Source organism: Petromyzon marinus, chromosome 9 (genome assembly GCF_048934315.1).
Source record: "Petromyzon marinus isolate PM22_M1 ecotype Great Lakes invasive population chromosome 9, UKy_Petmar_22M1.pri1.0, whole genome shotgun sequence".
In the NCBI taxonomy this organism is placed as follows: Eukaryota; Metazoa; Chordata; class Hyperoartia; order Petromyzontiformes; family Petromyzontidae; genus Petromyzon; species Petromyzon marinus.
In genome coordinates this window covers 968,040-1,089,935 of record NC_133675.1, presented here as the reverse complement: position 1 = coordinate 1,089,935, position 121,896 = coordinate 968,040, and the positions used below count along the sequence as shown (strand labels likewise).

At 46.6% G+C, this 121,896-nt stretch overlaps 5 protein-coding genes across 5 annotated transcripts; 2 read left to right on the top strand and 3 right to left on the bottom strand.

Annotated features, from left to right (window-relative positions):
- Positions 1–375: 375 nt before the first annotated feature.
- Positions 376–5,558, bottom strand: GLRX3 (glutaredoxin 3). The gene is made up of 11 exons (XM_032950930.2): positions 5,309–5,558; positions 4,914–5,022; positions 4,735–4,809; positions 4,398–4,611; positions 3,886–4,058; positions 1,523–1,584; positions 1,373–1,430; positions 1,231–1,283; positions 1,096–1,135; positions 890–982; positions 376–628 (listed from the first exon to the last, which is right to left on the bottom strand). The coding sequence occupies exons 1-11, from the start codon at positions 5,362–5,364 to the stop codon at positions 578–580; spliced, it is 984 nt and encodes a 327-aa protein (XP_032806821.2). The 5' UTR covers positions 5,365–5,558; the 3' UTR covers positions 376–577.
- Positions 5,559–8,281: 2,723 nt separating this feature from the next.
- On the bottom strand, positions 8,282–12,174 carry THOC3 (THO complex subunit 3). The gene is made up of 6 exons (XM_032950931.2): positions 11,867–12,174; positions 10,558–10,714; positions 9,893–10,097; positions 9,637–9,798; positions 8,939–9,039; positions 8,282–8,708 (listed from the first exon to the last, which is right to left on the bottom strand). Exons 1-6 carry the CDS (start codon positions 12,038–12,040, stop codon positions 8,545–8,547), a joined length of 963 nt encoding a protein of 320 aa, XP_032806822.1. The 5' UTR covers positions 12,041–12,174; the 3' UTR covers positions 8,282–8,544.
- A 136-nt stretch (positions 12,175–12,310) lies between these two features.
- SMIM19 (small integral membrane protein 19) lies at positions 12,311–17,196 on the top strand. Its single transcript, XM_032950932.2, has 3 exons — positions 12,311–12,469; positions 14,520–14,644; positions 16,863–17,196. The coding sequence occupies exons 1-3, from the start codon at positions 12,360–12,362 to the stop codon at positions 16,931–16,933; spliced, it is 306 nt and encodes a 101-aa protein (XP_032806823.1). The 5' UTR covers positions 12,311–12,359; the 3' UTR covers positions 16,934–17,196.
- A 3,584-nt stretch (positions 17,197–20,780) lies between these two features.
- Positions 20,781–63,968, top strand: SRP72 (signal recognition particle 72). Its single transcript, XM_032950933.2, has 19 exons — positions 20,781–20,939; positions 22,114–22,234; positions 25,890–26,013; positions 27,884–28,030; positions 34,160–34,274; positions 36,458–36,489; positions 38,647–38,771; positions 39,255–39,312; positions 40,356–40,487; positions 45,413–45,541; positions 46,533–46,605; positions 47,826–47,890; positions 48,852–48,947; positions 50,635–50,738; positions 51,922–51,999; positions 52,427–52,585; positions 59,609–59,643; positions 60,690–60,858; positions 63,448–63,968. Exons 1-19 carry the CDS (start codon positions 20,855–20,857, stop codon positions 63,614–63,616), a joined length of 2,016 nt encoding a protein of 671 aa, XP_032806824.1. The 5' UTR covers positions 20,781–20,854; the 3' UTR covers positions 63,617–63,968.
- Positions 63,969–85,929: 21,961 nt separating this feature from the next.
- LOC116940763 (SEC14-like protein 2) lies at positions 85,930–108,033 on the bottom strand. The gene is made up of 9 exons (XM_076065781.1): positions 107,990–108,033; positions 107,347–107,409; positions 105,536–105,733; positions 105,272–105,382; positions 94,516–94,576; positions 94,288–94,371; positions 93,327–93,864; positions 88,790–89,040; positions 85,930–88,358 (listed from the first exon to the last, which is right to left on the bottom strand). The coding sequence occupies exons 1-9, from the start codon at positions 107,999–108,001 to the stop codon at positions 88,264–88,266; spliced, it is 1,413 nt and encodes a 470-aa protein (XP_075921896.1). The 5' UTR covers positions 108,002–108,033; the 3' UTR covers positions 85,930–88,263.
- Between the last annotated feature and the right edge of the window lie 13,863 nt (positions 108,034–121,896).

Below are 121,896 nucleotides of genomic sequence, written 5' to 3'. Positions count from 1 at the left end.
CTGTGAAAATATTTTTTGTTAGCACCAATGTGGTTATTCTGTATTGCATTGCAGTTTTTTGTGTTGTGTTTTAAGTAGGAGTGTCTTGTCATTTGCAATAATTTTTCCTTTTTCAAGTTTTTATTAAAACACAAACCTCCTGCTTGTATGTGCTTACTCAGTGGGAAGTGCCATTCAAAGAGAATGGCACAGCAAGCATTAGTAGCTATGCAGAACAAATTTTGCAAGGGAATTTCTCGAGAGAAGCTGGAAGTGTGCACACTGCAATCAAACCTGCACCTCTAATTAGCACGGTTGGCTACGTATGGTGTGAAAGAAGTTCAGCGTACATACCTCAGCTGGCAGCAATTGCATAATCCAGACCATGCAAGGACAATCAGTAAGCCTTTTATTAACATCTTGCAATGACAGACCAATGTGCATTTAATATCCATTCCCAAAGGGCACCATACAATACATCCCCCTAAAGACAGTATGAATATTACTGTCGTTTACATGCGTGTGTAGAGCTGAGGTTTGCGAGTCGAATCTGCCCCCATGCGGCCTCCCTCTGTGTGGAAGTATTCCGTTTTATCTTCTATTTTGGGGCTTGCAAGGTGGACAGGAGCTCCCCAGACTCCAGCAGTTCCTACAACAAAGCATCAAAAGAGGGGAAGAGTTAAAGGTCTGAGCACATGAAGAGCTTCATTAATATAGTAGCATGGCATAAGGGGGTAAAATGCAATATGTGAACGCACGACAGTTGGGAGGGCCAAAATTTAAGTATGAAAATAGTCTACTAAAGTTGAGAGCCAGTGTGTGTCCTATCCTTAATGCACTTAATTTAAACTGAATTTAGACTTCGGAAGCCTAGCAGCATGCAAGAGAGATTAGACAAAAAAAAACACACCTTAACAATGTCCAATCCTCCGACCAGTTCACCGAATGCATATAGCTGGGGGTAGGTTGGCCAGTTTGAAAAGGTCTTCAGGCCCTGCCGAACCTGAACAGAAAATGGGGGACTGTTGGCATGGCCACTTGGGATACTTCTCCAAATGTGAAGAGTTGACAAAGTAACAGAGTACTTTGTTGCTTAAAGTGTGTTCTTGCACATACCTCCTCATCTTGAAGTATATCGAAAGTTTCATACTTCACCCTGGACAAAAGGACATGTTTTAACAATGCTGATTCATAGAGACCAGTGTGGTAGTGTTGGCATTCGTATGTGCACCCCTCATTCCTTCGACTTACCCAGTGTCATTGAGAATGTTCACAATACTCCGACTGAACCCACAGCGGGGTGTCTGTAACAGGCAGTGGAAATTTAGATTAAACTGTGGCCAGCCTGCTTTGAGTTTTAAAAGTATACACTGTATGCACTACACTCGCTTACCTCTTTATTTCCTTTCATGAACAACATAACTGGGGCCTTGTTTATAAAAGATTTAAGCCTAGAAAAGAAAAAAGAAACAAGTGTTAATGACCTGTCAGGAGTTCAGTCAAGCTTCGCTGCCGTTATTTTGTTCTGAATTAAAAACATTACCTGTCCTCTAAGCTTTCTTCCTTGGGGAACATCTTGTCCAACTCTCCAGTCTCTGCCAGCTCCTATGAAAACAGTACATTTATCCATAAGAGGTTTTTGGGTTAGATCGCTGTAGATGTCGTTAAACCCGCTACCACCCGACAGCCAATTTACTACTGTAATGAGAGAGCGCCATCTCTGGGACGCCGAGGGATAACTGCATCGTCACTGCTGGGTAACGAATATCCAATGAGGCTAAGGGTCCATGAAGGGGCGTGGCTAGAGGTGGGGCTTAGCTCCACCAAGAGCAATATAAGGAGAGGCAGTGAGAGGACTCGGGGTCGGTGTGGGAAGCCTGGAGTCCGGACTGCATCATCGCCTACCTCGACTCACTACCGGCCACATGGTGGCCTCTGCCAGCCAAGCCTTCTCTCCCTTCAGCGCGCCGCCAGCCAGCGGCGGGTGTGGAAAGAGAGACGCGCCGCGATGGTGGAAGGGGGAAAGCGCACGTTACAGCAACAGAGAGAGACGTAAGCCATCTGGAGAGAGGGAGCGGAGCTGTGCAGCCGTTAATAAAAGATACCAGTCAACGTTCGTCGTGGAAGTGCTTTAGTACACTACTATAATGAGTTAATGTCTGTCCTGTGCATGATGTCACTCCACATCGACTAGTCCCCCTCAATAATGAGCGGGTGCAGTCACTCCGCATGGAGAACCCACCGCCTCATTAATAACCATGAGCAGATGACATCACTCCACATGGGGGGGCGAGGCGCCTACTCCCCCCTCAGCGTCAACTTATAACCCTCACTACAAAAGCAGAACCCTCACATCACGCGATCTCCGTAACGCCATTGAAACATAGAAGTAAAAAGGACGTCATGATGAACAAGGGATTATAACCTTTAAATGAAGTAAGTCTGTCATCGCGGCCTTACAAATTGCACATGAATGGATGCAATATTACGTCGCAATCTGCTTTTCGCTTGCAAGTTCCAGATTTACTGCAATACACCCGTCATTGGGCGGACAAAAGGCTCGTTAGTAAGGTTTGTCATGTAAACAAAACATGCCAATTTGTTACTAGTTCAGCACATTTGTGTGTTGGAGAGTAAACTCACAACATTTACCGTGTTTGGTGGTGGTGGCAGGTTTAACGACAGTTATATTTACGCAATCTAACCCAAAAACCTGTTATGGACAATATTAGTTACGAAAGCCTACGTGTTAATACATATTTAATTCCTGGGACCTCCTTTGCCAGTACCAAAATATAATAATAGGTTTTCCCCCTTTTTCTGGTAACAAAACAGGTGTTAAGATGTTAAAACAGCAAACTGAAACCTTTTACAAGGCAATATGTCTGCATTAACCACAATGCTTGTGGCCAGAATGCAAACAAAAAAACACTGATAATATATGCATTGTCCTTGAAACTGATTGGTCCACACCAGAGACAGCTTTCTTTTGAGCCTCGTCTCAAACGGTGTTAGGACCAGAGGACGCCAAAAGGCGTACCGCCCAAAGACAATGCACTATCAGAGTAATGAGAGCTCGGCGTAAGCATCGACATCATGGGACCTTTGCCAGTACCAAAATATAATAGGGTTTTCCTATTTTTTTCTGGCAACAAAACAGGTGCCAAAAAAAGGGGAAAACCTATTATATTTTGGTATTGGCAAAGGAGGTCTCATTACTCTGATAGTGCATTGTCTTTTGGCTGTACGCCTTTTGGCGTGGTCTAACACCGTTTGAGACAAGGCTCAAAAGAAAGCTGTCTCTGGTGTGGACGAATCAGTTTCAAGGACAATGCATATATTATCAGGGTATGTTTTTTTGTTTGCATTCTGACCACAAGCATTATGGTTAATGCAGACATGATTCCTTGTAAAAGGTTTCAGTTTGCTGTTTTAACATCTTAACACCTGTTTTGTTGCCAGCAAAAAGGGGGAAAACCTATTATCACATATTATACTTGCTATACAAATTCCTTGTGACAATACCAATACTGGGTGAAACGGTTCACATTTATCGGCTAGTTTACTTTGTCAGGCTGCACGTATTCCTACCACCAGTACTTTTATGTCTTGCCGGCGCCTCTAGCCACTCCTCGTGCCAAATTAAGATCAAAATGTCATCATGGTCAAACACGTTGATGCCACGACACTTCACAAACGCTATTATCTATCAGACCCAAAATCAGTCATAACAGTCTCCCACCATCTGGTCTGATGTCCTGCCCTTGGTTACTGGACCACGTGGAGACCACTTCAGTGTCTGTCTCAGGACTCATTTTCCCCCCGTCCTGTCACCCCGGTCCGGATAAGTGCCAGCTTCCACATGTGGTCACCGTTAATGTGATTACCACCCACCCCTGGGCTCACCTTGATGATATCGAGACCTCCTATGAGATCTCCGTTCACGTACAGCTGGGGGTAGGTAGGCCAGTTGGAAAACTCCTTTAGGCCCTGTCGTACCGCCTCATCAGAGAGAATGTCAAAGCTGCTGAACTTTACTCCGTGTCGGTTTAGGATTTCCACCGTCTGCCGACTGAAACCTGCGTGCCCAGTGAACAGGAGACGGCTGTTGGCGGAATTTTTCTGGGCATAACTTTGTTCAAGGTGTGTGTGTGGCAGTGTAGTCGTTAGGGCACTGCACTATAAACCCGGTGACCCCGAGTTTGTTTTCCTGCCATCTCTTGAGTTTAACTCAGCCCTTAAAAGAGTACGTAGCGTGTCGCGTTGTGGACACATCGGCACTGTGAAGCAAATTCGGCCGGGCGTGGCGTTGGTTACCCGTGCCGGCATTTTAGACTCCGGCCAACAACACTCGTCCCAACAGTGTGTGAAAGGCGATATAGGGGGATGTTGTCTGTGTGGGGGGCTGCCCCACTTACCACATCGCGGCTCCTTTGACGTGCCCTTCATAAACAGCATGCATGGCGCTGCACGGACCAGCGTGTGGAGGCGCTCCTTGAGATCGGCACTGGGCACCTTTGCCACGGCGGTGGTGGTGGGAGTAGCGTGGGGCAGGGACGCGGCCAGCTGCTGGACTTTCTTCACCAACTCTGGGGCGTGAGCTCCGTCCAGCCGCTCCACGGGCTGGCCGGCCTGCTCACCCCCCACACACACACGAACACGACGCTTGCTCCACGACCGCACCGCCGTGCGAGTGGAGCAACAAGGACTTCTGCGTGCCATGGGAGTGCATCGCGCGAGTGCCCGCACTGTTACCTTGAAGAAGATGAAGGTGGGCACGGCTTTCACGTTGTGCTTGAGCGCCAGCTCCGGTACGGCCTCGGCCTCCAGCTACACGGGGTGGGTGGGGTATGGAGACGTGAGAAACATCCGTGCCCACCACAGTTGCCGTGAAGTCAATGGAGGTAGCTTGGAGCGGAGAGGCTGAGCGTCACCTTCACGAAGGAGACGGCCGGGTGCTCCGTGGCGAGCTCCTCCATCACGTCGTTCATCTGCGCGCACTGCGGGGCCCATGTTGCCCAGAAATGCACCACGACGTGGGGCCTGCACCATGCGAAAGGAGGACATGGGGGCAGAGGCTGCAGAAGACCGCCTCGCAGGGGTAAAGCGCCTTCACCCCGGGGTGGTCACCGGCAGAGCTACGGGCCTGCCTGTGTTTCAGGGCGCCACAGGCCCCACAGCTCTGTTTGGTGGCCTTATACTCTATGGTAAGCGGGACCTGAGGCCCGGCTTTGAGAATACATAGGACCCTCTGTTCGAGGGTGTTTAAGGTTTAGGGTGTTGGAGAGAGTTGTGGCGACGGCGGAGGGGGTTAGAAGTTTGCACTCACAGCCCCGACAACAAAAGCTCCTGCAGATCCTGGGCCGAGACGGACCGCACGGACATGGCCTGCGGCTGCTGCGGCGGCGGCTGCTGCGGCTGAATAATCGCGCCGTGCGACGCCCAGACACGGCGTGGAGCGTACCCGCCCGACTGGGGTCACGGTGGTGACGGACGGCGACGGTCTGATAAACTCGATTGGAGCCTTCAGCTGTGTGCCGACGTTGGACTAACTAATAATCCCGACGGCTGTGGACGCGACGCGCTGAGTGGGCGCTTCCCGGAGGCCGCTGCCGCCGCCGCCGCACGGCAGGTGGAGCCATCGAGCGCCGATCGCCTTCTTGGGTTTCCTTCGCAGCCCTTATTACAGGCCAATTCAGACCTTATTGGTCACCACGTGCCCTTATAAATCTCAACGTTCATCCTACAACGTCCCATCACAAGGGAGAAAACGTAAATAGTTTGTTTTGCCCGTATTGAAACGGCTGTACGCCGTATGGACTCGAGCACTCAATTTCCATGGACAAAACTACGGGGCAAACCGTTTAGGTTGACAGGCATGAGACACCGGTGCAGTAGCGTGGTTTTATTTACCAAAGATCCCCCCATAGCCTTAACAGACTTTGGGCAAGTGCTGTTAGCGAGCAGCGCCTATGAAGAGCCGGCACGCACACCACACGAGAGGGCGGATGGCCTGCACCACGCCTGGTCGCCTTTGTCTCTCTTAAGTGGCGATCACAGGCGGAGTTTGACTTCAATATTGGGGGGTGCAGGGGCTCGCTCTGTCCCTCACATGAGGAATCACGGGTGCATAAAATAAATGTTTTATCTTAATGGTAAACTACTACAAAAAATACTATTTGGGTCTTTCGGTAAAGTCACGTACAGTGAGGGAAAAAAAGTATTTGATCCCCTGCTGATTTTGTACGTTTGCCCACTGACAAATTATCAGTCTATAATTTTAATGGTAGGTTTATTTGAACAGTGAGAGACAGAATAACAACAAAATCCAGAAAAACGCATGTCAAAAATGTTATAAATTGATTTGTATTTTAATGAGGGAAATAAGTATTTGACCCCCTCTCAATCAGAAAGATTTCTGGCTCCCAGGTGTCTTTGGTACAGGTAACGAGCTGAGATTAGGAGCACACTCTTAAAGTGAGTGCTCCTAATCTCAGCTTGTTACCTGTATAAAAGACACCTGTCCACAGAAGCAATCGATCAGATTCCAAACTCTCCACCATGGCCAAGACCAAAGAGCTCTCCAAGGATGTCAGGGACAAGATTGTAGACCTACACAAGCCTGGAATGGGCTACAAGACCATTGCCAAGCAGCTTGGTGAGGTGACAACAGTTGGTGCGAATATTCGCAAATGGAAGAAACACGAAAGAACTGTTAATCTCCCTCGGCCTGGGGCTCTATGCAAGACCTCACCTCGTGGAGTTGCAATGATCATGAGAACGGTGAGGAATCAGCCCAGAACTACACGGGAGGATCTTGTCAATGATCTCAAGGCAGCTGGGACCATAGTCACCAAGAAAACAATTGGTAACACACTACGCCGTGAAGGACTGAAATCCTGCAGCGCCCGCAAGGTCCCCCTGCTTAAGAAAGCACATACACATGCCCGTCTGAAGTTTGCCAATGAACATCTGAATGATTCAGAGGACAACTGGGTGAAAGTGTTGTCGTCAGATGAGACCAAAATGGAGCTCTTTGGCATCAACTCAACTCGCCGTGTTTGGAGGAGGAATGCTGCCTATGACCCCAAGAACACCATCCCCACCGTCAAACATGGAGGTGGAAACATTATGCTTTGGGGTTGTTTTTCTGCTAAGGGGACAGGACAACTTCACCGCATCAAAGGGACGATGGACGGGGCCATGTATCATCAAATCTTGGGTGAGAACCTCCTTCCCTCAGCCAGGGCATTGAAAATGGGTCGTGGATGGGTATTCCAGTATGACAATGACATAAAACACACGGCCAAGGCAACAAAGGAGTGGCTCAAGAAAAAAGCACATTAAGGTCCTGGAGTGGCCTAGCCAGTCTCCAGACCTTAATCCCATATAAAATCTGAGGGAGCTGAAGGTTCGAGTTGCCAAACGTCAGCCTCGAACCTTAATGACTTGGAGATCTGCAAAGAGGAGTGAAAATCAATTTATAACATTTTTGACATGCGTTTTTCTGGATTTTTTTTTATTCTCTCACTGTTCAAATACACCTACCATTAAAGTTATAGACTGATCATTTCTTTGTCAGTGGGCAAACGTACAAAATCAGCAGGGGATCAAATATTTTTTTCCCTCACTGTAGATAGAAAAAAAAATTCACCTGAGGACGATTACTTGTGTTGTGATCGAAATGTCTTGATTTTCATTATATATTTATTTTTATATTTACGTGACTTTACCGAAAGACCCAACGAGTATGAATTCCTGCAGTCACGAAAGCTTCAAGTCAAGATTTACTTAAAAATAATTAAGGTGTAAAGTTTGGGAGGCGCATTGTCCCCCCTCAAACTCCACCCATGGTGGCGATGTTAACTGCACACCGCACCCGGTATTCATTTGAGGCCTAGTCGACCTACGGGAGGTCCGGAACTGGTTCAGATAATCACTGGTGTTGACCGTGAGCGGGAATCGAACTCGGATCGCCAGGTTCGTAGCTCAGCGCGCTAACCGCTACCACTCCTGCTCCCCCCATGTTTGACCACAGACACGTTTTGAGAAACGATTGAACTATTGAATAGATCAGAAGTTAACATTTTTAACGTTTAGATTTTTCCAGCGTAGTTGGTATATTTGTGATTTTTCATTTAAATATTTCACCTGTATAATTTCTGATGGTGGATCATCTCGTGTGCACGTGTCCCATCATTTCCACGGAACAGAGCTCGGTCATTTTAACCATCTCTATTGGAGGCCAATCAGTTGCAGGACAGCACCCTCCTCTTGCTTATACACCAAATGATTACACCACTTTATTTGGAAAAAGATTTATTTTTATAACATCAATAAAACGCGTATGTAAAAATCAAATAACCAAACCAATTTCTTGACAATATCCCATTGTCTTCTACACACGAATTGTCAAAAATACTAGTTTGCTTTCCATACTGCAGACTTGCATAACCATGGAATTCGACTTGTTTTTTTCTTTTACTCCCCCCCCCCACCACTGAACATTGTTTTCAGTTTGTGTTGCAGCTGTCGTGTGAAAGGCCATATGCTGTAATCTGTTGTTCAGGACTCATTGGGCAATCCAAAGAGCTTGACGGTTCCAGCATCTCGACTGTTGTCATATTTCCCATCTTTGTCATCGCAAGCGAAGGCCAGCAGAGGTCGCTTCGGATGCCAAGCGACCGTGAACGTGGGAGAGTCACAGTGCACCTCCCATAATTTTTCACCTGTAGGCACACATTGCACAGTGTTATCAGTCTATGCCGAAAATCTCACCAATATCTGTGTAGATGTCGTGTCTGACAGACCAAGTGCCTGTTAGCAGTGAAGATAATGCAGAAGCACCTGCAATCGTGCATTTGTGGGCTTCATAATTTCCCAAGCCATTCTACTCTCTCCCAGGCTCAGAGATGGCTGTTGCATTACAGTGGTAACAAGTTATAAAAAATATTTATACCAGTGTCCACGTCTGCGATATCAATGAAGTGATCCTCGGAAGCAGAGGCCAGCATCTTTCCATCGTGGCTGAAGCTGAGTGTCCGTACTGGCCAGTCCAGCCTGGAAATCGGCAGCAACAAGTCAACATAAGGAGACGGAGAAGATGGTGCCAACAGCTGATGTAGGAACATCCATATATTAATAATAGTCACTTGCATCACATCTCATCCGAAACATTTGGAAGGGCACCCCTCCCCCAGTGGCAGCTGTCCGTGGGTACAAGGTGACTCAACACCAGGCCTGCAATTGGGCATTAATCTCAGTAGCAAGTGATCATTGCTGTGTGCGAGTAATTTGCGCGCAATTTATAGAATGGACGATGACGCCAGCACACAATGTCACGTTTGTTTTGAATGTCATCTGATCTTTAATGTCAACTGTGTGCGAACAGACAGCACAAATTTTACGGCTAATACATCCGCAGTAATAACCAGGGCGGCCAACTGGATGCGAACCAAGAACCTGTGCAATAATCGGCGAAGACATTAGCACTGGGTCATATTACATACCCCCCCCCCCCGCTTCATGCACTCACTCTGCACTGTCAAAAAAACTGGTTTATGGGGACAGATGAGTAATATTGTTTGCATGTTTATTTTGTGACTTCTGTTCTCCACAAAGACGCCGTTATTTTGTGTGACATTAGTTCATTCTCACCTGGAGAGGCAGCGAACACAGGTTAGCTCATTGGCATCCCACAGGCTCACCAGTGCATCCGCACTGCCTGTTGCGAAGTACTTTCCTGTCGGGTCAAACTTGATGCAGATGCAGTTGGAAGGGTGGGCATTAATTGATTGGATGGGTTTCAGTTCAGGGTAGCTGGAAATACAAAAATATATCAGGAGGCGTTTTTACACGAAACATAATGCTGTGTGCAAACCATGTTATTTGCAGAAATCAGAATAGACCTCACCTCATTATGCTAATACAGCCATTGCCGTTGGTGAGAAAAAAGAGATCATTGTCATTGTTCCAAGAAATTTCGTTGACTTCAAACTTAAATTGCTCTTCAGCTTTTGTCTTGTAATTCTTGGCATCGATGAAAGTTACAACATCTTCCTTATTACCGACAGCAATTGTCTGACCATCTGGACTCCAGCAAATGTTTATATTTTCTCCTGAAACAAAAAGGCCCACACATTAGTACAAAACATATACCCATTCAGAACTTGACCAAACATCCCAAAGTGATATATCTCAGAATAAAAAAAACGAACTTTTGGGACTCAGTGATCATACCCTGAATAAGGACGTAGTTATTTTACACAACAGTGTACCGACTGCTCGCAGCATACACTTGTTCCACCAGCTCTATTTTAACCTCTCATGTGTACCACATCAGTCTTTGTAAATGAAGATATACCGGTTATAAATTTTATTTTTCTTGTACATTAAAAAAATGCAATTCCCTCCTTGTGTATATTTTAAAAGGATAATGGCCGATGGTTGAATACTAATGATGGGAGTGGCAGCTGATAGAACGAAAACAGAGATGAGATCGGCAAAACAAACTGTGCATGTGGGATGATGATGTAAAAGCCAACTGAAGTGCAGGAGAGGAGTGGACGTGTGCCTCACCTTTGGTGTTGACAGTCGCCGCACACTTGTTACTGCGCACATCCCAGATTCGCACTGTCTTGTCTCCGGAGGCTGTGACGAACAACTCCGGGTTGAGGGGGTGCCAGCACAGCTGGTCCACGCTGTCTCCGTGTCCACGGTAGTTATTCTCCTTCACCTGCACAACAGCAGCGTGCATTTGCACAGAAGAGTCGCAGCCAAAACTCGCCTCCACTTGTGATGCCAGATCGCCCTCGACCTGGTTATTTCATTTAACCAGGTGAGAATTCAACAAGAGACCTGGCGAATTTCTTGGAAAAGTTATGTTGGTCAGAAAAATCACAAACGCAAGAACAAAATAAGTACAGCAACAAAGCAAACCGGAGCAAACCATCTCCTGTTTACAGCCCTAAGCCAGTTTTGGGAATGCCACATTCCTATGGTTGGGACATCTCTCCATAGGACAACCACCGTTGATTTCCCATTGCTGTGCTATATACGAAATATTTTATTTCACTTGTTTACCCAGGAAAGACTCATTAAGTCTCAAGACTTTTTCAGGGTGGTCCTGGCAAGTTTTCGCAGTAAGGAGGTAATGTCATATGTACGGGCGTCACGGTGGCGAGATTTTAACTACCTCGCCTGGTACCTAGGAGTTCGTGGGTTCGATTCCCACCCTGACGCCTGCTGTATATTTGGAGTCTGCATGTCTCTCCCCGTGGTCGTGTTGATTTTACTCCGTGTCCTCCGGTTTTTCCTCCACATTTAGAATCACGCGTTTTAGAGTATTTGACTGCAACACATTTCACATGATAAGCCACATCATTGAGCTATCATTCGTGGCCAGGTCGCTTCTGAAAAAGAGCTATCTAGCTCAGTGCGCCTTACCTGGTAAAAAAAATAAATTAGTTTAATATTCCGGGATAATTTGCAGGTAAATTTCAAGCAATGGCATGTTTAGGCCAACACCAGTGACTTTATTTTTATTTTAGCTTTGGGAAGAATTCGGAGAACACGGAGGAACCCCATGTAGAGCAGTGGGAGAACATACAGAATCAGAATATTTTCTACTGGAAGAATCCGATGAGCTATAAAGCTCCTTTTCAGACGTCCAGTAGGGGCGGGTCACAACGTTATAACAATACAAAACACGTCAGGAGTGCTAAGTATAGGAAAAGGTAAACAAATAACTGAAAGTAAATCCAGTATAAACACCACACTGTACGCCCCCCCCCCCCCCAGTCAGGAATCGAACCCAGGACTTTGCTGTGAAGAAGAAGTGTTTACCACTGCGTGACGGCTCTGCAGAGGCAGAGAGAGAGAGAGGTACCATGCGGTCCTTGTCAAGCAGGAAGACGCTCGCGGTTTTGTCGAAGGAGCCGGACGCGAGACGCCTCCCGTCGCAGCTCCACGCTACGGAGTGAACCTTGGCCCCGTGCGCGGTGAACTCCTTCACGCGGCTGTGGGCCCTGAAGTGCTGCTCCATGGCATGGGGCTCCGGCATAGCAAAGAGGGTTGTGGAGCAGGAGAGAGGGGGTGGAGAGGGAGAGAGGAGATGAAGCAGGAGAGAGGGTGGACAGGAGAGAGGGGGTCAGAGGGAGAGAGGAGATGGAGCAGGAGAGAGGGGGTGGAGAGGGTGGACAGGAGAGAGGGGAGCGCTGTGCCCCACCACCGAACTCGAGGCGGCCGATTTGGGAACGCGCACCGAGGACGTCACACGCGCGAGGTGTCCAATCGCAGGCGACGTTGTTGAACCCGCGTGACGTCACCCAGAATCGCGGCCAATCGCAAGGGCCGGCCTCAGTGGGCTCTCGGAGGCGACAATGGAGGCGGCGGGGCTCGACTACTCCGTGCACGAGGCGTGGACCGAGGCCACGAACGTCTACCTGGTGGCGGCGCTCGCCAGCGTGGGGCTTCTGGTGTACGCGCGCCGGTGAGTCGGTTCTCACCCTCGCAGGGGTGAGGGAGGCTTCCTGCTCGGACGCGTGGAGCTCTCGGTGTATTTTGTTTTGGTGGGTGGGGCCTCGGGTTGCCACCTTCACCATTGGAGACCAAACCCGGACATATGGCCGCCAGCGTGGGGCTATCAACACTGCGTTAAACTGTATTGGCGTTTAGTTCCGGAACATATTTCCACATGCAAGACTACAACAGGAAACGGTAATACACTTCATTTCTGCCATCCAAACACAAAATTCCACATTCGGGTGAAACCGGGACAGGTGGCAACTCGCGGTGGAGCTCCTTGTGTCCGCACCGCGCCGGTCAGTGCATCTTCACGGTGGAGCGATATAAATGGACCCCATAGCGGCGGGATTCCTGGTTGTATGCGTGTTGGTGAGTGGACTCCCATGCTGCTACAGCTCTTTGGTTATGGACGCATTGGCCTCTTGGTGGACGCATACCGGAGCCAAACTTTTGACCCTTAAGTCTCTTGTACGGCAAAGCAGCTTCAAGCCTTCCTGAATTCATTTGCACATGGAGAGTACGCAACCAAACATGAAATTGGCAGGTAGAAGGCTTATCAGGTAAATTCAGCAAGACATCACTTTAATTTAAAACACGCTTCCTAATGATTGATAGTAGGTCTAGGTTTAGCCACAACAAACCATTCAACTACTTACAGACCAATTTTTTTTAAAATTTGCATTGTCACAAATTCTGGAAAATGTTCATACGTGAACAGCCTGTCTCGCAGAACAATGCCTCGTGAAAACTCGGCAGAGTAAGAATTCAGGCAGGGTCACTGCACTGCAACAGCCACCCACCGCACCAGTTATAAAACTATAAACAAAAAACCCCGTTATTTTACAAGGTTAGGCGCCTTGAACTATATAGGTCTTTTTCAGAAGCGACATGGCCACAAATGATAGCTCAACAATGTGGTTTATCAAGTGGTGCTTTAAAGCAGCCGAATATTCTAAACGCATGTTGCTAAATGTTGAGGGAAAAACTGGAGGACCTGGAGAAAAATCTATGCAATCAAGGGGAAGACAGAACATGGAAACTCTAAATATACAGAAGGCGTCAGGGTCGGGATCGAACGCGCGAACTCCTGCATACCAGGCGAGGGCGTTAACATCTCGCCACCGCTACGCCCCATATGGCTCATATGGCTTCTGAAAAATAAGCTGCTCATTCATTTGTGTGTCAATAGATACGTTTCAATTACATTGTTTCACCAGGTTTGACTTCAAAACTAGGATTGTCAAATTTGCAAGTTCCATGGCTCTCGACTCTGGGCTGTGATCTGAAGACAGAGGGCTCCAGATTATATATGAGCAAGCAAATGTGAATGCCAAGGTTGTGGCTTGTGGTGACCTCATGAAAGTGAGCAGTTGTGAGAATTGTGCCGAGTGCTGTAGTCTGCTATAGGGTTGGACTTTGGGATTCAGATATTTTGAAAAGTTGAGTTTTGGAAAGCACAAATCGCTCACTTGGAAGATATGTTTTGTGTATGTGATGCAGACATTTTATTTGAAAAGGTGTAATGTGTTCAATCGTCCCTTCCCTGTGAGTGGGTGTTGGCAGTGGAATGGCAATGTACGTTAGCAGCACATCGCATAATGGATGTTTCCCACGTACGAGGAGGCAGGACACGAACACGCTTGATGTCAAAGTTATTTCCTGCTCAAAATGAGCATTGAGGCAGTGATCATCTGTTTACAGCCCTGGGCTCATGGTGGAAATTTCATGGTAGAGATGAGTCTCCCCATATGACAACTACTGTTGCCCCACAAAGTGGTATTTATTTTATCGATCCCGGAGGGATGATAGGCCGACTCAACTCTAAACCAGGATTTTAACTCGAAAACCTTCTAATTATGAGCCGTGGACTCCAATGAGCTATCAGGTGGGGTATGAGCACATAACTTTTTGCCTTGAAGGTATGAACTGCAAAAATTAACACATTGGATAAATGGTCTTTTTATACATTGCGTGTTGTGCAGCGCAGCAATGCAAACATGGTTAACTTTTTACAGCAATCGGCGCAAAATTCAAAGGATATTTGGAATGCCCCCAAGTGCTGACCGTGGACAAGAGGATGCCTTCCTCAGTGACCTCCAGACGGTGCGACTCAGACAGCAGCTCGAGATGTACTACATGTGTAAGTGGCCTGATCCCTTCACCTACATTGTGTCACCGTTGGACATTGATCAGTAAGGCTTTAAACACTTTTGAGAAAGCAGCTCGCACATTCATCGTAGAGTGGTAAGGGTTTAATTTCCATCACTGACAACTAGCTCTAACGAAAAAGGACCACATGGTTTGTTCTTATTAAATTCATGCACAAGCCGGTCTTTTTACATGTGTAGAGAGTCCACCAGACGAAGATCGAGAGTCGACACTTTTCTTTATTTCGAGCTCACGCCGTGCGCGTCCACCCAACTCCGATTCCCTCCAAGAAGTGCCCCGATCGCCCTGCCTCTCTCTCTGGGCGCTCCCTCTGTCTCTCGCCCCACCTCTCTCCTTTTCCTCGTGATGTCATCCTAACACGAACTTAGTATTTCTACCCCCGGATATCGTAAGTACACATGTAAGCAAATTAGTTGGATTCAACGTGTGTAACCATTTGCGATTGATTTAAAATACTAATGCTAAAGTCTTGGGCAGACCATTGTACACCAAATTGACCATTTGTGTCCTGGTGGCATGTTGTGGATGTTAATCAGTGTATTAATAAAATCATGCTTATCGTATGTAATGCTGATGCTCCAGAGACCCATGTCCTCACATCAGCAATTAGGGTACTATGTGTAAAATCTAACAGGATTTTTTTCCCACATTGATTCAAAACTTTGGAATGCACTTCCACAATTATTGCAATATTTCGACAATTGGCTTACATTCAACACCAAACTGAACATTAATTTGACGTTCATTTTTTTACGTGATCCAACACATCTGATGATAAAACCTTGGATTATTTGACAGCTTGAAGAGCCAGGTGGCTCAGCTGTAGTGCAGACAACTTGCAGTCTGAAGGTTGCAAGATAAAATCCTAGTTGGAGGTTGATTCAGCCCATCATCTTTGTGGGGAAGTCAACAGTGGTTGTCCTTTGGAGAGAATTACCCCCACTATAGGAAGACAGTAAAACCTTGGATTGCGAGCATAATTCGTTCCGGAAACTTGTTTGTAATCCAAAGCACTCGTATATCAGTTGTGATCACGTGACGCTCGGCAGACAAAGCGTATACATACTACTCGTATTGCAAGACCTCGCTCGTTTATCAAATAAATATTTATAAAAAAAAAATTGCTCGTCTTGCAAAACACTCGTAGACCAAGTTACTCGCAATACAAGGTTTTACTGTACACACTTACCTCTATGCTCATTTGAGATCACTTTTTACTGTTTTACATTTGGTGATGATGGATGTAGCAGCAGCAGTTATTAAATGTTATAAACAAGTTGCAGAGGCACATAGTCTTTTAATATTCTACTGGACAATACATATATAAGACAAATTATCGCACCATTATCAGTAATGTAATATTGTTTTTTTAATCTTGGTTCATGTTATGGCACATTGCATGCTCCTTATAATTTTGAGGCATTGTTGATCATTACCTACTATAATCACCCAGAAATGTCCGTCCCGCGTGTGACGTCACTCCACATGAGGTCCACCCCCCCCCCCTCATTAATATTCATGAGTGGGTGTATTTTTACACTAACGCAGGTCGAGGTGAATTAAATCATTTATTACGCAAAGTCGCTTCAAATATGACGTTTCTTTACAGAAAGTGTTGGTAAAAAATAAATCTACGCAGCACAGTGCGAAATCCGTGCGTGACGTCACTGCAAAAGAGCCCCCCCCCCCTCTTCATTAATATTCATGCCCGCGTGGAAATTTACACGAACGCACAAGGTTGCGCACTCCACATGCCGCACCCCTCCCCTCATTAATAACCATGAGGGGGTGACGTCACTCCACATGCCGCACCCCTCCCCAATAACCATTAGCAGGTGACGTCACTCCACATGGGGCAACCCCCTCATTAATAATGAGCTGAACAGATTTACTGCAATATACACCCGTCCTTGGACGGGCAAAAAAGCTAGTTTCGTTATAAAATGCACTTTTTAAATACATTTACAAGGAGAAATGGGCATTTATGTTACCGAACGTCATGGGCAATTGATATGTTATTTATAGATTTACAAGTCCACTGCATATGTTATTCACCTCTCATGAGTTGAGCGTGTGATTTTTATTTTGCAGGTAAACTGTAATGATAAGGCAATGTCGGTTTTATCCACTATTAATCCAAACTGTACAACTGGGAAACCATGTAATAATATTTAAATATTCCCTTTCAGCAAGGAAACATGAACAGCGACAACAGCAGCTTGGAATTAAACCGGACTCTGTACAACTACAGCTTGAATGAGGCCCTGAACACAAAATGCTGAAGACCGTGCACTTGCTTTTGCTCTGTTCAGAATGATGCAAGGGAGATTGTCAATGTTTATTTAGCATCATGGAACCGTGCATGGAAAGTGAATTATAACTGAAAACTCTCGTCATATATTTCCTAAATGTGGATGTGTAACTTAACAAAGTCCACTTTTCCCGTTTGGGCTGTACCTTGAGAATTCTCTCAAGCTTTTTCAATGCACTGTTCATTGCGGGCATTGTTTGTTACATGTTAAACACGAGCCCCAACACCAGTTCGAATGAACTGAACACCATTCACCTTCATGTTTGATAAATTAATGGTTATGTTTAAAAGTGCAGTAGTAATATATTTTCCTTGCCTATAAACCATTTTTTAAGTATGTACAATTACATCAATGTACAAAATGTTGCACTATGTAGTTATCAGCGACATTGCATGAAAATGCTGGCAGTTTTAATGAAAATAAAAACAATGCATTGCTTTAGAATCTCATAAAAACTTCTGGTCTGGTCATTCCAGTATCCAATACTGTATTTTGGAATTAATACTTGTTGTGTCTGGTCTATATTGGCAATATATATTCGTGTGCACTTTGCGTGCATTTTGCGTGTGTTTCACGATTTTTTTGTATACATGTTCTATTTTGCTTGTATTGTGCTGATTACAGGTCAATAAATGACATCAAACGTTAAATCCTGCACCGCATTTAATTTCATGTATATTAGCCAAAATGTGAAACTTGTACCTCTTTGCCACATCAGTAATGGGTCTCAAAAGACCAGGTTTGACACATTACTTAAGCAATATTTATCACGCAGATATCTCAAATCTTATTCTTAGATTTGTTGATGTCATGACTTTGAAATAGCTATATTTAAAAAACGTAATCACCAATTTTCATGAAAATTGGCATGGTTCTTAATGAGGTATTTTGCATTTTCATATGTTCGAATACGTATAAAATGACATTTACTTCCTCCTTTAAACTCAGCTAAAAATGCAATCGCCAATTTTCATGAACATTTTTATTGTAATTTGCTGGTGTACCTGTTCCTCGTTTGGGTTTTCGAAAAGGTTATATAAAAATACACATTACACTTCTCCATTAACTGGCATCGCACTATTATGCATAAGTGTAAACAAACCGTTACCGAGGCAATCACCCCTTACCAACTGACACAACTACCGTATATTCCCGCATATAGCCCGCATATAGCCCGCATACGCATATAACCCGCAAAAATAGCGTTTTGTGTAAAACAAATTTCAGATAGCCCGCACCTCCATATACCCCGCAGAGTCTTGTTTTGTTTGTAAAAAGTGGTATACCACGTGGGTTATATGCGGGAAAATACGGGAAATTCATTACCACATTACATCTGGTTTCGGGGGTAGCAAGGCAACATTGTGTTGCATGAAAAACCAAAACTCATGGCATTACCACGGGGGGATGTGACAACCTGATACTGTCACTCAGACATAAGCAGAGAGCGATAACACAGATACACAGACACACATTGGCACACAGAAACAACGCCTCTGTGTCGAGGCCCCAAATTGAGAGGGGGGGGGGGTAGATAAAATAGCATGTCAATAAGAGATTTGGAGCTTTCGTGACTGCAGGAAATACTAGAGCGACAACACGAGGACACACACACAGAGAAAACACACTTAATCAAACAAACTTAGTAAAATTTGGAAATGTAATGCAATGCAGCACAGAGTCGATCAACACGCAATTAACGCATAGCCTGGTTGATTACGTTCTTCAAAAGATTGTAAATTAGAAGTGTGACATTTTTGAGAGAGACAAGACACGGAGACACAAAGACACAAGCAGAGAGAGACAACAGAGATAGAGAAAACAAACTGCAGGAAATACTAGAGAGACGACACGGAGACATAGAGAAAAATACACTTAATAAAAACAAAGTTCGTAAAATTTGTAAATATAATGCAATGCAACACAGAGTTGGTCAATACTATTAACGCATAGCCTGGTTGATTGCATTCTTCCAAAGATTGCTAAATTAGAACTTAAGTGTAAAATATGAGAGAGAGAGGCAAGACACAGACATGGAGACAAAGACAGACAAGCAGAGAGACAACAGAGAAAACAAACCTAATACTTTCGATTTAAAGCTTTCGTGACTGCAAGGATTAATCTTCTTTGGTTCTTTCGGTAAAGTCACGTAGAATGAGAATAAAATAATAAATTGATCAAATAAAATAACACAATAACGTCGTGAGAATTTTATTGTGTTATTTTATCAATTTATTATTTTATTCTCATTCTACGTGACTTTACCGAAAGAACCAAAGAAGATGAAACCTAATACTGTAGTGGCACAACGAGCACCAATCTCAATGCGGTCACTCATTCTGAATGGGATACCACAACTCGACTTCACAAGGAGACCATACACACGATTTCAGGAGCAACAAGGCAACACTGACCTCGGTCACTAAAGTTCTGCAAGGAAACGGCATCATCTTTAACGAGTAACAAACCGTGTTTTGCTGTCCGTATTTTTGTTTAACTTTTTGTCGTGCCGTACGTAGCCAACCGTGCTAATCGGAGGCTATACAGTATACGCATGTAGGTATATCACACTGATCAAAGGGGTTGTACTTTCTCCACAGAATTAAGTACTCACATTTAAACGTAGTCCTGCAAATGAGGAAACCACATGATATCCTTAACAATTCAACTAAAGATTTCAGGATCAACAAGGCAATGCCAGTCTTCTAGTTTCCTGGCTGTAAAGGCTGTGCAGTCTTAACCTACAACCGTCCTGGCTACATACCCTGCATTCTCCCTGGAAGGAAATATTTGAAAAAAAAACTGTTGAGAACTTTCCATGAATTGCTCTACCAAGTGCATATACAGTTGCTTGGGATTGGCAATTGAACAAAAACATGTACGCACATGCTGCTGCACGTACACAAACATGGCAATTCCATGCAAAAACATTTTGTGCGAGTGAGGTTGGAGAAAGTAACACCATGAAGGACATCTCAAATGTTTTTTTGAGGTTGGTTATGAATCTCAATATTTTAACAGTATTGCAATTTGCATATTGTACCATTACAGGTTAGAAATGTTTATATGATACGACTCAAAGGCAACCTTGCAGTCGGTGGTAGAACTCTGTTTTAAAGGGCAGGGGTAATGGGAAAGGGGTGGTCAGAATCCAAACGAAGAGCAAACCAATTTCACAATCGATTTTAATCAATACGCATATTTGTTTCCCAAACTTGCTTTAACATGCATCATTTATTCATGCCGACATTACTGAGTGATATTTTGTCTGTCATTAATGTTTGCACCAAGACCCAATATTGTAGTGCCTACATCACTCACCCCCTGTAAACATCGAGTGGTTAGCGCCTGTAACTCACTAACATATCTGGGTTTCATATTGGGCTGGGGCATTTTTCTGGAGTTTGCATGCTCTCTACCTGTTCCAAGTCTGTGTTTTGTTATTGCGGTCTGCAGTTTTCCACCCACATACATGTTTATGCTAATCGCCTATGAGAAATTGCGCAAAAATTATTTGTTTCTTTTTCTATCCATCCCCTCATCTCTCTTTCAGTGCCCATATATTTTGAGAAACCAGCATGTAAAATGCACACAAATAGCCTAAATATCCACCTCACTCACCACCTCCGTCAGCACCTCATCCACCACCTCCGTCATCACCACGCTCCTCCTCCTCCGTCATCACCACGCTCCTCCTCCTCCGTCATCACCACGCTCCTCCTCCTCACTCTTTACGAGTGACCCATGACCCTGTCGTTTCGGGCCACGTGGTGTCAAGGTGTCGCGCAACGTCACATCTGCCTGACCCCGGAAGGCGAAAGGCGCCACGTGACCCGGACGTGATCGGCGTCGCGTGTCGTGGGGGTGTCATGGCCGCGAGCGCTGCCCCCGCTCTCTGGGGGGAGGTGAAGCGAAGCGGAGATCCGGGCCGCACGCTCCGGATCCTCAACAGGAGTGAGGAGCGGGCAATGCGCGAGCACTCACAAACTCACTTGTGTCGAATGGGGGGCGGGGGGGGGCGACAGAAGGCGCGTGAGGGTGGAGCTGTACGTGAGGTTTTGATACACGTGTCAGTCGGGCCTGAGAGCCAGATGTGAGTGCTGAGCCGTGTACGAGTGGAGCCGTGTGGAGCTGTGTGGAAAGTGTGAGTGAGAGAAGCTCTGTGAGGTTCATCTTTGTACTGTACGAGCATTTGAGGATAGTGCTGATTGAGTGTGAAGATAGAGCTGAGAATGAGGGTATGTACGTTTGTTTAACTTCTTTCACACCGTACATAGCCAACCGTAGTAATCGGAAGTGCGGGGCAAGGACAATAAACTAACCACAAAAATTTGGTTTAAGAATTTAGTTTTCAATCTAGATGTTCATTGGCGTTCTAATATCGGAAGAAAGAGCGAGCCAGACGGTCGCAGAAGCACATCTCAATGCTCGCCATACAGTAACTGTATTTGTTTGATGGCTCTTCAAAAGCCGCTGCTAGGATGACCGGAGATCGCGTGATGGCTTATGCTCCTTGATGAGATCAGCAAGGTATTGTGGTTCATTTGTGGCAAGCACTTTGTGTGTAATGAGTCCGACCTTATAGTGTATTCGTTCGGCAACCGAAAGCCGATGCAGCTCAGCGAGCACAGGACGGACATGATCGGATCCTGGAGTACCCGTCACGACACGTGCCAAAGAATGTGGCACACGCTGCAGCTTGGTAATGTTTTTGCCAGACGTCCCGTAGAGTAGTGAGTTGCAATAATCGAGCCTTGTCGGTACTATGCTACACACTGACGTGTTAGCTACAGTATGTCACGACGGAAATAGTGGTCGAAAGTTTCGTAGAGCCCTAATATGAAAATTGCAGGACCTGACTTTTCACGTGGCAATCAAACGACATTCTGCTCGAATATGTTGCCGAGGCTCTTTAGATGAGTATAACACTGAATCGTGGAGTCTGCGACCACCACACCCGTTCCTCACACATTCTGGAGCATCCTTACTTGGGAAGCGATTGGATGGAACCACAGATGTGGAGCAATGTTTCAGGGTGGATCCATGCATGAGAGTTGTTTGCGTGTGTTTTGTTATGACATCTCCCTGCATGGATCTCTCCTTGTGGATGTCTCTGTGCCGTACGCAGTCTTGCAAGACAGCAAGGAGGACGTGACTGCGCTGCATTGCAAGGTCGTGTGCCTCATTCAGCAGGGCAACTTCAAGGAAGCCCTGCACCTTATCAACAACAACTCCAAGCTTCTGACCGCGTAGGTTCCACTGGAATTGAGCAGGCGAATGAGTGACCAGTGCAGAGGTGGTTCACATCGACTTTGGCATAGCATGTAATTTGTTTATGTCGGCTTATCTCAACGTAAAGGTCTTCACAGCCATTATAATGTTTAATAATTTATTTATTGTTAGGCTTTGTGTAATATGACCAGATATGTCATTAAACCCTCCACGACTGGACAATTGTTACTTGTTCAAGTATTTAACGAGCCAATAGATTGATGAACAATCTGCACAACTATATTTAGCAGTTAGACACATTGGATAAAATGTCAATATGTGGCCTATTTCATACACAAATTCTGAATAATTTTGTTTACGAAACATTCAGTGCAATTATCATAGATAATAATACAAAGTACAAATCGAATACTTACCAGATAAATAGCATTTAGTCCTAAAAATGTAAATTAATCATTATAAAAATGTAACTTAAAAAAAAAACAATTTGAACAATGAATCGTATGACGAGTCACTTAAAACTAGGTCAAATGACATCAGGGCGAGATCCAGGAAGTCAAAATAAAATCCAGCAAGCCAGAATAACCCCGTCACATCTAGCCAAGTTTCTTAAATAGGTGTCATGATTTTAAAGGGACAACCAATTAGATTAAAACTAGACCAGTTGACCTGTGGCCACATCTGCAGCACAATGTATGATTCTGCCCACTGCACATATTCTATTCTATGCTTCTGTTACCTTAAATTACCAGGGAATTCATATTCTTGGTTCTTTCGGTAAAGTCATGTAGAAGGGAAATAATAAAATAATACAAATAAAACAATTAAATTTGAAAACCGCCACTTTTTTCAAATTTTCTTGCTGTGGTTTTCACACCTGATGATGATTGCTTGTGTTGCAATCAAAAAGTCGTGATAATTTAATTGTTTTATTTGTATTTTATTATTTCCCTTCTACGTGACTTTGCCAAAAGAACCAAGAATATGAATCCCTGCAGTCACGAAAGCTTTAAATTAAAAATTAACAGGGAAGTTTAACTTCTGTAGGCCCCGCCCATTGCTCTTTCGGATCTGGCCCTCCCATTGTTTTTTCCCCTCTTCCCCTCTTGGCTCTGCGCCTTTCCTTTTTGCTTTGGCCCCTCTCCATGACACACAGGGTTGGGATAGTTTGGGCGGTGGTGGAGGCTGTGGAAGTGGTAGGGGGCATTGTGTGGGTAGCAGTCGCAGGTAGTGGTGGGTGGGGCAGCTTCATGATGATGACCAAAATCCCGCTGAGAGCAATACATGTCAAACATTGCAAATTAATATATCATATTTTAATAATAATGTATCGGATCCAATTATTAACATACACATTTTTTATTCATACTGTAATGGAGCAAGTGTGAGTTTGTTCTAGATTTGAAGCTTTTGTGACTGCAAGGATTCATACTCTTTGGTTCTATTCGGTAAAGTCACGTACGTAAAACAAATACAAAATAAATTGAAATAAAATGAAAGAAACAATTAAAACACGACGTTTCGGAGGCAAAGCAAGCTTCCGTCTTCAGGTGGAACCAGTCACAGCGAAATCGCTGCACCTTGGTGCAGCGAATTTGTTTTACCTACGTGACTTTACCGAATAGAACCAAAGAGTGTGAGTTTGTTACTCAGAATCTATATACTGGAGGAATCCGATGAGCTATAAAGCTCTTTTTCACACGTCCAGTCGGGGTGGGTCCAAACGTGACAACAACAAAAAATTCAAAAACACTATAGGAGTGCTAAGTATAGGAAATGTAAATAAATGACTTAAAATATGCAAATAAAACTAAATAATTTGTATCTTACCAGGTAAAGCCCACTGAACTATTAACTTATTTTTCAGAAGCGACCTGGCCACAAATTACATGATAAGCCAAACAAATGGCTTATCATGTGGAAATTGATAGCAGCAAAATAATTTAAATAATCTCTGTCTGGATTTTGTTTATTTTAAAGCCCATTTTTTAGTGCATTTCATTTTTGAAACATTAATATTGAATTAAATATTGCTTTTATATACTTGGCTTAAAGCTTTTGTGACTGCAGGAATACATATTCTATGGGTCTTTCGGTAAAGCCACGTAGATAGAAAATTAATAAAAATATCACATTTCGATCGCAACACAAGCAATCTCTCTCACCTGAAGACGATTGCTTGTGTTGCGATCGAAACGTCGTGATATTTTTATTATTATTTTTCTATCTACATGGCTTTGCCGAAAGACCCATAGAATATGCTTTTATATATTTTTAAATGTCAATAAAAAAGAATACAAAAATTAGGAAACATCTGATTTACGGCGGCCCGATTTGCAACACATTTGCGCCGTGTATATACGGCCACCATGGAACAATTTAAGACACACAAACTTAATTTACAACCCATCTTCCAACATGACTACAGCATTGGTGTCAGAGGTGAATGGAATCGATCTACGCTGGACGGTGCGTTGCTGATTTACCCTGCCGATTACTTTATTGATTTAGGGGGAGCAGAATCGTTGCATTGACAATTCCCCTGTCGTTTCCTTTGTCCGTTTGGGTGCGGCTGGAATCAGAATCGATTAGCGGACAACGGTGCGCTGCTGCTGATTCCACCAATAGATTCAATTGTTCTTTCGGGCGGAAGGTGGCGTGGTCTAACATTGAGGGGCGTGGTCTAACTGAGAGTGGGCGTGGCTCAAGCCATGAGTGAGGAAGAAGGTTTGATGGCGGAGGGCAGGGCTTGCCTGGAGGTGACCGGGGCTGGGGGGCTAACGGAGAGTGGTTGTGGCCTAACCTAGGGGTGCAGAGAAATGCACGTGGTGGGGGGAGGGGGCTGGAGCTGTGGTGCACGCAGCAGGACGAACAGTGGTGGGTGTGGCACTGCAAGAGCTAATAACAAAACTGCGGAAAATTGGAATTTTCCTACCTCGCACGTTTAGTCATGGCCAATATTACGCGGCAAGCTCACGCGCTGGATCCAGTAAAGCCATCAAGATTCTGGCCCAAAAGGCTTCCTATCTGGACAAAGATGCAAAATACATGGATAATGTGCTCTATCAAAATATTTTGTTAAATTATGACATCGTTTCTTAAAAGAATGTTCCCGAATGTTATTCAGTTTTTCTTCCAGTAGTTTAGATTTTACGATTGCATATAGTACCTTGGCTTAGCCTTCATACGTTACAAGTGAAGCCTGAAGGCCTCTATGCCCCTCTGCAGGATTTCGGAGATGAGGGCCATTGGGCCCTGAAAACTTTTAGTTATTATAAAATTTTGGATATTTTACTGTGAAGTGCAGAAAATGGAATATCTGATCAAGAAAAGATTGGATTTAATGGAGTACTGTTAAGAAACTATCAAGAAATAAGTGATCCCAGTCAGGGCCAGATGTTATGCTATAACGTGGTCAAGAATAATAACAGTGGCAGCAATGGAATGGAACTCGTCCGAGTAGATGTCTGCCGAAGAGATATGGAGCTATGAAATCAATTAATGTGCACGTTCTGGATGCATCGTTGCATCACAGGAATACGAGAGGTGGTGTTGGCTTGGGGAAGTTTCCATCCAGCAGTGGGTTATAACCATGACTGATGATGGCACTCCACGACTGCACTCTCACTTGTCCCACTAATGACCAGATATGTGTACATGTTTTTTTTGCAGAGATGTAATTGCCTTTGAGAAAGCGTATTGCGAGTACAGACTGAACAGGATTGATGGTGCTCTAAAGACGATCGAAAGTGCTTCACAACAAACCAACAAGTTAAAAGAACTCCTGGGACAAGTGGTTGGTGTTTATCCACACACGTGAAACTTTTGTATTGTACAATAACATTAAGTGCTTTCAATTGACACTACCTCATCGGAAACGTTTCGGTTTTACCTTAACTTGTTTTTACCTTCTTTTGACATATATTTTGGAGTTTCTGCTTTTTTAATAGTTAAATGTTTACAAAGTTGTGAAATGGTGAAACCAAAAAAACATCACGCCAGGATTCAGGCGGTGCATTGGTAACACTTGTGCCTCTGCAAGAAGCTCTTGGGTTCTGATTCCTGACTTGGGCATCTTTCTGTATGGAGTTTGTATGTTCTTTCCCTCTTTTTGCTTTGGGTTTGTCATCGGGATCTCTGGTTTTCGCCCATAGCTAAAAAACGTACAATACAACTGGTGATGGCCGCAAATTACTTCGTTGGGGTTGCAAAAACTCAGCAGGTCCCTCCTGATTAAGATTCTTAAGACTCAGTAGGGCTTCCCTGGTTAAACACGCACAATAACAACTATATTTGTTGATTTTTCGATTCATTAACCATGTGGAATTATGACTGGTAAGGTTGCAGTCACTGGGTATTTGCAGTAATAGTCAGGTCTGTCATTGTGTTGTGCGTTCTGCAGTGACTTTGTTAATTCTCAGCATGAACCATGCGGGAAGTATGTTATTCATTAGTGAGCAGGGTGAATTCTGCATGTAGCATATTAGTTTGATAACTTCGAACCCAATTATATTAACAGCCAGCATTATCAATTAGAAGGTTGTTGCCAGGGTTAAAACTGAACATTTGCAGTACAGGACAAATAAAAATTGTGCAGTGAAGTCTTAATTGATTTTACATTACGATGTTATTATGATGACACTTGTTTACCCAGAAAAGCCTCAGTGAGCTTCAAGATGTTTGCAGGAGTGCCCTGTAAAGTTCGTGTTGTCAGGGACACAATTGTTACATGTTCCCAACTAAATTATTTGAGTATTTGGCAAATTTGAACTCTGGCTTTAGCACATAATGGCGGGATCTTTAATGTCCCCCATGAAGCAACCCCCAATAGACCAAAATGCAGAGATTACTTTCACCTATGCCTAACTTTATTCTGGCATTCTTTGCTCTCATTTTATGTATGCACTGTTTGCACTGCCTTTTTTTCGATTTGCGTGTTTGTCGCTATTAGACCAAAATATAGATCTTAAATGCACCCGTACCTACATGTTTTCTGCCACTTCATGCTCTCACACTGTGTGTGCACTGTTTTTAGATTCACGTGTGTTTTGTTCATGACCATTAAATACCCTGTTTTTTTAGCTGTGCAATATTCCTTATGACCCTGTACTCATTCTCGGCAATATTTATTTTTTGTCTTTTTGTTTGTGTTGCTGCTGCACTCGTACTCCACGGGTCTCGCTTGTAAAATAGCCTTGGAAACTGGCTAAACGGGATTATCCGTGAAACAAATTAAATGAACTCAAACCATTTTTTGGTACGGCTAATACACTTGCAAAATGAACGAGGATGGCCTGCCAGATTCAAACCGCGAACCTCTGCAAAAAGCAGTGAGCGCACTATCACTCAACCAAGGGTTCTCTCGTAGCTTGGGATGTGATCGCAGTCATTGGATTTTGCTGTTGCATCTTCACGGATTCTTCTGTAGTGCGCATGGGGAGCTGTTTGAAGAAATGGCTCGATGTGATACTTGAATTGATATATGTACTACGAACAAGCTAATGAGCTCGATGGACTGAATGTGACCCCCCTCTCATTCGGAAGATTTCTCATGTTCTTATGTATGTACGGTTAATGTTTTTAAGTTGTTTGAAGCGAATCTCATTTGTGCAGTATCTGTATGCTTCATGCTCGTGAGGTGATTGACACGCCAATCTCTCTTGCAGCTGTATCGACTGGAGAGGTATGAGGATTGTCTAGCGGTGTACCGGGACCTCATCCGCAATTCCCAAGATGACTATGATGAAGAGCGAATGACTAATTTGTCTGCAGCGTACGCGGCCGTGGCAATGTGGACAGATTCTGCTGCGTGTGTAAGTAGCTCCGTTTTCTTAGATGAGAAAACTAAACCTGTGATAGGGTCCGATTAGTGGTGCACCAAATAGTGCGTCTGATATTTGCCAAATGCCAAATCCTTAAGTAATGATAATACAACTATTTGTAATGCTTCACATTAAAAAACATTTGACAGTTGAATGATGGATTGCGACTCGGAGGTGCATAAAGTGTCCTGCAGATTTGACATCAAAGCCAAAATTACGTTTCTTTTCATGCAATGAAGTCCAATAAAAGAGAGACGGTGACGTGAGCAAAATAATGTCGAAAACATGCAGGGGACAAAATATAGATGACAGAATGCAGCCAGATGAGACATTTAGGACAGAATATAGAGTTGTATTTACAAAATATATTTCTGAATTCCATCGAATGTGAAAAAGCATGCATAGCTTTAGATTTGCAAGTTGACATCGCACGCCACCGAGTGTGCTCATTAAATCGCACGTGAACAGTGTTCCAGTCGTCTTTTTTTCTACCTTAATTTCAGGTAGCCTGGGATACCGTGAATTCTGGGTTACTGGAATCTCGCTTGGAGAGGTTTTTATAAAATGTAAAGCTCGTCTTTTTATCCACAACCATGCTCGTGATTATTTTGTTATGTATCTGTGTAAGTTTGCATTGAACCTGGATTAATATCTTCTATGCTGGCAGTTTACCAGCATTGACTCAAGCAAGCCTGGCTCTGCTGATGAGACACTGAATGTCGAATCCGGTCCAGAGTTTGCTTGTACTCAATGTTGCTGAAATAATGCACTCCCAGAAGGCTGTCAGGCCGATGGTTTGTGTAATAAATACTGTTATTTTTTTACATGAAGCAACGAATATGTGAAGGAGACATTGCTTGCCCATTGAGTGTTTTGTCAATGTCAACCATTATGTAACACAAGATGTATATTTTTTAACGTAATTTTTTTTCTACTGATGACTTAATTCAACACTTTAGGACTAAATACTGTGTCCAGTCTGTTCTCCTATACGCCGCGTGTTTGCATAATGTAAATTGGATATAACGCAATTAATGAATCGGGGAACACATTTTTTATAATGTGGATGTGAATTGTTTATAATGCGATAGAGGGAACGGAACGATGTCGCTCAAGTAGGAATAAGCGGTTGTACGGCTGCCTCGACGTAGCATCACGTGAGGCACTGGGATGCTGCTGGATGCTTCTAGATGCTACCCACGGGCCTCAGTCTTTGTTCGTCCCGCGTACGCATATCACGCATTATCGCGGACTATGCTTTACCCTATATTATATATTATTAATGATAACACGTTAAAGGAGAACATCCTGTGTTGAATGTCTGTCTTTGATTTGTACTTTGTTTAACACGTAGGCTTTCGCGACCAATATTCATAATAAAGGTTTTTGGGTTAGATCGCGTTATTTACAAATGTGTCGTAACTAGAAGCCGACCGAAATTTGGTTTCGGTTTTGGCCGAAAATCAATTTTTAACTTTCGGTTTACTTTCGGTTTCAGCCGAATGTCAATTTTTTACTTTCGGTCTGGTTTTGGTTTCGGCCGAAACTGATATTGACTTTCGGTCGTCAACCGAAGATCTATTTTTAGAATATAACGCGAGTGCTACGTCTATCTCTCTGCCTATCGGCCGGTCAGTCGGCGCTAGGCAATCCTATGCGATAGGCTGTAAACGCACACACACGTCAGCAGCAGCAGCTTGGGAGCGAGGTTACAGCCGCAACGATGGTCTGCTAATGTCAGCAGACGGCAGCCTGTATCTGCATCCGTGGGTGGAGTCTCTTTGGCGGGAAGACAACAAAGTGTCTCTGTTTGTTCCTAGCCGCCTGCCCGCCTTGGCTTATGTGTTGCGTTCGCTTAAGTCTACACGAGTGTTGATACCGAGATTCAAAGTCTGGCAATATGGATATTCAGTTAGTTAATAGTTCCATAGTGAATTAGTGATCGCGAAAGTATGAATCTGAGTGAAGTAGAAAATTAAAGTTAATAAATGGAGCAGTTAATCACCATGAAGAATGTCGAAACATGCGGTGTGGGATTACTTCACAAAAGTCGATTTTGATCAAAGCAAGGCGCAGCAACCTGCTGGGCGAGAATGCCGAAAAACTCGTATTTCTTAGCTGCAACATTCGTTTGTTTGGATATAATTACTAAGTAACACCTAAAGATTTTATATTTAGCGACTTCCTGCAGGTTCTGAATGATTAGTTCTAGATTTATTTTTAATTAAAGTAGCATTGCATCATGACATAAATCTTGTGTTCGGTAACTTCGGTTATGTACCTTTCTGTTTCGGTCTCGGCCGAAAGTGGAGTTAAACTTTAAGTTTTGGCTTCGGTTTTGGCCGAAACCAGGAATTCAGTTTCGGTCGGCCTTTAGTCGTAACCCTCCACCACCCGACACGGCCAAACAGTAAAAAATGTGTCACATTTACAAAAGGCAAATAGTTCACTATTTTAGCCCATCGGTGTGTTGAAGATTGAATCAACATCATTTACAATTTTTTAGTACGACGTTTCGCTGGTAATTACATCCAGCATCGGGAAATTTTGCCAGAATACTGAAGCTCTCCGCTTGCTCCCGGTCTTAAATAACCCAATCTGGTGCAGTGATTTGAGGCAAAGAGGGGGGAAGGTATTGCAATTATATAATAGATTGGTAATCATTCAATTGTTATTAATTAGTATTTGTTTTCCCTATAAGGAATTGTAATTGTAATATATATTTTATTTAATAATACGCTTCCTGGCAGCACTAAGCCTGTAGCTGTCAGAGCGATTAAAGTTATTTGTATTTCTCTCAATTTCAATGGATTCTCTAATTAGTCTTGGCCAGTAATAATTAGTTTTACACAACACTTCAACCTTATCAAAATCAATTGAGTGTCCTTGTTGACAAACATGTTCTGCCACTGCCGACAGTTTGAGATAATTTAATATTTCTTTGGTTTTATTTTAGTCTTATGCTGATGTGACATCCTGTCTGACCAATATAGCATCTGCCACATAAACAATTAATTCGATATACACTTTTTGTTTGTAATTTGGGCAATTTGTCTTTAGTGCAAGATGCTAGTTTTTGAATTCTGTGTCCTGTACCAAATCTTACTCTAATGTTTTGCTTTTGCAAAACACGGGCTAATTTGTCAGTTACTCCTGATAAAAGATGGTATTTTAATTGTTTTAACAATCTGAACGCTTTCAGCAGTGTTGCTTTGCGTTCGTGATTTGGCATTCAGTGCTCTGTTAATTTGAGAATTATTGTAGCCATTCTGTCGTAGTGCTTCTTTAACATGTTTAATCTCTCTCACTAGACTTTCACCATCTGACACTGTTTTAGCCCGATGTATGAGTGTCGTGATAAGAGAAGATTTCTGAGCTGGGTGATGATGGGAATCTTTATTCAGATTCTCATCAGTGTGCGTTCGCTTTCAGTAAACGCTGTGTGTCATTTTGCCATTTAGACCATGTCCAAGCAAAATATCTAGGAACGGGAGTGTGGATTCACCTCCATTTGCATGGTGAACTGGATGGACGGGTTTTGTGCATTGAGATGATTTAGAAAATCATTAAGTGCATCTTTACCATGTGGCCAGACAACCAAAGTGTCGTTAACATATCTAAACAAAAAAGATGGTCTTAATGTACTCGAGGCAAGTGCTCTTGTTTCAAAGTTTTCCACATACAGATTTGCTATAACAGTATATAAAGGAGAGCCCATTACGGCTCCTTCCTTTTGTTTAAAGAAATCACCTCTCCATAAGAAGTAAGTGTTATTTAAACAATGGTCAGCTAGTTTTGGGATATCTTTTGGTAAACCTGTATTCTTTATTAGTGTATCGAGTAATTTAAGTGACTCGTTCACTGGAATCTTTGTGAATAGAGAAATCACATCAAAACTCACCAGAATATCATTAGGGTTAAGTTTGATATCTTTAATCACATTCACAAGATGTTTTGAATTTCTTATGCATTGAGATGTCCTACCGATGTAGGGTTGTATTTAGTAATAGGTTTTACCCTTTTAACTGGCACAAAAAACTGACACCTTTATTCAAGCATCATGTCTGCAATAACCGCAACACAAGCAGTCAAAATGCAAACAAAAAGACAACTCTGATAATAATATGCACTGTCCTTGAATTTGATTGGTCCACACCCGAGACTGCTTTCTTTAGAGCCTAGTCTCCATTGGTGTTGGACCAGAAGACGCCAAAAGGCGTACAACTCAAAAACAGCACACTATCAGAGTATTGAGGACTCGGGGTGAGCATTTACATTATGAGACCTCCTTTGCCAGTAACAAGATATAGTAATAGGTTTTACCCTTTTAACTGGCACAAAAAAGGTGTCAGTTTTTTGTGCCAGTTAAAAGGGTAAAACCTATTACTATATCTTGTTACTGGCAAAGGAGGTCTCATAATGTAAAGGGTTGTATTTGTTTAGTTATATTTTGTTCATATGTGGCAAAGCCAATTGTACTGACTATGGGTCATAATGGATGCCTATTTTATGAATCTTTGGTAGCCCATACAGTCTAGGTGGTTTTGAGGCCCTTGGCTTAATTTGGTTTTACTCAGTCTTAGGGATTAATTGATTTGCAATGATTGCAGTAGTCTTACGTTCTAAAGCAGGGGTCCCTAACCCCCTGGCCACGGACCGATACCGGTCCGTGGCCTGTTGGGAACCGGGCCGCACAGCAGGAGGTGAGTCCACGCGTGGCGCGCCCATTTTTTTTACCACTTCCATCCGCGCCTCTTCTGCACTGCGCACTTGTCACAGTGTTAGTAAGCCCACAAGCTCTAACCCCTAGTAGCCAAAATGAGTAAAAAACAAACGTCGCTGGAGAGCTTCTTTCAGAAAGAGGGAAAGACCCAATGATGACCCCCCCCCCCCCGGTCAGTGAAAACATTTTTTTTTCACGAAACCGGTCCCTGGTGCCAAAAAGGTTGGGGACCGCTGTTTTAAATTATTAGTTGGGTCTCTAATTTTAATGCAGGTACTTTCCTCTAGTAAATCTTTAATTTTATTATCATAATCGGCTCGTGACATCACTACAGCTGCCAGGATTTGAATATCTTTATTTAATCAGAGCTCTTTTAAGGCTTTTGCTTCATTCGAGCTAATATTTACTTTTGGTACTTTGCTATTCTCAATTATTTTGGCAACCTCGTGTCTAGTCATCTCTGCCTCATTATGTGGAAGGAGTCTTACTGCTGATTTTACCTCAGCAATGATCTCATCCACTGGAATTGTGCGTGGGGTAACGGCAAAGTTAAGGCCTTTAGAAAGGACGGAAATCATGTCACTGGTTAAAACAGTGTTAAGTTCATTACGGTTTTGTTTTTAAATTGTTCGTTTTTAGTAGTTATAGTTACGATTATTATTGCATGCCATTTATTTCATAACAAAATTATTAATAATTTGTGGATACATGCATAATGTGCATGCATAATGTACATTGCTTACCATATACATAACCCAACCATTAACAGATACCCATTGTAATGTTTATGCATGAATTAGTCCCCCCCCCTCGCACGTGAAGGGATCACAAGTGACGCCATCACATAATCCCTCTAAGGAACGAAACAGGATTTCTCCACAAATCTGGCTGTCTGCATAATGAACCTATTTGTAATTACTGGCAAAACATACTCAAGATTTTAAATGTTGTGGATTTGCTCTCCAACACATCGGTTAGTGCCGTACTTGTACCGAATTGACACGTTCTGTTTACGTGACAAACCTTACCAATTGGCTGTCGGGTGGTGGCGAGTTTAACGACACATTTCTATTTACACGATCTAACCAAAAAAAACCTCTATTATGGATGATTCATAATTTATTTTTAGGATAGGCCATGTATTGATATAGGATATCTACTTTGTCTAATTTGCTAAATACTGTACATTTTTGGGGATTGTTCTTCAACCCACCGATGAGCTGAAACAATTATTGGCACGTAAACGATTGTACATGTGATAATTTGATTGCACAAGTGGCAATTAAGTATTGGATGACGGGCGGTCTCAATCACGCATTTTGTGAGACCATTACATGGACTAACCCAAATGAACTATGAATCAAAATAAAATTGGGATATGTTTCTGTCTCCTAAAGGATAATGACTTTGGATTTGCTGAGGAGAGCTATGAGCAGTGCTACAATATGGCATGTGCACTGCTTGGTCAAGGGAAGCTGCTGGAAGCGATGCAAAAACTAGAGAAAGCTCAAGGTAATTCAAGATACAAATGCACTTTTGTGTCATTACAGTTGCCTCTCGTTTTTACACAGGGGGTTGTTGAAAAGTGGTACATAACTCAAACTCGCGTAAGGGGCCGTCCATAAATGGCGTCACGCACCGAGGGGGGGGGAGGGGGGTCAGACATTTGTGACGATGCGTGATGAGGGGGGGAGGGGGGGTTTGTGAAATGTGACGTCACATCAAAATGCGCAACTTGAAATGTTAATGAAATGGAATTGCTATAACAACACTAATTTTGATTACTTTTCATTATTAACTATTTGATTATTAAAATGTACTAAGTTTAACACGTAGGCTTTCGCGACCAATATTATTCATTATAAAGGTTTTTGGGTTAGATCGCGTTATTTATAAATGTGTCGTAACCCTCCACCACCTGACACGGCCAATCAGCAAAAAAGTCTCACGTTGACAAGAGACAAATAGTTCACTATTTTAGCCCACCGGTGTGTTTAAGAGTGAATCCACAACATGTAAATGTAAATTTACTGTAAATGTTGTGGATTCACTCACTGTAAATGTAAATTTACTGTAAATGTTGTGGATTCACTTTTCAACACAGTAAATTTACATTTACAGTAAATGTGGATTAATTCTTCAACACACCGGTGGGCTAAAGTAGTGAACTATTTGTCTTTTGTCAACGTGACACTTTTTTGCTGATTGGCCGTGTTGGGTGGTGGAGGGTTACAACACATTTATAAATAACGCGATCGAACCCAAAAACCTTTATTATGAAAATTTACTAAGGTCACCTTTTATTTATTCCATGAAGGAGCATTTTGCTTCTCCATGGGAGAATGGAGAAGCATAAATTTAGTAAAATTTTTTAATGATTGTTATTAAACATTTTGATTCTAATGATTCTACCAGGGCTTTTCATTCTGTGAAATAAGTATGTGATTCATATTCTTAGTTTTTTCGGTAAAGTCACGTTGAAGAGAAACAACAAAATAACAAAATATATATAAAACAATAAAAAATTCTCACGACGTTTCGACCATAACTCAAACGGTCATCATCGACACACCTGATGATGACCGTTTGAGTTATGGTCGAAACGTCGTGAGAATTTTTTATTGTTTTATATATATTTTGTTATTTTGTTGTTTCTCTTCAACGTGACTTTACCGAAAAAACTAAGAATATGAATTACTGCAGTCACGAAAGCTTTAAATCAAAATTTAAGTATGTGATTGTTATAATTGTACTCTCCATTTTGCGTCATTCTACTAAGTTTCAAGTATATTTTTAATAGTTATAATTACTTTTAATATTTTAGAATTATAAGAGAATTTCACTATAATATTCTGAACATTTGCAGTTTTAGTTAGACGTTGAATATTTTCAAGTGAATTTTATGCTAAATTTAAGCTTTCCAATGCCTTTTAAATACATGTTTTCTCCTACAACATCAGAGTGTAGCGCCACATTAAATACGTACTACAATGACAATAGTTTGTTTAAAGTGATTTGAAGCATGTTTTATTTTCAAAATGGAAATATGGTTGGGGGGGGGGGGGCGCAGAGCTTTGTGACGTCATATTTGAGGGGGGGTCTAACTTTTTGTGACGGCCAAAATCGTGTGACGTCATTTATGGACGGCCCCTAAATTTAACGTAATTTTCTCATAAAAAATTAAGGAAATGGTTGGGGTTAGGGAGAGCACTATCGAAACTCATTCTTACATTGACATATTTCACTGGTTGTACAATGCCACCATACAGGTGTTAAAGATAACGGCCTATTTAAAGAAAGAAAACCAAGTTAAACAACAAAGATGTTTAACACGCAGTGGAGATGCTTACAAGACGTTTGTAGGCAAATGCGTGCACAAGACAGTTCACGTGGACAAGATCTCCAAAATGGCACACGAGGAGATGCTGATGCCGGCCCTGCTTGTGGTTGTCATACTCCGCCTCAGGCAGCATCACTACTTTGCTGCCTGACTAACGATCAGCTCGCAGCGTGTTCTGTAGTACCATGACCAACGAGCTGGAGTGCGTTATTTCAATAGTAGTGCACGCATAAAAAAATAATTTTAAATTAATTGTAACGCCCTATTGAAAAATCGCGATGTGTGAAAGGCCAGGCTGACTGTGTTTACAGATCTTTCAGAATGGCTCTCTATCTGTCCACTTCATGCTTTTCAGAACTGTGTCGTCAAAGTTTGTCTGAAGATCCCGTGAGTACTGCTGCATGTCACGCTCGTGTTGATAAACGGGGTGGTGTCGTATCCTAGGGGTGTAGCGTGTTTCGCTACTGCTTGTTGTAATGCTCATAAAAAATGAATAAATTAAACCCGCCTATTACTCTGGGTGTATTAACGATAACAAATTTAATGTGCCGTCTGCTTCACAGTGAATGTTGACCTTCATGTCGAGTAATTTGCAAGAGTAGGCATGTTCTGTTGGTTTGATGGTCCAAATTTTCCTATTTCGAAAAATTACCTCCAAATTACGCCATTTAGATTACACATACAGTATGGGAAAAAAGTATTTGATCCCCTGCTGATTTTGTACGTTTGCCCACTGACAAATGATCAGTCTAATTTTAATGGTAGGTTTATTTCAACAGTGAGAGACAGAATAACAACAACAAAATCCAGAAAAACGCATGTCAAAAATGTTATAAATTGATTTGCATTTTAATGAGGGAAATAAGTATTTGACCCCTCTGCAAAACATGACTTAGTACTTGGTGGCAAAACCCTTGTTGGCAATCACAGAGGTCAGACGTTTCTTGTAGTTGGCCACCAGGTTTGCACACATCTCAGGAGGGACTTTGTCCCACTCCTCTTTGCAGATCTTCTCCAAGTCATTAAGGTTTCGAGGCTGACATTTGGCAACTCGAACCTTCAGCTCCCTCCACAGATTTTCTATGGGATTAAGGTCTGGAGACTGGCTAGGCCACTCCAGGACCTTAATGTACTTCTTCTTGAGCCGCTGCTTTGTTGCCTTGGCCTTGTGTTTTGGGTCATTGTTATTCAGGAATACCCATCCACGACCCATTTTCAATGCCCTGGCTGAGGGAAGGAGGTTCTCACCCAAGATTTGACGGTACATGGCTCCGTCCATTGTCCCTTTGATGCGGTGAAGTTGTCCTGTCCCCTTAGCAGAAAAACACCCCCAAAGCATAATGTTTCCACCTCCATGTTTGACGGTGGGGATAGTGTTCTTGGGGTCATAGGCAGCATTCCTCCTCTTCCAAACATGGCGAGTTGAGTTGATGCCAAAGAGCTCCATTTTGGTATCATCTGACCACAACACTTTCACCCAGTTGTCCTCTGAATCATTCAGATGTTCATTGGCAAACTTCAGATGGGCATGTATATGTGCTTTCTTGAGCAGGGGGACCTTGCGGGCGCTGCAGGATTTCAGTCCTTCACGGTGTAGTGTGTTACCAATTGTTTTCTTGGTGACTATGGTCCCAGCTGCCTTGAGATCATTGACAAGATCCTCCCGTGTAGTTCTGGGCTGATTCCTCACCGTTCTCATGATCATTGCAACTCCACGAGGTGAGATCTTGCATGGAGCCCCAGGCCGAGGGAGATTGACAGTTCTTTTGTGTTTCTTCCATTTGCGAATTATCGCACCAACAGTTGTCACCTTCTCACCAAGCTGCTTGCCAATGGTCTTGTAGCCCATTCCAGCCTTTTGTAGGTCTACAATCTTGTCCTTGACATCCTTGGAGAGATCTTTGTTCTTGACCTTGGTGGAGAGTTTGGAATCTGATTGATTGATTGCTTCTGTGGACAGGTGCCTTTTATACAGGTAACAAGTTGAGATTAGGAGCACTCCCTTTAAGAGTGTGCTCCTAATCTCAGCTCGTTACCTGTATAAAAGACACCTGGGAGCCAGAAATCTTGCTGTTTGAGAGGGGGTCAAATACTTATTTCTCTCATTAAACTACAAATAAATTTATAACATTTTTGACATGCGTTTTTCTGGATTTTGTTGTTATTCTGTCTCTCACTGTTCAAATAAACCTACCATTAAAATTATAGACTGATCATTTCTTTGTCAGTGGGCAAACGTACAAAATCAGCAGGGGATCAAATACTTTTTTCCCCTCACTGTACTCGTCATCACTACTGGCAGACCAATACCTGGTTGTAGGCCAGATGCGGAGTCACCCTGCACCCATAGGGGGTGCCCTTTCAAATGTTTGAGATTAAATGTGATGCAAGTGGCTTATCATGTTCAAACTCTTTGAGACGCCCCGGTGTGAAGGGTGCTCTATTCAAAATAAATCATTATCTTATATTTTTTTATGTGGTGGGTATTCTGATTGGAGTGCACTGTCAATTGGTGGATGATTTTAGTGAGTTTCTGTGGTGCAGGACGTCACAGAGGATGACATCCAGATGGAGCTGGCCACCATCCATTGCCAAGAGGCATTCATTCACCAAAAGCTCGGCCGACACGATGAAGCTCTACACCTCTACAGCCAGGTGGTCAAATCGAGGTTTGTGCCTTTGTGATTCGGTATTGCTCGCAAGGCCCCTGAGTGTGTGCGAGTTTGGTCATGTAGCCTAAATGCCCAGCCACTGCATGCCCCAAGCAAGCAGCTTATGTTCAGCCGGATAGAAGGAGCTAAATGGGCACGGCACGTGTAAGAGAAGAGATGGACTAATGTGGTACAGGAGGATGTGGAGCTGAGTGGCCTTGCCAATGACTTGTACCAGCGGTTTGAAGATTGGCCTCTTGTGAAGGCCCATGAAAGATGCTCCTGGGTATTTAGAGGCAGTCACCCTCCAAAATCAATAGCGAGCAGAGGAGTGACGCAAAAATGAGTGCAGCGCCCGGCAGCTAAAACGCGAGAACATTGCCCCCCCCCCCCCCCCTACTCTGAAATGTTGGCAGAGCCCTCTTGAAAAAGGGTCTTGAGACTCAGTGAGGCTTAATCAAATAATCGACTAACCCAGCATTTTTTTCTCCTTTATTTCAGGCCCTCGGACATTGGACTTCTTGCTGTCGCAGCAAACAACATTGTTACTATTAACAAGGTACATAAATGTTATCGTGTGTAGAAACTGTTTTAACCAGAGAAACTAGATCTTGATTGATTTGAAGCTTTCGTGACTGCAGGATTCCATACTCTTTGGTTTTTTCAGAAAGGGTCACGTAGGTATAAAATAAAAGAAATCACGACGTTTTGGGCGCAGCACAAGCATCCGTCATCAGGTGGGAAAGCATGGTCTGCTGAGGCAGACTCTTTTAAAAGGTTTGAAATGGGTGTAGCCCAAGGGTCATAAAGGAGTGGCCGGGGCTAGTGATGTTAATGTGAGAAATTAGCATGTTGTTGTCAGATAGGAAAGCGGCCTCCTCGACGAGGGAGTGCAACCCAACGGGTGCAATCCAAAGGACATGTGAGCATGATAGTTCAATCCAAAGGCATGAGAGTGCAATCCAAAGGCATGAGAGTGCAATGCCAAGGACATGTGAGCATGAGAGATCTGAGAAAGAGGTATAGAGAGAGACACAGAGTCGGAAATAACAGCTGACAGGCAGGTAGGATGGAAACACCACAGTCAGTTAAGACTTTACCTGGTTGCACTCTCATACTCACATGCCCTTTGGATTGCACCCGTTGGGTTGCACTCCCTCGTCGAGGAGGCCGCTTTCCTATCTTACAGTTACATGCTAATTTCTCACATTAACATCACTAGCCCTGGCCACTTCTTTATGACCCTTGGGCTACACCCATTTCAAACCTTTTAAAAGAGTCTGCCTCGGCAGCAGACCATGCTTTCCCACCTGATGACGGACGCTTGTGTTGCGCCCGAAACGTCGTGATTTTTTTTATTTTATACCTACGTGACTTTACCGAAAAAACCAAAGATTATGGATCTTGATTGATGTGGATGTTTCCGGGACCTTCATAAAATAATCATTACTCATGCTACATTTATGTAAACGTGAGGAACGCTACAAGTTCCCCAATAAAAGCTGGCACACATTTCTCATTTCCGCTAGGAGCCGGCACACAATGACCATGAGTCTTTTGACAAGGGTGTTGCATGATTATTTTGACATGGATGTCTTCTAGGATCAAAATGTTTTTGACTCGAAAAAGAAGATCAAGCTAACTCTGGCTGAAGGTGTGGAGAACAAACTGACCAAGCTTCAGCTCCAGGCTCTCAGCTTTAACCGTGCCCTCCTGTGCATGCACACCAGCCAGGTGCGTACATACATTGGGGTTCATATTCTTAGTTTTTTCGGTAAAGTCACGTTGAAGGGAAACAACAAAATAATAAAATATATATAAAACAATAAAAAATTCTCACGACGTTTCGACCATAACTCAAACAGTCGTCTTCAGGTGTGTTGGTTTGCATACATTTATTTTTAAATGGCGCATTTATTTATTTATAAAAACGTTAGCGCAACGATTTGGCAGTTTATTTAGGACTAGTCCATCTATATTCTGAAAAGAAGAGGGGGGAGACGAAATTTTTTATAATGTATGCTGTCTGAAAGCCACTGTAAGCGTGAACAATCAATTAAGACCTGAAATGGTTTATCAAATCTTTCCAATGATTGCTAAGATAGAATCCATCTTCTCGGTTGAAATTGTCTCTGTGCTTGTATATGTGGATAGCCTCATGACCTAATCTCTCATGGAAGCCAGATGGCTTACAAAGAACCTCTGTCTTGGAAAAGTCAATGGCATGTGAGCCTACTGAATTAGAACAATGATCTGCCACGGCCGAGGTGTTGGTCCTACCGTGTTTAAGGTCTGCTTTGTGTTCACGAATGCAGTCCGAGACATGGCGTTTGGTTTCTCCAATGTAACTACTACCACAGAGGCAACTTAGTTTGTAGACACCAGGGTATTGTATGTCCGGAATCACATCTTTTACAGACGGAACCAGATCACGGATTTTATGTAATGTGTTGAAACGGACCTGGATCTTGTGTTTATTCAAGATTTTGGAGATCTTTTTTGTGATCCCCGCAATGTAGGGTAAAGTGAACTCACATAAGCAGTGAACTCAAGCACGTACACCAAGCTCTTAGGGCTAATGGTTACTCCGACTATACAATCCGCAAAGCTATCACTCAAACCATGAAGAAGAACCCTCTTGAGGAGCCTTTCAAAACCATCACTTTACCCTTCATTGCGGGGATCACAAAAAAGATCTCCAAAATCTTGAATAAACACAAGATCCAGGTCCGTTTCAACACATTACATAAAATCCGTGATCTGGTTCTGTCTGTAAAAGATGTGATTCCGGACATACAATACCCTGGTGTCTACAAACTAAGTTGCCTCTGTGGTAGTAGTTACATTGGAGAAACCAAACGCCATGTCTCGGACCGCATTCGTGAACACAAAGCAGACCTTAAACACGGTAGGACCAACACCTCGGCCGTGGCAGATCATTGTTCTAATTCAGTATGCTCACATGCCATTGACTTTTCCAAGACAGAGGTTCTTTGTAAGCCATCTGGCTTCCATGAGAGATTCGTTCATGAGGCTATCCACATATACAAGCACAGAGATAATTTCAACCGAGAAGATGGATTCTATCTTAGCAATCATTGGAAAGATTTGATAAACCATTTCAGGTCTTAATTGATTGTTCACGCTTACAGTGGCTTTCAGACAGCATACATTATAAAAAATTTCGTCTCCCCCCTCCTCTTTTCAGAATATAGATGGACTAGTCCTAAATAAACTGCCAAATCGTTGCGCGCGGCGCTAACGTTTTTTTTTATAAATAAATAAATGCGCCGTTTAAAAATAAATTTATGCAAACCAACACACCTGAAGACGACCGTTTGAGTTATGGTCGAAACGTCGTGAGAATTTTTTTATTGTTTTATATATATTTTATTATTTTGTTGTTTCCCTTCAACGTGACTTTACCGAAAAAACTAAGAATATGAATTACTGCAGTCACGAAAGCTTTAAATCAAAAAATACATTGGGGTTGTTTGTCTCCTTTAACCAGGTGAGAATGCAGGAGAGGAGAATAGACTCGATTGCAAAGGTGGCCTTGGTCACCAAGGACAGTAGCATGAAAAGCAAAGTCCTAAATGTTGCAATAGAAATCGGAGCAACAAAACTACTCCGTTACATAACAAATTGCAAATTAGTGCGCACAATGAAAACTTACTGTGACTAAAGTTAATAATTGTAATAATACTACTGTAGTGTCATCGACGGATGTCACTGCATGTTGTGTGGGCGAGAGTGCCAGGGACGGTGCAGGGGTACACAGGGGGCCATAGCACTCCATGTGAACCCGGAGGCCTGGTGACCAGAGGTACGGGTCCGGGGGCCCCAAAGAGGAGGCTGGGGGACCACGGGACCAGAACCAGGTCCCTCTCGAAGGCTTGAAGGAAGGGCGTGGCTAGGGTCGGAGTAAGCCCCGCCACGGGCAATATCAGCCGGAGCCCTGAACGGACACGAGCCGGGGTCCGGTCTGAGATGGCCACCCCGTGTGAGCTAGGGTTAGCTAGCCCGGAGGAGATTCCTCCCTCGGGTAGCTGGTGAAGGGGCAGATATACCCCTTGGTGTTTAGGGCTTTATTGTTAAATAAACGTGTTGCCTCTAAGAGATTTCTGCCTCCCTGGTGTGGACCACTACTACTTTACACCATCTGCTTCACAAGTGGACATCAAAGATTCCCTGATGTCATTCGCAAGAGCGGCCCGTTTTGCCGTTGTCAGGGTCCAAATTTGCCAAATCATAAAATGAACCGCAAACTACTCAATTGGGATTATACATCGCAATCATCAACGCCTATTGGCAGACTAATGGCACAGGTCACTTTTGCATAGACTTAATTCGGCACATGGGGCTCTCTAGCCTTGCTGCATTATACAATATTTCGAATTATGTACAATGGTACTCCCCAGTGCTACCACGAACGTTAACACCAGCTACACGCTCCTGTTTGTATCACTTATACATTGCACTATCCAAGTCAACAAACTTTGCAGCCTTGATCCTCTTCTGTACCTTTTTGGAGCTGCTAAGATCCTCCAAGGTTAAGGCATGCTTCTTAATTTTCTCCCAGGCCTTTCTTGATGTAAAAGGTGCATGATTTTATGTCAAACTCTTCACACACCATACGCATTTGTAGTGAGTCCAACTGAGTCGCAGACGTTGTCTTGGGAGCAACACGTTTTATTAATCTCTTAGCACAACATACTCCAGGCTATTAACACAACACACTCTTGGGTGGTGACCACCCAACTAACCACGCTATGGCGGAACTAGACATGGTTCCACTATCCCGGTCCGGACCCAAGCTGGGTCCCAGACTGCGTGGCTGGAGGCTTCTTGAATCTTCATGTGGATCTCCTGCCTCTCCAACACTAAGAACCCCGAGCCCCTCACAGGTCCCCCCTTATATTGGGCCGGGCTGGGGTTAGCTCCGCCTCTCGCCCCGCCTACCTTCTCGATCTCTCTCGTCCTTGCCCGAAGGCTCTCGAGAGTTCTTCCCGGACCACGTGACCGCCCATTAGCCCCCTCCACCGGTGGCCCCCCTCCAGTATCATCCGGTCACATGTCCCCAGGTCAGCCAGAGTATCATGCCCCCAACATAACCCCAGCTGGCTGACACTCTCGCTCTCTCAACGGGAGCCCGCACTGCATGCTGTGCATGGCCATCGCGCTCACCCAAGCCTCCACTAGGGCTGGTACTACACCCCATGTCCGGGGTGTACACACAACAGTATACTGTACATCCCGCCGTGGTCTCACAAGCCTGGCACCACACAGTGACATTCCTGCATTAATTCTATCCAAAACTTAGAATTTGTCTAAGACTAATGGCTTCATACTTCAGTCCCTTTCTATTAGTTCTTGATGTAGGTGTAGATGACATTTCTGAGAGGGTTGGCTTGCACAGACTGCATAACCAAGGTGAAGTCCAAAGTAACTGGTTTGCAGTAAGGCTCACCATGTGCACCGCCACTAGACTGTGGCATTGTTTTGGTCGTTGTGCGCGGCGTCGCTCCGCTTGTATGTCGAAATTGGACCATTCGGTATATCATTGTATATATGCTGAAAGCACAGCCGTGCCGAATTATCCCCAATTACGAATGATCAAATACAGAAATAACAAGGTTTTACTGTAAAACTGATTCTTGTCTCCTGAGTTATCACCCTGTTAAACAAAATACACCTCAAACTTTAACCTATATGTTAAATACAATTGCAAAAGCATTGTGCCCTTCTGTGCATGTGTAGCGTCAGAAATACATAGCACACACTGCCCTGTGTATACTTACCTGTAGTTGCGGGCATGGGTCTATAGGGGCTGCCACCCTGAGCTAGAGAGAGAGCCGGACCGTTGAGATGCCGAGTCCCCCCCCCCGACAGCAGGTGAGGGGTTGGGGGGGTTATTCCAGAGCCCCCTGGAAGGTTCCAGAAAGGGGATGGATAGTCTCCGAGCGGTGTATAAAAGACGGACCTCAGGATGGATCGAGGCAGTGCTCTGAAGACAAAGATAGGAGACCAGCTAGGCTAAGTACCTGGGACCCTGGGACCCGACGTCATTTTAAGGGCTGGAGCCGAGCGTGGGCCAGTGGTCGGGATCTGTACCTTGGCTGGGTTGGGTCAGCGTAGCCTCTCCTAGGTCACCCTTAGCCGGAGGACTCAGAGCCAGCCCGTAGCCCCAGTGATAGGGCACGTCAGCCCGGAGGCCATACCTCCCAAGGTAGTGGGAGTAAAAGGGACTTCTTGTTAAGATTTAAATAGACCATGTTGCCTCTAAAGACTATGTCTCAAGTCTCAATGGAACCCACTACACATGCACATCAGGCAGGTGAAAGTACTGGGGAATTGTTTGGTGATTTTGGATGATTCATGTTTTTTACCCCGATATAAGTTACACTTTTTTATAATTACCTCGGATGGGCCGAGTTAACCAACATCCACAGATTGAACTCGCAACCTTGCGATTGCAAACCCCCCTGGCTGTACCGCTGAGCAGCCTGGTTTGAAAATGTGTGCTCAAGGTGCTCCTGAATTTATTTTGCAAACCCTGGTGCTGTTTATGAGTTGGGTCACGTAATGACCGACACATACTTTTGAGCTGCCTAAGAGTCGTTGATGTTTCTTCGTATAATTTCTGAGTGCCCCTTCAGGTGGAACAGTGCCAGAAGATGGTGTTGTCTCTAAAGAATCAATGGCCAGACCATCCGCTGCCCCCACTGATCTTGGCTGCTCAGTATGTCAGAGAAAAAAAGCAAGAAAAGGCCATACAGGCTCTGGAGGTAATATACCACTATCACAGGTAATGCACCACTATCACAGGTAATATACCACTATCACAGGTATTATACCACTATCACAGGTATTATAACACTATCACAGGCAATATACCACTATCACAGGTATTATACCACTATCACAGGCAATATACCACTATCACAGGTAATATACCACTATCACAGGTATTATACCACTATCACAGGCAATGTACTACTATCACAGGTATTATACCACTATCACAGGTATTATACCACTATCACAGGTATTATACCACTATCACAGGAAATGTACCACGATCACAGGCAATATACCACTATCACAGGTAATATACCACTATCACAGGTATTATACCACTATCACAGGCAATGTACTACTATCACAGGTATTATACCACTATCACAGGTATTATACCACTATCACAGGCAATGTACCACGATCACAGGCAATATACCACTATCACAGGTAATGTACCACTATCACAGGTATTATACCACTATCACAGGTATTATACCACTATCACAGGTAATGTACCACTATCACAGGTAATGTACCACTCTCAGGTATTATACCACTATCACAGGTAATGTACCACTATCACAGGTATTATGCCACTATCAAAGTGGTGTCCATACTCCAGGGTGTGGATGTCAAAGCATGTTCAGTGTATGGTCTGGTAAAACCGTCACCATTTTTCAAGTCAAGAGCAGCAACTACATTTAAAAAACACCTTTACACTTAATTGTCCACCTTATATAAGATCAGAAATATCTTTTTGTTCAATAGTACACCAATGCGAAAGTATTGTTTTAATTACTGTGCTTGATAAAATCCATACAATTATAAAATACACTTTGGGATTAACAATAGTTTGACTTGTGTTTTATATGTTTCCTCACTAATCATGCAGTAATTATATTTTATATGATGCTTGTGAACCATTCAAGTGACTTTATTAACATTATTTTTGCACATTTTACCGTGCGTTTCTTCCAGGACTTTTGTAATCAACATGGCGATTCTATTCCTGAAATTGAGTTTACTATCGCTCAACTCTACCTTTGTCAAGGTTAGTTCCTGCTGCACACTGACAAAGGAGGGCATGTTTTCTGCTCGTAGGGAGAGTGACACTAAAATGTGTGGGTAACAGGGTGGCAGCAGTGGTCACACTTGCACCCCACATCAAGAAGGACCTGTGTTTGATTCCTAACTCAAACGCCTTTCTTTGGAGAGTTTGTTCTCCCTCTGTTCTGCATGGGAGTTTCCCTCCGGTTTATTCTCGTAGCTAAATAAACCTATGGTGTAACTGGTATTAACCAAACATTGCAATGCTTAAAACAATTATACAAATTACTGCTGGTCTGGGACTGTTTTTGTTGTTGTTTCGCTACCTTGCCCAAACTTACAAGTGGTTATGACAAGTCGGGAGGAATGTATTGCACTTGTGCAATTTGTACTTGTACACTTTACATTGTTTATTTATCTTAGCAACTTGCTTACCTTTTCTCTATCTTGCACGCATGTCATTTATTGATTTTTGTTGAAATAACTCGCTCACCCCGACTGGACATCTGTAAAATAGAACTTCACAATCACAATAATCTTAATAATTCCATTTATATTGTGGATTTTCATCCAGGATCTCAAAGCACTGTACAGGAGCAGCAGACACTGAGCATGAAATAATTATATTATAAATTCATTTTAAGAATCCATTTACGAAATGAACTAAAAGCTTCATATGCGTTAGTGTATAAATAGGTTTTAAGACATTTTTAAAATGTCCACAGACTCAGAGATATCTCAAAATCAAGCCATTCGACTTTTCTTATTTTGGGAAATTCAACATGGTATCGGATAGCCAAACATCTGATTTTTTAAATCCATCTGTGAAATTCCAATATCTGTTCAATGTAATTAAATGTAAAATAACTTATTATTAGTTATCTAACTGATGCTTGCTTTGGTGCACTGCCTTTTAAAGGTTGTGGACCCAATTCATCATCACATGAGTCATAACACATTCCCAGTTATAATTTTCTTTAGTGATAATTTTAGCCTTCTAATTTCTAAACCTGTTTGTCATCGGATAGTCTGAGTGCTTAGTGTCCCTATTATCTAATAAAGACAACAGACGATACACACTTTTGGTGATGTGGCATGCAAGATTTCCAAAAAAAATACACTGCACAGGAATTGCCTGGGGTAGATGTTCTCTGAATCCATACAATTTTAAGTCACATGGTGTGCTGCAGAATGCATCATTTCCCATGTCTTTTTTTTTCTCAGGACACTTTGCCAAGGCTTGTGAAAAGTTGAAATCCATCGAAAAGTTCCGGTTTTGCCCTGGAATTGTAAGTTTTTGTGCAGATTTACAGTAAACCTTTGCATATTCGCGAGCCACTAAATGTGTACTTGTTCCCTATTCACGACCCACCAGACTCCAGTATATGCAAGTGTACGTAGTACCAGACCACCCACACCGGGGAGCTGCGCGCAGAAATTTCTAACCTGTGTTCCCCATTGGAATAAGATTTCTGCATTTGTAAATTCTGCATTTTCAAGAACATAACCCTCACGGATAGAGGGTTTACTATATTATGCATACGCAAATTGTGTATTATGATACTTTATTCTTAAAACTACAAAACATGTTTGAAAAATGTTTTAAATATATGTACTTATTTCATGGGTGGCACGGTGGCCAGAAATGGTAAAACCTATTCTTATTTTTTCATCATTTTTGATACTGGCAAAAAGTCCCATAGATATAACTAACTGCTTGACCCAAGCTCTGTGTTCTGATACTCGTACTCTTTGCCTTTTGGCGTTCTCTTGTCTAACACTGGAGTGCAAGGCCACGAAGAAGGCTGCTTTCTTTGGTGTAGGCCAATCAGTTTCAAAGACAATGCATATATCAGAGCATGTTTGTTTGCATGTTTTGCCCCAAGTATGTGTGCTTAATCCAGATTTGATGCCTTGCAAAAGGTATCTATTTGGTGTTTGAACAGTTTATCAACTTTTTTATTTCCAGGAAGGGTAAAACCCATTCTTACATTTCCCATCTTTTTTGATACTGAAAAAAGGTCCCATAGGGTAACTGGTGTTGGCCAAAATATACCAACGCGGAAATATTATTTGCAAATTACTCAATTTGGGATTACACATGGCATAATCTCCCCCCTACTGTGAAAAACTTGGCAAGAGCCTCCTGAAAGAGTCATGAGAGTCCAGAGTGAGGCTTTTTATGGTAATCGAGTGTGATCCTAAGAAATTATACTCGCGTGTTGTTCGTTTGTTTTGGTCGTTTGCCAGGTCTCGGCTCTCGTGACGTTGCATACACATGAGGAGAATATCGATGAGGCCATCGACATTTTAAACGGGGCCATCGATTGGTACAAGAAGCATGAGGTAAATTATTCAGCTTTGGTGACACATGTAGGCGCTCTTGATATTTTATATATTGTGAAAATAAAGCTACATTTTAGTTTGCTATTATACATATGTATGTTGAACTTTATTTCGGCCTACTATCTGGGAAAAAAATATTTATCATCACCATCAGCCATGGACAATCCAGATAGACTTCAAGTTGCTGAAATGTTTAGTGTTTGGCTATTAGTTGAGTGTAGGGGGTAAGTTACTGAATCTGTTTTTTGATCAGTAGTTTCAGATCTTTCTCTGACAGCAATATAACATTGATGAACTGTTAGGTTTAAAATCTATGTCTATTGGTAATATAATTAAAATACAACAGGAATTTGGGAGAATTTTACATCTGAGCAGAACCCAAAAGCACATTCTGTGCCTTGATTAACATCCCTGCATTCGGATAGAAAGGACAGACACGTGCTGCTTGGCCAGCTGATCTCGTGCTTTGTAGACATCTAGATTGAGTGACATTGAGAGAGGCTGAATTTCTAAGATGGTTGGAATTTTTTTTAGATTTCTCACCATCTAGGGTTCATCTTGTTTGTTTAATATAATCTATATATAAAAGGGAAATTTGTAAATATGTGTGTCTGTTTGAAATGTTTATCATACTTCCCAACATGCAACAAACTTGAAATTTGGCATGTGGGTAGCTTCCAGACTGTACCCAATGCGAAAAGTATAAAAATAGACTATTGTATTTTTTTTGGGGGGGGGGGGGAAATCATGGATATACTTTGCACGGCAAGTGAGCGGTGACGTCACATCTGTGATGTCACCCGCATGTGGCAGCGGTCACGCAGTGTGTCTGCTGACGTCACACATTTGACATGTGATCATCTGACGAAATCTCAAGAGCTTCCACCACCTGAAGCAGCCAAACAAATTGATTCTCCCATACAGTGGCTTAATGCACCAATTGTTATCGTTACAGCTCAGTTTAACATGTAGTAGGCTTTCGCAAGCAATATTATTCATAATAAAGGTTTTTTTGGTTAGATCACGTAAATTTAAATGTGTCATTAACCCACCACCACACGACACAGCCAATTATTAAGGTTTGGCATGTGAACAAAACGTGCCAATTAGCTGTACTTCAGCACATCTGTGCGATGGCGAGTAAATGCACAGCATTTACAATTGAGTACTGTGACGTTTCGCTGGTGATTTCAACAACCAGCTTCATCAGGCGTTTTGCCAAAATTGTTAAGAACTCTTCTTGCTTCTGGTCTTAAATATCGCAAGATGATGTCATCACTGTGATCTTTGCACCTGATAGGCTCAGAGGGGGTTTATTGTTATATCAATTATTGGATCCTTTTAAATCTAAAAATATGCAGTAAATATTAGCAGATGGGTTAATTACATTTCATCACTGTGAGCTTATCAAATTGCAATGGATGATTGGTTAATCATAGTTAATCAATATGTGCTGCCTTGAATAAGCTTGCGATAAAAAACGTATACACAATACCTAAACACATAATGCTTTACAAGAAAATGCAAAAGAAAGCTATTTTAGATAATAATGATCATTGATAATTATCCGAATTTTTTGAAAATCGGGTGCCCCCTTTGCCCCGAAGACGCCGGATAATCTATGATCTACTGTACTTGTTTTGCACAGTTAAAAGTGGTTGTGTTCAATGTGTGCAATGTTTTGCAGCCTCACTCCACTGTGCATCTGCGACTCATGAGAGAAGCCGCCCAGTTCAAGCTAAGACACGGGCGCCAGAAGGATGCTGTGAATGACTTGGAACAGCTGTGGAGGTGGGGGTAGATCCTGCGGTGTAAAGGGCATTGTTAATTCTTGACGTAAAGCTTTCATGGCTGCAGGAATTCATATTCTTTGGCTCTTTCGGTAAATTCACGTAGATAGGTTCAAAGAAAGTAACAAAAACTACGACGTTTCGATCGCAACACAAGCGGTCGTCATCAGGCAAAGGGGGTTAGCCTCTAAAGGCAAACTGTTAATATTGGTTTGGCAGTGAGCAGATAGCATGCAATATTGAGCAGATAGGTCAGCAAGGTGGCGCAGTGGTGACACTAAAATAAAGGCAAAATAAACCACATGGAATCATTGGTATTGGTAAAATATTCCAATGCTGAAAATTACCTGCAGGTAAAAAAAACGTCTGAACCCTCATAAAAAAGTGTTGAGACTCAGCGAGGCTTTCTTGGGTAAACAAGCATATACATAAAATATATCACAGAATATATAGAATCAGAATATTTATTTATACTGGAGGAATCTGATAAGTTATAAAGCTTCTTTATATAAAGCTTATAGCTCATCGGATAGTGTAGCTGGATAGTGAAGGGAACCTAAGAGCATGCGATAGTTCCGTATATTCATATCTTGAAATTTTGTTTACCTAGGAAAGCTTTCCCCGAGTCTCAAGACTTTTGTAGGAGGATCCAAGAGGGGGTGATGATTGTTATTTGTTTCAGAATTAAGTAATTTGCAGATTGGACATATTTGGACTATGACGACAGCATGCAATAGCCCAGTCGTTATCGGATGACATCACGCGATCTTTAACATCTACTGTGAAGCAGACGGCTTGTATTTTAGGGTTCATACACCCGCAGTATTACCCAGGGTGCCCTGCTGGATTGGATCCATGAGCCTCTGTAACAAGCATTGAACGTGCTACCACTGAGCCATATCATGGCACAGTTCAGGTTTACTGTGGTAGCTTTGTGTTCACTGGTCACACTTCTCATCGCAATGTACCTTGACAGAGTATTGCTTAACATTTCACTCCTCATCATGCAATATGGCATCGCTCATGTCATCTTTCATCGTTATCATTAAATTTGCCATCAATAAACATTATGACCAACCACGTCATTCACCCAAGACTCTCAAATCAATAAACGCACCGTCAAAAGTGGCCTGTGGTCATTGCATGCACGCCTTTTTAACTCTGCTCATGTCATGACATTTCAGGCAGGACCCCCTGGATGTGAAGAACCTTGCTCAGCTCATCTCTGCCTATTCTCAAGTTGATGCTCGCAAAGCCAAGGAGTATCCTATCAAGATCTAATTACATTTTCCAGATTCAGCTGTAAGTGATTTAGCCAATCAATTAATTGTCTTAAGAGTTGTTGAATTGCAGATTTGTCCACCCTTACCACTGCCTTCACATGTATATATGGGGTGGCAGCACAAAGTTAAATCGTTCTAGGCGGTGGGATGCTGACGGGGCATATCTTGGAGGTAGCTGCGTGTCGACTGCAGCAGCTGCGGGTTCTGGCGGAGGGTAGACGGTATTGGCGAGGTGTGGTGGCATCAACGGCTTGAGCCACGATGACATCTTGGTCTAGAACAAGTTAACCAACTTTCTCAAAGACTGCAGGGTGAGGACGATACAGATGCATCGTGGTCATTTTACATGATGAGGAATGCTGAGAGGATGAACGTGGAGCCCATTGCCCTTAACCGCGCTCCTCAGGCTGAGCCAACACCTGCCAGCGGTGGATGCCACCGCGCTGCACGTAGATGTGGATGCCTTGGAGAGTCCGCACGGCTTGGCATTTGTGCGCCGCAAGGCAGTCCGGCAAGCAATAACAGCAGCAGCAGAAACTCAGAAGCAGCATGTCAAGGAGCAGAGGTGAGTGGTGGGCCCTTGGGTCCAGTGGTACACAACACCTTCCATGCCATTGCGATATCAGTATGACGCTTTTTTACCTGGAGATGCCTCAGTCCCAAGAGAGTCCTGCCAGGTTTTTGCAGCAGGGGGCGACAATTATGTAACATTTAACCTTTTTCTGATGTTTTTCCAAAAGCTGTTACATTGTACGTTTTTAGCTATGGTAGGGAAACCAGAGAACCCAGAGAAAATCGACGTAGAATAGAGGGAGAAAACATACAAACTCTACACGGATAGGTGCCTGAGTTGCAAATCGAACCCAGGCCCTTGTTGCTATGAAGTACAATTGTTACCACTGTGCCATCCTGCTGTTCAGCATATCATGTGAATGACTTGGAGTATGTGGATGGTGTATTGCAGCTTTTGCCAGTTTTAAGGTAGGCTTTCCTGATATGTTAAAACTATATTTTACCAGGTCAGGGTCACTGAGCTATGATAGTCTTTTTCAGAAGCGACCTGGCCCCATATGATAGCTCAATGAAGCAGCTTATTATGTTAAAATGTATAGTAGCCAAATACTCTAAACGCATGATTCTAAATGTGAAGGGAAAAACCCGAGGACCCGGAGAAAAATGCACGCGACCACGGGGAGAACATGCAGACTCCAAATATACAGGCGTCAGAGTCTGGATCGAACCCACGCCCTCCTGCATACTAGGCGAGGGAGATAACATCTTGCCACCGCGGTGCCCAAAATTTGATGGCAGCGAATAGGGGTGGGCTTTCTACTTAGAGTAAACCCTTGCCAACCCGTGGGGTTAGCTTCCTGAAAAATGTTGCGGTAGGCAAATTCGTGGTTGCTGAAGTATAGGGGGCCTATAGGAAAATAATAGGGGATTTTAGGTTAACTCCGGCCCTGGTCAGATACGTCATAGCTTAACTAAGTTGCCTGTTTATTAACTAACCACTTAATAAAATGCAGTGCATTTGTAGTGTTTATAAAGACGAATAAACTTCTTTAGGAGGCACACTCTGTTTATTGTAATTCCTTTCTTATACAGTCCTTAACACAGAGGGGTATCCGGTCCCCTCACCCGATACGCTAAGGAGGTACAGCTTCCGGACTCAGCGTAACCTACACACATTTCTTCTTGATACCTATGGAGGTACAGCCTCCTAGCTTGGCGGGACTTGCACGTCTACCGTTACCCTATCCCACAGTCCTACGGCTGGGACCTAGGGGAGGCTATCTGACCCACCGCTGGCCCGGTGGGTCTTGACCACTGGATACGCCGAGCCTTAGCCCTCATAAGGGCTGGAAGGCTGGTCCAGGGTCCTAGCTAGTCTTCAGCCCGGGCTTCGGTCTTCGTGTAGGGAGAGAACTCCCCGAGCTCTGCGCGGTCACCCTTATACTCATTTGTGGCCAGGTATAACCAATCCCACATTCCCACGTGGAACTGTCTGATTGTTTTTCCCCAACTGTGGCTACGATCCACTTCACCTCGTCTGACCCCAACCGTTATGTACACCGAGGTAACGCTGCACTGCCCCCTTGATACCTGGTGGCAATGCAGGTTACCGAACAGTGCGTAGTTAACACCTCTACACATTGACAATAACAATGAAACACAAATAAACATTACATTAACGTTACATAACCTTTAATATTAACGATGACGATGACAATGAGATGATCGTGGAAGGACTGGTTAGAAGGAAGGGGGCTCAGCCCACCCTCCCCCTCTTCCTCTGGGCCACAGATGCAACTCACTCTCACCTTCACCACTTGCTGCCATGCTTCGAGTCCATGATTAAGGGCAAAATTAACTCTTTCCCGGAATCAGAAGAAAATTAAATAAAACTATAGGTACAGTACGTCTTTACCGACGTCACGCAATACAGTGATGTCATGCTGTGATGCAATGACGAAATATATGCGTCATGTGACTTCCTTAACACCGTGCTTACCCCGTGGATACTCAAATTTCCAGGCCGCGGTTGGTAAACAGGCATACGGAAGTAAATCATATATTCAGATCTCGCGGTTGGTAAATTCGCAGTTGGCGAAGGAATACTGTCATTTGGTGCTGCCATGGGGTAAAGGCGAGTGCACAATAGGTCAATTGGCAGGTTTGCGTATGGTGAGGTAAAGTGTGGGTATCTCCCACCTCTTCACAAAAAACACCTGGCCAGTGGGGACGAGTATGCCAATTAGCATCTGCAGATGTGCGCTTTGGGAGTCAATAAAAAATTGGATAATAGCTTATGTAGGTAGTAGTAAGAGAGTTCGAGTACTTTTTTTATCAGAAGTACAGTATTTATGAGAAGTACAGTTCCCGTGTTATTCACAAACTTGCCCCGCGATTTCGGCTTTCCACGAATCGCATCTGGAACTCTGCACAATTGCATCGAGAGAGAAGAAAGCGATGATATAAGGTGATGAGAGAATGTTTTGTGAGAAAGGGATGAGATAAAGTGATGAGAGAAATCTAAGTTCATTTATAAATTACTAGCGGCAAGTACCCGGTGTTGCCAGGGCGAAAAATATATTTCAAATATTCTCTTAAAAGCCTTACATATATACACAGATACTTAGGTATTGTGAAAACCCGGTGGGCCGTTTGTCCATTTCTCCAGCAACAAAATTATAAGAGGCTTGCACAAGTCGAAAAAGTTATAGAAAGTGGGGGGTAAATAGTTGACCTTAAAAGTTCACGAAAATTGTCGACCCCCCCCTTCAAAAAATATATTTACCCCCACATAGGTATATATACCTACACACCCTACATACAACAGAGTAAGTAGTATCTATTGACTCTGTAGTATCTACTCACTGTACAGTAGTATCTACTGAGCCATTAGTTGCTACTATTTAGTAGTATTTACTGATTGTAGCAGTAACGACTGACCGTAGTAGTATTGACTGGCCCTACAGTAGTATCTATCGACTTGATTGTAGTAACGACTAACTGTATAGTAGTATCTGCTGACTTGATAGTAGTATCCACTGACTATAGTAGTAACTACTAACTCTATAGCAGTGTCTACTCTATAGTAGTATCTACTGAGTCTAGTACCTACTGACCGTAGTAGTATCTACTGATTGTATAGTAGTATCTATTGACTGTAGCAGTATTGACTGACTGCAGTCGTATATACTGACTGTTTTAGTATCTACTAACTTTATATAGCAGTATCTACCAATTCGGTAGCAGTATCTACTATCACTACAGCAGTGCATACCGATTCTGGTGGTACCTGCTTTAACTACAGCAGTGCATACTGACTGGTGGTAACTGCTTTCACTACAGCAGTGCATATTGACTCTGGTGGTATCGTGCTATGACTACAACAGTGCATACTGATTGTAGTGGTAACTGCTATGACGACAGCAGCGCATACCGACTTTGGTACCGGCTTTAACTACAGCAGTGCATAGTCACTGTGGTGGTATCCTGCAATGACTACAGCAGTGCACACTGCCTTTGGTGTAACCTGCTTTCACTACAGCAGTGCATACCGACTGTGATGGTTCTTGCTATCACTACAGCAGTGCACACTGACTGTGGTGGCACCTGCTATTACTACAGCAGTGCATACCGACTTTGGTTGGACCTGCTTTCACGACAGCAGTGCATACCCACTGTGGTGGTACCTGCTTTCACAACAGCATTGCATACCGACTGTGGTGGATCCTGCTATCACTACAGCAGTGCATACCGACTGTGTTGGTACCTGCTATGACTACAGCAGTGCATACCAACTTTGGTGGTACCTGATTTAACTACAGCATTGCATACCAACTATGGTGGTTCCTGCTATCACTACAGCAGTGTGTACTGCTTATGGTGGTACCTGCTATGATTACAGCAGTGCATACTGACTGTGGTGGATCCTGCTATCACTACAGCAGTGCATACTGACTGTGGTGTGACCTGCTATCACTACAGCAGTGCATATCGACTGTGGTGGTACCTGCTATCACTACAGCAGCGCATACCGACTGTGGTGGTACCTGCTATCACCACAGCAGTGCATAGCGACTTTGGTGGTACCTGCAATGATTACAGCAGTGGATACTGACAGTGGTGGTACCTGTTATGATAACAGCAGTGCATACTGATTGTGGTGGTACCTGCTATGATTACAGTAGTGCATATTGTGGTGATGCCTGCTTTCACTACAGCAGTGCATACCGACTCTGGTGAAACCTGCTTTCACTACAGCAGTACATACCGACTGTGGTGGTACCTGCTTTCACTATATTGCATACCGACTGTGGTGGTACTTGGTCTCACTCCAGCAGTGCATACCGACTGGTGGTACCTGCTTTCACTTCTGCAGTGCATACCGACTGTGGTGGTACCTGCTTTCTCTACAGCAGTGCATAGCGACTTTGGTGGTACCTGCTTTCACTACAGTAGTGCATATAGACTGTGGTGGTTCCTGCTTTCACTGCAGCAGTGCATACCAACTGTGGGGGAACCTGCTTTCACCACAGCAGGGCATACCGACTGTGGTGGAACCTGCTATGACTACAGCAGTGCATACCAACTTTAGTGTAACCTGCTTTCACTACAGCAGTGCATACTGACTCTGGTGGCACCTGCTATCACTACAGTAGTACATGCTGACTCTATAGCAGTATATATCCACTCTATAGCACAAAGTACTCACCTGACAGAGTGCCATGGTGAAGCCTAGTCCCGTGCAGAGCCCCCGGCCTCGCCTAGATTGCCCAGCCGGCTGAGGCTGGGGGCTGGGCCACTACCCCCGCCCACCATCCCCCCGCCCGCACTACAATAATACTATTTAAGCGCTATAATATTAGTATCTACCGATCCTATAGCAGTAAGTGCACACATTGGGGTGGGAGGGGAGAGAAGAGGACATCACACTTTGATGAATTTACCTCAGCGTTGCGTGTATTTTTTTTGCATTTTTAACGCGAATGAGAAATCTCACCCACCCTCAGCTTTAGCTCGTGTGGAAAATAAAGAAGAGTGTCATCGCATTATTTGTGTGGTGGACTCATTATATATTTAATAACTTATGTATTTAAGGTGATTCATAAAAAATATATAGCTTTTTTAAGGCCAATATCGCAATATTAGATATTCACGAGCATCTCCAGAACGTATCGCTCGCAGATAACGGGGGAATATTTCAGTCCCTCAGTTAATAATATTAATTGGTTACACGAAAATTATCGTTAATTGAAATTCTTGTTAAATCAATATAGGAAATACGTTAAAGGCTTAATTTGTTTGAAGACGATTGGAAGTTGACCTTTTTCACCCTAAAAACGTAGTGTATAATATTTAATAACGCAATTTTCATAATTAAACGTTATAAGAACATATTAACGCCTTAACATTAATAGAAACATGGATAAATAATGACTAAAGAGCATAAAAAGGTGCATAAATAGAGCATAAAATAAAAAAATCTTACCTTAGGCTAAGAAGATGGATGGCTTAAGGGGTTGATGGAGAAGTTGGGGTGGAAGAAAAAGTTTTCCTCACTTTGTCTTCACATTCATTTTAGGCTCCATTGTTATTGATCCTATTTAAAGTGAAAAAACACTAAGTATTCAAGAGAGCTGTTTCCATAAGCAACACACCTCAAACATTGGAAAGCTATCCAGTTGCTCTCAAAACGCTCATAAAAGGGCATCACTGATTGACTGAGGTCTGCTGAGTTCACTTTGGAATGCGTTAATTGGCCGAAATTGTCCATCGTGTAATATCGTGAACATATCGTTAATGGAAATGTATCATTAATAGAAACAATGGGATTTTATAGAAGGCAGATTGTTAATCAAATATCGTTAATCGATGGCATCGTATACCGAGGGACCCACTACCGTATTTTATTGATAAAAATTGGGGAAGTTACAGCGTACGGTCAGACGGGGTTTGGTGGGGGACTGCGAGAGGTAAAGTATTATGGAATAACGCCAGCAAGTGCGTTCGGAACCCACACAGGGTGAACGTTATAAGGTGAAGAAAAATAGTGGAAGGGTGATACTTCGAGTGTTGTGGGGAAGAGAGGGTGTGCTGTGTGTTGTGGAGGTTGGGTGACTCATGGGGTGGTGATGGTGAGTGCGTATTGATTGAGGGTATGTCTGGTGGGGCAAGTTGGGGAGGGACGTGTCGGTAGGAGAATGTGGGGTGTGACACAAAGGTGAACACGAGTAAAGTAACGAACCAAACACGGGAAGATGGGGGGTAATTGGGGGGAGGGGGAGTTGTGGGGGGAGCATCCATTAAACTACGACCATGAGTCCTCTAACCCTACCGGAGGGGTAGAGGAATTTGATTGCCAAATTTCACAATTCCTCCTAACCCCTATCCCTGAGGACTGACCGTTCTAAGATGCTAGTGTGGGTTTTTATGGACGACGTGAACCACGTTGATATTGCAGAGGTTAACTGAAGTGGTACGAGATGGGTGAGTTTGAAGTTAGTGTCTAATTATGTGTGGCAGAAACCTGGTCTTTATCAAAGTAACTCGAAAGTAAACATATGGCGTCTGAATATCGGTGCTTGCAGAAGGATGATAGAATACTCTTTGTTTTTTTCGGTAAAGTCACGTGGGTAAAATAAAATAAAAAATAAAAGAAAACAACTAAATTTTATTTTGCCTACGTGACTTTACCGAAAAAACCAATGAGTATGAATCCTTGCAGTCAAGAAAGCTTCAAATCTAGAAATCGCACAGCAGGATAGAGGGTTATAAACTTGGATGTTTTGTAATAGAACTTGACAAAGTATTCATAAATCATCAGGATTTGACACAGAAAATTGTGTGGGCAGCAGGGTGAGGCTTTCCTAGGGAAGCAAGGTAAATAATAATACGTGCCTAATTGATAGAAGATGGGAATTGGTTGGAAGTGACCAAAGTCACCTTTAATGAATGCAGTATAAACCAATTCCTGAATGCAATCAGACCTTGGCAAAAAAAATGACAATGTTATGCAGGTGAACCTCTTCAAAAAGTTCACGTGATTTAACCTTGTTTTTTTAATTATCTGTTTTAATAGACAAGGAGATTTGAAGAAAAAGAAAAAGAAGAAAGGTAACAGATCAATGTGAAGTTGTTTCATCAGAAAAAGTGGCATGTGGGGTGTGTGGACATTGAAATGCACAATGGGCAATACTAGCCAAGCCCATCGAGGCAGATAAGATTCTTGACGAAATAGAAGCAGGTAAGATTCTAGTCAAGATACAGGCAGATAATATTCTAGACACGATAGAGGCAAACAAGATTCTAGACAAGTTTGAGACCTAAGATTCTAGACTATTTAGGCACATTAGATTCTAGACAATAAAAAAATGTTGCAAATGAAGCTATTGAGATTACACAGCAATATCAATTGCTCCTGCAAAAAACAAAGTCTTGAGGCTTTGTGAAAATTTCCTGAGTAAACAAGTATAATATAAAAACATGTAAGATTCTTGATTATCCATCACCGCATGATTATCCGGCTGCTTCCACCATTATCCGTTGGCCGGGTTGATCCGGCCAAAGTGGCAAAACCGCTCCGTTGAATCAAGAGCGTAGTAGTGCTACGTACATCATTACATGCAGAGTCTTCCAGATTGGAGTGGTACAGTAAATACAGTAACTTTTTACAGTCGGACGTTTATTTTTGTAAGTATGTTTATACCAATGTCACATAGTAAACAAATTTAAAACGAAAAAACAACATATGCAACACCTAAAAACATAATTTTATCCAAGAATGTTAAAAATAAGCTATTTTAAATAATGATTAGTAATTTTCCGGCGTTTTTCAAAATCCGGCACCACCTTCTCCCCCGAAGCCGCCTAATAACACTGTAACACAATTTTTGTTCCTGGGTAGTAAGTGTTATTTCACAATTGCTTATGCCTAAAAAGTATAGAAAATGGCTATTAGTCCCCACAAACTTTGCTTTTGTGACCAGGACAGTGATATTTAGAAGTTTTCCTATTTTCAATGAGAAAACGGGCGAATTTGTGTCTATTCGTAAACATAAAGTTAGAAAAAACCCAACATATCGATTACAATCGATGAGCTGCTGTAATAACAAAAATAATGTTTTGTTTCTTTAAAGAGCGACCACATTTATTTCATTTAGGAAAGCTTCCTAAAAACTGCGAGGAGTTGACAGAAGGTGGGCCGGACCCTGAGCGCTGGCTGCCCATGCGGGAGCGCTCCTACTACCGGGGCCGCAAAAAGAGCAAGAAGAAGGATGGAGCGGTGGGCCGCGGCACACAGGGCGCCACCGCCGGAGCCATGGCCGAGTTGTGAGCACCTCTCTCGTTTTATCTTTCACACAAAGGAGGCGCGCACAGTCGTTCACTAGAAATGCGTACCTGCACAAAAGCGCAGTAAATTTTATGCCATTGAATATTAATAAGTACACATGGTGTAACATTTAAATGTAATTTTTGTTTTGTTAGGAGCTCGACGTGACTAAAACATCCTGAAACTTTGTAGTAGTCCTCGTAACTTTTTTTGAGGTGTTTACTTCATGGTAGAAAAGCTGACCACGCAAAGAACCATTAACTGGAGTAATGCTAAATAAAAAAGTTGGGAGTTGCGGGTATCGCGATTAGACGTAAACTATCATCGGAGGTAGAAGGCCGTTGGAGAATAGTGGACTTGGGTAAAACATTGCCGCTAGAAAGCGTGGATTATGAGATGCCCAACGTGGAATATGAGGATGTGTTATAGCATTGAGACTGAAGGCATTGAAACAGCACGGAGTAACTGTATAATAAAGAAATGGTTTTGGTTTGTGAGCCGCTAACTCTTGACCAAGCCACCTGGCCGGTTGTCTAATTAACACAAAATAATGTTGCACGTGTCTGTACAGCTTCCGCACAGGTAGTTTGTTTAGATCATTGATATGTTGCCGTGATAATAGGAATTTGTTAAGTTCTGTTGAGATGGCCTTGTTTTTCACAATGGGATTATTGTGAGTTCAAATATCCAGTTTGGGAAGTCAATAATAGGTTGGGCTAACATGCAATTAGACTGACATGGAATTAGACTTGCCTCTGCCAATATCCGTGTTGAATTTCTGCCAGTGGCTCGGGACTATAAAGAAAAGCAGACGAGCAACACCACCCTCGTCAAGTATCAAAGTATGAAAAATTATAATGGGTTTTACCCTTTCTGGCAATAAAACAGGATGTGTTAAGATTAACACATAGGCTTTCACGACCAATATCCATAATAGAGGTTTTTGGGTTAGATCGCGTAAATATATGAATGTGCCGTTAAAACCCGCCACCACCCGACACAGCCAACTAGTAAGTGTTGTCACGTAAACAGAACGTGCCAATTCGTCACGAGTACATCACACCGGTGTGTTGGAGAGTCACAACATTTACAAACTGAGTACGACGTTTTGCCAGTAGTTACAACTCGCTTCATCAGGCGACAGCCAGATTTTTGGAGAAGCCTTACTGTTTCGTTCCTTATATAGAGGCGTAGATGTGTTGACCACCCATCTGCGCTCTTGCACAATGTGGGGGGGGGGGGATTACTGAGGCAACGTACATTATGCATGTGCATTATGCGAGCCCTTTGAACTTGTCCTTCCTGTCTATTGTGTTTATTGAAATAGCCCTACCAACGGTAATCCCTATTGAAGTACGCTGCCCTTTGTAGGCATGCATTTAAATAATTTATTATTTTATGATTCGCTTCCACGCAGCACTAAGACGGTAGTTATTCGAATGGTTAAAGTTATTTAGATTTATTTTAATTTCGATAGATTATCTAATTAGTCTTGGCCAGTAGTAGCTAGTTTTGCACAAAACTTCAACATTATCAAAATCAATAGTGTCCTTTTTGGCACGCGTGTTCTGCTACTGCTGACAGTTGCATTTGGGAGAATTTAATATTTATCTGATGTTCTTTTAGTCTCATGCTGATCATTCATCCTGTTTGCCCAACATAACATTTACCACACGTGCAGTTAATCCTGTACACACCTTCTGTCGATAGCTTCGATAATACATCTTTTGTACCAGATATTAAATTCTGTATTTTATGTACCTTGCCAAATCTGTCTCGGATGTTTTGTTTTTCCAAACATCTGAAACAAATACAGCCCTACATGGTAGGACCTCTTCGTTCATCAAAAACATCTCGTAAATATAAGTTCAAAGGGCTCGCATAATGCACATGCATAATGTACGTTGCCTCAGTAATCCCCCCCCTCACATTGTGCAAGAGCGCAGAAGGGTGGTCAACACATCTACGCCTCTATATAAGGAACGAAACAGTAAGACTTCTCCACAAATCTGGCTGTCGCCTGATGAAGCTAGTTGTAATTACTGGCGAAACGTCGTACTCTGTTTGTAAATGTTGTGGCTTGGCTCTCCAACACACCGGCGTGCTGTACTAGTGACGAATTGGCCATGTTCTGTTTACGTGACATCCCTTACTAGTTGGCTGTGTTGGGTGGTGGCGGGTTTTGACGACACATTTATATATTTACGCGATCTAACCCAAATACCTCTATTATGGATGTGTTAAGATGTTCAAAAACCACATAGATACCTTTTGCAAGGAATCGTCTGCATTAACTACACACAGTATTTGTGGTGAACATGTAAACAAACTCTGATAATGTATGCATTGTCTTTGATACTGAAAGAAGGCTGTCTCTTGTGTAGGTTAATCAGTATCAAAGACAATGCATATATTATCAGAGTGTTTGCATGTTTACCACAAATGTGTGTGGTTAATGCAAACTTGATTCCCTGCAAAAGGTATCTGTTTGGTATTTGAACATCTTAACACATCCTTTTTTATTGCCAGAAAGGGTAGAACCAATTTTTATGTTTTATTCACCTTTGACTTGGCACTTTTATTCAAAGGGATGCAAGCAAGAGGCTGGCAAGTCCCCCCGCCTCCCCGCAACCTGGAGCTGCCTCTTCGGCAAGTGAACCCGTGCCTCCAAGGCAACAAAAACCCACGGCAGCCGCTGCCGCGGCTACTGCAAGCAAGAAAAAGGCCAAAAAGAAGAAGGGCAAAAGTAACTGGTGAATGGCACGTCAGCAAAGCTATTTGTGTTCAATAATACCACATGGGTCAACTTTTACAACTCATTTAAGTGTGGCCTTTATTTCAGGGGGGGGTCACAAAATGTCCACTAATTGTGTGTAATTTGAGTTCCAGCTCCAGCGAGTGGTAAAATTTACCATTTTGGAAAATATTTAATGCTGCATTTGATAAAAGATAATCAAACGTAACAACTTTTGAAAGTAAGTCAGTAGAATGTGTTAACACTGGCGCAACCCTGTTGGGGCCAGTGTCATAACCAGATCATGTGTACCAAGAACATTTCACAGCTGCATCCAAATCCCATCGAAAATAATAAAAAGGCATTTGACCAGTGTGCCAAATGTTGCACGTTTCTTGTTTGAACATATGGTATTAGAAATGAATTGAAGGTCTCGGTCCATTCTGGCCATCATACGGAGGTGTACGTGGTATATATGTGTGCTTTTATTAATAACACAGGTGTGTCTCGCTTTAACGAGCATTCTTTCTACGAGAATTCGCTACGATCTATTTGAATTGAGACCAATTTTTTTCATAAAACGAGCAAATGTTCGCATAACGAGCAGAGACCAATTGTACTAATGCAATCCGTGGCAGCAGGGGGTGGACCGCTGGCCGCAGCACTTTGTTTCGTTTCGCGCGGCACTTTCAGATGCGCTTCTGCGGCTGTCTGGAATGCTCTTCTTATATTCGGAAGCCACTGGAGCTATATGCACTTTTATATCCATTTTTTTGTTTAGAACTGATTTTTGTGTTTAGTTTGTTGTCCTTCCCCAGCACCTCCGATTCGCATGTTTGACTATGTACGGTGCGAAAGAAGTTAATCATACATACGCACATACCAGTTGTACTGCCTCGTGGTGGCACTGTAATGGGTGGGTGAGGGGGCGATGATGGCGCTAATTTCAGATGCTGAGGACAGACACCCGCTCGAAACTGTGGTTTGTGTAGGGTAAGTGTTACATTTGATGTGTTTTTTATTACTTTATTTTTAAATGATAATTTGTATTTCTCATGTAAAAAAAGGTGTTCAAGTGGATCATTTTGGGGCTGAAACATAACTCGGCTAATAATAGAATACGACGTTTCGGTTGCAACACAAGCAACCATCATCAGGTAAGAATGAATGATTAAACACAGACACAGGAACAGCATAGACAGACACATGGAGAGAGGGACACACATGCAGAGAGAGACACACAGCGCGAGACACACACTTGGTGTGTGTCTCGCTCTGTGTGTCTTTGGTGTGTCTTGTGTTGCAACCAAAACGTCGTATTATTTTATTTTTTACATAACTTTACCGAAAGAACCAGAGAGTAATTCCTGCTGTCACGAAATCTTCGAATCTAGTTTATAATTCGGCTTTTACCATGGGAGTGAGTCAATGGGAAAGCAACGATCGTTTCACGAATTTTCGCTTGGCAAGCAATTTTCGCGGAACTTATCTCGCTTGTTGAGACACCTGTTACAAGAAGACCTCGCTTGGTGCGACCCCGGTAGAACGCCAATTCGTAACAGCGCTTTTTGTCCTGGATAAATTGTTTACAATATATATTTTATAATCAACATGTAAACATACTCTTTGGTTCTATTGGGTAAAGTCACGTAGGTGAAAATAAAATAACAAAAAATCACGACGTTTCGGCCACAACACAAGCGGCCTTCATCAGGTGAAGGGACGAGCCTGTCTGGAGGACAGCGCTGGAGTGGAAGAAGCCACGCTTAGATCACGACCTTTAAGCTGTGTGAGAAGATAAAGAAGACCAAGCACCTTGACAAAGGAATTAGCATATAATTTAGCATTGAAATGGCTCATTGAAATAGTTAAGTTAAAGTATACACATCCGCAGAGGTGCCCCTTGACAAAGGAATTAGCATCGAATTTAGCATTGAAATAGCTGAGTGATTAGCTAGTAACTGGTCACAGAAATAGCTATGTTAAAGTTAGAGTATATACATTCACCGAGGCACCTAGTACTCATCAAACAGGAGAATTTAGCGAAACACAACCACGCTCAGACATCGGACCTGTGTGCGAGCAAACAAGGTGTTCTGACGAAGAAATTAGCATAAAAATAAGCATTTGATTGGCGGATTTTAGGAAAGAGGTGGTGTACGTGCCGGTGGACTTGCAGTTTGGCACGGGGGGGGGGAAGGGGGGAGGGGGATTTTACCTATTGATGGTGTGAAAATGGGAATTTATAAGAGCTGCGAAAGTTTGGGGTACCACTACTCGAAAAATATACTGTACCATTGAAATTAGTTTAATGTTTAGTTCGATTTAGAACATCTTTCCAATGGTTGCTTAATTTGAAACCATCCTCTCGGTTGAAATTGTGTCTGTGTTTGTAGATCTGAATTGCTTTATGAACAAATCTCTGATAAAAGCCCCTGGGTTTGCAAAGAACCTTGGTATCGGAGAAAATTATATCGTGATCCCCCACAGCGTTGTAACAGAGATCAGCCACGGCAGAAGAATTCGTTTTGCCATGTTTCAAATCTGATTTGTGCTCGCGAATTCGGTCAGAGACATGTCGCTTTGTCTCACCGATGTAGCAATCACCGCAGGTACAACTCAATTTGTAAACCCCGGGGTACTGTAAATCAGGAATGACATCCTTCACAGATGGGATCAGATCACGAATTTTGTGTACTGTATTGAACCGGACCTGGATCTTGTGTTTAGAATTGTGGAAATCTTTTTAGTAACGCCTGCTATATATGGAAGTGTGATGGTTTTGACCGGAGTATCAAGTGGTTGTATCTGTATGGAGGGAGAGACAGCTTGGCGGATGGTACGGTCAGAGTAACCATTCCTTTTGATGGCCAGGTGTACATGTTTTAATTCACTGGTCAGGTGGTGTTGGTCCGAAATGCAATGAGCCCTATGGTATAAAGTTTTGATGAGAGAATTCTTTTGGGCTGGGTGGTGGTGGGAATCAGGTTTCAAGTAGGAATCTGTGTGGGTGGGTTTCCTGTAGACAGAATGCCCCAATGAGCCATCAGGTCTCCTCTCAAACAGAACATCTAAGAATGGTAGCTTGCCATCTTTCTCCACTTCCATGGTGAATTTGATGGCGGGATGTCTGGAATTGATGTGTAGGAAAACGTTCAGAGCTGGGAGGCCATGTGGCCAAATGACGAAAGTGTCATCCACATATCTCTTCCACAGGGAAGGTCTGAGGGTGGAAGTCTGGATGGCGTCTGATTCAAATTTCTCCATGAAAATATTGGCTATCACTGGTGATAAGGGGGATCCCATGGGGGTACCCTTATTTTGTTTGTAGAAGGAGCCATTCCAAGTAAAGTAGGTATTGTTGAGGCAGTGCCTCACCAGTGCAGGTGTGTCGGGGTCTAGTCCATGTTGGACCAAATTTTCAATTATTTCAATGGTATCAGGTACTGGGACCTTGGTGAACAAAGAGACCACATCGAAGCTGACAAGGATATCGTCAGGGGACAGTACAACGTCTTTGACCATAGAGACCAATTGGGCTGAGTTAAATACTGCTGAGGCGGTCTTGCCAGTGAAAGGCAGCAAGGTATCTGACAGAAAACGGGCTAGTCTATAGTTAGGGGAGTTGATCGTGGATACGATGGGTCGAAGTGGGGTGCCTTTATGAATCTTGGGAAGACCATAGAATCTATGGGGTCTTGCAGCAGAAGGTTTTAGGGAGGGACGTTTAGTTGGGTCGATTAGGGAGGTCGAACTTGTGATGATCTTGTTGGTTTTTATCGCTAGGCTATTAGTGGGGTCATTTTTTTTAGTACCTTCCATCGTTGAGCAGATTCTGGATTTTGTTGTTGTATGAATCTTTATCCATAATAACAGTAGCGTTGCCTTTATCGGCTGAGAGGATGACTATATCACTTATGTTTTTTAAATTCGCGAGTTCAGAGCGTTCATTTTTGCTGATGTTACTAATGGGGTTCTTAGCATTCTTAAGAATAGTGGCTATTTCAGCTCTCGCAACGTCTGCTTGGATGTGTCCTACGCCTTTGAGGGCTACATCGACCTGAGAGATGATATCATCTATTGGTATGTGTTTTGGGGTGACAGCAAAATTTAGTCCCCTAGCCAGTACTGTTTTCAGATTGTCCGAAATCGGGGTGCTACTCTGATTAATGACGATTTTGTTAACATCTAGTTTTGTTATATGTGGAACTGGGTTCTTCTTTGATAGGTGGTTGAATTTAGAAATCAGGTTAGCTTTACATTTGACTGACATTGACTCAGCAGAAGAAGCAGTCATGTTGTCTACGTGATTCCAATCAGAAGGTGACATTTTTTGTGTTAACATTAAATGAGCTTGTAGGAGAGTCCTGTCTAAAGTATTCTAAACAAACACAAGATCCAGGTCCGGTTCAATACAGTACACAAAATTCGTGATCTGATCCCATCCGTGAAGGATGTCATTCCTGATTTACAGTACCCCGGGGTTTACAAATTGAGTTGTACCTGCGGTGATTGCTACATCGGTGAGACAAAGCGACATGTCTCTGACCGAATTCGCGAGCACAAATCAGATTTGAAACACGGCAAAACGAATTCTTCTGCCGTGGCTGATCACTGTTACAACGCTGTGGGGGATCACGATATAATTTTCTCCGATACCAAGGTTCTTTGCAAACCCAGAGGCTTTTATCAGAGATTTGTTCATGAAGCAATTCAGATCTACGAACACAGACACAATTTCAACCGAGAGAATGGTTTCAAATTAAGCAACCATTGGAAGATGTTCTAAATCGAACTAAACATTAAACTAATTTCAATGGTACAGTATATTTTTCGAGTAGTGGTACCCCAAACTTTCGCAGCTCTTATAAATTCCCATTTTCACACCATCAATAGGTAAAATCCCCCTCCCCCCTTCCTCTCCCCCCCCCCGTGCCAAACTGCAAGTCCACTGGCACGTACACCACCTCTTTCCTAAAATCCGCCAATCAAATGCTAATTTTTATGCTAATTTCTTTGTCAGAACACCTTGTTTGCTCGCACACAGGTCCGATGTCTGAGCGTGGTTGTGTTTCGCTAAATTCTCCTGTTTGATGAGTACTAGGTGCCTCGGTGAATGTATATACTCTAACTTTAACATAGCTATTTCTGTGACCAGTTACTAGCTAATCACTCAACTATTTCAATGCTAAATTCGATGCTGATTCCTTTGTCAAGGGGCACCTCTGCGGATGTGTATACTTTAACTTAGCTATTTCAATGAGCCATTTCAATTCTAAATTATATGCTAATTCCTTTGTCAAGGCGCTTGGTCTTCTTTATATTCTCACACAGCTTAAAGGTCGTGATCTAAGCGTGGCTTCTTCCACTCCAGCGCTGTCCTCCAGACAGTCTCGTCCCTTCACCTGATGAAGGCCGCTTGTGTTGTGGCCGAAACGTCGTGATTTTTTGCTATTTTATTTTCACCTACGTGACTTTACCCAATAGAACCAAAGAGTATGGATCCTAGCAGTCACGAAAGCTTTAAATCTAGAACATGTTAACAGCTTGTGAGAAACAAGCAGCAGCTCCGGTCAGGAAAATGTACCCACCCCCATCATTCGCTCAGCCAATCTTTCCATCTTTCGTATGGCTGTTGTTTGAGGTGCAGAGGAATAACACCTCCGATTGGCACTGTTGGCTCCGTACGGTGTGAAAGAAGTTCAACATACATGCATCAGGAGTAGCAGAGTGTATTGCTGTGATGTCTCCTTCATATTTCCAGACCGGGCATTGAATCATTGTATGGTCTTGTTCTGGTTGACCACAGTTTTGAATTTTCCATCCGTGCATCACGTATCCGCATCTACTGCCATCAACCACCCAACAACACCCACCCAACAACAACACCACCCAACAACAACACCACCCAACAACAATCGCATACCACCAACAAACACCTATCACATCAACCACCCACCAACAACCACCACCAACAACCACCCACAACTAACAACCACCCACGACCAACAACCACCACACACCAACAACCACCACCCACCAACCACCCAACAACAACAACCACCCACCAACAAAATGCATCCACCAACAACAACCACCAACAACCACCCACCACCAACAACGGGAAAGATGGCGATATTGCTCATGAGGGTGAATTTACGGATAAGGTAGCTCAATTACATTCGATCGAGCGACATTTGGATGAGGGCGAATATGCAGATAACAATGCAAAGAAATGGGCAAGACAGCGAAATTGCTCTATGCTACTTCGTTGCGTCTACAAAATGCCTCCAACTATACCGACGTCGCCACAAATATATGCACTGGCCCCAGGTGCCGAGGGTTGGCTGCTTCTGCAGGGCTGTGTCACGGACTTCAAAGCCCCTTTCCTCACCACACCTCATTTGTCTCGGAACGGCCACTTCTACTGAGGTGGGGTAATGGGGCTCCCACTCCTCTCCTCGCAAGTCCCCTCTGCTGCCCTCTCATTGTACCTTTGCCTCCTCGAGCTCCTTCCTCTCAGTCGAGAGGTGGCCCTGCTGCTGCAATGCTGATGTTGCAATGCTGATGCTGCAATAAGGGTAGTGGAACCTACATAGGTTGCTGCGTCCCAGGCCAGCTGCATCTGTCCTAGTGGTTGATTCTCAAACCTCTGCTGTTCCTGTAGCACAGCAGCTACCCTGTCTACCGTCCCAAACAAATCGTGAGGAGACGATAACAGCTCCCTCCGTGATGGTCCCGTGGTAGGAGCGACCAACACGCACAGGCACCACCACACAGCAACCACTACACACGCAACCACCACACACAGCCACCACTACATGCACAGCCACCACAGCCACCACCACACAACCACCACCACACACAGCCACGACTACATGCACAACCACTACCACCACGCACAACCACCACCACATGCGCAGCCACCACCACAACACACCCACCGCCACACACAGCTACCACCGCACGCACAGCCACCATCACACACACAGCCACCACCACACAACCACCATGAACAGCCACCACCACGCACAGCCATCGCCACATGCACAGCCACGACCACAAAATAGCCACCACGACCCACAACCACCAGCACATGCACAGCCACCACTACACGCACAGCCACCACCACACGTATAGCCATCACCAGACACCACCACTACGCACAGCCAGCAGACACAGCCAGCACCACCCACACAGCCACCATGGCATGTACAACCACCACACAGCCCCCATTATACCGACAGCCACCACGACCACACAGCCACCACACCCACAACCACCACACAGTCACCACCACACACATAGCCACCACACCACGATGCACAGCTAACACCACACACAGCCACCACCACATGCATAGCCACCATCACATGCATAGCCACCATCACATGCATAGCCACCACCACATGCATAAGCACCACCACATGCATAACCACCACCACACGCACAGCCACCACCATGCACAGCCACCACCGAATGCACAGCGACCACTCCGCACAGCCACCACTCCGCACAGCCACCACCATACGCACAGGAACCACCATGAACATAGCCACCACCACGCACAGGCACCACCACCACAGCAACCACCACGAACACAGCCACCATCACGCACAGCCACCACCACGCACAGCCACCATGCATAGCCACCACGCACAGCCACCACCTTGCACAGCCACCAACGAACACAGCCACCAACGAACACAGCCACCACCAAACGCACAGCCACTACCACACGCACAGCCACCACACGCACACCCACCATCGCACGCACAGTGACCACGCACATCCGCCACCACACAGCCACCACCATGCACATCCACCACCATACACAGCTACCACCACGCACAGCCACAACCACGCACAGCCACAACCACGCACAGCCACCACCATTCGCACAGCCACTAAAACACGCACGGCCACCATCGCAAGCACAACCACGACACACATAGCCACCACCACCCTGAACACAGCCACCACCACGCACAGCCACCACATACAGCCACCACCAAACAGCCACCATCACGCACAACCACCACCGGACGCACAGCCACCATCACGCACAGCCACCACCGGACACAGCCATTACCACACACGGCCACCACCGCACGCAGCCACCACCACTCATATCCATCACCGCACACACAGCCACTATACGCACAGAAACCACCACACGCATAGCCACCACATGCACATCCACCACCATACACAGCCACCGCCATACACAGCCACAACCATGCACAGCCACCACCGAAAACACAGCCACCACCACGCATAGCCACCACCACGCACAGCAACCACCACAAACAGCCACCACCACGCATAAGCCACCACGAACATCCACCACCACGCATAGCCACCACCACGCACAGCCAACACCACCACGAACACAGCCACCATCACGTACAGCCACCACTGGACGCACAGCCACCACCACACGCACAGCCATTACCACACGCAGACACCATCTAACGCACAGCCACAACCGCACGCAAAACCACCACACGCACAGCCACTACAACACGCAAAGCCACCATCGCGCACACAGCCATCATTGCACGCACTGCCACCACCACACACAGCCACCATCGCACGCACAGCAACCACATGCACAGCCACCACCATGCACAGCCACCACCACGCCTAGCCACAACCACGCACAGCCACAACCACGCACAGCCACAACCACGCACAGCCACCACCGAATGCACAGCGACCACTCCGCACAGCCACCACCATATGCACAGCTACCACCATGCACAGCCACCACCACGCATAGCCATTACCACACGCAGACACCATCTAACGCACAGCCACAACCGCACGCAAAACCACCACACGCACAGCCACTACAACACGCAAAGCCACCACCGCGCACACAGCCATCATTGCACGCACTGTCACCACCACACACAGCCACCATTGCACGCACAGCGACCACATGCACAGCCACCACCATGCACAGCCACCACCACGCACAGCCACAACCACGCACAGCCACAACCACGCACAGCCACCACCGAATGCACAGCGACCACCATATGCACAGCTACCACCATGCACAGCCACCACCACGCATAGCCACCACCAAACGCACAGCCACCACCGAACACATAACCACGCACAGCAACCACCACGAACAGCCACCACCACGAACAGCCACCACCATGCACAGCAACCACCATGAACACAGCCACCACCACGCATAGCCACCATCAAACGCACAGCCACCACCAAACACATAACCACGCACAGCAACCACCACGAACAGCCACCACCACGAACAGCCACCACCACGCATAGCAACCACCATGAACACAGCCACCACGACGAACAGCCACCACCACGCATAGCTACCACCACATGCACAGCCACCTCCACGCACACAGTTAACAATGCACGCGCAACTACCACACTCACAGCCACCACCACACACAGCCACCACCCTACACGCAAAGCCACCACCGAACACAGCTACGACCATGCACAGCCACCCCCATGCACAGCCACCACCAAGCACACAGCCAGCACCAAGCACACAGCCAGCACCAAGCACACAGCCAGCACACGGACAGCCACTACAACACGCACAGCCACCACCAAACGCACAGCCACCACCGCACGCAAAACCACCACACGCACAGCCACGACAACACACACAGCCACTACAACACGCACAGCCACTACAACACGCACAGCCACTACAACACGCAGCCACTACCACATGAACAGCCACCACATACAGCTACCATCGCACGCACAGCAACCACATGCACAGCCACCACCATACACAGGCACCACCAAGCACAGCCACCACCAAGCACAGCCACGGCCATGCACAGCCACCACTGAATGCACAGCGACCACTACGCTCAGCCACGACTGGCTGATGCACCACCTGTGCCCCCAACTGTGCCAACTTGCTGTGCTTTAGCCACCCGGCGCTCCGCTCGTTGTTGTGAGCGTCGCTCCTCCACCCTCCGTAGTTGTTGGAGGGTGACTGCCTCCAACTGCCCAGTAGCGTCCTTCACGAGCCTTTTCCACAGAGGCCGATCTTGACACCGCTGGTACCAGTCATCGGCAAGAACACTCGGCTTCACGTCCTCCTGTACCACATCACTCCATCTCTTCTCTAGCCTGTGCCGCTCCCGTTTAGCCCCCTCGATCTGGCCGAACAAAAGCTGTTTGGGCATGCGGTGGCAGGGCATGTGGGCTACATGACTCAGTCAATGCAGCCTTGCCTGCCGGAGGAGCTCACCGATGGAACTTTGTCCACATCTTTCCTTTCAAGGATTTGTGAGCTTTTTACACAATCCAGCCTGGTTAAACCCAGGATGGATCGTAGGCAGGCCAGCCTAAATGTTTCTAACCAGCGAAGATGTTCCATTAGGGGGGGGGGGGGGGGTCCACGTTTTGCAAGCGTAGAGAAGGGAGGGAATGACCGTGGACGAGAAGACCTGAAGCTTCATGCGGAGTGATAGACCGGGTAGCTTCCACACAGCGTTATGCAACCGATGAAAATATCTCTGCTGTTAAACCTGATCCAGTCATGAGCACACTGCCAAGGTAACTCTCAACTCTCTCCACAACTGCCCTATCACCAATTGGGAGTTGTGGGGGTGGAGTGTCCGATGGTACAAAATACCCAGGCAGGTGCTTAGTTTTGGTGGGGTTCATGGTAAGGTCCCACCTCTTGGTGGCAAGCTCCAGGTTCAGCAGCAGCGCCTCCAACTCCTCCTCTGAGAGAGCAGCAATTACCAGATCATCGGCATACATAACGTGGTTGAACAATAGGGAGCCATCCCTTGACCGCACCCGGGCATCGATCAGCCTCCCATTGTATCTGTACCAAACAGAAATTCCTCCGGTACAGCTTTTGAAGGCTTCCCGAACTACGTGGTCGAAATATATGTTAAATAATGTGGGAGCTAGAGGACATCCCTGTCGCACCCCAAGGTGTACATGGAATGGCTCTGACTCCCGGCCACGTAGTTTTACCCGGGCCCGCTCACCATCATGAAGGTCCTTAATGATCATGAGCAGAGGTTCAGGGACTCCGAAAGCACGAAGAACAACCCAGAGCCCAGGCCTACTTATGGTATCATAAGCCTTGACCAGGCCAATAAAGCAGAGATGTAGGTCTTGTTGGAATTCCATACACCTCTGCTGTAGCAGACGGACAGAAAAAATGGCATCTGTGCAGGACTGCCCTTTCCTGAAACTACATTGGGGCTCCGCAAGCCTCTCCTCAGCGTGCCTAGCAAGGCGATGTTGAATAATCCTTGCCAGGACCATCCCTGGCACACTGAGGAGTGAGATGCCCATGTAGTTGTTACAGTCTGTGCGGTCCCCCTTAAATAGGGGGACACCAGGGCATCCTTCCAATCCTGCGGAACCTGTCCAGTGGTCGAGACTGTTGTTATGATGTCATGTAGGGCTGTCTGTGCACAAACGCCACCCTCCCTCAGCATTTCACTTGGGAGATCATCTCTGCCCGGTGCCTTTCCTTTTCTCAGACTCTGGATCGCCTTCAGTACTTCCTCAACAGATGGCACCTCAGCCAGCCACTCACAGGGGGTGACTTTTTAATCCAATATTTGAGGCATCGCAGCTCTCATCAGGGTAATCCCCACTTTGTCCCACGTTTTCCATGTGGAGGGATTTCCCCTGCCCCAGGACCTCACAGAAATGCTCAGCAAATCTGCAAACCTGTTCCTGGGGGTCAGAGATTGGATCACCGTTTTTTTCCCTAATGATGGTAATTGGTGTGGTGCTGCAGGTTACTTTTTGATGGAGTTAAATAGGGATTTGTGATCACGGGCCATTGAGGCAGACTCCATCTCTTCAGCAGCCCGCGACCACCACCCATCCTTGCAGTGCCTCATGGCTCTCCGAACCTCCGAGCGAAGGCTGCGGTAAGCCTCCTCATTCTCCGATGTGGGATGCTGTAACCGATGAGAATGGGCCTGTCGCTTTTTCTCGGCAAGCTTAAACACCTCCTCTGTCAGCCAGGGTCTCTGGGGAGGTCTGGACTGTGTACCCAAAGCAGCCATTGCAGCTGCATGAGCCACAGTCCTAAATCTCGCTCATTTCCCCTCGACATCTGGAGGAGTGGGGGACGATGACAACCCCTGCTGCAAGTGATGATGAAATTCTCGCTTGCAACTTTCATCAGCTAGCTGAGACCATGCCACTAAGGGTTTCAATAGGGTCCTGGGTGTACACCCACCACCAGAGTGGAAGAATGGCAGGCACATCTTACAATGACAAGTCAATGGTAAGTGGGCAGATCAGCTCCACGGTAGGTCCGGGTGTCAAGGACATGGGCCCGCATCCGCTGTTCCATCACTATGTAGTCCAGCAGATGTTCTTGCTTGGATCCGGCATGCATCGATGATGTCTGGATGCGCCGATGCCGGAACAACGTGTTGGTAATTACAAGCCCTATGGGCTGCACAAAAATCTAGCAGCCTCCTGCCGGTGTTATTGAGCTGATCTGACCCATTCCTTCCAATTACTCCAGACGAGGTGCCAGCATCATGACCAACTCGAGCATTGAAGTCACAGATGACTATCCCGATGGGCCACTTTAGCTAGCACCTGTGACAGGAGGTTATAGAAGGCATCCGACTCATCAGCCTTGCCTGCATCCCTCCACGGATGTTCGTCTTCAGTGGGGGCATAAGTAACCACGACCACCACTCCTTGCCTCTGTTTGATGGGAAGGTGAGCCCAAAGTAGCCTGGGGCTTACAGCTTCCCACACATCACCGCCATGCTCCCACGCCCCCTTCATTCTTTTATTTAAAAGAAGAGCCACACCCTGTTGTTTGTCAGTCTCCTGCCCCGAGTAGAGGACTGTCCACCCCTCATGATGGCAGGAGCCATAGCCGGTCCACCGGACCTCCTGAATACTACAGAGATCCAGGTGGTACCGGTCCAGCTCCCGACAGAGGAGTGGCAGCCTCTCCTCCGCAGTGAGCGTTCGAACATTTCACGTGGCCACACATTGGTTTTTTGTTGTTTCTGGAGGAGCCCCGAGGGTAAGGATTCAGTTTCCTGGCTCCGCCAAATGGGGTTTGGCCAGTAGACGCCATAGATACCTGTCCCCCCGGGGCCTCCGGCACAAGCTCAATTATTAAATTTTGTGGTCATGGTTTAGTGGTAATGAATTGAATGTGGAGGGGTTAGCAGCCCCTCGCACACATCCAGTGCCCCCATTTAGCCACTTTGGTGGTTACAAATGCCATCAGGAGAGAGGCCAATCGGAATTTGCCCTCCCCCCACGGCACTGCCCACGACAGCGTTGCCCGTCCGTTATAGCCGAGAGCCCTTGGCTATAACGCTGAGAGCTCTCATGATATTGTTTTTTCCGAGACGAAGGTACTCTGCAAACCTACGGGCTACTAACAAAGGTTTGTTCAAGAAGCCATCCATATATATAAACATAGACATAACTTCAACCGGGAAGATGGATATAAATTGAGCAATAATTGGAAGGATGTTATTAACCAGGTAAAACCTTAACTGCTTCATGGTTTGCCTTCATATCTACATCTCCAGTTTCTTCAGCCTCCCACTCCCAGCCCCGCTCACTTCCCCTCCCTCCCCCGGCATTTTGTCGTGCACGTGTCTTAGCTTGCAGGACTCCACTCCCCCTACCCCACACCCCCACCCTTTCTATCTCTCCTCCCTGGCTCCTCCCCCCCTCTTACCTATATAACCTCTTGTTACAGCAGCTCTTTTGCCCACTTCAGCAATTGTTTCTGGCTGTGGTTGTTCCACCTGATGACGGACGCTTGTGTTGCGCCTGAAATTTCGTGATTACATTTTTTTTATACCTACATGACTTTACCGAAAGAACCAAAGAATATGGATCCCTGCAGTCACGAAAACTTCACATCTAGATTGAATCGCCTCTACGGGGAGGGTTTTCACACATCTTTTAGAGCTTTTAACAGACAGCGGGACAAGAATGCGCAACTAATCGAGTCGCTGACCTTCCTTAAGAGATGCCGTGATAACAAGGTAATACCGATCGCATTTACACTCACATATGCTGCTGTCACTTCTAATGCTAAATGGATCTTGTTTAAAGCCAGCCTATCACTAATCTCAGAGATAATAATGCTCCATTTTGAACTTGATCATTTAGACAAGACTCTTACATTCACACCTAATATGAACAGATTAAATGTCCACTTCTGATTGGGACCATGTAGATAACATGACAGTCTCCTCTACTAATTCAATGTCAACCAAATGTAAAGTTAACTTGATCGCTAAATTCAACCTGTCAAAAAAGAAGCCAGATCCACATGTTAAAAAGTTAGATGTTAAGATTGTCAATCAGTAACATCCCAATCTCTGACAGCCTAAAATCGGTACTAGCTATAGGGTTGAATTTCGCAGTCACCCCTAAACATATCCCAGTGGATGATATAATCTCCCAGGTCGTCGTAGCCCTCAAAGGCTTGGAACACATCCCGACAGACGTTGCTAGATCTGAAATTGCCACCATCCTTAAACATGCTTAGAAACCCATTAGTAACATCAGCAAAGACGAGCGCTCTGAACTCGCAAAATTGAAAAAGAGAGATGACAGTCATCCCCTCGGCCGACAAGGGCAGTGCTACTGTCATCATGGATAAAACCACATACTACAACAAAATCCAGGACCTTAATGATGGCAGCGACACCAAAATTAACAGAGATCCTACTAACAGTCTGACTACAAAAACCAACAATATCATTACCAGTTCGACTTCTCTAATCGAACCAGTCAAACGGCTCTCCCTAAAACCTTCTTCTACTAGACCACCCAGATTCTATGGTCTTCCTAAGATCCATAAAGAAGGCACTCCACTTCGGCCCTCGTTTCCACTATCAACTCACCTACCTACAAGCTGGCCCGTTTTCTGTCTGATACCTTGCTTCCATTCACTGGCAAGACTACCTCAGCAGTACATAACTCAGCTCACTTGGTCTCTCTAATCAAGGGCATTTTACTGTCCCCAGATGATTTTCTCGTCAGCTTTGATGTAGTTTCTCTGTTCACCAAGGTTCCTGTGCCTGACACCTTAGCAATAATTTAAGATTTAGTCCAACATGGACTGAACCCTGATGTTCCTACTCTGGTTAGGTACTGCCTTACCAACACTTACTTCACCTGGAATGGTACTTTCTACAAACAAGATGAAGGTAACCCCATGGGTTCCCCCTTATCACCAGTGATAGCGAATGTTTTCATGGAGAAATTTGAAACATGCCATCCAGACAACCACCCTACGTCCTTCCTTGTGGAAGAGATGCAGATGACACTTTCGTGATTTGGCCACATGGCCTGCCAGCATTGAACCAATTTCTCAACCACATTAATTCCATACACCTATCCATCAAATTCACCATGGAAGTGGAGAAGGATGGGAAGCTACCATTCCTGGATGTTTTGTTTGAGAAGAGACCTGATGGCTCGTTGGGACACTGTCTACACGAAAGCCACCCTCAGATTCCTATCTGAAACCGGATTCCCACCACCATCCGGCAAAAAAGAATTCCCTCATCAAAACACTACACCATAGGGCCCATTGCATTTCTGACCAACACCACCTAGCCAGTGAACTGGAACACGTACACCAGGCCCTCAAGATGAATGGGTACTCGGACCGTATTATTCGCAAAGCTGTGTCTCCAACCAGGGAGAAACAACCCCCTGAGATGCCGATCAAAACCATCATGTACAGTACACAATCCGTGATGTAATCCCATCTGTGAAGGATGTCATTCCTGACATGCAATATCCTGGAGTCTACAAACTAAGTTGCACATGTGGTGGGTGTTACATTGGGAAAACGAAACGACATATCTCGGACCGTGTTCGTGAGCACAAGTCAGATCTGAAACACGACATAACTAATACCTCCACCGTGGCTGACCATTGCTATAACGCTGAGGACTCTCATGATATTGTTTTTTCCGAGACCAAGGTACTCTGCAAACCTTCGGGCTAGTATCAAAGGTTTGTTCATGAAGCCATCCAGATATATAAACATAGACATAACTTCAACCGGGAAGATAGATACAAATTGAGAAATAATCGGAAGGATGTTATTAACCAGGTAAAACCTTAACTGCTTTATGGTTTGCCTTCATATCCGCATCTCCAGTTTCTTCAGCCTCCCACTCCCAGCCCCGCTCTCTTCCCCTCCCTCCCCCGGCATTTTGTCGTGCACGTGTCTTAGCTTGCCGCACTTCACTTCTCCAAATCCCACACCACCACCCTCTCTATCTCTCCTCCCTGGCTCCTCCCCCCTCTCTTACCTATATAGCCTCTTGTTGCAGCAGCTCTTTTTCCCACTTCAGCAATTGTTTCTGGCTGTGGTTGTCCCACCTGATGACGGACGCTTGTGTTGCGCCCGAAACGTGATTCAATTTATTTCATTTTTTATACCTACGTGACTTTACCGAAAGAACCAAAGAGTATGGATCCCTGCAGTCACGAAAACTTCAAATCTAGGTAGGGGGTTGTTTTGCCGGACCCACACAGCCACCACCACACACACAGTCACCACATGCACAGCCACCACCACACACACAGCCATGACCGCATGCACAGTGACCACATGCACATCCACCACCACACCCAAACACCGCAAAGCACAGCCACGACCACACACAGCCACCACCGAATGTGTAATGAGTGTCTCCAACACGGTAAGTAACTTCAGTTTGTTTATTCAATATATCTCAGTACAGCCACGTTGTCTCCGTCTCTCTCTTTTACGGATGTCTACCTGTCTTGTGGCTACTCTGCCTCGCGCTACGTGGCGCTCACCCGCTCACGAACGCACCGCTGAACGTTCCAGAGGCTTCCCTGGTAGAGCTGCCCCTCACCCTTACCCCAGATATAAACCCCACTATGGATAAACCATGGACTGTATTAGTAATGTACACCCCCCCAATAATCCAGGAGATGGCGTTCTCATTACATCACCACCCCCCGTGATAATAAAAATCTAGCCATCCATGCTAAGGAAGGACAACGTAAGACAGAGCGCCATCAGCCACCAAACATAACACAACTAGAAATTGATATAGAACTGAATGTTAGACCCCCAAAGCGCAATAACCACACATCTGAAGAGGAACACACAACGTAGAACCCAGAATAGCTTAAGAAAACCGTGACGATTTAGAGTGTGTTCGCATAGCCGGTCCATCCACCAACGGCAGAACAGGAACACCGGCCGGTGGGAGCAGCGGTCCAGCAGAGGGCGATGCAGCCGGATCCCGTATAGATGGGCATGGGGGAACAGCGACGTCCTTCGGACCCGCAGTCACCCTCAAGGGCGCTGTGGGCAGCAAAGAAACAGGCTGCGGAAGATCACCCTGCACAGGGGCGAGAGGTCCGTTGGCCACATCAGGCACCGTGATTTGCGGATGACAATGGTGCCACAGGAGCAACAAACGGTTTCAATCGCGACGGGTGAACGAACCAACGCCGGCGACCGTGACGAACACGCTGAGGACGCAAAACCTCAACAATCGTCATGGGTCCTTGCCATGGCTTGTGGAGCTTAGCAGAACTACCGAAAGGCACCTGCAGGCAATGAAGCCACGCTTCATCCCCAACCGACCATAGAATGTCCCCTTTTGACTGGCGTGCACAATGCTCATTCCGAGCCTGAGTCTTAGAGGTATTCACCCTGGCAGCCTCGCGCGCCTCCGAAACGCGCTGAAGGGACTGTTGAATGTAATCGGGAAGAGTTGACTTAGGAGGTACAATCGTGCAGTCCATTTGAACATCAACAGGCGGCGTGTTCTCCCTCCCATACATAGGAAGAATGGCGAGTATCCCGTAGAGGCGTGAGGCGCCATCCGCTAAGCGGAGAGGACGCTGGGTATCTGCAGATCCCAGTTGGCCTGTCGTTCATCAACTGTCTGACACAACATGGCGGACAAGGTACGATTCAACCCCTCAACCATACCATCTGTCTGGGGGTGGTAGGGAGACGTAGATATCTTCCTGGTACCGAAGGCAGCATACACATCACGCAGCAGCTAAGAAGCATAATTCCTACTCTGATCGGTGAGCAACTTTTCCGGCGCCCCCTTATCCATGACATAGCCATTCACAAAGTTATCAACAATGGATAAAATGGATTGATCTGGCAGAGGCCACGCCACAGGCCAATGGGAAAAATATTCGACGCCGACGAGGATACATTTATTTCCACGAGGTGTCACAGGGCACGGCCCTAGCACATCAAAGGCAGGCAACCATTTCATTGACACGCATGGCGGAAATCGATTGCAAGGGTGGAACATAACGCTGCCAGGGCGACTTCCACCATGCACACTCGGTGCACGACCGAAGCGCCCTAATGACATTGGAAGTCATACCTGGCCAATAGCAATCCCTATGAAGGGTAAGCAACGTTTCCTGAACGCCAAGATGGAAAAGGCGTTCACAGTGCAACATGCGGATCAGCCCCGCATGGAGGGAATTAGACACAACCAATCGTACCCGAAGCGATATGGCATCCTGCCACACCAATAAGCCATCGTGAACAAAAACACGACCCTCAATCGATTCTGAATCACCCGCAACCAGTTCAGTCCGATCCCGCAAGGAGGTCAAAGAATCATCCGAGAATTGTTCACGCATCCACACCGAATGCGCAACACACTGTCGGCGGGAGGAACTGCCGTGTTGCACAAACAAACCTAAGCTGCGGACACGGCCAAAGGCCGAGACACATCGGGAGGAGTGCAGCGGTTTATCCCGGATCGGCACGCACACAGAGATGCATGCGGCAACCAACGTGCCAACTGACCACCCGGCTGCTCGATCTTCAACAAGTATTGGAGAGCCGCGTGATCAGTGCGTATAACGAACCTCCTGCCATACATAAATAGGGCCGGAAAAGTCGCACAAAGTGAACGATCGCCAGCAACTCCCGACGAGTGACACAATATCGGGTTTCCGCCGGCAAAAGCACCCGACTACGTATGCCACAACGCGATCAACGCCCCCCTTCACCTGTGACAGGACAGCCCCGATACCCATGTCGCTGGCATCAGTGTCAAGGATGAAGGGGGACGAAAAATCAGGATAGTCGAGAGTAGGCGCGTCCGACAAGCGGTCACGAAGGGTATTGAAAGCAGCCTCCTCTTCCGGGCCCCAATGGAACCGCTGATTTTTTGCCCGTAAGCGCATGCAACGGCTTCGCGATAGACGCGGACCCAGGAATGAACCGGCGATAATAGGAGGCGAACCCGACAAAGCTCCGGACATCTCCTACACTCGCAGGGACCGGCCAATCACATAAACACGCCGCCTTCGTGGGATCGGTTGAAATAACATTGGCACTCACAATGTGACCCAAATACCGCACTGAAGTCTGCAAAAAATTACACTTGTTGGGTTTTAATTTGAGATTAGCCGAACGCATCCGCTCAAAAATGGTGCGCAGCCAGAGGAGGTGGTCCTCAAACGACCGGCTGAACACAATGACATCGTCCAGATAAATTAGGCAAGTGTCCCATTGGAGGCCGGCCAAGACAAGTTCCCTAAGTCTCTGGAATGTGGTAGGAGCGGTATTCAATCCCATCGGCAAACAATTAAATTGAAAGAGACCTTGCAGAGTACGGAACGCAGTCTTCTGCCTCGAGGACTCATCGAGGGTCAGTTGCCAGAAGCCAGAAGACAAATCAAGGGTGGAGAAGACCACGCTCCGGACAAAGCATCCAAAGGATCATCCATCCGAGGCAGGGGGTATGCGTCCGCTACGGAAACCTTAAGGCGCCGAAAGTCCACGCAAAACCGTAGGTTACCATCCTTTTCTTGACCAAAACTACAGGAGCACCCCACGAACCTGTTGATTGGCGAAATAATGTCCGCAGCCAACATGTCATCCACAGCACGGCGCACACTTTCTTTCTCTGACGGCCCCATACAATGCGGATTCAACCGAATGGGGCTAGCATCGCCCGTGTCTATGTGATGGGACAACAAGGACGTTCGACCCAAGTCATAATGGTCCTTGCTGAACACGTCCGAAAATTGGGACAACAAAAGCCTGCTGAGCCGGGGACAGCGATGCATTTTTGGCACACAAGTTGGCAATCCACCGATCGTCCGTCGAACATTTCTTACCGACAGCGCAGGCAGCCTGCGCTGATGAGCACTCCTCACGGTCGGTAAACACGGGGGTGATGTGAGCGAGGACAGTGCCCGCGGGCATGACAACATTGCCAGGGTCCCCATTCAAAACCTGCAAAAACGGGGCCTGACCCATTCTGAGGATGGTCTGAGCACAAACCAACTTCAACCCTCGCGTAGCAGCATTGCAGGGCGTCAACAAGACCCCATTCACCGCGACTTTGCAACAGATTTGCTTGCAATAACGGAGCAGAATCAACATTTGCGAACCCGACGGAACCGTCACGGTGGCATCAACCAACGCCTGATCCGTATAGGCGGACGCCGGTTGTGGCAACGGCGGCGACAAAACACAATGTACGACCCGACGGCAGCTCAAGACAACCCTGGTTCACGAGTATCTTAACCGGCATCCGTGACAAAAAAATTAGTGCCTAACAAGCACGGCACGGCCAACGTGCACGAAATCAACACGGCCCCGACGCATGAACCTCCCCAATGGCGATACATGTGCAACCTGACCAATGATGCCCATACTACCCTCGTTAGCATGTCTCAGCAGCAGCGTCTCCAACTCCTCCTCTGAATGAGCAACTATTACCAAATCATCGGCATACATAACGTGGTTGAGCAATAGGGAGCCATCCCTTGACCGCACCCGGGCATCGATCAGCCTCCGATTATATCTGTACTATATGGAGATTCCCCTGGTACAGCTATTGAAGGCTTCACGAACTACGTGGTCAAAATAGATGTTAAATAATTTGGGAGCCAGAGGACATCCCTGTCGCACCCAAAGGTGTACAGGGAATGGCTCTGACTCCCGGCCACGGAGTTTTACCCGGGCCTGCTCACCATCATGAAGGTCCTTAATGATCGTGAGCAGAGGGTCAGGTACTCCAAAAGCACGAAGAACAACCCAGAGCCCAGGCCTACTGATGGTATCATAGGCCTTGACCAGGTCAATAAAGCAGAGATGTAGGTCTTGCTGGAATTCCCTACACCTCTGCTGTAGCAGACGGACAGAAAATATGGCATCTGTGCAGGACCGCCCATTCCTGAAACCGCATTGGGGCTCCGCAAGCCTCTCCTCAGCGTGCCTGGCAAGGCGATGTTGAATAATCCTTTCCAGGACCTTTCCCGGCACACTGAGGAGTGAGATGCCCCTGTAGTTGTTACAGTCTGTGCGGTCCCCCTTCTTAAAGAGGGGGACCACCAGGGCATCCTTCCAATCCTGCGGAACCTGTCCAGTGGTCCAGACTGTTGTTATGATGTCATATAGGGCAGTCTGTGCACAAACGCCACCCTCCCTCAGCATTTCGCTTGGGAGATCATCTCTGCCTGCTGCCTTTCCTGGTCTCAGACTCCGGATCGCCTTCAGTACTTCCTCAACAGATGGCACCTCAGCCAGCCACTCACAGGGGGTGACTTCTTCCAATATTTGAGGCACCGCAGCCTCAGCAGGGTCATCCTCACTTTGTGCCACGATGTTTTCCTGGCTGAGGGATTTTCCCTCCCCCAGGACCTCACAGAAATGCTCAGCAAATCTGCAAACCTGTTCCTGGGGGTCGGAGATTGGATCACCGTTTTTTCCCCTAATGATGGTAATAGGTGTGGCGCTGCAGGTTACTTTTTTGTGGAGTTAAATAGAGATTTGTGATCGCGGGCCACTGAGGCAGACTCCATCTCCTCAGCAACCCACGACCACCACCCATCCTTGCAGCGCCTCATGGCTCTCCGAACCCTCCGAGCGAAGGCTGCGGTAAGCCTCCTCATTCTCTGATGTGGAATTCTGTAGCCGATGACAGTGGGCCTGTCGCTTTTTCTCAAATATCCTGAACACCTCCTCTGTCAGCGAGGGTCTCTGGGGAGGTCTGGACCACGTACCCAAAGCAGCCAATGCAGCTGCATGAGTGACAGTCATAAACCTCGCCTATTTACCCTCGACATCCGGAGGATTGGGGGACGATGCCAACCCCAGCCGCAGGCGATGATGGAATTCTCGCTTGCAACTTTCATCAGATAACTGAGACCAGGCCACTTTAGGTTGGAATGGGGTCCTGGATGTACACCCACCACCGGAGCTGAAGAATGGCAGGCGCATCTTACAGATGACAAGTCGATGGTCAGAGGGCAGATCAGCTCCACGGTAGGTCCTGGTGTCAAGGACATGGGCTCGCATCCACTGGTCCGTCACTATGTAGTCCAGCAGATGTTCTTGCTTGGACCCGGCATGCATCCATGGTGTTGTGTGGATGCGCCGATGCCGGAACAGCGTGTACCAACACACGCAGCCAACACCATACGCAGACACCACTGCATGCGCAGCCACCACCGCATGCAGCCACCACCATGCACAGCCACCAGCACACACACAGCTACCACCACACGCAGCCACCACCGCACACACAGTCACCACACGCACATCTTCCACCACGCACAGCCACCACTCAATGCACAGGCACGACCACGCACAGCCACCACTCAATGCACAGGCACGACCACGCACAGCCACCACTGAATGCACAGCCACCACCGAATGCACAGCCACCACCACACAGCCACCACCATACGCACATCCGCCACCACACGCACATCCACCACCACACGCAGCCACCACCACATGCTCAGCCTCCGCCACATGCATAGCCACCACCACACACAGCCACGACACACATAGCCCCCACACGCACCGCCACCGCACTTGTAAACCACCACTGGACAATCGGATTACTCGCGATGGATTACTTTATTGATTACCCGGCTCCATTGTGTGTGTGATGGGTTACATCTGTGATGGATTACTTACTTCGTAATATTACTCTAGATTACCAATTCCATTGTAATGAGCAGCAATAGCAACCATCGTCACCACCATCAGCTACATCATTAATCACATCATCACCACAACCACCAGTGACGATTATCTGAACCTGTCATGGGCTTCCTTTAGGTCGAGTCAGCCTTAAATGAGTGCCTGCTGTGCCGTGTAAACATCCCCACTGGGAAGAGAGGTAAAGGTGGGCAGGGCGTGGTTCAGTGGCCACTCCCAATTATAGATGCTGCTGCTCACTAACAGCACTTGCCCCCGACAGGCTGTGTGGGCTACACGGTCTTGCTACTCATTCAAATATCTTGTTAAGTTATCATCGGGAAAGTTGAATGCGTAAACTTTGGGCCACAGTCATACTCTACTCACCCCGACCCCCCCGACTTTCCTAGATTTCTGCCCAAAGACGGTGCACTTTTTCAGGCCAGCCAACTAGGCCGCGGTCGGTGGGTGTTGTGGGACACGTGGTAATTAAGACGTACAGGCACTCCTTGATATACGCGAAAGATCAAGTAATGGAAAAAAAGCGTGTATCTCAAAATCGCGTATATCAAAATCAATTTTCCCACAATAAATAATGGTAAAAGAGGGGGTTCGGGGATTGCACTCATAATCGCCTGTATTCTAGTATTTATCAATAGGGCTTTTGCCAGCGACGCTCCCCTTTTATAGCTCCCTCTTGGTCCTTAATTCTTAACCACCTGTGTGTTTTTGCAACAGTACCCTCTCAATTATCCCTTCACCTGTGCCCCTTCCTCTTCGGATGTTAGACATCTGGCTACCTATGTTAATTATCCCTTTATTCTTTTCTAATTTCTCTCCGCACCTGCGTTCTTTCTATGTTTACATCTTTAGTACCTCTGTGTCCCGTTTCTTATCCATTTAGTCCCCTACAATTGTAACTATGCCGGGAGTTGCGTTGTGGAGACAAAGGGAATAGTGCTGCTATACACGTGGTGAGAAGCAGTACAGTATAGTACACGAGTTATCGTACAGTACTGGCTGCTGGCAACGCCATTGGGTCGCGGTGCCAGGCTAGGATGGTGTATGTCGCGTTGCGGATGACGTTTTCCGAAAATTACCTTGCGTATGTCAATAAAAGGTCTAAATACACAGCGCGCTTTATTCCAAAATGGCGTACCACAAAAGTGTGGAAACTGAGGATTGCCTGTACTTTTTTTTCGATTGAAAGCTGTACTTTGTCAACGGAGTGGCTTAGCGACTGATAGCTGCCCCAATAGTATAGCCTTCATCATAAAAACTAACACCATCATAATTAACACCATCATCATCGATAACACCATCATTAACATCACAAATATCGCTAACACCATCACTAACATCACTAATGCCATCATGGGACCATAACACCTATCATCACGCACATTTAATGTAATTAACAATGATACATCACTGTTTAATCCCTAAATTTAACAAACGGTATGATTAAGATGGCAGTACAATTAATGCAGCTGGGTCAAGTCACTGGGCCGGGTCAATGGGTCAGGTCACTTGGGTTGGTAACTGGGATTGGTAGCTGGGATTGGTCACTGGTCAAGTCACTGTGTCAGGTCACTGGGTTGGATTACTGGGCTGGATCACTGTCACTGGGTCGGGTCACTGGATCAGGTCACTGGGCCAGGTCTGGGCCGGATCACTGGGTCGGGTCGTAGGTCAAGCTGTCTCTGATCCAGGGGGCTGCAGCTTCACCGTGAACTGCAGATTTTTCGAGTGAATCCACGAATAGGAGTTGTCGAACAGCAAGGAGTCTGGAGATCACGCGGGTCACAGAGGGTCATGGGGGGTCACAGGAAGTCACAGACACTGTGAGTCTATTGGTCTCGATGTGGGAGTTGTCAAACAGCAACGAGTCTTGGAGGGTCAAGGGGGTTCATGGGGGAGACACGGAGTCACAGGGAGATATTGGGTTATGTGGGGAGACGTAGGAAGATATGGAGAAACATGGGGAAATACAGGGAAACACGGGGAGACATGGGAAGACACAGGGAGACATGGGGAAATGTAGGCAGGCATAGGGAAACACAGGGATAAACCGGAAGGCATGGGGAGACCAGGGGAGAGCCGGGGAGTCATGGGGAGACACGGGCAGACGTGGTGAGACATAAAGAGGCATGGGGAGACACGGGGACACTCACAGGAACAGGGAGACAGGGGCAGAGGGAGACATGGGGACACTCACAGAGGCCAGGCTCTTGGGCAGTGAGCGTTCCATGCTCGGGGATGAGGTGGGTGTTGTGTCTCTGCACGGCAATTATGATCCTGGTGTCTTCACCACCTTCTCTTTGCATACTCACCCCGAATCCTATATCATGGCTCTCAGTCTGGAATGACCACCTGTGAGACACACAGAAGGACCCATAGGTGAGTATGTCGGTGGCAATAACAACCCCACCTCCTCGATGGTGCTGGATGGTAATGCTGATGTCATGGCTGTGAGCAATGCCATGGAGGAAGGGCTGATTCCAATCGGCTGTTCCCCTCATTGTGTTCTTAGCCACCACAGTGGCCAATGGGAGCTCTGGATAAGTATGAGTGGCTTGTGACCCCTCCACTTTCAATTCAACCATCACTTAACCATGTGTAGTGACATAGCGCTGACTGTTGAACAGCAGCAGAAACTGCAGGTGGGCACTTAACGCACATGCCGCTGAGCGTATATGCGGGTGTGCTGGCAGGGTAGAGGAACTGGGGCAAGGGTCATGATAGACCTCGTGTGGAAGCCCCTGGAACCCTTTAGAAGGTTCGTGAAGGGAGGCACGGCTAGAGTGGAGCCAAGCTGCACCGAAGGGAATATAAGCAGCAGAGAGCGAGGGCTCTGGGCGGCCGGTTCTGGGATTGGACTCGTCTCGTCGTCGCTGTCGTCATCGCAGCCCTTGTCACTGCTGCCTTTGCCCGGGCATTGCGCGGCTGTACAGTGGTTTGCTGTCCCGGTCAACGCGGGCAGGGTCATGTTGGGGACAGGTCATGCGAAAGCAGGGTCGTGTGTGGGTGAGAGAGGGGGCCCGAGTGGTGGCGTGAGCTCAGCAACAACGAATAAAGAGGGTCGAGCGGTGCCTCCTGCGACCACCTCGTCTCTGGCTGACTGTGTGTGCGACGCACGCCACCCACACGCACAGACGACACTACACATGTGATGAATATCAAACCAAGCTTGTACCGGAGGCTGCGGGGGACAGGCTTCTATGACATATTCTGGCCAAACCCTATTTGGCAGGAGACTGAACCCACACCCTCGGGGTTCCTCTATAAATGGCAAAAAACCACTGCAAGTAGCCACGTGTTATGTTAGAATGCCCACTGTGGAGGAGAGGTTGTCACTCCTATGTCGGAAGCTGGACTGGTACCGCATGGATCTCTGGTATTCAGGAGGTCCGGTGGACTGGTTCTAGATCCAGTCACTATGAGGGGTGGAACAGTCATCATCTCATCGAAGGAAACTGCCAAACGATAGGGAGTAGCTTTTATTCTGAAGAAAAGAATGAATGAGGAGTGGGAGAGTGGCAGTGAGATGTGGGGAGCTGTAAGTCTCCGGTTATTGTGGGCTCACATCCCCATCAATAGGAGCTGAGGAATGGTGGGGGTGGCTTACGGCCCCACTGAAGATGGACGGACATCAGTGGAGGGACACAGGCGAGGCTGATGAGTCACATGCCTTCTATGACCTCCTGGAGTGGAAGATGGCAGCCTTTAAATGTGTCGTTAAACCCGCCACTACCCGACATAGCCAATTAGTAAGGTTTGTCACGTAAACAACTCGTTAGCAGTACAGTACACCGGTGCGTTGGAGAGCAAATCCACAACATTTACAACCTTACCACGACCCATGTTTATACGATCTAACCAGAAAACATGTATTATGGATGATATTGGTCGCTAAAGCCTACATGTTAAATTTATCTTCCAGTCTCCAGAGCAATAACACAAGCCAAGCCAACTTTAGGACCAATGAATGTGCCAGATAGGCCCCGGGACATGGATCCTCAAATTTTACATTGAGAGACTCTACAAGGCGAACATAATGAACACACGTAACATTGATGTCCTGACGCTTGAAGAAACCCACATCTTGGATGCCCTCCATGCTAATCGCTACCACATCCATGGATACAACCTCACGACAAGCCACTACTATCTGAAATATGGCTTGTCTGCAAATGTGAAGAACACCATCACAGAGTTCTAAGCCTTCCCATCAACTGCAAAAGAAGCCACCTACACCACCAGCATCAAAATAGGGGAATTGCACATCACCAATGTGTACAACGCCCTTAATTAAAAATGGACAAAGCCAGCACTCCAAAGTACACCAATCCCAGGCCTATACGTTGGTGATTTTAACAGCCACCAAACTATGTGGGGCTATGCAGTAGATCAGGCCGACTGTGAAGACCACTAACTGGATAGCCACTGAAGATCTGCACCTGATTTTTATCCGAATTAGTAAGCAACGTTTCACTCTGCTCGCTGACAACGTGACTATAGTCCGGAACTCACAATGGTTTCTAAAAATCAGTGGGAGCACACTTCACGCATCCCACAAAATACTCCGAATCGGCATCGAAATCCCCCTGATTGTGTTTAAACTATTGCCAAGGTGGAACCTGGTCAAAGCTGACTGGGACCACTATAAGGAGGCTATAGAGAGAGTGATGAGTCGAATTCCTGAAACATCGGAATGCTTTCACCATTTTGTTGGCCTCCTTACTGTAGCAGCCAAGAAGAGAATTCCCCGAGGCTTCTGAAAAAAATCTACTCCCTGCTGGACAAAAGAGACCCAGAACCTAATCTGACAGTACAATGGACAGGCCACAGGTTACAACAGCCCTGCTGGAGTCTTTAGACTCAGCCAGACGTCAGCGGTGGATTGAGTGCATTGAAGGCCTGGACTTCACATACTCCAGCTGCCGTGCCTGGGCCCTACTATGACATTTGGGTGCTGCTAACCCAACAGAATACTGGATCACAAGAGTCCTGCACAACTTTGTAGCCTCGAAACGAGTGCAGAACATTACAGGATCGGTCGACAACACATCAAGCGAGAGATCCATTGCCAATTCTACCAGACAATGGCCTCCATTTTTCCACAAGACTGCACCGACATCAGCACAGAGGAAGTGAGGGAGGGTCTGGCTGCAATGAAAAAAGGCAAGGCTGCTAACAGAGATAGTATCCCCCCAGAGTTCCTCCATCACTTCGGCCCCATGGGGACTCCAATGGCTGAAAACCCTTGCACAAAAATTGGTTGCATCCCAAAAGCATGGATTGCAATGGTCATTGCAATACCCAAATCGGGCAAGCTAACCAACGACCGGGGAAACTATAAACCGATATCACTCCTGTGCACAACCTATAAAGTCCTACGACACAGTCTGGATTAAGGGCATTATGTTGAAGCTCACAAGGACCATTCTTCGCCTCAAACAATTTTCCTGATATGGACGATGCTGAGCAATAGGCGACTGCCTGTCTATATGGGCGACAAAGGCAGCTCACCACGATTATTCAACAATGGATTGCCACAGGCTTCAGTTCTTGTCAATGTCTATATGAGCGACATGCAGATGACCTAGCCCTGGTAACGCAGGCAGGTACTTTCAACAACATCGAATCTGCTCTGAATAAAGACCTAAAGACCATGAAGGATTATTTCCGGAAATGGAGGCTCAAGCCAAATCCCCACAAAACAACAGTCACTACATTCAATCTTGATAATAGGAGTGCTAAGTATACTCTGAAAGCGACCTTTTGCGGCAACACTGTGCGACATGACCCCACTTTAACCTATCTCGGAGTGAAGCTGGACCGTACGCTAACCTTCCACGACCACCTGAAAAAGGTGCCAAGATCAAAACAAGGGTCAAGCTGGTGCAGAAACTGGCAAGCACAAGCTGGGGAGCATCAGCACCCTCCGTGTTATGGATAACAACGATGGTCCTTGTATACTCTGTAGCCGAGTACTATGGACCAGTTTGTACCAGAAGTAGTCACACTCGACTTGTTGATGTACTACTAAACACTGCAATGCAGTGTATCACTGGAACCCTCAAGTCAAACCCAACACCCTAGCTTCTCGTGCTGTCACAAATCTTTCCCCCACTCACCTGCCACAGTGCTGCAACCTTCCGGGAAGTCCTACGAATCGAGGAAAACAGTCGCCTTCCCATTCATCAGGACCTCAATAGCGTCCTTCGTCATTGCTTGAAGTCACACAAGCCCTTTTGGACCCATATGCTTAACGTTTGACAATGCGAGTTTAACCCCGTTGAAGCTTGGAGAGCTGAATGCAGTTCAAAATAACTAACAAACACCTTGTGAAAGACCCAACGCAGAATATCCCTGGGTTTGATCTTCCATGAAGCTCATGGTCCACCCTAAACCACATCTGCACAAACCATGGCAGATGTGGATACATGATGCACGATTTGAAAAATAAAAACTGACTATGGTAATCCAGAACAGACCATACAAGATGTATAATGCTCGATCTACAAATACGAAGGAGAAATTACAGCGATACACTCCGCTACTGCTGACATGATTATCTGGCTTAACTACCTGAATGTGAATTTATAGTTGTTGCTCTGCATCGACAACAGCCATACCGAAGGAGAAGAAAAAGTAGTGAATGGCAGTGATTGGTGTTGGGTGGGTGGGTAGGTGAGTGGGTGGGTGAGGGAGTGGGTAGGTAGGTAGTTGAGTGGGTGGGTGAGGTAGTGGATGACGCTGCCGTTGGATGCAACGTGGAGGCTGTGAGTGAGTGGTGAGTGGTTAGGTGGGTATATGAGTGAGTGGGTAGGTTGCTGGGTAGGTGGGCGAGGTACTGGATGACGCTGCCGGTCGACGCGACATGGAGGCTGTGGGTGTGCGAGGACCCCAGCCCCACGGTCACGCTGCTTTCATAGCTCAGGTCACGTGCTGCGTAGTAATGCAGGGGCACCTCGGTGGGGAACCTTATCTGGGGACACGGAGACACGGGGACAGGGTACATGGGGATACGGGAATACAGGGACACAGATACGGGGAGAGATAGAGACATGAGGACAAAGGATGAGTGTATCCCTGTTCCTGTCCCCATCTGTCTCATCTTGTCTCCGCACAGTGGGGTTCTGTCTAGCCCTGTCAACGTCACTGTCCCCGTGTTTCTCACCTTGTCTCCACATCGTGGGTCTCCGTCCGGGCCTGTCCGAGTCCCACCGTAGTACTCAGGGACCTCAGAGGCATCGATCTGTGATAGCAGCACCTCCTGCCAGTCACCTGGGACACGTGGGGACACGCGGGGGGTACGCGGGGGGCACACAGGGACAAACGGGGACACGCGGAGACACACGGAGACAAGCAGATACACTGTCAGATTACGATGAGGTCATGGTCGGGTTACGGTGGGGTCACAGGGGGTGTCACAGTGGGGTCATGGTGCAGTCACAGGGGGTGTTATGTTGGGGTCACAATGGGGTCTTGGGGGGGTCAGGGGGGGATAACGGTGAGGTTATGGTGGGGTCACGATGGGATCACAGGTGGTGTCACGTTTGGTTTAAGGTGGGGTCATGGCGGGGTCACGGTGGGGTCAGGGTGGGGGGTCAGGGTGGATCACGGTGGGTGGGGGGGTCATGGTGGGGTCAATTTGGAATCAAAGTAGAATCCAGGTGGGGTCACGGGAGGGTTTGGGTGGTTACTCACTGCCTAGCACCTGGATCTTGCTTTTGGTGCCCTCGCCGATGATGGGCGTCATGAGGGTATAGAACAGCGAGAAGATACGCGGAGCTGCAACATTATCAGCAGCAACATCATCATGAGCATCAGAATCATCAGCAACATCATCAGCAGTCGCAGAAGCAGCAGCAGCATCATCATCAGCAGCAACATGATCAGAATTGTAATAATCAGCAGCATCATCTAAATGAGCACCTTTCACGATGTACATCCTCTTTAGACACTCCGGATAGTTGGCTTCAAACATCCTCAACATCTGGGAGGGAGGGGATGGAGGGAAGGGAGGGGGGAAGGGGGGGGGAGAGGGGGGGATTGGGCGGGTTAGTCATGGAGTGGGTGGGTGACTGGGTGAGTGAGTAGATGAGTAGGTGGGTTATTGAGTGGGTGGGTGGGTGAGTGGGTGTCTTTCAAAAATAACCCCCATCTCCTCGATGCTGCCGGATTGTAGTGCTCTCGTGGCTGTGAGCAATGCTATGGTGGGGGGGGGCTCATTTAAATCAGCCGTTCCTCTCATGGTACTAGTAGCCACCACAGCATGGGCTCTCGACGGTGCGATGGGCGGGTGACCACTCCACCTTCAATTCAATTGCCACTAAACAAAACTAAACTTGTGCTGGAGAGACTGAACCCGCACCCTCAGGTTCCTCCAGAATGGCCAAAAGCCACCGTGATTGGCGACGTGGAATGTCATAATGCTCACTGTGGAGGATAGGCTACCACTTCTCTTTCGGGAGCTGGACTGGTACCACCTGTATTTATATGGTATTCAGGAGGTCTGGTGGACTGGTTCTAGCTACAGTCACTGAATGTTGGAACAGTCCTCATCTCAGGGAAGGAAACTGGCAAACGATAAGGAGCAGCTCTTTTTCTAAACAAAATAATGAAGGGCACGTGGAAGTGTAGAAGTCAGGTGCGGGAAGCTGTAAGTCCGAGGTTACTTAGAGCTAGCCATCCAATCAACGGGAGGTGATGAGTGGTGGCGGCATACACGCAAAGCTGATGAGTCAGATGCCTTCTATGACCTAGCTAAAGTGGCTCCTCTGGATAGAGTCATCCTGTTAGGTGACTTTAATGCCTTAGTTGGTCATGATGCAGGCACCTGGGCAGTAATTATTGGAAGGCAAGGGCCAGATCACCTCAATAATAACGCTAGGAGGCTGCTCGACTTCTGTGCAGCCCGTGGACTTGTACTTACCAAGGCGCTGTTACGGCATCGGAGCATTTGTGGCGCTTTGATCCTTGTCTACTTTTACAGGCTAACCTTCATCACCACCACTATTATATTTTTGGTCAGCCAAGTCACGCCCGTGTATAGTGGGAGTGGAGTCTAGCAAGAGAGCAATCGACACCACAACTTGAGGCAATTAAAGAGGGTTGGTTTATCTTTAATTTGTAGACAAGCCAACCTGCCAGCTTTCATGCCATAGCGCATCTCCAGGACAACACGGTGCACTTACAATATGCCACAGGATTCCCCCTTCATCCCGACACTTACACCTGAGCCTATGCGTTCCCGAACACTCACACATGGTACACTGGAGCTCCTTACTCTATGTCACGCTCCTACTTGTGGCCCACTTCGGCTCAGGAAATCTGCTCCTACATTGTCACAGCCCTTCAATACCTTCACATAATATTGATATTGCTGGAGGGCCAAGGCCCATCGCATCACTCTATTATTCTCCAGTCTAGCCCGGTCTAGATGGAGCAAAATTTGGTGGTCAGTTTCCAAGATAAACTCCTTTTCATACAAATATATGGATTTTTTTTAACCACCCATACCAAGGCTAGGCACTCCTTCTCGATTGTCGAGTACCGACGTTCCCAATCCAAAAGTTTACAAATGGGAATAATTATCGGTCATACTCCAGAAGTATGACTGCCCCCAGAGCTGCCTTTGATGCTTCAGTTCGTAACATGAATGGTTTGGTCTCATCAGCCAACCTCAAGATAGGCTCGTGGGTCAGAGCCGTATTGAGTTTCTCAAAGCTTCACGTTGCTTCAATATCCCAATCTATTGTATTTGCCATCACCTTTTTTTGTTTTGTCTGTTAAAGGTTTGGCTGCCTTGGCAAACTTTGGGATACATTTCTGGTAGTATCCTACCAGCTTGAGAAATGACTGAAGCTCCTTATTTTTGGGAGTCTTTGCTTCCACTTTCTTGCCAATTTTGTTTTCCTGTGGCCGGATGCCATCTTCTTCCACACAATGTCCCAGACAGTCCATTACTGTCATCCCAACCTCACACTTGGTTGGCCTTGCTGTGAGGTTGTTCTCTGCAAGTCTATGCAAGACTGTGTCCAGGACCCTTATGTGTTCCTCCCAGGTCTTTGTGTGGATTACCATGTCATCCATACAGTTGACAGCCTGTGGAATCCGCTTCAGTAGGTGCCTCATCATTCTACTGAACACTGCTGGAGCATTCACAACCCCAAAGGGCATTGCCATTGATATAGGCCATCGCCATTGATATAGGCCATCATGGGTTGTGAAGGCTGTTTTACGTCAATTCTTTGGATCTATGGGAATTTGCCAGTACCCCTTCGCCTAATCAAGCCTCATGAAGTACTGTGACCCTGCCAACTGTGAAAATAGAATATTGTGGTTAAGGATGGGTTCTGCATCCCTAACTGTTACTTAATTAAGTTGACGATAATCTATAGAAAACCGTATGGACCCATCTGGTTTTCCCACACAAATCACTGGACTTGCATATTGGGAGTCATAATCTTCAATCACCACCATTTTATTCATAGAGGCTATCTCTGACTCGATCTGCCTTTTTACCGTGAGTGGTAGAGGGTAAGGCCTCTGTCGTGTCGGTGTTTGATCCGTTAATACCAACTGGAACGTTGCTAAGTCTGTGCTTCCTGGTTTTGTTGTCCTGATATTCCAGTAGAAGTGTAGCTATGTTAATGTGAGCATATTAATGTAAAATCGAAGATTGGTGCAATAGGGCATGTGAGTTTGAGAGTGCAATCCAAAGGACATGTGAGCATGAGAGTGCAATCTAAAGGCATGAGAGTGCAATGCAAAGGACATGTGAGCATGAGAGGCATAGAGAGAGAGACACAGAGAGTCGGAAATAACAGCTGACATAGGCAGGTAGGATGGAAACATCACAGTCAGTTAAGACTTTACCTGGTTAATAACGTCCTTCCAATGATTTCTCAGTTCGTACCCATCCTCTCGGTTGAAGTTGTGTCTGTGTTTATATATCTGGATGGCTTCATGAACAAATCTCTGAAGGTAGCCGGTAGGTTTGCATAGTACCTCTGTCTTGCACGTGTGTGCGTGTGAGCTCACAGCATTAAAACAATTATCGGCAATGGCAGAAGTATTGGTCCTACCGTGTTTCAGATCTGCCTTGTGTTCACGAACGCCGTCCAAGACATGTCGTTTCGTTTCCCCAATGTAACTGCTGCTGCAACCACAACTCAGTTTGTAGACACCAGGGTACTGCATGTCAGCAACCACATCCTTTACAGATGGGATTAAATCACGGATTGTGTGTACTGTGTTGAAACGAACCTGGATCTCGTGTTTGTTTAAGATTTTGGAAATCTTTTTGGTAACCCCTGCTATGTACGGTAAAGTGATGCTTTTGGTTGGATCCTCAGAAGGTTGTCGCCGCATGGCTGGGGAGACAGCTTTGCAGATTGTACAGGTCCGAGTATCCGTTCATCCTGAGGGCTTGGTGTACATGCTCCAACTCACTGGCTACAGCTCTTTCAAGATTGACAGTGGACCTCGGACTGATCGTCCATAAAGCAGTTCAAAGGGTGAAAACCCTAAACTCTCTTGTGGTGTTTCTCTGTACGTGAAGAGCAGCGCAGGCAGATATGTCCTAGCTACGTTGCTGTTCACTTTCCATTCTTCTCAGCATCTCTCTACCAACCCAAAATCTCCTTGGGGACCCCAACCCGAGAAAAAGTATCGACCAGGGCTTCTGCTACTTCCACTGTTTCAATATCTGTAAGAGAATGTGCTTTCGGATATCGTGTCACATAGTCCACTGCGGTTATAATATATCGGTATCCGTTTCCAGAAATCGGTAAGGACCCTATTAAATCAATAGCGACCCTCTGAAAAGGTGTGCTAATTAGCAGTATCTGACCCAGCGGCACTTTAGACACCCGACCCTTCGTAATCGTGCATTGACATATATCACACGACTGGCAAAATCGTTCCACATCACGATTAACTCCTGGCCAATAGAAGCATGCCAACACCTTGTGTTGAGTTCGCTTTACTCGCATGTGACCGGCCATTATGGAATGATGTGTTAAATACAACACTTGGTCACGCAATGTGTGCGGGACCATCAATTGTCGGATCGTTCGACCCTTTTCTACATTGGCATTCTGGAATTATCTGTGTAGCAAACACCAGTGAATAAACATTTTCGCAGTGGTTAGTACGCCAGAATTCCATAGTTTGCCTTCCTTGGTGTTCCTCCAGAGATCAGTTAGACTGGCATCCTTCCCCTGTAATTTCATCAACCTTTCTGAGATGATCTCTGCATCTATGCCTGTGGGAACCTTCAAGGGGTTGGTCCACGTCTTCTCCCTCTTAGCTTGTCCACGGGGAACCACTCCTTGAGCAAACTTTCTAGAGGGTGTTGACCCTGGACATTACCAATCACTGCCTCAAATAGTGGTTGTTCCATACAGACAGCTTTTATCTCCCTTTTAGGTATGGAGTGTCCAATTCAATATTGGCTAGGGGACAATGTCGTTCAGTCTCATCCATTAGGTAGCACATACTTTCTTCACCTGTTATGTCATTTTAATCGATGAGGTGCTTATCTATTTCTGTCTAAAATTTACCAGGCTCTCATAGGACCATTCGATCTTCTTTCCCTCGGTCGCTTTGGGGTGGATTCATTGCCATGCTAATTTCTCTGCTCCAGCAGCTGCCCCAGCAGACCCACCTCTCTCTCTGCCCAACCCCCCCCCCCCCCCTCTCTATTTAAGGCCTCGACACAGAGGCATTGGGTCTCTGTGTGTCTATGTTGTGTGTCTTTCTCTGTGTGTCTGTGTTGTCTCTCTCTGCTTGTGTGTCTGTCTGTATGTGTCCGTGTCTGTGTTTTGTCTCTCTCTCAAATTTAGTTCTATCTGATGACGGTTGCTTGTGCTGCAATCGAAACGTCGTATTCTATTATTCAATTTATTTTCTTTCTACGTGACTTTACCGAAATAACCAAAGAGCACATTGTTCTTGTACCTCCTGTCGTTTGCATGCAATTAAATATCAGTACCTGTTATTGTCCGAGTACAGGTAATCCCCATTAATGTATAATGACCTGTATAGGCAGGCATTTAAACAATGTATTATTTGATGATTCGCTTCCAAGGAGCACTTAAGCCTGTAGCTATTCGAAGGTTACACATTTTTTTTTATTTCTCTCAATTTAGATATATACTCTAATTAGTCTTGGCCAGTAGTAACTGGTTTTGCACAGAACTTCAACATTATCAAAATCAATTGAGTGTCCTTTTTTGCACGTGTGTGCTGCCACTGCCGACAGTTGTATTTGGGAGTATTTAATATTTATTTGGTATTCTTTTAGTCTCGTGCTGATCATTTGTCCTGTCTGCTCAACATAACATTTGCCACAAGTGCAATTAATCTGGTACACACCTTTTGTTGATAGCTTCAGTCATACATCTGAAGTACCAAATTTTAGTTTCTGTATTTTATGTACCATGCCAAATCTGACACGAATGTTTTGTTTTTCAAAAAATCTGGCTTGTTTATAATTTACTCCCACATTTACGGTATTTTAATAATTGCAATTACTTGGTCAGTTTAAACTCTCGTGTTATTTGATTTGGTTTTGACATTCAGTGACCTGTTGATTTGTGCATAATTTTAACCATTCAATGCAGCACTGCTTTAACATGTTTAATTTCACTTCTCAGACTATCACCATCTGAGACTTTATTAGCCCGATGTATGAACATCTTGATGAGAGGGGATTTCTGTGTGGTGTTGTATATGCCCCTTTTTCCACAATTAATATCAACAAGAAATTTGCCGATTTTTTTCTTTTTAGAGAAATAATGAATGAAAACACACAAGCACAGCAAACCCAGATGGAACTCGTCCAAAGGCCGTAAAATATATAAATAAATGAAAAAAACCGGGCCAGAGAAGGGTCAGCGACCATCGGAGAATCGGCAGGTTGCCAAAGTACGATTTACCATGACCTACTGACATAATTTTGACAGTTCACAAACAGGCCCAGGGTCAGAGGTCACAGACCGAGCGCAGCGCACAGCAAACTGAAGGATTGACGTAAACGCAGAGCCCAGGGTCGCCGAGAGTTCGCGTTAGCCGCAGACATGGCCAAGCCAAACAGCTTAACCATTTACCCTGCATTGCTATAAAAGTAACGTTAAAGTTCGAAATTCAACAACAGGAGTAGGCTAAAATTATCGATCCTCACGCTCACTCCAATTGGAGACCAGGCTACGAGCTACATCAATGAACCATTGCCCATTTATTAATTCAATACTGAATGTTAATTCATCTTTAATAGTTTCTGCACAACCTGACCGAAGCGTATAGCAATCAGAATTTTTCCTAAGTTTAAACGAATTCTCTAACCTCAGAACATAAGAAAATAATAATGCAGTGTTAACTCAAGGGCAACGGAGAGAACGAGAGACTCCTTTGTCTTCCCGCAGCGCGGGAGAGCGGACAGAAACCAGAGCCAAGACATTATTGCAGCCACCTACGCTCACGGGAAAGCTAGGACTCCGTAAACAACACCCCCCCACCACCGCTAGACGAATGGCATACCCCGCACAAGCAGAGAGGGGGCGGGGGGGGGGGGGAAATTCCTTACGAACGAAGGTATCAGCAAACCTCAGCAAACAAATTAAGTTAAAGAAATTACAAGACATAGTCACACAGAACATTGATGCTAACACTATTCACCTTAAAATGACGATGCCCTTGCCCGTTACCCGACCCCACAGACACCAAGGAGTGCGAATTCCGACCATCGAGAGGCTTACCTCTTGACTCAGAATATCGAGAATAAAATGATAATAAATGATAAAGCGTATACACGGAATGACGAAAATTAATAAAAACTGAAGGGCCAGGATAGCGGGGTGAATCACAACCTTGTTGAACATAAAACAAATAATATTTGAGTGATGGTAAACCAAGGGCAACGGAGAGAAAGAGAGACGCCTTTGTCTTCCCGCAGCGCGAGAGAGCAAAGATAGCACCAGAAGGCAAGGAATTATCACAGGCTATCTGTGTTCAAGGGAGAGCTAAACCTAATAAACAACGCACACACCACACGTGCAAGCAGACAGGAGGGGGCGTGGGGAAGGATGCTTTGAGCGTATGTCAGCAAAACCCCAGGCGAACAAGTTTTAAGTTAAAGAAATCACAACACGTAATTTCATACATAACATTAATGTTAACGCTATTCACCGTAAACTATATTCCGCTTATATAACCTTGCAGACACCAAGGAATACGAATTCCCAGGATCAAGAACACTACCTCTTAACCTAGGATATCGGAAATAAAATGATATAATGATAAGCATATGCACGAAAAGACGAAATTAATAAAAACAACTGAGGAAAGGCCAGGATAATGGATACTTGAGCGATGTTAAACTGGGGGCCAGGGAAAAAGAGAGTCTCCCGGCCGCCTTTGTCTTCCTGCAGCACATGATAAGAATATGCATACGCTCAAGAGAGCACCTTCCCTTGAAATAAAATCAAACACCACGATGTAAAACTAACACAACAGACCTCGAGTCACATACAGAATCATAACTGTAAGACTATGATGGAATGAACTATGATGGAATAAAATGTTAACTTAAAAACCTTAACCAACCTTTGGGCGTCGGGAAAGGTCATACAGGAGGGAATCTCGCCCCTCCCTCCAGATTGTGTAAGACAGAGAGACGCCTTTGAGACGATTTGTAACATCTCTTATTTTATGGTTTATGGAAAGAGGAGGGCAACAGAACCATGCCGTAAATGATGCACACACGGACACACATACGGACGGACACACATATGGACGCACATTCGGACACACACTCCAGACCACGACACACAGCTAAATCAAAAGAAGCTCCGCCTTGTGGGGAGGAGCCAAGAGGAGGGATTTTGGCATAAAGTAGGACACTACAGCATTGAAAACTCAACTCATCAGCAAGCGGACAAGACCAGCTTACCAGCTCAACTCATCCCTGCAGAAGATCAACCACCACCGACGCAGAAGAAGTCTCTACCGCCCGCCAGAATGGCGAGACTCGCTGTTTAGCGACGGGGCTACACGGTGCGAGTCGGCACCATCAAAAGTAGCATCGCAACGAACGTGTATCGCCAGCGCCCGATAGCGCAACCGGTGGTCAACACTCAGCGACACAACCGTGCCAGCGACCAGCAGACGAGCGCCATCTACCGATCATACAACCGTGCCCGCTAAGAGCGGAACGTGGGCCAGCCGCTAAGCCGACGGCACCACCGCGCACGCTACGAGCGAGCTGTGTGCGCCATATACCGATGGGCCATCGCAACTACAACAACGTGTCAACTGGTCAACCTACGTCAACCAGTGTGGGCCGAACCTAACCAACTACTGTGAGAAGAGAATCAACTAATACGTATGACGCACACTGCCCCCACTACACGCCAAATCAGGCGTCTGCTTGACATAAAGAATCAATTCCGAACACTGACGACTTAACACAATTCATATCACTCAAACATACATGGGTCCTTAACCAAAAAGCCAATACTCTAGTCCGTAAATCATGAGTGGCCGTGAAGGCATCGCGGCAGACCGAGTGAACACTCCGTCGTTTATAAGTATATTCGTAATTTTCCTCCTTAATATTTTGTTTTGGGCTGTACTTCTAATTGCATAAATTTCCAACCGATCCATCAATACGAATGACTCCTTGACACCTTCGCCACGGAGCTACGCTCACGTGGGAGAATAGCGTATCCAACCGGCTTCCTTATCAGGCGATCTGGTCCACAATTAATTAAACGTTAGCCCAAGATAAGGATATCAGGGGATAGAGCGCACCCCACCGCACACCCTCACTCTAAACCATTTCGGTAATTATATAATCTGTCCGATGGATCTGTTCATATATTTGTGCCTTTGGGAATAACTGTTTTGATCGCCTTTTTGTATGTATATCGTCATATAATCTTTAAGTACCTTTCGTTACTGATCGCCGCACGTACTCGCGTACTCTACAGAATACTCAACTGTTCCGTCACCCAATGTGGTAACAACGTGATAAGGGTTGCTCATGGATCTATGAATGAACGCAGTACTGTGTGTGCAAATTCCAGTATAATCTTTCATAATAGAGTATCAAGGTTTTTGTTTTGTTTAGATGTTTTAACGACTCTTTCTCACCAACTGAGCTCGCGTTACGTGGCGGAATTAACCGCAGGTGCTGTTGTCAAAGTGAAACAACCCAGTCGTTGAGGATACTGTGTTGATACAGTGCTGAAATTCCAAGATTAAGAGTTACATCTTCTAAAGTTAAAGTTTAGTTAGAAAATAAAATTGATCAATGCAGAAGTGATTGTGTGATTCTTTCCTGAAATCTATGCATAAGAACTGATTCTGCGTTGAGATATGAACTTGGTGACCTTACTTAAACACTCTAATCCATACTCAGTAAAGGTTAAAGCAAGAATAATTGTATTATACTGATCGCTAATACGAAGTTAAACAACGAAGTCGAGTTGACTCTGGCATACTCGCATCACACTAGCATAACTGCATACGATTAATTGTATTATCCTGATTGATAACCGACCCTGATTATCAAAAATGGCTGTCATTAACATAACCACACCCACTCGCATGAATTACTACGATTATCTCTCGAATTAGCATAATTTATGCATAATTACACAACATAACTTATTTGCATAAATTTCAAATTCATTAAATTATATTATTTTCGTTACATTTCCATAAACCACATATATAACAGTGGGGTGATGGTGTGACTGAATTAGGCGTCAGTTTGTTTTCTTTCGGTAAACGCTACGTATTATTTTACCATTTTGGCCATGCCCGAGCAGAATATCCAGAAATGGGAGAGTTCTGTCAACTTCTACTTCCATGGTGAACTGTATGGATGGGTTCTGCGAGTTGAGATGATTTAGAAATTGGTTAAGTATATCTTTTCCGTGTGGCCAGACCACCAGTGTGTCATCCACACATCTAAACCAAGCAGAGGGTTTTAGTGTGCTTGAGGCTATTGCTTTTGCTTCAAAATCTTCCATGTACAAATTTGCAATCAGAGGAGACAAAGGAGAGCCCATTGCTGCTGCTTCCTTTGGTTTATGGAAATCACCTTTCCACAAGAAATAGGTATTCTTTAGACAATGTTCGAAAAACACATATTATGGATGATATTGGTTGCGAAAGCCTAAGTGATAAACTGAGCTTTTGATTGGTCGGATAGAGGGGGCTAAATTGGCACGGCACGGGCTATCGAAGAGATTGATGCAGTACAGGAGGATGTGGAGTTGAGTGGACTTGCCGAAGACCGGTACCAGCAGTGGCAAGACAGCCTCTATGGAGTCAAGATCAGCCTCTATGGAAGCTCCTGGGGAGGGCAGAGGAGCGACACTCACAACGAAGAGCTAAGCACCGGGCAGCTAAAACACAGTTGGCACAGTAGGGGGCACAGGTGGTGCATCTATCAGTCATCACAGACAGTCAACCCCTAGAACCTGGGTCTGTCATTTAACCTGCCAGCAATGAGCCTTCGACACTTCACGTGGCCTCAAAGTGCACCTAGCGTGGCACAAGCACTGTAGTGATGTCAACGTCACTTAGTGGCGAATGGTGGTTGTTGAGTGGGTGGGTGTATGAGTGAGTGGGTGCATAAGTAGGTGAGTGGGTGAGTAGGTGGGTGAGTGAGTGGGTGAGTGAGTCTCACCTCCAGGTTGCTGTTCAGGAATGGTCTCCACAGGTGCCTGCGGCTCAGGTTGTTTAAGTCTACGATGAGCACCATGCTGCCAACCTGTCTGCCCAGCTACTCGCTCACACACAGATACAGGTAAACGTCGCCCAGGTAGCCCACTCAGGCATGTAGGGGAAGTGCTGTCAGAGACTTAGTTCGAGTGGGTGAGTGAGTGGGTCGCTACGCGATTAGGCAGGTGAGTGAGACGCGTGAGTGTGCAGCTGCGTTACTCACCAGGTGAGTCTGCCGCTGGCACTCGGCCAGCATGAGCTCGAGCTCCCGCACCTTGCTGCGGAGGAAGCCCCCCGGCCGCTCGGACCTCATTAAGCCAGGGGGGTCGAGGTCCCCCACCACCTCCCACCACAGAGGAGACCCCTCCCGGTCAAAGCCACACAGCCCCCCAGAGAAGTACTTCTCCACCACCTGTACACAGGTCACGGGTTTGGGTGTTGGGGAGAGATTTGGGAGTCAGTTTGGGGGGTCGAGGTGAGTCTGGGGGGTCGGGTGAGTTTAGGGGGTCGGGTAAGTTTAGGGGGGCGTGGGTGAGTTTGGAGGGTCAGGTGTGAGTTTTGGTGGTCGGGGTGAGTTTCGGGGGCTCCGAGTGAGTTTGGGGGGGATCGGGGTGAGTTCTGGGGGTCGTCTGGGTGGTCGATGTGAGTTTGAGGGGTCGGGCATCAGTTTGGAGGGGTCTGGGTGAGTGTTGGGGTTCGAGGTGAGTTTAGGGCGGCCGGGGTAAGTTTGGTAGATCGGGGTGAGTTTGGGGGTTCGCGGGTGAGTTTGGGGGCTCACGGTGAGTTTGGGGGGGGTATGGGTGAGTTTAGAGGATCGTGGTGAGTTTGGAAGGTCGGGGGTTAGTTTAGGGGTGTTGGGGTGAGTTTGGGGGGGTCTGGGTGAGTTTGCAGGGGTCGGAGTGAGTTTCGGAGTTCGGGGTGAGTTTGTGGGATCGGGGTGAGTTTGTGGGATCGGGGTGAGTTTGGGGGGTTTGGGTTAGTTTAGGGCTGTTGGGGTAAGTTTGGGTGGTAGGGGTGAGTTTGGAGGGCCTTGGGTGAGCTTAGGGGGGCCGCGGTAAATTTGGTAGGTCGTGGTGAGTTTGGTGGTTAAGGGGGTGAGTATGGGGAGTCGGGATAAGTTTTGGGGAGGGGGTCTCGGTGAGTTTGGGGAGTCGGGGTGAGTTTGGTAGGTCGTGATGAGTTTGGGATGAGTTTGGGGGCTCAGAGTGAGTTTGGGGCCGGGAAGGGTGAGTTTAAGGGAGTCGGGTGAGTTTGGGAGGGCGTTGGTGAGCTTGGGGGATCTGGCTGAGTTTGGGAAATTCGGGATTGAGTTTGTGGAGTAGGGGCGAGTTTTGGGGGTCAAGGTGAGTTTGGGGGTGTCTGGGTGAGTTTAGGGTTTTGGGGTGAGTTTAGGGGGGCCGGGGTGAGTTTGGGGGGTCAGGGGTTAGTTTGGGATGTCTAAGTGAGTTTGGGGAGTGGGGTGAGTTTGGGGAATTGCGGTGAGATTGGGGGGGGGGTGAATTTAGGGGGGTTGAAGTGAGTTTGATGTTTCAGAGGTGAGTTTGTGAGGTCGGGATGAGTTTGGGGGGGATTTGTGTGTGACTTTAGGGGGGGGGCGCAGTAAGTTTCCTGGCTCGGGGTGAGTTTGGTGGCTTGGGGTGAGTTTGGGGCGGTCGGGATGAATTTTGGGGGGGGGAGTCTGGATAAGTTTTAGGGGTCGGGGTGAGTTTAGGGGCGCCGGGGTAAGTTGGTAGGTTGGTGTGAGTTTGGGGGTTCGGGTGTGAGTTTGGGGGGGTCGGCGGTGAGTTTAGGGCGTCGGAGTGAGATTGGGCGGAGGCCACGTACTCACCCACCCACTCACCCAGTCACTCACTCACCGACTAACCCACCCACTTTCTCACTCGCCCACTCTCTCACCCACCCACCCACTCACCAACCACTTACTAACTCACCCACCCACTCACTCATTCACCCGCCCAGCCACAGTGCATATTGGGTTGCAGTGGTGATCACGCGGATGTGCTTGGCTGGGAACAACAGCCTCACCTCGGACGGCTTCCAGTTATTGACGAGAAAATCCACGTCCATCTGCACCCGGAAATCTGCGTGCTGGGGCGGGGGGGGGGATCGGACGTCTCTTTGCTCTTCTATGGCTACTATAGCTACTAATATTCACACGCTCACTCGCCCGTTCACTCACACGCTCACTCCCTTGCTTTCCCACGCTCACTCACCCACTCACTTGCTCTCTCGCCCACACACTCATCTTGCTCACTCACCCATACCTTCACTCGCTAATTCGCTAGCTCACTCACCCATCTACTCGCTCACTTGCTCACTCACTTACTCGTTAAATCACTCACTCACTCACCTACTAACTCTCTCGCTCTCTCACTCGCTAACCTACTAATTTACTTGCTCACCCAAGGAATCATAAAAGAGTGGTGAGTGAGTTAATGGTGAGTGAGTCGTGAGTGGGTGGTGAATGGGTGAGGAAATGAGTGTTAAGTGGCGGTGAGGAGTGGTAGTGGTGAGGAGTGGTGGATGAGGAGTCATGGTGAATAGTAGTGAAGAAATGTGGTGAGGAGTGGTGGTAAGGAAGTATGGTGAGGGGTAAATGGATGAGTGAGTGGGTGATGGTGAGGAGTGGTGGTGAGGAGTGGTGGTGAGGAGGAGCGGTGTTCCTTACTTTGCGGATCATCGCCTCTGCATTCTTCAAGTTGAAATTCCTGGCTGGAAGAATAAACACGTTGAGGAGTTGGTGAGCAGGTGGTGGTGAGGAGGTAAAGAGGTGGTGAGGATGACTCGGTGAGGAGCTGGTGAGTGATGATGAAGAAGTGGTGAGTGGTGGTGAGGTGAGGAAGTATTGACGAAGTGGTGAAGTGCACGTGGAAAGGAGGTGAGGTAGTAGTAAGGTGGTCAGCAGGAGGTGAGTTGTGGGGTGAGGAGGTGGTGAGTCCTTACCTCTGAGCCACTTGAGGAGGTAGTGATCGTCAGTGTAGGGTAGACCTGGCAACACGTCCTGCACAGACTCACGGAACTACACACACAGTCACCTCCCTGTCTCTCTTCTGTAGCTACTACACACACAGTCACCTCCTTGTCTCTCTTCTGTAGCTACTACACACACAGTCACCTCCCTGTCTCTCTTCTGTAGCTACTACACACACAGTCACCTCCCTGTCTCTCTTCTGTAGCTACTACACACGCAGTCACCTCCCTGTCTCTCTTCTGTAGCTACTACACATAGAGTCACCTCCCTGTCTCTCTTCTATAGCTACTACACACAGTCACCTCCCTGTCTCTCTTCTGTAGCTACTACACACAGTCATCTCCCTGTCTCTCTTCTGTAGCTACTACACACACAGTCACCTCCCTGTCTCTCTTCTGTAGCTACTACACACACAGTCACCTCCCTGTCTCTCTTCTGTAGCTACTACACACACAGTCACCTCCCTGTCTCTCTTCTGTAGCTACTACACACAGTCACCTCCCTGTCTCTCTTCTGTAGCTACTACACACACAGTCACCTCCCTGTCTCTCTTCTATAGCTACTACACACACAGTCACCTCCCTGTCTCTCTTCTGTAGCTACTACACGCACTGTCACCTCCCTGTCTCTTTTCTGTAGCTACTACACACACAGTCACCTCCCTGTCTCTCTTCTGTAGCTACTACACACACAGTCACCTCCCTGTCTCTCTTCTGTAGCTACTACACACACAGTCACCTCCCTGTCTCTCTTCTGTAGCTACCACACACACAGTCATCTCCCTGTCTCTCTTCTGTAGCTACTACACACACAGTCACCTCCCTGCCCCTCTTCTGTAGCTACTACACACACAGTCACCTCCCTGTCTCTCTTCTGTAGCTACCACACACACAATCATCTCCCTGTCTCTCTTCTGTAGCTACTACACACACAGTCACCTCCCTGCCCCTCTTCTGTAGCTACTACACACACAGTCACCTCCCTGTCTCTCTTCTATAGCTACTACACACACAGTCACCTCCCTGTCTCTCTTCTGTAGCTACTACACGCACTGTTACCTCCCTGTCTCTTTTCTGTAGCTACTACACACACAGTCACCTCCCTGTCTCTCTTCTGTAGCTACTACACACACAGTCACCTCCCTGTCTCTCTTCTGTAGCTACTACACACACAGTCACCTCCCTGTCTCTCTTCTGTAGCTACCACACACACAGTCATCTCCCTGTCTCTCTTCTGTAGCTACTACACACACAGTCACCTCCCTGTCCCTCTTCTGTAGCTACTACACACACAGTCACCTCCCTGTCTCTCTTCTATAGCTACTACACACACAGTCACCTCACTGTCTCTCTTCTGTAGCTACTACACACACAGTCACCTCCCTGTCTCTCTTCTGTAGCTACTACATACACAGTCACCTTCCTGTCTCTCTTCTGTAGCTACTACACACACAGTCACCTCCCTGTCTCTCTTCTGTAGCTACTACACACACAGTCACCTCCCTGTCTCTCTTCTATAGCTACTATACACAGTCACCTCCTTGTCTCTCTTCTATAGCTACTACACACACAGTCACCTCCCTGTCTCTCTTCTGTAGCTACTACACACACAGTCACCTCCCTGTCTCTCTTCTATAGCTACTACACACACAGTCACCTCCTTGTCTCTCTTCTATAGCTACTACACACACAGTCACCTCCCTGTCTCTCTTCTGTAGCTACTACACACACAGTCACCTCCCTGTCTCTCTTCTATAGCTATTACACACACAGTCACCTCCCTGTCTCTCTTCTGTAGCTACTACACACACAGTCACCTCCCTGTCTCTCTAATCTAGAAAGACAGATGAGAGATGGAGGGAGAGAGAAAGATGGAGAGATGGAGGGAGAGAGACAGAAAGAGAGAGACATAGGGAGAGAGACAGAGGGAAGGACACAGATAAATATCGGGAAAGAGATAGAGGGAGTGACAGAGAGAAAGAGAGACAGGGGAAGAGAGACAGATGGATAAAGATAGAGGGAGAGTCAAGAAGACAGAGGCAGAGTAATTGAGACAAAGAGAAAGACATAGTGAGAGAGGGAGATAGAGGAGAGAGAAAGAGAGGATGAGATACAAATGGCGAGATTGAGATAGAGGGAGAGAGACAGAGAGAGACGGAGCTAAAGAGGGAGATAGACAGAGGGGAAGAGACAGAAGGAGAGAAAGAGGGAGAAAGAGAGACATAAGAAGAGAGGCAGATACAGAGGGAGGGAGACGGAGAGACGACACTGGGACATTTCCACGCCATCTCATTTTCCCTCCTTCTCTCGGCGCTCCATCCACTCCGGGTCCCACCGCTGCAGGCTCTCGGGTTACGGGCCATAGCAATGATAATGATGATGTTTATTGAAAGGGTCGTTGCCGGAAACGTCGGATATTCTGTATAAGTATCTGTGCTCCCCACTCCCGTTTGGGCCGCGGTGCAGTGTGGCTGGTGAATGTGGTGAGGTGCTGTTGGTGTGATGAGAGACACGGAGAGACGAGGTCACGGCACGGGACGTGCCCAGCGAGTTCGTGGGTGGCTTACTACGTGGGTGAGTGGCGGGAGGGTGAGTGGGTGGGTGGGTGGATGGAAGGGTGAGTGAGTGAATGGGTGGGTCGATGAGTGAGTGTTTAGGTGAGTAAGTGAGTGGGTGAGTAGGCGAGTGAGTCGGTGGGTGAAGTAGGTAAGTGAGTAGGTGAATGAGAGTGAACATCTCCAAACTGCGATCTTACAGCAGCAGCATCACCTCCCGTCCCCACTACTGCGGGGAGACAAAGGCGGCCTTGCGTAGTACTGGCCACCCACCCCTCCGTGTGCCGTGCCGGCCTTCATATACACTACTCGCGAACAACACTTGCCCCTACAGTCTATTAGAGGCTAGACGGGAGACCTTTGTCTTTGTTTATGACTGTGTGTGTTTATGATTGACTGTTGCGGCTCTGCGGGATATATTTGTCTGTGTGTGTGTCTGTGTGTGTGTCCGGTAAAAACAACCCCCTAACTCCTCGTGGTGCCAGACGGGCAACGCTGTCGTGGGTAGTGCTGTGGGGGGGAGGCCATTTCCCTCATGGCGTTTGTGACCACCACAGCGGCTAAATGGGGGCTCTGGACGGATGCGAGGGGCTGGTAACCCCTCCACCTTCAATTAACTACCACTAAAACTACGACCGAAAAATGTAATCAACAAGCTTGTGACGGAGGACCCGGGGGGACAGGTGTCTTTGACGTCTCCTGGCCAAACACCATTTGGCGGAGCCAGGCGATTGAATCTTTACCCTCGGGGCTCATCCAGAAACAACAAAAAGCCACTACGGATGGCCACGTGGAATGTTCGAACGCTCACTGTGGAGGAGAGGCTGCCACTTCTCTGTCGGGAGCTGGACCGGTACCGCCTGGATCTCTGTGGTATTCAGGAGGTCCGGTGGACCGGCTCTGGCTCCTGCCACCATGAGGGGTGGACAGTCCTATACTCGGGGCAGGAGATTGCCAAACAACAAGGAGTGGCTCTTCTTATGAACAAAATAATGAAGGGAGCGTGGGAACGTGGTGGTGAGGTGTGGGAAGCTGTAAGCCCCAGGCTACTTTGGGCTCGCCTTCCCATCAACTGGAGGCGAGGAGTGGTGGTCGTGGTTATTTATGCCCCCACTGAAGACGAACATCCGTGGAGGGATGCAGGCAAGGCTGATGAGTCATGCCTTCTATGAACTACTGTCACAGGTGCTAGCTAAAGTGGCCCCTCGGGATAGAGTCATCTTGTTGGGAGACTTTAATGCCCGAGTGGGTCATGATGCTGGCACCTAGTCTGGAATGATTGGAAGGCATGGGCCAGATCAGCTCAATAACAACGGTAGGAGGCTGCTAGATTTTTGTGCAGCCCATGGGCTTGTAATTACCAACACGCTGTTCCGGCATCGGCGCATCCATACAACATCATGGATGCATGCCGGGTCCAAGCAAGAACATCTGCTGGACTACATAGTGACGGACCAGTGGATGCGAGCCCATGTCCTTGACACCAGGACCTACCGTGGAGCTGATCTGCCTCTGACCATCGACTAGTCATCTGTAAGATGCGCCTGCCATTCTTCCACTCCGGTGGTGGGTGTACACCCAGGACCCCATTCAAACCTAAGGTGGCCTGGTCTCAGCTTGCTGATGAAAGTTGCAAGCGAGAATTTCATCATCGCTTGCGGCTGGGGTTGGCATCGTTCCCCACTCCTCCAGATGTCGAGGGGAAATGGGCGAGGTTTAGGACTGTGACTCGGGAAGCTGTAATGGCTGCTTTGGGTACGCGGTGCAGACCTCCCCAGAGACCCTGGCTGACACAGGAAGTGTTCAAGCTGGCTGAAAAAAAGCGACAGGCCCACTCTCATCGGCTACAGCATTCCATGTCGGAGAATGAGGAGGCTTACCGCAGCCTTCGCTCGGAGGTTCGGAAAACCATGAGGCGCTGTAAGCATGGGTGGTGGTCGTGGGTTGCTGAGGAGATGGATCACAAATCCCTATTTAATTCCATCAAAAAAGTAACCTGCAGCACCACACCTATTGCTATTACTAGGGAAAAAACGGTGATCCAATCTCCGACCCCCAGGAATAGATTTGCAGATGTGCTGAGCATTTCTGTGAAGTCCTGGGGCATGGGAAATCCCTCCACATGGAAAACATCGTGGGACAAAGTGGGGATGACCCTGCTAAGGCTACAGTGCCTCAAATATTGGAAGAGGAAGTCACCCGCTGTGAGTTGCTACCTGAGGTGCCATCTGGTGAGGAAGTACTGAAGGCGATCCAGAGTCTGAGACTAGGAAAGGCACCGGGCAAAGGTTATCTCCCAAGCGAAATGCTGAGGGAGGGTGGCGTTTGTGCAGAGACTGCCCTATATGACATCATAACAACAGTCTGGACCACTGGATGGGTTCCGCAGGACTGGAAGGATGCCCTGGTGGTCCCCATCTGTAAGAAGGGAGACCGCACAGACTGTAACGACAGGGTCATCTCACTCCTCAGTGTGCCGGGAAAGGTTCTGGCAAGGATTATTCAACACCGCCTTGCCAGGCATGCTGAGAAGAGGCTTGCAGAGCCCCAATGTGGTTTCAGGGAAGGGCGGTCCTGCACAGATGCAATGTAGGGAATTCTAACAAGACCTACATCTCTACTTTATTGACCTGGTCAAGGCCTATGCTACCATGAGTAGGCCTGGGCTCTAGGTTGTTCTTCGTGCTTTCGGTGCCCCTGACCCGCTGCTCACGATCATTAAGGACCTTCATGATGGTGAGCGGGCCTGGAAAAAAACTACATGGCTGGTACTCGGAGCCATTCTCTGTTCACCTTGGAGTGCGACAGGGATGTTCTCTGGCTCCAACATTATTTAACATCTATTTCGACCACGTAGTTCGTGAAGCCTTCAGTAGCTGTACCGGAGGAATTTCCATCTGGTACAGATACAGTGGGAGGCTGATCGATGCCCGGGTGCGGTCAAAGGATGGCTCCCTATTGGTCAACCACGTTATGTTTGCCGATGACCTGGTAATTGCGGCTCACTCAGAGGAGGAGTTGGAGGCGCTGCTGCTGAGACTGCAGTGTGCGACTAAGAGGTGGGGCCTTACCATCAGCCCCACCAAAACGAAGCACCTGTTTGGGTATTTTGTACCATTGGGCACTCCACCCCCACAACTCTCAATCAGTGATGGGGCAGTTGTGGAGAGAGTGAAGAGTTTCCCATATCTGGGTAGTCTGCTCATGACCGGCTTCGGTTGAACAGCAAAGGTCTCACTCCAAATCAGTCGAGCGGCAATATCTTTTCATCGGTTGCGTAACGCTGTGTGGAAGCTACCTGGTCTTTCGCTCCGCAAGAAGCTTCGGGTCTTCTTGGCCACAGTCATTCCCTCCCTTCTCTATGCTTGCGAAACGTGGACCCCCTAATGGAACATCTTCGCCGGTTAGAAACATTTAGGCTGGCCTGCCTACGATCAATCCTGGGTTTAACCAGGCTGGATTGTGTGAGCTCACAAATCCTCGAAAGATCTGGACAAAGTCCCATTGGTGAGCTTCTCCGGCAGGCAAGGCTGCGTTGGCTGGGCCATGTAGCCCGCATGCCCAATCACCGCATGCCCAAACAGCTTTTGTTCGGCCGGATCGAGGGGACTAAATGGGTGCGGCACGGGCTAGAGAAGAGATGGAGTGATGTGGTACAGGAGCATGTGGAGCTGAGTGGTATTGCCTATGACTGGTACCAGCGGTGTCAAGATCGGCCTCTGTGGAGGAGGCTCGTGAAGGGCGCTACTGGGCAGTTGGAGGCAGTCGCCCTCCAACAACAACGGAGGGCGGAGGAGCGACGCTCTCAACAACGAGCAGAGTGCCGGGTGGCTAAAGCAAAGCAAGTTGGTACAGTAGGGGGCACAGGTGGTGCATCAGCCAGTCATCTTAGTCAGTCGACCCGTGGCACCTGGGTCTGCCCCGTGACCCCCTGCAAGCGGGAATTCTACACTTCACGTGGCCTCAAGGTGCATATAGCCTGGCATAAGCGTTACCGCCACTTAGTGGCGAATGGCGGTTGTTGTTTTGTGTGTATGGCGAGCGGTAGTGTAGCGGTTAGCGCGTTGCGCTACAAACCTGGCGACCCGGGTTCGATTCCTACTCACGGCCAACATCAGTGAAGATTAGCTGAACCTTGTCCTGGGCCTACCTTAGTACCTTATGAGGTGTGCAAACATCGCCACTGGGGAGACAAAGGCGGCCGGGCGTGGTGTTGGCCACCCCCTCGTATACCGTACCGGCCTTCATAGGTGCTCACTAGCAGCGTCTGCCACCACAGGCTGTTAAGGCTACACGGCGGTACTTTGTCCTTGTGTGCGTCTGCACCTGCCACTGTGGGGAGTGGTGGAGCAGCGCTTAGTGCAGTTAGTGCACTGCGCTGCACTAAGAACCCCCCTCCTCCCCTAGGTCCACTCAGTCTCAAATAAGTACCTAGTGTGATGTATATTAAACGTCAGCAATGGGGAGGCAAAGGCAGCCGGGCAGGGGTGCGGGGTTTCAACCATACCACCCCCTCGGCCTTCATATGAGCTGCTGCTGCTACTGACAGCACTTGCACCTGCAGCCCTGTGTGGGCTACCTGCGGGAGCTTTGTCTGATGGCCATGGCTGCAGCAGTCGCCCTCCACCCCCCGTGGGGCCATGTGCGGGCGACCTCAGTGGTATAAATCGCACGGCGGCAGGCAGAAGTCACCACGTGGCTACACTTTGTCCCACGTATCTCAGAGCTAAAGGTGCGGCCCTGCAATTGGCAGTTTGGCGATGGTGGTGCTGCTGATGGTGCTGATGGTGGTGGTGCTGATGGTAGTGGTGCTGATGGTGGTGGTGCTGATAGTGGTGCTGATGATGACAATAGTGCTTATAATGATTACGGTGATGATGATGGTGCTGCTGATGATGGTGGCGCTGGTGGTGGTGCTGATATTGATGATACTACCTTTTCAAGCGCCGCTGCCTGAGTCTTGCTCAGTTTCGGCTCTGTGGAGCTCATCTCCACTCCTGAGGTGCTGGGGTGGATCGAGAGGTGGGAGGGGGGATGGGGTGGGGGTTGGGAGGGTAGAGGGGAGGATGGAGGGACTCGAGGGAAGGGGTTATAGTGTCAGACGGGGAGCGGCGGCGCTCACAGCCATCATCACCAACACCGGTCCTGAACCCTCCCAATAGATCTCAGTTCAGTTAATGTATTTGGTAGAGCCCTGTGAGCCATGCTGCTCTTGAATCGGGTGCAACCGCAACAAACAAAAATATGAACAAGAAACATCTTAAAGTGACTACGCGCAACAGAAAATCCAGGAAAAAACAGCAAAGTCTTCTAGAAAAAACACCGTATATCAATGCTCTGTGCAAAATCCCATTGGGATGAAAGTCAAACAATAACAACCATAAGACAATTTACATGACAGTTGTCAGTCTCTGTACTACAACAAATAAATATGGCTAAACCAAAACGTTTTCGAAATCACCAAAATAAAGCTATAAAAAACAACGTAACAGTGATCATAGGAACTGTGATTCACATTTAACAATAAACGATATACATAACATGCACGACCAAACTTTGCAGCCATAGCTGGCAGCATGAGTCACTCCATAGCAGCAGGGGTATCAGTAGCAGTATCAAACCTTTTAAATGCACCTTTAAAGATCAGCACACTATAATCAAAACTCTAGATCATCTGCTCGGCCTGAAACAAGTACCGACCTGGTGTCCGTGTGTAATAAATATCGCGACTGGGGGTGGTAAAGGTGGCCGGGCTGGGGTGGGGTGCCTGCCCTGACGGACTTTATAGGCGCAACTCGATAACAGTACTTTTTTTGTCTATTTGAGGCTACACGGGGGAACTTTATCTTTGTTTATGACTTCGTGTGTTCACGAGTGAGTGTGTGTGTGGGTGCTGTGTGTGTCATTATGATTGACTGTAGGCGCTTGTGTGGGTAAGTGTGTGGAGTGATCGTGAAGCGGTGAGCGCCCTACACTATGAACCTGGCGACCCGAGGGCGATTCCCGCTCACGGCCAACACCAGTGACGATTATCTGAACCGGTCATGGGCCTCCCCTAGGTCGACTCAGCCTAAAATGAGTACCTGGTGCGGTGTGTAAACATCGCCACTAGGAAGACAAATGAGGTCGGGGGTGGTGCTGGCCACCCATCTCCTCACGTACCCCGCTGACCTCCATAAATGGTCGCTAACTTTGTTAAAGCTATATAGGGGATCTTTGTCCTGATGTTTACGTGTGTATGTGCGTGAGTACTCACCAGGGCAGAGGGAACTTGACTTCCCCGAGAGCTTCTAGGCAACGAGCACCAAAGATACTTTAATCCTCACCAACCTCCGACTCACTCGTTCAGCCTCCCACTCACTCGTTCAGCCTCCAACTCACCCTCCCACTCACTCGTTCAGCCTCCCACTCACTCCTTCACCCTCCCATTCACTCCTTCACCAAACCACTTACTCGTTCACCCTCCCACTCACCCTCCCACTCACACGTTCACCTCCCACTAACCCTCCCACTCACCCTCCCACTCATTCACCTACCCACCCACTCATCCTCCCACCCACTCACCCACCCACTTACCCTCCCACTCACCCTTCCATCCATTCGTTCCCCAACCCACTCACTCGTTCACCCTCCCACTCACCCTCCTACTCACTCGTCCACCCACCCACCCACTCACTCGTTCATCCACCCACTCACCCTCCTACTCACTCGTTCACCCTCCCACACACTCGTTCACCCTCCCATTTACTCATTCGTACACCATCCAACTCACTCGATCACGAATCCACTCACTCACCCTCCCACTCATTCGTTCACCCTCCCACACACTCGTTCACCCAAACACTCACCCTCCCACTCACACGTTCACCCACCCACTCACCCTTCAAAGCACTTGTTCACCCTCCCACACCATCCCACTCACTCGTTCACCCACCCACTTACTAGTTCACTCACCCACTCACCCTCCCAATTACCCTCCCACTCATTAACCTAGCCACCCACTCACCCTCCCACCCACTCACCCTCCCACTCACTCGTTCACCCTCCCACTCACCCCCCCACTCACCTTCCCACTCACCCGTCCACCCACCCACTCACCCTCCCATTCACTCTATCACCTACACACTCACCTTCCCACTCACTCGTTCACCCACGCACTCACCCTCCCACTCAATCGTTCACCCACCCACTCACCCTCCCACTCACCCTCCTACTCACTCGTTCACCCACACACTCACCCTCCCACTCACTCGTTCACCCACCCACTCACCCTCCCATTCACCCTTCCATCCATTCGTTCCCAAACCCACTCACTCGTTCACCGTCCCACTCACCCTCCTACTCACTCGTTCACCCTCCCATTTACTCACTCGTACACCATCCAACTCACTCACCCTCCCACTCACTCGGTCACCCTCCCACACACTCGTTCAGCCAAACACTCACCCTCCAAATCACTCGTTCACCCTCCCACACCGTCCCACTCACTCGTTCAACCACCCACTTACTAGTTCACCCTCCCACTCACCCTCCCACCCACACGTTCACCTCCCACTCACCTTCGCACTCACCCTCCCACTCACTCGTTCACTCTCCCACTCACGCTCCCACTCAACTTTCAACTCGTTCATTCACCCACCCACCAACTCACCCTCCCAATCATCCTCCCACCCACTCACCCTACCTCTCACTCGTTCACCTCCCACTCACCCTCCAACTCACCCTCCCACTCACCCTCCCACTCACTCGTTCACCCACCCACTCACCCTCCAACTCACTAGTTCACTCACCCTCCTACTCACTCGTCCACCCACCCACCCACTCACTCGTTCACCCTCCCACACACTCGTTCACATCCCACTCACCCTCCCACTCACCCTCCCACTCACTCGTTCACTCTCCCACTCACGCTCCCACTCACCTTCCAACTCGCTCATTCACCCACCCACCCACCAACTCACCCTCTCAATCATCCTCCCACCCACTCACCCTCGCACTCACTCGTTCACCCACCCACTCACCTTCCCACTCACCTTCCCACTCACCCGTCCACCCACCCACCCACTGACTCGTTCACCCACCTACTCACCCTCCTATTCACTCGTTCACCCTCCCACACACTCGTTCACCCTCCCATTTACTCACTCGTACACCATCCAACTCACTCGTTCACGAATCCACTCACTCACCCTCCAAATCACTCGTTCACCTCCCACTCACCCTCCGACTCACCCACCCACTCACTCGTTCACCCTCCCAAACCCACCTACTCACTCGTACACCATGCAACTCACTCGTGCACGAATCCACTCACTCACCCTCCCACTCACTCGTTCACCCTCCCACACACTCGTTCAGCCAAACCCTCACCTCCAAATCACTCGTTCACCCTTCCACACCGTCCCACTTACTAGTTCACCCACCCACTCACCCTCCCACTCACCCAACCACTCACTCGTTCACTCTCCCACTCACGCTCCCACTCACCTTCCAACTCGCTCATTCACCCACCCACCAACTCACCCTCCCAATCATGCTCCCACCCACTCACCCTCCTACTCACTCGATCACCCACCCATTAATCCTCCCACTCACCCACTCACCCACCCACCCCCTCACCCTCCCACTCACTGGTTCACCCACCCACTCACCCTCCAACTCACCCTTCCATCCATTCGTTCCCCAACCCACTCACTCGTTCACCCTCCCACTCACCCTCCCACTCACCTTCCCACTCACTCGTTCACCCACCCACTCACCCTCCCACACACTCGTTCACCCTCCCAAACCCACCTAATCACTCGTACACCATCCAAGTCACTCGTTCGCGAATCCACTCACTCACCCTCCCACTCACTCGTTCAGCGAAACACTCACACTCCAAATCACTCGTTCACCCTTCCACACCGTCCCACTCACTCGTTCACCCACCCACTCACCCTCCCATTCACACGTTCACCTCACCCTCCCACTCACCCTCCCACTCACTCGTTCACTCTCCCACTCACGCTCCCACTCACCTTCCAACTCGCTCATTGACCCACCCACCAACTCATCCTCCCGATCATACTCCCACCCACTCACCCTCCCACTCACTTGTTTATCCACCCAGTCACCCTCCCACTCAGTCACCCTTCCATCCATTCGTTCCTCCACCAACTGACTTGTTCACCCTCCCACTCACCTTCCCACTCACTCGTTCACCCACGCACTCAGCCTACCACTTACTCTCCTACCCACTCACCTTGCCGCTCAGTCGTCAACACACCCACTCACCCTCCCTTTCACCCTCCCACTTACCCTCCCACTCACTCGCTCACCCACTCACTCATCCTCCCACCCATACGTTCACCCTCCCACTCACCCTCCCACTCACCTTCCCACTCACCTTCCCACTCACTCGTTCACCCACCCAATCACCCTCCCACTCACTCGTTCACCCACCCACTCACCCTCCCACTCATCTTCCTACTCACTCATTTGCAACAACAACATCAACCGTCATTCGTCACTAAGTGGCGAATGGCGCTGGCATGAGGTCACGGGACAGACCCAGGTGCCACGGGTCGACTGACTGAGATGAGCGCCTGATGCACCACCGGTGCCCCCTACTGTGCCAACCTGCTGTGCTATAGACACCCGGCGCTCCGCTCGTTGTTGTGATCGTCGCCACTCTGCCCTCCGTTGTTGTTGGAGGGCCACTGCCTCCAACTGCCCAGTAGCGTCTTTCACGAGCTTCTTCCACAGAGGCCGATCTTGACACCGCTGGTACCAGTCATCGGGAAGTCCACTCAGCTCCACATCCTCCTGTGTCATATCACTCCATCTCTTCTCTAGCCTGTGCCGCGTCCGTTTAGCCCCCTCGATCCGGCCAAACAAAAGCTGTTTAGGCATGCGGTGGCTGGGCATGTGGGCTACATGACCCATCCAATGCAGCCTTGCCTGCCGGAGGAGCTCACCAATGAGACTTTGTCCAGATATTTTAAGGATTTGTGAGCTCCTCACATTCCAGCCTGGTTAACACAGGATAGATCGTAGGCAGGCCAGCCTAAATGTTTCTAACCAGCGAAGATGTTCCATTAGGGGGATCCACGTTTCGCAAGCGTAGAGAAGGGATGAAATGACTGTGGCCGTTAAGACCTAAAGCTTCGTGCGGAGCGACAGACCAGAAGTTTCCACACAGCGTTACGCAACCGATGAACTCTCCATTCTCTCCACAACTGCCCCAACACCAATTGGGAGCTGTGGGGGTGGAGTGTCCGATGGTACAAAATACCCAGGCAGGTGCTTAGTTTTGGTGGAGCTGATGATAAGGCCCCACCTCTTAGTGGAAAGCTCCAGGTTCAGCAGCAGGGCCTCTGAGTTAGCAGCAATTACCAGATCATCGGCATACAAAACATGGTTGAGCAATAGGGAGCCATCCCTTGACCGCACCCAGGCATCGATCAGTCTCCCATTGTATCTGTACCAGATGGAAATTCCTCTGGTACAACTATTGAAAGCTTTGTGAACTATGTGAAATAGATGTTAAATAATGTGGGAGCCAGAGGACATCCTTGTCGCACCCCAAGGTGTACAGGGAATGGCTCTGACTCCGGCCACGTAGTTTTACCCGGGCCCGCTCACCGTCATGAAGGTCCTTAATGATCGAGAGCAGAGGGTCAGGGACTCTGAAAGCACGAAGAACAACCCAGAGCCCAGGCCTACTATGGTATCATAGGCCTTGACCAGGTCAATAATGCAGAGATATAGGTCTCGTTGTAGCAAACGGACAGAAAATATGGCATCTGTGCAGGACTGGCCTTTCCTGAAACCACATTGGAGCTCCGCAAGCCTCTCCTCAGTGTGCCTAGCAAGGCGATGGTGAATAATCCTTTCCAGGAACTTTCCTGGTACACTTAGGAGTGAGCTGCCCCTGTAGTTGTTAGAATCTGTGCAATCCCCCTTCTTTAAGAAGAGGACCACCAGGCCATCCTTCCAATCCTGCGGAACCCGTCCAGTGGTCCAGACTGTTGTTATGATGTTACGTAGGGCAGTCTGTGCACAAACG

What these genes read in the sequence shown, in the direction of transcription:
- THOC3 (XM_032950931.2), bottom strand. Translation starts at nt 12,040, where the DNA reads ATGCCGGAGCCCCATGCCATGGAGCAGCACTTCAGGGCCCACAGCCGC. An exon ending in TGCTTGACAAGGACCGCATG is followed by an intron (nt 10,715 to 11,866) that starts GTACCTCTCTCT and finishes GCTGTTGTGCAG; the next exon opens with GTGAAGGAGAATAACTACCG. An exon ending in TGTGTTCGCTGCCTCTCCAG is followed by an intron (nt 9,040 to 9,636) that starts GTGAGAATGAAC and finishes GCCGATTTCCAG; the next exon opens with GCTGGACTGGCCAGTACGGA.
- SRP72 (XM_032950933.2), top strand. Translation starts at nt 20,855, where the DNA reads ATGGCCGCGAGCGCTGCCCCCGCTCTCTGGGGGGAGGTGAAGCGAAGC. An exon ending in TCCGGTTTTGCCCTGGAATT is followed by an intron (nt 47,891 to 48,851) that starts GTAAGTTTTTGT and finishes GTCGTTTGCCAG; the next exon opens with GTCTCGGCTCTCGTGACGTT. An exon ending in GAAAAAGAAAAAGAAGAAAG is followed by an intron (nt 59,644 to 60,689) that starts GTAACAGATCAA and finishes TATTTCATTTAG; the next exon opens with GAAAGCTTCCTAAAAACTGC.
- GLRX3 (XM_032950930.2), bottom strand. Translation starts at nt 5,364, where the DNA reads ATGTCCGTGCGGTCCGTCTCGGCCCAGGATCTGCAGGAGCTTTTGTTG. An exon ending in CGGCCGTCTCCTTCGTGAAG is followed by an intron (nt 4,810 to 4,913) that starts GTGACGCTCAGC and finishes CACCCCGTGTAG; the next exon opens with CTGGAGGCCGAGGCCGTACC. An exon ending in CCACCTTCATCTTCTTCAAG is followed by an intron (nt 4,612 to 4,734) that starts GTAACAGTGCGG and finishes GGGGGTGAGCAG; the next exon opens with GCCGGCCAGCCCGTGGAGCG.
- LOC116940763 (XM_076065781.1), bottom strand. An exon ending in ATAACTGGAAGCCGTCCGAG is followed by an intron (nt 105,734 to 107,346) that starts GTGAGGCTGTTG and finishes ACCTGTGTACAG; the next exon opens with GTGGTGGAGAAGTACTTCTC. An exon ending in CATCCAACGGCAGCGTCATC is followed by an intron (nt 89,041 to 93,326) that starts CACTACCTCACC and finishes CATTGCTCACAG; the next exon opens with CCATGACATCAGCATTACCA.
- SMIM19 (XM_032950932.2), top strand. Translation starts at nt 12,360, where the DNA reads ATGGAGGCGGCGGGGCTCGACTACTCCGTGCACGAGGCGTGGACCGAG. An exon ending in CTTCTGGTGTACGCGCGCCG is followed by an intron (nt 12,470 to 14,519) that starts GTGAGTCGGTTC and finishes AACTTTTTACAG; the next exon opens with CAATCGGCGCAAAATTCAAA. An exon ending in GCTCGAGATGTACTACATGT is followed by an intron (nt 14,645 to 16,862) that starts GTAAGTGGCCTG and finishes ATTCCCTTTCAG; the next exon opens with CAAGGAAACATGAACAGCGA.